Source organism: Rhinopithecus roxellana, chromosome 12, assembly GCF_007565055.1.
Source record: "Rhinopithecus roxellana isolate Shanxi Qingling chromosome 12, ASM756505v1, whole genome shotgun sequence".
Classification (NCBI taxonomy): Eukaryota; Metazoa; Chordata; class Mammalia; order Primates; family Cercopithecidae; genus Rhinopithecus; species Rhinopithecus roxellana.
In genome coordinates this window covers 29,322,907-29,443,332 of record NC_044560.1, presented here as the reverse complement: position 1 = coordinate 29,443,332, position 120,426 = coordinate 29,322,907, and the positions used below count along the sequence as shown (strand labels likewise).

Here is a 120,426-nt window from a genome sequence, read left to right as displayed (position 1 = left end):
AAGCCATTTTTTCTTCAGTGGAAGGTAGGCTTTGCTCAGTTTTAGAAAAGACCCCTGTTTCACCACCAGGACTGCTGCTTTGCAGAGGACACTTGAGTTTGTGCTATTTTCCAGCCCCCACTACACCCGGTGGGCCTTTGAGAACGCATTCCTGAGGAAGGCGCCCGCCCACGTGGGTCCCAGAGCAGGCCAGGCGCAGGGGAGCTGGCTATCATTCCCTGGTTCCAGCGAGGTCTAGGTCCGCGCAGCCTTTCCAGAAGACATTTTGTTTTTATTCCACCTCTGAAATGAGAACCGCAGGCTTTCTCTTCTACTTAAAGTTTCACGTCATTTTGCCATAAGAATGCATCTGGTCTGAATTTCAGGGTGAGCATGGGCAGCACAGGCCCAAATCAGAAAACATTCAGGTACCCAGGCGGGCTGCCTGTTGCCCATAGAAGGACTGTTCACACAGCTATTCAAGGCAGCGGCAGCATTCCTGGGCCCAGGAGCAGGGCCAATAGCTTCCTTGCACAGGCTTTGTGACAAGAAAGCCTGAGTAGCCAGGAAGTGGAATGTCTGTAGGGAAATGAACTCCCGTCCCCCGGGTCAGCTTACCCATCTTGCATAAGTCCAATGATTAAGTCAATAATGTTTCCATAGTTGAGGACTGAGTACGGTTCTTCTGTATTCCCAATAACTGGTTATTTTTAAATATCATTTTTCAGTCTTACTATGTAGCCTTGAATAATGATGTATTTATTTAAATGGAAAGATGTTCAAGCTATAAAGTGAAAAATCAGATAACTAATTGTATCACCCAAATTGTTATATGTATTCATATGCCTAAAAAAATTTATGAAGTTAACATTTTCGGCCAGGCGCAGTGGCTCACGCCTGTCATCCCAGCACTTTGGGAGGCCGAGGTGGGTGGATCACCTGAGATGGGGAGTTCCGGACCAGCCTGGCCAATATGGCGAAACCCTGTCTCTACTAAAAATAAAACAAATTAGCTGGGTGTGGTCGCGCACGCCTGTAATCCCAGTTACTCGGAGGATGAGGCTGGGGCAAGAGGATTTCTTGAGGCCAGGAGTTTGAGACCAGCCTGGGCAACATAGTGAGACCCAATATTTTGAGTCTCAACAAAAAGTTTTCAAATTAGCCAGGTGTGGTGGCATGCACCTGTAGTCTCAGCTACTTGGGAGGTTGAAGTGGGACGATCACATAAGCCCAGGTAACAGTGAGCTGTCATTGTTCCACTGCTCCCACTCTGCCTGCCCCACCCCTAAAAAAAAAGAGCTAAATAGCATGCCTGGGTTAGTAGGTTATTCAATATTCCTAACACAGCTGATGGGTCTAAATTGGTTCCTTTCTTTTCTCACCACATTCCTTTGTTGACTTAGCTATATATATACAAGGTTTCACATGCCTGGTAGGCCTGGGTTATCAATGATATACTTCTTTTCTCAAGATATGAATTCTTAATTTTATTTTGAACTTAACAGATAATGTACGTGTAATACAGAAAGAGAATGCAGGCAAGCAAAAACAAAATGAACATAACCACCTAGATGAAATGTTTTTTGTTTGTTTTTAGAGACGGAGTCTCACTCTGTAGTGCAGTGGCGTGATCTGAGCTCATTGCAACTTCTGCCTCCGGGTTCAAACACTTCAAGCTTGAACTCGGGAGGAGGAGGTTGCAGTGAGCCGAGATCGCGCCACTGCACTCCAGCCTGGGCAACAGAGTGAGACTCCATCTCAAAAAAAAAAAAAAAAAAAAAATTAAAATTACAAAAATGGTCATTACATAAGTAACTTAAGATAATGTGATTTACCTGAACATTCTGAGGCTAAAAATTAAAAAGTGATTTAATCTGTGATGTTATTTAACAAATAATATTATTTTAAAAAAACAACTTAATTTTGGTATTTAAATTCTAATTTAAGGCAGACAGAGCAAGAGGTGACTAAAATCATGTTACTTTTTTTTTTTTTTGAGACGGAGTCTCGCTCTGTCGCCCAGGCTGGAGTGCAGTGGCCGGTTCTCAGCTCACTGCAAGCTCCGCCTCCCGGGTTTAAGCCATTCTCCTGCCTCAGCCTCCCGAGTAGCTGGGACTACAGGCGCCCGCCACCTCGCCCAGCTAGTTTTTTGTATTTTTTAGTAGAGACGGGGTTTCACCGTGTTAGCCAGGAGGGTCTCGATCTCCTGACCTCGTGATCCGCCCGTCTCGGCCTCCCAAAGTGCTGGGATTACAGGCTTGAGCCACCGCGCCCGGCCACCTTTTTTTTTGTTTTTTGAGACGGAGTTTCGCTCTTGTTGCCCAGGCTGGAGTGCAGTGGTGCAATCTCGGCTCACCGCAACCTCCGCCTCCTGGGTTAAAGCAATTCTCCTGCCTCAGCCTTCTTGAGTGGCTGGGATTACAGGCGTGCGCCACCACTCTCGGCTACTTTTGTATTTTTAGTAGAGACAGGGTTTCTCCATGTTGGTCAGGCTGGTCTCAAATTCCTGACCTCGGATGATCCACCCGCCTTGGCCTCCCAGAGTGCTGGGATTACAAGGCATGAGTCACCTCGCCCGGCCATGTTACTTTTTGAGACAGGATCTCCCTCTGTTGCCCAGGCTGCAGTACAGTGGCACAATCTCAGCTAACTGCAATCTCTGCCTCCCAGGCTCAGGTGATCCTTCCACCTCAGCCTCCCAAGGAGCTGGGACTACAGGCGTGAGCCAACACACTTGGGTAATTTTTAAAATTTTTTGTACAGATGGGGTTTCGCTGTGATACCCAGGTTGCTCTTAAACTCCTGGACTCGAGCAATCCTCCAGCCTTGGTGCTGAGCCAAAGTGCTGAGATTACAGGCATAAGCCACCATGCCAGACCCTAAGGTCATTTCAGAAGTGGCTGTTTACAGCCTGGCCAACATGGTGAAACTCCATCTCTACTACAAATACAAAAATTAGCTAAGCATGGTGGCACACATCTATTATCCCAGCTACTTCGGAGGCTGAGGCAGGAGAATCACTTGAACCCAGGAGGCGGAAGTTGCAGTGAGCCAAAATCGTGGCACTTGAGCATGGAGGACAGAGCAAGACTCTGTCTCAAAAAAAAAAAAAAAAAAAGGCGTTGTTATTCTTTTTTCTTCTTTAAGAATATTTAGGAACACAACCCTTAGCCCCGATAAAGTCCACAGCTATTGTGCCTTTTCTTGTATCATATACCCTGATTTTTTCAGATTCCAGGTTTTCTAAGGTATAGTGTATAATGCACTCACCATATATAACTTCTTTTTCTTTTTTTTTCCTTTTTTTTTTTTTTTTGAGATGAAGTCTCCCTCTGTCGCCCAGGTTGGAGTGCAGTGGCTCGACCTCGGCTCACTGCAGCCTCCACCTCCTGAGTTCAAGTGATTCTCCTGCCTCAGCCTCTGGAGTAGCTGGGATTACAGGCATGCACCCCAACACCTGGCTACTTTTTCTATTTTTTGTAGAGATGGGGTTTCACCATGCTGGCCAGGCTGGTCTTGAACTCCTGACCTCAGGTGATCTGCCTACCTCAGCCTCCGCCAGGATTACAGGCATAAGCCATTGTGCCCAACCTAAACGTTTTTTCTTTAAGCCATGTTGCACTATTCTCTATTTATTAAATGCATTTACATACATAAATGAGATAGTGTAAGTAAAAACATTTAAACAGTGTTTGACATATAGTGTTAGTTATTATCTTTTTTTTTTTTTTTTTTGAGACAGTCTTGCTCTATCCCCCAGGCTGGAGTGCAGTAGCACGATCTCAGCTCACTGCAACCTCCACCTCCCATGTTCAAGCCATTCTCCTGCCTCAGCCTCCTGAGTAGCTGGGATTACAGGCACCTGTCACCATGCCCAGCTCATTTTTGTATTTTTTGTAAAGACGTGGTTTTGCCATGTTGGCCAGGATAGTCTCCAACTCCTGACCTCAAGTGATCCATCTGCCTTGGCCTCCCAGTGTTCTGGGATTATAGGCGTGAGCCACAGCACCCAGCCTTTAGCTATTACCTTTATTATTTATTTATTTATTTATTTTTTGAGACAGTCTTGCTGCCCAGGCTGGAGTGCAGTGGTGCCATCTCGGCTCACCACAACCTCTGCCTCCCAGGTTCAAGCGATTCTTCTGCTTCAGCCTCCTGAGTAGCTGGGACTACAGGTGCGTGCCACCATGCCTGGCTAATTTTTTTTAGTAGAGATGGGATTTCACTGTGTTGGCAAGGCTGGTCTCTAACTCCTGACCTCATGATCCGCCTGCCTTGGCCTCCCAAAGTGCTGGGGTTACAGGTGTCAGCCACTGCACCCAGCCTAGCTATTACCTTTGTATTCTACCAGTATGAACTCAAGAAACTCATTTGATTCTTCTATGTGTGGGTCAGATTCACTATGTGAAACGCTGAAAATATATAGCCTAGGAAGTATTAATGATTTCAAATGATTCACACACTTTCATAGTTTTCAAGTTACTAAAAGTTAAAAACAAGATTTTGTGAAATGTTCACTTTTTTCCCATCTCCTGGAAATGGAAGTGAGCAAGGTAGAAATCAGAGGGTAAAAAGAATTCCTAAGAATATACTGGGCTGTGCATGGTGGCTCATGCCCGTAATCCCAGCACTTTGGGAGGCCGAGGTGGGGAGATCGTTTGAGACCAGGAGTTCAAGATGAGCCTGGGCAATGTGGCAAAATCCCTTCTCTACAAAAATTACAAAAATAACCAGCACTTTGGGAGGCCGAGGAAGGCAGATGACAGCGTCAGGAGATTGAGACCATCCTGGCTAACACAGTGAAACCCCGTCTCTACTAAAAATATAAAAAATTAGCCGGGTGTGGTGGCGGGCGCCTGTGGTCCCAGCTACTCGGAGGCTGAGGCAGGAGAATGGCGTGAACCAGAAGGCGGAGCTTGCAGTGAGCCAAGATGGCGCCACTGCACTCCAGCCTAGGCGAAAGAGTGAGACTCCGTCTCAAAAAAACAAAAACAAAACAAAACAAAAAAATCCCAAAATAAGCTGGGTGTGCTGGTGCATGCCTGTGGTCCCGGCTACTAGGAAGGCTGAGGCAGGAGGATCACCTGAGCTCAGGAGGCCTAGGGTGCAGTGACTAGTGAGCCGTGTTCGATCCACTGCACTCCAGGCTTGAAAAAAAAAAAAAAAAAAAAAAAAAAAAAGAGGCTGGGCGTAGTGGCTCAGGCCTGTAATCCCAGCACTGTGGGAGGCCGAGGCAGGCAGATGACCTGAGGTCAGGAGTTTGAGACTAGCTTGGCCAACATGGTGAAACGCTGTCTCTACTAAAAATACAAAAAATTAGGCCGGGTGCCGTGGCTCACACTTGTAATCCCAGCATTTTGGGAGGCCGAGATGGGCGGACCACAAGGTCAGAAGATGGAGACCATCCAGGCCAACATGGTGAAACCCTGTCTCTACTAAAATACAAAAAATTAGTTGGGCATGGTGGCGTGCGTCTATAGTCCCAGCTTCTTGGGAGGCTGAGACAGAGGAATTGATTGAATTGGGGAGGCGGAGGTTGCAGTAAACTGAGATCACGCTACTGCACTCCAGCCTGGTGACACAGTGAGACTCCGTCTCAAAAAAATAAAATAAAATAAAATACAAAATAATAAAAATTTTAAAAAATTTAAAAACAGGCCGGGCGCGGTGGCTCAAGCCTGTAATCCCAGCACTTTGGGAGGCCGAGACGGGCGGATCACGAGGTCAGGAGATCGAGACCATCCTGGCTAACTCAGTGAAACCCCGTCTCTACTAAAAAATACAAAAACCTAGCTGGACGAGGTGGCGGGTGCCTGTAGTCCCAGCTACTCGGAGGCTGAGGCCGGAGAATGGCATAAACCCGGGAAGCGGAGCTTGCAGTGAGCTGAGAATTGGCCACTGCACTCCAGCCCCGGCGACAGAGCGAGATTCTGTCTCAAAAAAAAAAAAAAAATTAAAAACAAAAATAAATAAAAATTTGCTGGGTGCGGTGGCACACGCCTGTAATCCCAGCTACTTGGAAGGCTGAGGCAGGAGAATCACTCGAACCTGGGAAGCAGAGGTTTCAGTGAGCCCAGATCGCACCACGGCACTCAAGCCTGGGTAACAGAGCAAGACTCTGTCTCAAAAAAACAAAAACAAGCCGGGCGCGGTGGCTCACGCCTGTAATCCCAGCACTTTGGGAGGCCGAGGCGGGTGGATCACAAGGTCAGGAGATCGAGACCACGGTGAAACCCCAACTCTACTAAAAATACAAAAAAATTAGCCGGGCGCGGTGGCGGGCGCCTGTAGTCCCAGCTACTTGGGAGGCTGAGGCAGGAGAATGGCAGGAACCCGGGAGGCGGAGCTTGCAGTGAGCCGAGATTGTGCCACTGCACTCCAGCCAGGGGGACAGAGCGAGACTGTCTCAAACAACAACAACAACAACAACAAAATAAAAACAATTAAGCTGAACAAAAGGCTGAAACATTTGAAAAGCAAACCTTTGGTTATGCTCACACCTGCACTCAAGCACAGAGCAAAAATGGGAGACAGAAAGCTTTCTTGTATGTTCCCTCAAGTGGATGTAGTGTAGCTGCTGAGATTTAGGAAGGTGAAGCTATATTTGGTAACTCAATTAAAATAACTACATTCTCAAGTTACTTACTGGGAAACCATGGTATTCTTAGTATTTTTAACTTGTTGCAACCTGTGCAAACGCTGGCTTTTTTCCTCCTCTCCTAAGTAACTATAATAATCTGAGAATTAGTATTCAGCAGTAGGTATAATTAGTTTGTTTTTTGTTTTTAGCAGAAAACGATCATAGACTCCAAGGATCTGGCTACTGTGGTGAATGTTCTTGAACTAATCAAGGAATTTCAGATTCGCCCCCTGCAGCCCAGGAGTAGTACAATACACCTATAAAAAAACAAGAGATACTGAACAAACTTAAGCCTGTCACACAGAGAAAATCGATGTTTTTTTTTTTTTTTTGAGACAGTCTCACTCTGTTGCCAGGCTGGAGTGCAGTGGCACGATCTCCGCTCACTGCAACTTCTGCCCCCTGGGTTCAAGCGATTCTCCTGCATCAGCCTCCCAAGTAGCTGGGACTACAGGCGCATGCCACCATGCCCAGATAATTTTTGTATGTTTAGTAGAGACAGGGTTTCACCGTGTTGGACAGGATGGTCTTGATCTCTTGGCCTCGTGATTCGCCCGCCTTGGCCTCCCAAAGTGCTGAGAAAATAAACAGGCGCGAGAAAATAAACTTTATTACTTCACAGCTGCATATTATGAGATTGTTTGGGTCAACTACAAGTGGTATAGTCCTTTTCCTGAATTTAGGGAAAGGATGGTAAACATTAGTATCTACATTTCCTCCAAAGGGCTGTATTTCTTTTTCTTTTTTTTTTTTTTGAGACGGAGTCTCGCTCTGTTGCCCAGGCTGGAGTGCAGTGGCCGGATCTCAGCTCACTGCAAGCTCCGCCTCCCGGGTTCACGCCATTCTCCTGCCTCAGCCTCCTGAGTAGCTGGGACTACAGATGCCCGCCACCACACCCGGCTAGTTTTTTGTATTTTTAGTAGAGATGGGGTTTCACCATGTTAGCCAGGATGGTCTCGATCTCCTGACCTCGTGATCCGCCCGTCTCCCAAAGTGCTGGGATTACAGGCTTGAGTCACCGCGCCCGCCCCAAAGGGCTCTATTTCTAAGGGAAATGGAAAGACAAAAGAGGTCCTTTTTCATGAAGTTTTCTCTTTCACTGGAGTAGCAGGAAGGTACAGGTCATATCTATGTACTAAAAATTACTGTTTACTAAAAACATATTCAATAAATATCCGGCGCGGTGGCTTATGCCTGTAATCCCAGCTCTTTGGGAGGCTGAGACAGGCAGATCACCTGAGGCCAAGAGTTCGAAACCAGCCTGGCCAACATGGTGAAACCCCGTCTCTACTAAAAATACAAAAAATTAGCTGGGTGTTGTGGCACATGACTGTAATCCTAGCTACTCGGGAGGCTGAGGCAGGAGAATCGCTTGAACCCGGGAGATGGAGGTTGTGGTGAACCGAGATCACGCCACTGCACTCCAGCGGGGGCAACAAGAGTGAAACTGTCTCAAAAAAGAAAAAAAAAGAAAAATAGGCCGGGCGCGGTGGCTCAAGCCTGTAATCCCAGCACTTTGGGAGGCCGAGACGGGCGGATCACGAGGTTAGGAGATCGAGACCATCCTGGCTAACACAGTGAAACCCCGTCTCTACTAAAAATACAAAAAAAAAAACTAGCCGGGCGAGGTGGCGGGCGCCTGTAGTCCCAGCTACTCGGGAGGCTGAGGCAGGAGAATGGCATAAACCCGGGAGGCGGAGCTTGCAGTGAGCTGAGATCTGGCCACTGCACTCCAGTCCGGGCGACAGAGCGAGACTCCGCCTCAAAAAAAAAAAAAAAAGAAAAATAAACTCTCAAATTGGAAATGAAGGACTTACTCAGAATAATTGACTTGTTGACAAAACTGAGCTTAGAATTCAAGAGAAAATCCCTAACATGGATTGAGTCAGGGGACACATTTTCAGACCCAAGTGATAACTTTTGCTCAGAATGGGTATTCACGCCAGGCAGGCAAGGTAGCTCAGGACTGTAAACTACAATTTGGGAGGCCTAGGCAGGAGGATCCCTTGAGTCCAGGAGTTCCAGAACAGCCTGGGCAACATAGGGAGACCGTCTTAAAAAAAAAAAAAATTAGGCGGGACATGGTGGCTCACACCTGTGATCCCAGCACTTTGGGGGAGGCCAAGGCAGGTGACCATTCTTTTTTTTTTTTTTGAGATGGAGTTTCGCTCTTGTTGCCCAGGCTGGAGTGCAATGGCGCAATCTCAGCTCACTGCAACCTCCGCCTCCCTGACCCATGTCGGTCAGGCTGGTCTCAAACTCCTGACCTCAGGTGATCTGCCTGCCTCGGCCTCCCAAAGTGCTAGGATTACAGGTGTAAGCCACTGCGCCTGGCCGGATAATTTCTTAATCTGTGTGTGTGGGGGGGAAAGAATTTAATGTTTATTATGTGAAACATTTACCATAGGGGATAATACTGAGGTGTGAAAAAAAAAATTCCCTTTTCTTTCATTTGGGTTTCACCTCTAATAATTATTCCTGGCCAGGCGCAGTGGCTCACACCTGTAATCCCTGTACTTTGGGAGGCCGAGGCGTGCAGATCACGAGGTCAAGCGATCAAGACCATCTGGCCAACATGGTGAAACCCCGTCTTTACTAAAAATACAAAAATCAGCTGGGTGTGGTGGCGGGTGCCAGTAGTCCAGGCTACTCTGGAGGCTAAGGCAGGAGAATCGCTTGAACTCGGGAGGTGGAGATTGCAGTGAGCCGAGATCACGCCACTGTACTCTAGCCTGGCAACAGAGGAGATTCCGTCTCAAAAAAAAAAACACTATTCTTTTTGGTGTTTGCATTTTTAAACTACCAACAGGATCATCATCTTCTTAGCAGTGTTTCTTATTCTGGCAAAACAAGTTGCTCCTTGTGAATATGACCTTGGGCAATACTGGCTAACCTTGGGACCTCTGCTTTGGTCACAGTAACCAGGTAACATTCCAAATCTGACTAAATCATCTCAATGTGCAATTGTATAAGAAGTTGTTAATCAAGTCTCCATGGGCCAAGTGCAATGTCTCTGTTTTAATCATAGTAATTCTATGTTTTATCTTGTAAGGTACCTCAATTTATCACCTCTGGGAAGCTCTCCAATGGAGTATAATATTGCAGAAATAAAACAACAGTAAGCTACCATTTATTTAGCCAGGCACTACGCTAAAAATTTAACAGCTTAGGAAACTGAGGCTCAGAGAAGTATTTCTAAGATTAACACCATCTCCTATTAAATATCTTCATCAGAATGATCATAACCCTTGAAATAGCAACAGCCAGCTGATGTAGCATTAGGCGCCTGTCACATATCTTACTAGTCTCTCCAAGAGTTCATTTTCTAATTTGAATTTTAAATTTTGTGTTACTCCCCTTTAACTTCTTCGAAGCTACCAAACGGGTTACTGAATCATCTGCGTTTTTTACTTACCTTTTCCCCCCACTTTCGTATGGTTATTAAAAAATGTTCCCGTCAGGCCGCCTTTTGGTCATCGCATAGGGGCAGTCCCCTCCGTGTCCGGCCAGCCCTCCACACGTACAGTTGTCAGATACTCTGCGGTCCAGCGTTTACACACTGCCCATCCCAGTTAAACACCAGTGAACAAGTACCAGTCGATGCCAGTACCAAACACCGCGTCTCCGCCTCGCCCTGCGGGCGGGTCTCCTCCGAGGAGGATATTCAGGAGAGTGGGAAAACGGCCGGTCCCAAGGTTAAGCGAAGGCGGCAACAGAAAGCGAATTGAACGCACACCTCTTTAGAACACTGACAACGCTGGCCCGGTGTTTTTAATGAACGAACCCGGCCACCTCGAGTGAATCCCGCAGATGCCTAGAGAAGACCCCGGTCCAGTCCTGGCCCCGCGGGCCCGGAGCAGGGAGCCGCGCGAAGCCTGCAGCCGCGAAAACAACTTCGCTGAGCCAGGCCTGGCGCGGGGGCCCGGGCGACGACTCCGCCCTCAGCGGGGAGCGGAGAGCTGGGCCCGGCCGGGCCGCGACGTCAGCGTCCCCGCCCCCGCCGCCCCTACTCCCGGCCGGGCCTCGGGGACCCCCGCCCCACAAAGGGGCGCGAACCCCAAGCAAGAGACGAGGAAGGGGAGGTGCCAGCCGCCGCCGCCGCCCTTCGCAACCCGGGCCGGCAGCCCCGCCCCCACCGCCGCAGCAACCCCCGCCCCGCGCCCGCCGAGACCGAGGCGCTACCGCTCACACTGCCCCTCCCCCCGCGGCCGAGCCGGCGCGGGCCCCCGCACCACCCCCGCTCCCGCGGCCTCGAGTCCAGAAGACCCGTCTCCACACACCGGGCCGCCGCCGCGGAGCCTCATGGGGGTTGAAGTCCTCAAGGCTTCCTTTGTGCGCAGTATTGGCGGGCCGTGAACTACCACTCCCACAAGGCACCGCGCCCGCCCCCCGCGCCACGCCCCCTCTCCGCTGGCTTCCAGTCGTCACCCAGACTACATTTCCCGACAGGCCTCACGGCTCTCCCGCCCTCCCTCCCGAGACACGAGCCGAACTGGGCGTCAGGTCGGGGAGCCGGTCGGGTTCCCGCTCGCCGCTGCCGCCGCCGCCCCCCGCAGCCACTCTCCCGCCTCTACCGCCGCGGGAGCTGCATCGTCCACTCAGCTCGGCGGTGGAACCGCCAGTCCGGGGTCACAGCCTGAGAAGCGACGCGCTGAGCCCCCCCATCACCTCCAGCCCGAGCGACCCCTCCCGGGTCCGCCCTCGCCCTGCGCAGCCGCCCGAGCCCCCAGCCCCGGGCGGCCCAGCTCCCGCATCCTAGCTCCTGCACTCTCGCAGCCGCCGCCCCCCGCCCGGAACATGGACTCCGACTCTTGCGCCGCCGCCTTCCACTCGGAGGTGAGTGAAGCTGTGCGCCCAAATCGCCCCCGACCACCCCCTCCGCGATTTTGCTCTCCTCAGGCAGCCGGACCCCCGGTCGCCCGGAGCGCCGCCCTCCCCTTCCCCCGCTTTCCCTTCGTCGGCCCCCCCTGGAGCCCAACCCCCGCCCCCTGCTCGGGCCCGCGCTCGGTTCTCCCCACCGGGCCTCGCCTCCGCGTCCTCCCCGCGCCCTTTCCCCAGGGCAGTTGTGCCTATTTCTCTCCCCGTGGCCGCCCCTCTCCGGCCTCGCGTCGCCCCGGGACCTGTCGGCGCCCCAGCCCCTCCCCACCGGCCTGCTTACTCTTTCCCCGCCCCCGGGGAAGCGGTCCGAGCCGCCGCCCGCCCGTGGCTCCGGTTGCTCTAGAGGAGTTTTAGGCCCCCCTCGAACGGGGGTCAGCTCCCGCGGCCCCCGGCTGCTCCCCGGATCCCCCGGGCCGGGTGGCCCGCGCCCCGCCCCCTGACTCCGCGCGCGGCCCAATCGGCCCCCGCCCCCTACGGCTCTCGGGGGCCAAGTCCTTCGGGGGCCCCACCCGCGGTGGGGACCCGAGTCCTGCCCCCACCCACCGTCCCCCGGCGCGCTGGCCTCCCCCTTCGGGCCTCCGCCCCCCGCCCGCGGGCTCTTCTGGCTCCGCCCCGACTCCCCCTCCTTCCGGGGATCAGCCCTCGGGGCTCCCGGCCGCCCCCCCGCGCGGTCCCCTCCCCCCAGCCGAGGCGCGTTGGGGTCGCGAGTGCGGGTCCGGCCACCGCGGGCGGGTGGGGGAGGGGAGGCGGCGCAGGAGCCCGCCGGTCTCGCTGTCGCCTCCGGGGGTTCGCAGGGCCTCCCCAGGCCTGGGACCCCCGAATCCTGCCTGGCGCCCCCTCCCACATACCCACGGGATGGGCCCCGCACCTTCCGGGGCCGAGTGTCGCGGGGGGCGGCTGCCGCGGGAGGGCGGGTGGGGGCCGCTCCGCCATCTGTTTTCGGAGGAGGCGGCCGGGCGGGCGGCGTGGGCCTGGTGGGGGCGGCGTGGAGCTCCCCCATTCCCCGCGCCGGTGCCTCCCGCGCGTCCCCGTCCCGAGGCCGCCGCCGCCCTCCACTTGGCATTCGGGTTCTTGACCCACTTCTGCTGGTTCCCCGCCGAAAGAAAAGTTGTTCGCGGGAGTTGGAGGCCGGGGTGGCGGCCCGCGGTTCCCGTGGCTCGGCAGGCTCGCCAGTGCGGGGAGCGCGGTCACCGCGGGCCTTCGCCTTCGCTCCGTGGACGGCCCTGGGGTCCAAGGGGGTGGGAGAGGAGCAGGTTTGCCTAAACCAGGTTGAGAAAACAATTTTCTAAGGCGACTGACTTTCTGAAAGGAAACCCGCGGGCTGCATGCCTACTCCTCGCGGCGGTAGAGGCGGCCCGAGACCCCTGCCCCCCATTTCCCCGCCGGCTTTTCCCCAGCAGACCGGCGGCCGGGTAACAGCACCTCGGGAAGAATGGGGGTGGGTCGGACAAGGCACTGAAAGGAACCTCAGGGAACGTGCTGGGCGAATAAACAGCAATACAGCACACTTGTTTTGCTTAGGAGCAAATAAGACCTCCATCTCTCCGTGCTTCTCTCTCAGGAGAAAATCTCTTCTTGTGATGGGTGTTTCTAGACTGAATGGGGCTGGGACCCGCGAGCAAAAACCTCCACTATTCCATTTAAATGTAGGACTAAGCTTCGCAGTAAGGTTCCTGGTTTATTGTGAGTTGAGACATTTGGGTGCCTGGCATCCCGAGTGCTGGGAGAGCGGAGGGGACCCTCTGAGCACGAGAGAGGGGTTCTCAGGTGGTGCTAGCTTGGCAGGGTCAGCCAGGAATCAGCTCCAGGGTCCAGGTCTCCGAGAACTCTGGAGAATGAGAGAATGAGTGGTTGATTATTTATTTATTTTTTTGAGGCGGAATCTTGCTTTGTCTCCCAGGCTGGAGTGCAGTGGCGTGATCTTGGCTCACTGCAACCTCCGCCTCCGGGTTCACGCGATTCTCCTGCCTCAGCCTCCTGAGTAGCTGGGACTACAGGCTCACGCCACCACGCCCAGCTAATTTTTGTATTTTTGGTAGAGACGGGGTTTCACCATGCTGATTTCGAACTCCTGACCTCGTGATCTGCCAGCCTCGGCCTCCCAAAGTGCTGGGATTACAGACGTGAACCACTGCAACCGGCGAGTGGTTGATTTTTGAATCACTTAACATCAGTTACAGCTGCTGCAGTCCATCCATACTCAGAATGTAAAATCTGTAGCAAAAAAGTCGTTTTTAGAGCTTCTCCTGATAGGCCTGTAGAGACTAATAGATAAAGTCAGAGAATGCCACATGAGCTCTAAGAAATAGTCCTTTGTACACGTTTTTATCTCCCAGCTGATTTCCCAGCATTCTTGGCATAAAATCTTAATACTCCTCTTTCTGCTTTCTGAAAATGGTGTTATTTCTTGACCTGAGCTTACCTTATCTTGTTTGTGGACCGTGTAAATCTAACGGTATTTTTTGAGTGGTTGACTACAGAAGTTCCAGCTTACTTTTGTTTCTGTGATTCTGCCTAGTAGCCTCTCCTTCAAACACATTCTCTCTTCTCTCTCGTTAATAGGAATACTCCCCCAGTTGCAAGAGGCGCAGGACTGTGGAAGACTTCAACAAATTCTGCACCTTTGTCTTGGCCTATGCTGGCTACATCCCTTATCCCAAGGAGGTAATCTGAGTTTCTGAGACCTTTCTGGATGGGTAGTCAAACCCCAGGGCCTCCACCACAAGCTTGTGGGCTTCTGACTGGTCAGTGGGTCAGTAGATTTGGAAGGGGCTGCTTGTGGTGACCTCAGTCACTAGTGTGGCAGAAATCTGTTTCTTGAGAGTTTGAATTAGCTAGGGAAATGGTTCTAAAACTCTGGCAAGAACTCTGATAGAAAATGCAGGCTTGTCTAGAAAATGGTTTAGTAAACTTCCTTTTTTTTTTTTTTGGAATGGAATCTTGACTCTGTCGCCCAGGCTGGAGTGCAGTGGCATAAACTCCACCCTCGGGCTCAAGGGATTCCTCTGCCTCAGCCTCCTCAGTAGCTGGGATGACAGGTGTGCGCCACCGCGCCCAGCTAATTCTTTTTTGTATTTTAGTAGAGACAGGCTTTCACCTTGTTGGCCAGACTGGTCTCGAACTCCTGACCTCAGGTGATCTGCCTGCCTCAGCCTCCCAGAGTGCTGAGATTACAGGTGTGAGCTACTACCCAGCCAGTTTAGTAAACTTTGAAAGTTTATTTACAAATAAAGTATGTGATATCTGCTGGCTCTTTTTGTTAGTTTGTTTGAAATGGAGTTCAGCTCTGCCGCCCAGTCTGGAGTGCCATGGTGCAATTGTGACTCACTGCAACCTCCGCCTCCTGGGTTCAAGTGATTCTCCTGTCTCAGCCTCACAAGTAGCTGGGTGTGCCATCACGCCCAGCTAGTTTTTGTATTTGTACTAGAGACGGGGTTTAACTGTGTTGTCCAGGCTGGTCTCGAACTCCTGACCTCATGATGCCCGCCTCGGCCTCCCAAAAGTGCTGGGATTACAAGCGTGAGCCACTGCACCTGGCCGTCTGCTTGCTCTTAATAAGGGTCTGTAGTTACTGACTGTTGACCGTGCCTGGACACTATTCTTGGCCTTTGTAATGCTATGAGGTAGGTGCTATTTTTTTATCTCCAGTTTATAAGATGAGGAAACTGAGGCATAGAGAGGGAAAACTTTGCCTTAGGTCACCCCCTAATTAGTGGTGGAGCTTGGGGTTCAACCAGATGGCTGGACTCGGTGCACGTGCTGTCTGTCTCTCAGCTCCCTGGCTGCCCAAAATGCGTATTATTGTCTTCAGGGGCTCATGGCTACAACTTGATGTAGATGAAGGAGGTTTTTTTTTGTTTTTTTTGCTTGCTGGGAAAAGGGCAGGACTGGAGGAGAGCTGCTGTGGTGCTCAAACTTCAGGCCTCTTTCATATTCTGTTATTAAGCTCAAAATTGAAGAATCCAGCTTTTTTTTTTTTTTTTTTTGAGACAAGTCTTGCTCTGTTGCCCAGGCTCAAGTGCAGTGGCATGATCTTGGCCCACTGCAACCTCTTTCTGCTGCACTGAAGTGATCCTCCCACCTCAGCCTTCCAAGTAGCTGGGACTACAGGCCTACCACCATGCCCACCTAATTTTTGTAGTTTTAGTAGATACAGGGTTTCGCCATGTTGACCAGGTTGGTCTCAAACTCCTGGCCTCAAGTGAGCCACCGTGTTTGGCCATCATTTTATTTTTTTTGTAGAGACAAGGTCTCACTGTGTTGCCGAGGCTGGACGCGAGGTAGTGATCCTCCTGCCTTGGCCTCCCAGAGTGTTGGATTTACAGGCACGAGCCACTGTGCCCAGCTGCATTCAGTACGTTTCTAGCAGGCAAACTGCTAGCATAGGTGGCTAATGCCTACTTTCTTTTTTTCTTTTTCTTTTTTTTTTTTTGAGACGGAGTCTTGCTCTGTGGCTCAGGCTGGAGTGCAGTGGTGTGATCTCAGCTCACTGCAACCTCTGTTTCCTGGGTTCAAGCAATTCTCCCTGCCTCAGCCTCCCAAGTAGCTGGGATTACAGGCGTCCGCCATCATGCCCAGCTAATTTTTTTTGTATTTTTAGTAGAGAGGGGGTTTCACCATGTTGGCCAGGCTGGTCTCGATCTCCCGACCTCAGGTGATCCACCCGCCTCAGCCTCCCAAAGTGCTGGGATTACAGGTGTGGGCCACCACACCCAGCCTAATGCCTGTTTTCTAACAAGGAGAACGTTGCCACTGTTTGCAGATGATACACTTGTGATCTGAAGGAACCATAGAGTTTACTTCACTGCTTTGGGGCAGTAATTACCTACTGGATTTTGCAATATTTTGGAATGTCTAGTTTTTTAAGAGTGTCAGGAAATTCTCAAAACTAATTTAAATTTACTTAATACATCTTTTGGAAGGGCAAATGGAAGGAGAGGTTTTACAACCAGGGAGTGATTAGCAGATAGGAGTGGGCGTCCACAGCACTCCCTCCCACAGACACCTGTTGCACATGGATTAATTTCCTGTCTCTAAGATGGGGCTGAGGGTTCGGCAGGGAGTTTCTCTCCTTGTGGCATCACATTAAATTCATGGCACTGTGGTTTTTGTTTTTTTGGTTTTTTTTTTTTTTGACACGGAATCTCACTCTATTACCCAGGCTGGAGTGCACTGGCACAATCTTGGCTTACTGTAGCATTCGCCTCCCGGGTTCAAGTGATTCTCCTGCCTCAGCCTCCCAAGTAGCTGGGACTACAGGTGCCCACCACCACACCCAGCTAATTTTTGTATTTTCAGTAGAGATGGGCTTTCACTATGTTGGCCACGTTGGTCTTGAACTCCTAGTCTCAGGTGATCCGCCTGCCTTGGCCTCCCAAAGTGCTGGGATTACAGGTGTGAACCACCGCGCCGGGCCAGAACTCGTGGTACTGTTGCTTCAAGTGTGATGCTGATGGGTAGAGAAGCTCAAAGTTGTGCGGACGTCTCTGGAGGTCTGACCTGGCTGGGTGGCTGGGGATGCTCTGGTCTGGGCTGGATCTTGTCACCAGTAACTGGAATCCACCACCTTTATCTTTTTAGGAACTCCCTTTAAGGAGCAGCCCCAGCCCTGCCAATAGCACTGCTGGTACCATTGACAGCGACGGCTGGGATGCGGGTTTCTCAGACATTGCGTCCTCAGTGCCCTTGCCAGTCTCTGACCGCTGCTTTAGCCACCTGCAGCCCACTCTCTTGCAGCGAGCCAAGCCCAGTAACTTCCTGCTGGACAGAAAGAAAACGGACAAGCTGAAGAAGAAGAAGAAGAGGAAGCGCAGAGACAGCGATGCGCCTGGGAAGGAGGGGTACAGGGGTGGCTTGCTGAAGCTGGAAGCCACTGACCCCTATGTGGAGACCCCTACGAGTCCCACCTTGCAGGATATCCCCCAGGCTCCCAGTGACCCCTGCTCGGGCTGGGACTCCGATACTCCCTCCAGTGGATCTTGTGCCACTGTGTCACCTGATCAGGTCAAAGAAATAAAAACTGAAGGCAAACGGACTATCGTCCGGCAGGGAAAGCAGGTGGTGTTCCGAGACGAGGACAGCACTGGCAATGATGAAGACATCATGGTGGACTCAGGTGAGTGGTCTCTGAAGGATGATGACCCTTGCTGGCTGGTGGTTAGAGGAGAGGTTATTTTATTAAGTGGTCATCTCTCTGGGGCAGAGGGTCTGGTTCCTTCTGTAGAGTGTGACAGCCCCAGTGTCCAAGGAGGAGAAGAGCTGCAGGAATGTGGATATGGAGATGTTTAGGAAGGGGTTGATTGCCGCTAGAGACAGCTGAGATTCCAAGACCTCAGAACATAAAAAGGATATAGTTCTAAGGAAGCATCCAAGTAAACATCCAGGCTGGGCGCGGTGGCTCCACCAGTAATGCCAGCACTTTGGGAGGCCAAGGCGGGTGGATTGCTTGAGCTCAGGAGTTGGAGACCAGCTTGGGCAGCATGGCAAAGCCCTGTCACTGCAAAAATACAAAAAACGGCTGGGCGCGGTGGCTCACGCCTGTAATCCCAGCACTTTGGGAGGCCGAGGCGGGCACATCACTAGGTCAGGAGTTCGAGAGCAGCCTGACCAACATGGTGAAACCCCGACTCTACTAAAAATAAAAATAAAAAATAAAAAAAATTAGGCGCTGTGGTGGTGCGTGCCTGTAATCCCAGCTACTCAGGAGGTTGAGGCAGGAAAATCACTTGAACCCAGGAAGTGGAGGTTGCAGTGAGCCAAGATCGCGCCATTGCACTCCAGCCTGGGTAACAGCAAAACTCCGTCTCGAGAAAAAAAGAAAAACAATAGTTAGCCTAGTGTGGTGGTGTGTCCCTGTAGTCCCAGCTACTTGGGAGGCTGAGGTGGGAGGATGGCTTGAGTGCAGGAGTTTGAGGCTGCAATGAGGTGTGATGGCACCACTGCACTCCAGCCAGGGTGACAGAGTGAGACCCTGTCTCAGAAAAAAAAAAAAAAGTAAGCATCTCCTGGGTAATACCTGGTTCCCACACATTTTGGAGCCCCTTGTGCCTTTTCAGAGAGAACTGTCAGCTTCGAGTGGCAATTGGAAGTGTTGTCGTCCGTTGAGTAGGGGGTTTCGTAGAAACCCAGCTGATGGCGAGGAACGGCGGGAATTTGTCTTCCCTCCTTAAGAGTGCCTTTCCTTCCAGATGACGATTCCTGGGACCTCGTGACCTGCTTCTGCATGAAGCCATTTGCCGGCCGCCCCATGATCGAGTGTAATGAGTGCCACACCTGGATTCACCTGTCCTGTGCGAAAATCCGGAAATCCAATGTTCCGGAAGTGTTTGTCTGCCAAAAGTGCCGGGACTCCAAGTTTGACATCCGCCGTTCCAACCGCTCGCGGACGGGCTCCCGGAAGCTGTTCCTGGACTGACTGCTGGCTGGCGAGGAGGCTGCGAGCGTGGAATCGGAAGCGACGGTGTGCTTTTTTGCCCTTCTCTTAGTTGAGCACAGAACTCTCAGCTCTGGTGCGGGCAGATCCCTGCCATTTAGGTGCCTAAGCAAAAGGACAGGCTGTCCGAGGTAGAAACTGTACATAGCCGGTGACCGAATGCAACCTTTGCCGGCCAGCGATGCTGCCAGAGCTGCGTTCCCTGCAGTGGAGGTGGACTGGACACCCACGTGCAGCGGGTTTGGCGCGTTTGAAAATGAGGGTCCATGGTAGCTGTGCATTTTGCTATCTTCGCTAAGAGATTCCCGCTGATTGGGCTCAGTGCCAGCTGTTACTCTGCTTCCACTGTGTTGGGGAGAGGTGTTCGGTTTCCCCGGCCTGTTAATGAACAGCCATACGTGTAAGCTTTTTCTTGCGTGTTAAGTCTTTTACCAAAAGTGTCTGTACAGCAACCATCCAAGTTGCCCCTACTTAGTGGCTTGCCCTCTGCCGGCCTCAGCAGCTGCCTGACAGGCTGGGGGAGGCACTGGCGGGAGGCCTCGGGCTCCCCTCAAAGGGCGCTGGGGTGGCGGGTCAGCTCGTGGTTCTTAGGTTTCCTTCTGTTTGTTAAAAGGGACAATGTGGCCACTTCTCTGTGGAAAGGGGCTTGGTTGGGGGGTTGAGGTGGCCCGTGTTCATAACTCAGTTTCCTGTTTTGCACGATGTAAAAAACCCTGTCTTTTTGCACGGTACAGCCAAAAGTATTGGCTGATTTCTTGCTGAGCGCCCTCTTAGTTGGTGTGTGAGGTCTTGGTGGGGCCCAGGCCAGCTGTTTGCGAGTGTGGGGACTCGTAGGTTCTGTCCTCGTCTCTTCCTTTCACCTCATTCTGGTAGCAGCATAAAGGTTAGGCAATCACTGGGACCCGCATGGTGTTCCTCTAAATGATAGGGTGAAGGAGAGTTAGGCGGGAGGCCTCTTCCGTTGGGTGATTCTCGTGTGCCCTTTAGACAGGCTGGCCTGCCGGTTCCACAGGGCAAGGTTAGGACTTGAGTCCTTTTTTTCTGTTTGGAGTTGGTGAGTGAGTGATAGGGTAACATGGGCCTTCAGGATGACCCCTTGGAACTGTGCCGAGTTCCTTAGATGTCAGCTGGGATCCTGGACCCGGGAGGCCCCTGTGAGGGCCAGCTCTGGAGAAACCTGGGAGTTGATGCCGGAGGCTGTGAAAGAACTCTGCTCGAGGGCGGGGTAGCCCTGGAACACTGGTGGTTCTGGGGCTGGAAGGGAGAGGGGCTCCGGCTTTCTCTGAAAAGAACACTGCTCTTCAGCAGTTCAATACTTGTTCTCAAAACATTTTCTAATTGATTGGTAGGTTTTCATAAGCATTGTTTCTTTAAGGCATGGAAAGGGAAGAATACTCAAGCGAGTCATGTTTGTTTTCAGCGGGATGGGCCCGTGTTCTCTCTGCTGGGGGCTTCCCCTTCATGTGGCACCTTTGTGCCAGGCCACCAGGCAGACTCTTCCCACCTTCCCCCACTGAAGCACCAAGGGGCTTGAACCGTAATTTGGCTAATCAGAGGCATTTTTTTGTCCTAGTATCTTTCACACTTGTCCAACCGTCTTAAAGTTCTGTTGCTCGTATTAACATGAAACTAGAGAGAAATAGTTTCTGAAGCCAGTTTATTGTGAAGATCTCCAAGGGGGAGGTTCTGTAGAGAAAAATAGTAAGCTGGTTTAGAAACTACCTTCTCTCCAGACACTTGTCTGGTTCTGACCAGGGCAAACAGCCAGGATGCATTGGAGAGGAATTTGCCAAAGATCTGCCCTGAGATAATGCCTGTCCAGTGTCTTCACCATACGAATAACCAAAGCTCCAAAGTGGTTTTCTTCTTTTTTTAAAAAAAATTCCACAAGCTTTTCAAGGTGCATTTAAGAATCCACGTGACTTTAGAGTGGAACTGCTGGCCCTGGCAACTATCCTGTGTGCTAGAAGGTTCGATGCCTCTGGAATGCATGTGCTACTCATCTCCATTTTGTTTCCTTGATTGCATTTTTGTTCTTTTAGCAGATCTGTCCCTGTGGGTGGTGTCTAAGAAGTCGGACACCTTGGTTTTTGTGTTAGATTGAGCTGGGCAGCTGCAATCAGCTTCTTTATATGCAAATTAGGCATGACCCATCTGGGGCTCCTGGTTGGTGGCTAATGAAGTGAGGGGAGGGAGGGATGTCACCCCAAAAGTAGGCCCTCCCGTCAGCCTTGGCCAGGCCAGACACTTCACATCGTTTACATGGTTCTGTGTAATTTTAAAGTTTATGTGTATAAAGCGAAGCTGTTTCTGTGAAACTGTATATTTTGTAAATAAATATATTGCTACTTTGAGGTTCATGATTCAAGGCTCAGGCAATTGTGTTGTGGGCTGAAGGACAGTTGTGTTACTTCTACTCACTACCTCCCCAAACCATGATTACATCAAGTCTCTGGGAAGGCAGCCTCTCAGTGTGCACTTTAGCAGGATAGAAAATGTCCACAGAGTTAATGTACCTTGCTGGTGAATTCCTCAGAAACAAACCACAGGATGAGTAGATGTGAATGGTTCTTGCAGTTTCTTCATCAGATTGTGGATTAGCTCAAGCCGCAGTGAGTGGTTAGCCTACTCTTGACTGATTTTTTTTTTTTTTTTTTTGAGACAGAGTTTTGCTCTTCTCACCCAGGCTGTGAAGTGCAGTGATGCGATCTTGGCTCATTGCAACTTCCGCCTCCTGGGTTCAAGCGATTCTCCTGCCTCAGCCTCCTGAGTAGCTGGAATTACAGGCATGTGCCACCATGCGTGGCTAATTTTTGTATTTTTAGTAGAGATGGGGTTTCACCACGTCGGCCAGCCTGGCCTTGAACTCCTGATCTCAGGTGATCGCCTGCCTCGGCCTCCCAAAGTGCTGGGATTACAGGCGTGAGCCACTGCGCCTGACCAATTTTTTTTTTTTCCTTCTCACAAGATGATGCCTTCCCTATGGCCTGCTTTGAGAAAGCTGCAGCCTCCTCGGAGTTTCTGCAAGGCCTGAGCTGGAATCTCCCTCCCCCTCGGTTGCCCTTTTTGCCTCTTCACGTTTGGGGGTTCCCAGTGACCAAACTTAAGGCAGTGAGCTGTCTGGCCTCTGAACTGACACCACCAGTGAGTGGCCAACTAGTACCACCTCCAGTGACGTCAGAGGAGTCCAGACCTATTCACACCTCAAAGCCCTAAAAACACTGACGGGTTGGCCTTTGGTTTCCAGTTGTCCAAGGCTGTGAGTGGCTTTGAGTCCTGGTTGGGTGCTCAAAGCAAGGAGGTGAAAGGCGACGGGCACTGGCGAATGGGGTAAGACTTGCACAGGCCCAAGGCTAGGAGTTGGGGTTTCGGGGCTGAGTTGCGGCCTGGAGCACCCCTTGACGTGGCGCCCCGGGTCCCGTCCGACCCAGGGGAGACGCGGGTGGCTGGGATGGCGGGATGGCGGGATGGCGGGATGAGCGCGCCCTGGAGCCGTGCCAGGCCAGTCACCACCTCCCGGCGGCCCCGCCCCTCCCCGCAGGTCCCTCCCCTCCCCGCAGGCCCCGCCGCCGCCATCTTTGTTGGGGGCAGCCGGGCCTGGCTCGAGATGCCGAAGTCGTGCGCGGCCCGGCAGTGCTGCAACCGCTACAGCAGCCGCAGGAAGCAGCTCACCTTCCACCGGTAAGAGGCGGGGACCTGGGGTCGCGGGAGGCTCAGACCCGGGGCCCACGAACCGACTCCGAGGCCTTGGCACGCCGGGCGGGAGCACCCAGGAGGCCCGAGGGCGTGCGGTCCAGGGACAGGCCGAGCTCCTGGGCCCAGAGGGGCTGGCGCCGCCTCGCCCGCCGTGGTGATGCGGGGAGGGGCGGACGGAGGGTCAGCGGCGCACCTGGCGGAGCTGGGGCCGGGACACGCCCGGAGCAGAGCAGGTGTCTGCTGAGAGGACGAGCGGGCCGCGGCCGGGGTTTGCTGTGCCCTGGCCCCTACAGCCCCCGTCGCGCGCCGCCCTGAAGGGAGCGCGGCACCTGGGCGGTGCAGTGGAGGAGTGGACCCCCCAAGGGGCGTCCAGGCAGTGGGAAGGGACTTTGCAGGGTCGCGGGAGGATGCTGGAGGCTTTGGAGTCTGCTGCTGCACTCCCCTGGCCCGGGCCGGGAGCAATCGCCCTTGGTCAAAGTTGCGCTTTCTCCAAGGTCCAGCCACGGCACCATTTCTCTACCCACTTTGGGCACATCTTCGAAGGGCGGCTTGTGCTCATCGCTCGCATTCCCTCTGCTCCCATTGCACTGTTTTGTGATAAATGCTTTGCTTGAAGTATACATAACGTACATACAGAAAAATGCACAAATAAGTACACAGCCCGGCGAGTTTTCCCCAGGTGAATGCCACAGAACTGAAACGTTACCGGCTGGGCTCGGTGGCTCAAGCCTGTCATCCTAGCAGTTTGGGAGGCCGAGGCGGGAGGATCACTTGAACCTGGAAGTTTGAGATCAGCCTGGGCAACAGAATGAGAGACCCTGTCTCTGCAAATAATTTTTACAAATTAGCCAGGCAAGGTGGTGTGCCCCTGTAGTCCCAGGTGCTCGGGAGGGTGAAGTAGGAGGATTGCTTGAACCCAGGTTCGAGGCTGCAGTGAGCTATAATCTTGCCACTGCCCTCCAGCCTGGGTGACAGAGCGATACCTCATCTCAAAATAAGAAATAAAACATCACTAACCCCGAGAAGACCCCCCCACCTGGACCCCCTCCCAGGCCCGCCTCCTCTCTCCTGCCCAAGGAGAACCCTATCCTGCCCTCTGTCAGAGTGGATTGCAGTTCATTAGCTTTCATTGCCACATTGAATGCAAGTACCAGAATTTACTGATTTGTTCTACCATGGAAGGGCATTTGGGTGGCCCCATTTTTTGGATGACAAATACATTGTTCTGGAGGCCGGGCATGGTGGCTCATGCCTGTAATCCCACCACTTTGGGAGGCCGAGATGGGTGGATCACCTGAGGTCAGGAGTTCGAGACCAGCCTGGCCAACATGGTGAAACCCCGTCTCTACTAAAAATACAAAAATTACCCGAGTGCGCACCTGAAATCCCAGCTACTCAGGAGGCTGAGGCAGGAGAATCGCTTGACCCTGGGAGGTGTAGGTTGCAGTGAGCCGAGATCGTGCCACTGCACTCCAGCCTGGGCGACAGAGCGAGACTCCGTCTCAAAAAACAAAACAAAAAAACATTGTTTTGGCCGGTTTTGGTGGGACTTGTTGTGGTGCATCTATCTGTTTTGCCTCTGGCAGGTATGTACCTGGGGATGGAGTTGCCGTACCTTCTCTCTTGAAGCCGTTCCTTCCATTCCCATGAGAGCTCTGTCACATCACTAGTGAGCCTTGTGATGTTAATTGACTTTGTGGCATTTCACACAACTGACCCCTGAGCCTGGGTCACTTTTCTCGCATGGCGTCTGGTACGCTTCTTGGCCAGAAGTGGTATCTCTTCTCAGTCTCCTTTGCTGGGTCCTCCTTATTTCCAGCATTAAGTGTTGGAGCCCTGGGGTGTGGGCCATGGCCCAGGGGTGGCTTCTAGCCGTACTTGCTCCCCAGGGGCCCGTCTCACCCAGGCTTATCGGTTCCGCGGGGTTGGCCTCCACACTGACGTCTCCAGATGCATGTGGCTGTCTGTCACCCCAGCACATGGAAAGCCTAAAAAGCACCTCAAATTGAACTCCTGAGATACAAAACCAACTTCTCTTTTTGGAGACAGACTCTCAATTTGTTGCCTAGGTGGAGTGCAGTGGTGCAGTCTCGGCTCACTGCAGCCTCTGCCTCCCTGGTTCAGGTGATTCTTGTGCCTCAGCCTCCCAAGTAGCTGGGATAACAGGAGTGTGCCACTATGCTGGGCTAATTTTTGCATCTTTAATAGAGATGGGGTTTCACCATGTTGGCTGGGCTGGTCTCGAACTCCTGAGTTGAGGCAGTCGGCCTGCCTTGGCCTCCCAAAGTGCTGGGATTACAGGCATGAGCCACCATGCTCATCCACTACAAAACAAACTTCTGATCCCTTTAACCTGCCCTCCTGTAACTTCTTTTATCTCAAACATGAAAATCCTTCCTTCTCAATGTTACCATCTACAGGCAAACCTTACTGCATGACTTTCAAAATACATCCAAATCTGCCCTCTCAGTACCACTTCCTGCCAACACCTGGTCCCACAGCAACCAGGGTGGACTCAGGTTCCATCTCACCTCTGCCTAGAGCCTCCAGGGACTCCCCAACTGCTCAGGGCTCTGTGTCATGCAGTCCCCACTCCCTCTCGCTGTCTCAGCTGGACCTGTGTCAGTGGCCGCTCCTGCTGCCCGTTCTGAAGCCCGCATCACTCGCGCTCCCACTTCCTGTGGTCTGTGCTCAAACATCACCCCTTCAGCTGCCTTTCCTGACCACCCCAGGGCTTCCCTCTGTCCGTTCTCTGGAGCAACTGTCATCCCTGGAAGACACTGTCCACATGTGTATGGCTTGTCAGCTGTGCCCCTGCTCCAGAGTATCAGCTCCTTGGGGGCGAGGACTGTCTCATTACCCCCGTTCTCCAGCACGAAGAACAGGGCCTGGCTCATGGCAGGCTCCTGGCAAATGTAGCATTGGAAACAGCTCACTTGGGCTCTCTGGCCATGCTCGTGGTCTCGGGTTTCTTGTTAAGAATGCTTTAACAGCTGTGACAGAAGCTTCCAGAAATTAGATGTGATGTAACAAAGCGAGAGGACTGAATGTCCGCAGCTGTCCAGGGAAATACTCTGTGGTGATGTGAGAATTCTGAATGACTCTGAGGCGCTGGGTCCAGCTTTGCTGGGCCTCACATCCCCTGCCTCTGCCCTTAGGTTTCCGTTCAGCCGCCCGGAGCTGCTGAAGGAGTGGGTGCTGAACATTGGCCGGGCCAACTTCCAGCCCAAGCAGCACACCGTCATCTGCTCTGAGCACTTCCGGCCAGAGTGCTTCAGCGCCTTTGGAAACCGCAAGAACCTGAAGCACAACGCCGTGCCCACGGTGTTCGCCTTTCAGGACCCCACACAGGTAGGAGGGCTCTGCGCCTTCTGTCCGGTCACATCCAGCCCGCACTGTTTACCAGCAGCTGGGGGCAGTGGGGGTGGCGGCATGTGCGGGTAAAGCCAAGGCCAAGAACTACAGTGACAACAACACTGTTGCACCTCCGGGGTCCACAGCCCTGTGGCCCTGCTGGCCATGACCTCGGCTTTAAGGGAAGTCATACATTAAAGCCACTTTAAAAATGAATCATTTTATGGCTGGATGTGGTGGCTCATGTCTGTAATCCCAGCACTTTGGGAGGCAGGGGTGGGTGGATCACCTGAGGTCAGGAATTCGAGACCAGCCCGGCCAACATGTTGAAATCCCATTTCTAGGCCAGGCGCGGTGGCTCAAGCCTGTAATCCCAGCATTTTGGGAGGCCGAGGCGGGCGGATCATGAGGTCAGGAGATCAAGACCATCCTGACTAACACGGTGAAACCCCGTCTCTACTAAAAATAAAAAAAATTAGCCGGGCATGGTTGTGGGCGCCTGTAGTCCCAGCTACTTGGGAGGCTGAGGCAGGAGAATGGCGTGAACCCGGGAGGCGGAGCTCGCAGTGAGCTGAGATCCGGCCACTGCACTCTAGCCTGGGCGACTGAGTGAGACTCCGCCTCAAAAAAAAAAAAAAAAAAAGGCCGGGTGCGGTGGCTCACGCCTGTAATCCTAGCACTTTGGGAGGCCGAGACAGGCAGATCACGAGGTCAGGAGATCGAGACCATCCTGACTAACACGGTGAAACCCTGTCTCTGCTAAAAATACAAAAATTAGCCGGGCGCCGTGGCGGGTGCCTGTAGTCCCAGCTACTCGGGAGGCTGAGGCAGGAGAATGGTGTGAACCCGGGAGGCGGAGCTTGCAGTGAGTGGAGATCGCGCCACCGCACTCCAGCCTGGGCGACAGAGCGAGACTCCGTCTCAAAAAAAAAAAAAGAAATCCCGTTTCTACTAAAAATACAAAAATTAGCTGGGTGTGGTGGCAGGTGCCTGTAATCCCAGTTACTCGGGAGGCTGAGGCAGGAGAATCGCTTAAACCGGGAGGCAGAGGTTGCCTTGGTGGAGGTGAGGTGTGTGGGCCTGGCGCTGGGGTGGGCTCACAAAGAGTTGGATGCTGAAGCCTTGAGATCGGATTCTTGGCCACAGGAGCACCCACCTGGAGTGGGCAGGCAGAGCAGTGGCAGGACAGGCCACAGGCCAGCAGCTCCCTGTGCTGGTGGGTTTATCGGGAGAGGAAAGGGATCGTGAGTGAAGAGTGGAGCCGATGGGAAGAGCAAGGTGGCCACGGAGCAAACACACCCAGAGTGGCTGCCTAGGAGCCCTGCCCCATCTGTCCTCCCCAGCGCCCTTCCCAGATGGCCTCATGCACTCTGCCTCAACCTCTTCGGGTCGGCCGTCCCTTCCTTCAGGAAGCCCTCCTGGACCCTCAGACCCCAGCTAGCCTCCAACCCCTTCCTGCCCCTCGGTCTTCCTGTCCCCTGTGGCCCCTGCTGTCCTTCCTGTTTCCCTCACTGGTTTTGTCTTCTCCCTGGAACAGAGTCTCCATGAGGGCAGGGGCTGCTTTCCCTGCTTCAGGCCCCAAACCCAGGACGCTGCCTGGCACAGCACAGGTGCTTAGGGGGTGTGTCCATAGATGAGCACTTTCATTACTTTCATGTATTTGTGGTAACATCTGTCCTGGAAAGATGATACTTGAGCCACTGGAAGTGGGGGACGTTTGTCATTGTAGCCCTCAGTGCTTCCAGTGCCAGGTTGGTGGGGAGAAGCTGGCTACGGCCCCTGCCAGCTGTGCCTTGTGGGCCCTGCACCCGGCTGGCCTGGGGGCTGCAGGTTCTGTATCAGTGGCACCTCGAGTGGTGAGCTGGGCTTCTGCCGCGTGCTGGCGGTCGTGGGGCCGCGTGCCAGGCCCTGGGGTGACGCATAGGAAGTAGGTCTACAGGGACCTATTCAGGGCACTCTGACCATGATTTAGGGACATCTTTGGAGAAAGAGAAGCACACCAAGTGAGCAGTGTGAACTGGGTTGAGCTTCAGGTCCGTTTCATTTAGCAACCGTTCATTGATTGTGGCACGCAGTGGGCCAAGCAGCAGGGACAACCATGATGCCCGAGGCCTGCCCTGAGCTCTGAGGGTTCTTGGGGTCTGCATCCACTCTGTGTGTCTCTTGTAGCAGGTGAGGGAGAACACAGACCCTGCCAGTGAGAGAGGAAATGCCAGCTCTTCTCAGAAAGAAAAGGTGAGTGCACCGGACCAGGCACTTGAACGTTTAAATTATGCTGTGGGTTGAGACAGGGAGGCGGGATTTTCCCAGCAAGGCCGGCCTGCAGGGCTGTCGCCTTTCCTCATATGCCAGTTTGGATTCCATGTTTTTCTGGAGGGAAGGCCCAAGCCTCTCAGCTTCCTTCTTTTCAATATAAAAGAATCTCAGTTGCTAGTAAGGATGGTGCCTGATTCCCTTTTTTTTTTTTTTTTTTTTGTGAGAGTCTCGCTGTGTCACCCAGTCTGGAGTGCAGTGGGGTGATCTCGGCACACTGCAACCTCCCAGGTTCAAGTGATTCTCCTGCCTCAGCCTCCCGAGTAGCTGGGATTACAGATGCCTGCTACCACGCCAAATAAATACAAAAATTTAGCTGGACATGGTGGTGGGCGCCTGTAATCTCAGCTACTCTGGAGAAAAATCACTTGAACCTGGGGGTGGAGGTTGCGGTGAGCCGAGATCGCATCACTTCACTCCAGCCTGGGCGAAAGTGTGGAACTCCATTCCAAGGGAAAAAAAAAAAAGTTGGCTGGGTGTGGTAGCATGTGCCTGTAGTCCCAGCTACTCAGGAGGCTGAGGCAGAATTGGTTGAACTCAGGAGGCGGAGGTTGCAGTGAGCCAGGATCATGCCACTGCACTCCAGCCTGGGTGACAGCTAGATTCCGTTTCAAAAAAAAAAATTTAGCCGGTCATGGTAGTGGGTGCCTGTTTAATTCCAGCTACTCAGAAGGCTGAGGCATGAGAATTGCCTGAACCCTGGGGGCGGAGGTTGCAGTGAACTGAGATCGCACCACTGCACTCCAGCCTGGGTCACAGAGCGAGACTGTCTCCAAAAAAAAAAAAAAAAAAAAAAATTCAGTTCCAGGGTGTGTGCTAGGAAGAAGCCTGCAGTTTGTCGAGGGGCACAGACCCTGGAGCTGGTCCCTGGCTGTTGCCACTCCCCCAGAGGGACAGGTAGTAGCTGCGGGAGGGCCCTGCATCTACAGGGCTATAGTGCCTGACTCCGTGCTGCTGTTCCCAGGTCCTCCCTGAGGTGGGGGCCGGAGAGGACAGCCCTGGGAGAAAGATGGACACTGCGCTTGAAGAGCTTCAGTTGCCCCCAAATGCCGAAGGCCCCCTAAAACAGGTAAGACTGAGTGCAAAGGTGGCCTGTGCTTGGACCCAGGATGACTTGCTCCAAACAAAATGGAAACCAGTGAACGCCCGCCATGAGACCCGTGTGGCCGGGTGTGCAGCCTGCGTTTCAGAGCTCCCCAAATTCTCCACCATGGTATGGGCACATCTGGATTTTGGGAGACCAGTCAGGAGCGTCCGGCCGCCTGGGGGTTGTGCTGGGTGCGTGTCTGGTGGCCTGCTTACCCTGGCCCGCCTTCCTGCTGGTGATGCAGCTCTCAGCTCTCACTCCCCTGTCCTCAGGTCTCGCCATGGAGGCCGCAAGCAACAGAGGCTGTTGGCCGGCCGGCCGGCCCTGCGGGCCTGAGAAGGCCCCCGTCCAAGCAGCCATCTGATCACAGCTATGCCCTTTTGGACTTAGATTCCCTGAAGAAAAAACTCTTCCTCACTCTGAAGGAAAATGAAAAGCTCCGGAAGCGCTTGCAGGCCCAGAGGCTGGTGATGCAAAGGATGTCCAGCCGCCTCCGTGCCTGCAAAGGGCACAGGGGACTCCAGGCCAGACTTGGGCCGGAGCAGCAGAGCTGAGCCCCACAGGCTCCAGACGCAGAGGCGGCAGTGGCACCAGGGCCAGCAGGGCTTTGGCGCTCTGGCTGTGGACATCTTTGTCTGCTGTAGACACTGAGAAAGTTGGTCGTGAGGCCTGCCAGGCGGGGGATTGAGACAGTAGCCAAGCTCCCCAGCGAGAGCCCCGATGCCGTCTGGGGGACGTTTAGAGGCATGGCACCGAGTGCACGTCTATGAGCATGACGAGCTTATCCTCCCACGGGAACGGCAGTCCAGGCCGAGGCTGATTCTGGACGCTGTCCTTTCAGCACACGCAGAGCGAGGGTTGTTGGAAGCCCCAGTGTGGGAGATGTTCCTCAGGGAGGAAGCCATGTGACGGGCCCCGCTCTGTGGCCGATGTGTGGTCCCCTCCTCCATCAGCCTGGACAGCAGCTCAGGGTTCTAAGGCGTGACTCCTGTCCCGGCCTGGGGTGAGCGGGCAGTGTAATAAAGTGTCTTTCTCTCTGGTGTCGCTCCCATCATTTTCTTTAGTGCCGTGATTCCTTTTGCTAAGAAGACTGACTTCCATGGCTGGGTGCGGTGGCTCACGCCTGTAATCCCAGCACTTTGAGAGGCCGAGGTGGGGAGATCACTTGAAGTCAGGAGTTTGAGACCAGCCTGGCCAACATGGTGAAACCCCATGTCTACTAAAAAGACAAAAATTAGCCGGGCATGGTGGCACACACCTGTAGTCCCAGCTACTTGGGAGGCTGAGGCAGGAAGATCAGTTGAACCTGGGAGGCAGGGTTTGCAGGAAGCTGAGATCACTCCACTGCACTCCAGTACTGTCACTGGGTGACAGAGCGAGACTCCATCTGATAAAAAAAAAAAAAAAAAGACTTGCCTATTTTGTCTAATTTATAGCTTTAGTGAATTAAAGAAAATAAAAGTTCTGGCCTGATTTCCTAACTCGGGGTCTATTTCTCAGGCAATGTTTAATGTAGAAAATGGAACCCCAGCTTCACGTGAAGCCCTGTGGTTGAGTGAGGAGTGAAGTATGAGGAGGAAGCCTCTGGGGAAGGGGTTCCCTCCCTCCTGAAAATGAACACATGATAAACAGAAGAGCACCAGCCTCTGCTTTCAGGAAAGGTTTATTGTGGTGAGTGCCTTCTGTACAGTCGACTGCAAATGAAACGCAGAGGAAGGTGCCCAGAAGCGCCTGTGGCAGAGGCGCACGGGAAGCCCGGGGCCCAGGCTCATGCAACATGATGCTCACCGCGGCTTGGGCCATGGGGCCGTCAGAGAAACCTTTTTAAAAAATGGAGATGAATATTACAGAACTGGACAACCTGAACTGCTTTTCAAAACCAGAAGAAGGAGGTTCTTAGCCGTTACTCAGACACCAGTGCTGGGGAGGGAGGCCTGACTTTAGCAACAGCTGCGGGTGGGCTGGAGGCCGGCGTAGCTTGGGGCCCCAGCGCCAGCTGTCTCGGCCACTGCCTGTGCAGCGCTTGCTCCAAGGGGTCAGCAAAAGCGACTGATGGCTGCCACTTCCAGGACCCACGAGACAGGCCTCAGGTAACTTTACTGCAGCCAAAGCCCAGGCTGGAAGGGGTCCTGGCTCTGCCGCATTCTGCATCCCAAGTGGGCACATGGAGGAAGGGTCTGAAGGAAGGGTCTGAAGGAAGGCTCCGGAGCACAGGCCCTGGTGTCCCTGTGAGGACGCTGGACCTGCAGGAGCGGGGAGCTGCAGTGCCACCTGCTGGGTGCCACGGGCCAGGCATGGGGTCCAGCCGCCGGGTTGGGTGCGTCTGATGTCTTGCTGAGCGCCTGGTCCCGTCCTCTTGAACTGCCCTTGCCCAGCACTGCACTCTGGAGGTGGGTGGTGCAGGTGGTGGAGGGACACAGGCCAGCTCAAGCCCGCTGGTGGCAGGGCATTTTCCCACAGGGATACGGGAAGCCACCTGTGTCAGGGCCAGGCCCTGGGATCGGCAGGGGCTGGTGGAATGATTTGAGCAGCTCTGGGAGTGGGGAAAAAAGACTAATTTCCAAACCCGTTTGTTCTCAGATAAAAAGCAGTTTTATAAACCCGCAATCTGCTCCAGATTCAAGCAGTACTATTTCAGCAGGAGGTGGTCATGGAAGTCAGCGCAGCAGACGCTCCCTGACCCGGAGGCCTGCCTGCTTTCCACGTTGTTTCCCATGTTCAGGATTTCAAGAGAAGCAGCTCACGCTCCTGTGGTGGAGGGCAGGGTGTTCCACAAACACCTCCAGACCCAACCAAGAACTACGGGGCGGTGGGCTGCGGGCCCCACGCATACTCAGGGGACCCGGCAGAGTCAGGGCCAGGGCCCTTCCCTCCAGGAACCGGTCCTTGGTAAAACAGCCACAGGCCACGCTGCAGTCTGGTTCCCAGTGGGGCTGCCTCAGTCCTACCCCCAGCACCCTCAAAAGCTGGGGTGTCTGCATGTCCCTTCACATAATTGATATGGTACCACCTCCTATAATAATATAAAATAAAAACATCTGATGTCTGGGTTTTTTCCCTGTTTCCAAATTTGTAGACTCCCAGGAAAATATTTTATGCAGCCTTTTAAAAATCTGGTTCTTGGCAGTTTATCCATCTGTATCGATCCTGTGGGCTGTAAAGGAAAAGACAGACACAGGTGATCAGAAGGTGGCTGTTCCCATGCTCCTTTCTACTGATGGGGCTCAGCAGTCACCCGGAGCAGCAGCTGGCTGGGCCCAGGTGAGGCAGAGCACCCGCTGCCAAAAATCAGCTGCTTCTGGAAGGTGGAGGTCTGCTTCATCCCCCCCACTCAAGCCACAGTTTCCAACGAGCTCACTAATTCCACCTGTGAAAGGCCCCCCCCTCCCTTTTTAAGGCACAAATCACAGGCTCTGAGTTAATCATGGGTCAAGGGCTAGTTGGCGTCTCTGCTCCCAGGCAGGCAGCTGAGGGAAGGTCGCCAGCAGCCCACACACTGAGCAGCCGCTTTGAGGTCCCCGGCTCCGTTAGCTGGTGACTGCGAAGGGACAGCTACTCACACTGCTTTGGTATCCGGAGGGCCTCACTGTCCAGCACCATCACCTGATGCAGGACGCCCCGGAACTGATAGAGCACTTTCAGGTTCTTCTCTTCCCCCACACACGGGTCATAAAAGCCAGGCAGCCCAGCCTGTAACAAATTGCTACTCTCAGTACTCCAGAAGGTCTAAGACCAGCACTCCTCCTCACTACCACCGGAGGGGCAGTGTGCACAGGCTCTGACTCCCTGGGGAGATGCAAACTTTGGGGCTTGAAGAAAAAGAAACAAGAATTTAAAAAAATTGCCAAGACTTGCTTCTTAATAAAGGCCCCATCGTCACACTAAGACAGGGCCACTAGATGATTTCTAGGGTGCCAGGAGCTCTCTGGCCTGAGCTAACCTGCATTTTCATCCTTCTGGATGGTCCACGCACCAGGCCCCAGAGGCGAGACTCACACATGTTACAAGTGACCTCATGCTCTTTCTGCAATGAGGCAAAAATAAACAGAATCAAATGCCATGAAGGCAGGCACGTGTTCTGTTTGCTGGTGTGGCTGGCCCACAGGCGGGGCTCAGTAAATCCTTATTGAGTGAGTGCTGAAATGACTGAATGAAGCAAATAGCTCCAACGTGGGTACTGCTCAGGAGCTGGGCGGCATCCCATGCAGTAGATGCCGATGATGGCAAAGATCCCACTTCAAGGGGCCAGGCTGTCCTTGTCAGACTGAAGCTATTCTTCAAACCTCTGTTTGTTTTTTTTAAGACAGGGTCTTGCTCTGTCACCCAGGCTGGAGTGCAGTGGCACAATCACAGCTCACTCTAGCCTCAACCTCCTGGGTTCAATCAGTCCTCCCGCTTCAGCCTCCCGAACAGCTGGGACAACAGGCACATGTCTAATTTTTTCTCTTTTTTGTAGAGATAGGGTTTTGCCATGTTGTCTAGGCTGATCTCAAACTCCTGGGCTCAAGCAATCCGCCAAACTCCTGGGCTCAAGCAATCCGCCCACCTTGGCCTCCCAAAGTGCTAGGATTATAGACGTGAGTCACCACGCCCAGCCCATTCCGATCTGTGAGCACACGGCATGTGGTGGCTGGTGCTGCTGTACCTTGGAGGCCTCCGTGAGGATGAGCTTCGAGTCCTTCACCAGGCACTGCAGGGGCACAGTCACGTCAATCACCTTCACCTTCTCACTCTTCCTGCTCTTGTCATTGACAAACTTCCCGTACCAGGCATTGACGATGATGAGGCCTAAGGACAGACTCCGAGTAGAGGAAGGCCTTCTCCGGGCACCTCCCTGTGCCGCTCGGAGACCCCCAGCACCCACCCTGGCCCAAGAGAGGACACATATTCTCACCCATTCTGGACTCTTCTGCCTCAATTATCCTTCGGACAGATTCCTGCATCAGCCGGACCTGCCAGAGAACATGGATGACACAGTCAGGGCCCCACCAGGCCTGCTCCACCTCTGGTCAGAGGGCCACGGGCAGGCAGTCTTGTCCATGCCAACATGCCTGCTCAGGGCCTGGAAAGCAAGGGACCTGACAGCTCTGCTACCCAAGTGGCTCGCTCTGAAACTCCTAGACTTAGGGCAGGCAGCTCTGGGTCAGAAGGTGAGAAGCACCAGAAACGGCATGACCCTCCCGTGGCCACCGGTGGGAGCTCCCTTTCTGGGGATCATAAATGTGTGGGTGGGATTTCTTGACCCAATAAAAAAACACTGCATGCGTTGTCAGCTTTAAAAATAAAGGTATTTCACAGAAGCTGGAATCCCAGCTCCTCCTGAGAAAGGACCTGTGTTCTCCTGTGGCGCCACTCTACTGAGCATAGCTGTGCTGCCCACTCAGACAGGCATGTGCTCGCCAGGCCACGCACACAGCCCACCGCCACCTGGGAGTGTGCTCGCCACTTACCCAGGAAGCCTGCTCCCTCCTGCTCCGTAAAAGGCAGAGCACTCAGAGGGAAGGAAAAGAGGCCAACACTCACCACTTTAAAAAAGCCCTTGTTATGCCTTTGGAGGGTAACTATCTTTAGGGCAGGGCCTGCAGAGCCCAGCAGTGCATCCCACAGTAAAGACTACATGGAGAGGCAAGTTGTTGGAGAAGAGAAGTCTGACATCCAAGGCCTTGAGACCAACATGTGGGGTGTGGAGTGTGTCCCCTACAGCCCTCGCTTAGGAACGGTGGGGCAGCACTCACAGCGGACTCCGCCTCTTGCTTCTTCTGCAGCACGTCGGTGGCGGCGCTTTCCCTCTGCTTCTCCAATTCCCTTACGCGAGAGGAACACAAGCCCCATGTTAGCGTGGCGCTGCCCAGCTTCCAGCCAACACAGCGCCTCCCGTGCTGGACCCGAGCCCAGCGAACAGTCTGTCATCTTACTGGAGTTCCAGTTCTAGAACTTTAAAAAATATTCCCACGACAGTCTCAGGCAAGTCTGTTGGTCACAGGCTGGCAGTGTTCATTTTACCCTTAGATGGCTCCGCCCCACCTCCTCACTGAGCTGACGGGACACCCACTGTCAGTCTCTTTGGAAAGAAGACCCCAGCACACGAGAATTTCATAGATCCCACCAATCTTGTGGGATTATTATTTTTCTTAATTTTAATTTTAAAATAGAGATGGGGGTCTCACTATATTGCCCAGGCTAGTCGTGAACTCCTGGGCTCAAATGATCCTCCTCTCTCAGCCTCCAAAAGTGCTAGGATTACAGGCATGAGTTACTAAATAAGACTTTTGGTAGGAACAACTAATACCACTTTGGACACAGAGATCTGCTTTCCTGTAACAAAGTATGGGCCTTGGGGTCAGCATATGCCTGTCCTCCCAGAAGACTGTTCCAGGCCTCAAGCCTCCTAGGGAACTAGGATTCTGAATCCAAAGGCCAGAGGGGCCCAGAAGAGGAGATTCATTCCTTTATCTGAGATTCTCTAAGTGCAATGCTTTATTTACTAAATGAGATATTACAAAGTAACAAATCTATACCAGCTCTCAGTTTTCTGTAGAGATGCTTGCACTAATAATTTAGGTTTCATGGCATGCCCCAATGGATTATCTAAGAAACTGCAAAATAAACTGCGTTTCCATGACTTTCAAGACTATAGTTAATGCAGGCCCCTTACATAAGAATCCAGAATGCATTCCTCTTAAACTCAGGGCCGGGAAAGGAAAACTGTTTATTTCTTGAGGCCATGGTTTAGAGACTCAACACTTTTTTTTTTGAGGTGGAGTCTGGCTCTGTTGCCCAGGCTGGAGCGCAGTGGGCGCGATCTTGGCTCACTCCAAGTTCCACCTCCCGGGTTTACGCCATTCTCCTGCCTCAGCCTCCTGAGTAGCTGGGACTACAGGCGCCCACCACCACACCCGGCTAATTTTGTTTTTTGTATTTTTAATAGAGACGGGGTTTCACTGTGTTAGCCAGGATGGTCTCGATCTCCTGACCTCGTGATCTGCCCACCTCGGCCTCCCAAATTGCTGGGATTACAGACGTGAGCCACCGCGCCCGGCCGAGGCCCAACACTTCTATAAACTCTAGTCCTTTCTAAGAGCAGGAATTACAAATGAAGAGAGAACAGCAGTCCAACTACTGACAATGATGAGAAATAGTTAACATTTACCAATCGTGGCCCAGACATCAGCCTAAGCGCTTTACATGCATTAATTATCTCAGGTTTTCCTCATCACCCGACGCAGTAGGCTCTGTTATCCCCTCCATTTTAAGGGTGAGGAAACTGAGGCACAGGGCTGGCTAGTGACATGCCCATGATGTGTCAACTCACTTCTCTTTCTGAGCCCTGAGGTATGGTTTGATGATCAGACGGTGCATGGCAAAGTAGACCACTAGAGGCCCCACGGTGGCATAGAACACGGCGCTGGGCAGAAGCTGGTCCGTCAAGTGAATAGGGAAGAAGTATGTCTGACTGGCCCTGTTGAGCCTGGGGAAAAATACAAAAAACAAAACACCCAAGATGAATCAGGTTTTCCAGGGAAGGGCAATGGGGTGTTACCCACAGGAGAACTTGCGCTGCGTACAGCTGCGAGTTCAAGGAGGCTGCAGTCTGCTCCTTTCACAGTCCACCGCCTTCTGCTGGCCTCCTGTTCCAAAGTCTGGCTGATGGATCTGACACTGTGACAGAAGAAAGATCCCAGTATCTGCTGACCTCCAGTCAAAGCAACAAGAGGAACACTTCACAGGGTTAACGTCCCCTACAGGTGCATTCGGTCATAGGCTGGAGAGGACAGGAATGGGGTCCTCCAGAGGGCGCTGGAGAGTCACGTCTCAGTCCTTAACTGAGGTTTCCAAAGAAGTTGGTGAAGACTTCAAAAGTTAGTCAGTTAAGGAGGTTCTGCTTCTAGTGGTGGCCGAGTAGCTCCTATTGGACCAACGTGTAAACTCTGGACCACATATAAAAAAATTTGGCCAGGCGTGGTGACTCACGCCTGTAAACCCAGCACTTTGGGAGGCCGAGTTGGGCGAATCACCTGAGGTCAGGAGTTTGAGACCAGCCTGGCCAACATGGTGAAACTCTGTCTCTACCAAAAATACAAAAATTAGCTGGGTGTGGTGGTACCTGTTTGTAGTCCCAGCTACTCGGGAGGCTGAGTGAGGTGGGACAATCACTTCAACCCAGGAGGCAGAGGTTGCAGTGAGCTGAGATTGTACCACTGCACTCCAGCCTGGGTGACAGAGCGAGAGTTTGTCTCAAAAAAAAACAAAAAGAAAGAAATTATCCAGTATGAAGAACAAAGAGGAAAAGGATTGAGGACGCATGGACACAATGTCAGAAACCCATGGAAGAGTGGTAAGAAGTTTAATACGTTGATAATTAGAGTCCTGGTGACGAAAAGGAAATTTACAGATGCAAGAAGTTTAGGAAACCCCAAGCATGATAAATACAACAAAAGCCATATCTATGTACATCACAAACTGATAAAAAGCCAGAAAAAGAAAAAATGTTGAGTAGCCACTGACAATACCTGACCATACCCTTCCAGAATAAAAGCAATTCCAGAATTGATAAAGAACACTCAAAACCTGGCCAGGTGCGGTGGCTCACGCCTGTAATCCTAGCATTTTGGGAGGCCGAGGCAGGCAGATGGCTTGAGGTCAGGAGTTTGAGACCAGCCTGGCCAACATGGTGAAACCCTGTCTCTACTTAAAATACAAAAATTAGGCCGGGCGCAGTGGCTCAAGCCTGTAATCCCAGCACTTTGGGAGGCTGAGACGGGCGGATCACGAGGTCAGGAGATCGAGACCATCCTGGCTAACACGGTGAAACCCTGGCTCTACTAAAAATACAAAAAACTAGCCGGGCGAGGTGGCAGGCGCCTGTAGTCCCAGCTACTCGGGAGGCTGAGGCAGGAGAATGGCATGAACCCAGGAGGCAGAGCTTGCAGTGAGCTGAGATTCGGCCACTGCACTCCAGCCTGGGCGACAGAGCAAGATTCCACTTCAAAAAAAAAACAAAAACAAAAACAAAAATTAGTTGGGTGTGGTGTCAGGCGCCTGTAATCCCAGCTACACAGGAGGCTGAGGCAGGAGAATTGCTTGAACCTGGGAGGTGGAGGATGCAGTGAGCTGAGATTGTGCCACTGCACTCCAGTCTGGGGAACAAGAGTGAAACTCTGTCTCAAAAAAAAAAAAAAAAAAAAAAAATACACACACACACACACGCACATACACATATATAAACAGAGATAGGTTAAATGTGAATGGGCAAAAAAATAAATAAATAGTAAGCATAAGAAGGCTAAAAGAGCTATATAATAACAGATAAAGTAGACCTCAAGACAAAAAGTTTTTTTTTTTGAAGTGACGGGGTCTCACTCTGTCATCGAGGCTGAGAGGCAGTCAGAGCTCACTACCACCGTGGGCTCCTGGGCTCAAGTGATCCTCCCGTCTTGGCCTCCCAAAGTGTATGAGCCACTGTACTGAGCCTTCGAATATTATCTGAGGAGAGATGGCTGATGCCAACTCTAATCTTGGTAAGGGATTTGGCTTTTGTTTCCAAAACTGAGCTGTGATCCACTTTTATTCACTCGCTGAGTTCCTATCAAGTACTAGGATGGGTTTTAGGCTCTAGAAGTGCAGATGGGAATAAAATGGACCAAGTCCAAGTCTTATTTCTGATGAGGAGTGAAGGAGATGGCCCTTTAGATGGAGACTGGTTCGCTGGAGACTAAACATGGTGGGGGGATCACCTGGGGCGAGGGAAAGGGCTACTATGTATACAAGGTGAATTAGGGGACATTTGAGCAGATACCTACAGGGAGTGAAGGAAATGGCCACATATTTATCTGCAAACTGAGAAATAGCAAAGGCCACCTCATAAGCAGGAGGGGGCCTGGTGTGTGCCAGGAACAGCTCAGGGGGTCGGGATGGCTGGCGTTGGGGGAGAGAGGAATACTACATCATGGAGGGCGTTGCAGGCTCCAAAGTCTCTGAAGGGCTTTGGCCTCTGCCTGGAATTGAGGGAATCTCTGAGGTTTTAGGCAGAAGACAGACGTGAACTGCCTTCAGTTTTAAAAAGGACTCTCCTATGGAGAGCAGACACACAAGGAGGGAGAGGGGTTCAGTGGGGAGGGTGCTGTGTACCTAAGACAAAGATGTTGGCGGCAGTGAGGTTGAGAAATGGCCAGATTGGGGATACACTTTTGGAGTACATGTTCATGAGATGATTTTGAGATATGTCTGATTTGGAGTGTGTGTGAGAGAGAGAGATCGAGGCTGACTCCAAGGTTTTTGGACAGAGCAAGTAGAAGGCTGGAGCTCTCATTTACCGACAGGAAAGGAGGCTGGGCGCTGTGGCCCACACCTGTAATCCTAACACTTTGGGAGGCCGAAGCGGGATAACTGCTTGAAGTCAGGAGTTCAAAACCAGCCTGGGCAACCAAGTGAGACTCTGTCTCTATAGAAATAAAATTTAAAAAGAGAGAGAGATGGGAAAGACTTCAGGCAGAGCAGGTTCTGAAGCACCTACGTGTCTGGGGGCACAGGGAGAGATAGAGTTCTGTTTGGATACGTGACGTTAGTGATGCTGTTAGGTATCCAAGTAGAGATTAGGAAAAGAAAGCTGGACGCATATATGAGCTGGAGATTAAGGGGGTGGTCCAAGCTGGCGCTTGCAACGTGACAGTCCTCAGGGCATGTAAGCCACAAGGCTGGACATGACTGCTTGGGAGTGAGTCTGGAGAGAGAACGGCTGTGCCCTGCAGTGGTGCCTCCATTTAGAAGTTTGGGACACAGAGAGCAGCCATCTGGTACGGAAAGCCAGAGCAGGGCATGGTATCCTGTAACTCAAGGCAGAGAGGCCGTGAGGGCAGGAGGGAATGGCCGCCAAGGCAGCAGGTGCAGAGACCAAGGGAGCTGAAGAAGAATCACCCTCTGGTCTGTCACGGGAGGGAGGGTGCTCCACTGATGACCGAAAGGGCTGGTTTTTCTGGAGAGGCCTGACTAGAGCGGGTTTACAAAGAAAGAAGACGGATGCAAGCGAAAACAGACAACTCCTTTTTTTTGAGACGGAGTTTCACTGTCGCCCAGGCTGGAGTGCGGTGGCGCCATCTCGGCTCACTGCAAGCTCCGCCTCCCGGGTTCCCGCCATTCTCCCGCCGCAGCCTCCGGAGCAGCTGGGACTACAGGCGCCCGCCACTACGCCTGGCTAATTTTTTGTATTTTTAATAGAGACGGGGTTTCACCGTGTTAGCCAGGATGGTCTCAATCTCTGACCTTGTGATCTGCCTGCCTTGGCCTCCCAAAGTGCTGGGATTACATGTGTGAGCCACCGCGCCTGGCCAAAAACAGACAACTCTTTTGAGGAACTAAGGAGAGGACAGTGACTAGATTCAGGTGGAGCAAGGGTGTGTGTGCCAATGAAAACCCCTGGTGAGAGGGATGAATCAACACAGCAGCTGCTACTGGAGATGCTGTGCCTGGGTGACAGCTACCTGGCCAGTGACTCCAGGAGGCCTGGGCTGCTAGACTGCCATCCTGTGACATCAGGCGAGGCTGCTGGGTGGCTGCTGGAGCTCAGACACACACCTCACTCACTCAGAGTTGGAACTATGCACTCCTTGAAATCTGCTTACTCAGCAAAAACAAGCACCTGTAATTTTTTTTTTTTTTTGAGACAGAGTCTTGCTCTGTCGCCCAGGCTGGAGTGCAGTGGCCAGATCTCAGCTCACTGCAAGCTCTGCCTCCCGGGTTTACGCCATTCTCCTGCCTGAGCCTCCTGAGCAGCTGGGACTACAGGCGCCCGCCACCTCGCCTGGCTAGTTTTTTGTATTTTTTAGTAGAGACGGGGTTTCACTGTGCTAGCCAGGATGGTCTCGATCTCCTGACCTCGTGATCCGCCCGTCTTGGCCTCCCAAAGTGCTGGGATTACAGGCGTGAGCCACCGCGCCCAGCCATATTTTTTTTTTTTTTGAGACGGAGTCTCGCTCTCCCGCCCAGGCTGGAGTGCAGTGGTGTGATCTCGGCTCACTGCAAGCTTCGCCTCCTGGGTTCACGCCATTCTCCTGCCTCAGCCTCCAGAATAGCTGGGACTACAGGCGCCTACCACCACGCCCAGCTAATTTTTTGCAGTTTTAGTAGAGACGGGGTTTCACCGTATTAGCCAGGATGGTCTTGATCTCCTGACCTCGTGATCCGCCCGCCTCCCAAAGTGCTGGGATTACAGGCATGAGCCACCGCGCCCGGCTTTTTTCTTTTTTTTGAGACGGAGTCTTGCTGTCCCCCAGGCTGGAGTGCAGTGGTGCGATCTCGATCTCAGCTTACTGCAACCTCCGCCTCCGTGTTCAAGCAATTCTCCTGCCTCAGCCTCCCAAATAGCTGGGATTATAGGCACGTGCCACCACATCTGGCTAATTTTTGTATTTTTAGTAGAGATGGGGGTTTCGCCACGTTGGCCAGGCTGGTCTCGAACTCCTGACCTCAGGCGATCTGCCCACCTTGGCCTCCTAAAGTGCAGGGATTACAGGCATGAGCCACTGCACCCAGCCAAGCAACGGTGTCTTTAAGAACAAAATTACAATGCAAAGGCTATTTCAGCCTTAACTTGGATAAAGCCTGGTTGAGTGAAGGTGACAGGCATTCCTTGACCAGAAAGGCCTGAGTTCAACTTACTTGACTTTGAGAGAAACGCCCTGTGGAACTCCAATGCTGACAGCTGCACCCAAAACGCTGTGCCTGGAGATCTTCCTCTCGGCTCCGTACTCCACCACCGTCCCAAAGAAGCCTGCTCTGCAGGGAGAGGACGCGGTCTGTACCTGTGTCCCCCTCATTCATCACTTCAGCAGCAGCTGTCATTTGAGAAGAGGCCAGGTACCTGTCCCTTCCCTCCCTCTAGCCTCCTCGACCCCCAGGGAGCAGATTCATGACAGAAGAAAGTCGGGACACCCATGGTCTAGTTCTTCCATGACACTCTAAGCTCCTCAAGGGCTGGGACTGTAGTGGTAAATCCCCCACAGCCTCAAAATAGGAAGCTCTCCAAAAATGTCACACACACGTAGATATTCACATGAGCTGGTATCTTACAGCAACTGGCTCCACGTGAAGACCGCATGCAGAGCCAGTGTGCTTCCACGCTAGCCAGGCCAGGACTTACTTGAGGGATCCTTTCACGCGAGTCTGATCATCATCTTGGAATTTGTGCTGATAGCTGATCAGTGCAAAGGAGTGAGGGATTCCCAGCTGGGGAGACAGAGGTGCAAGGATGCATGGCTGGGACGTGCGACTCCTTAGGGAGGTGGGTATCTGCCCTCCCATTAGCTCTGGGCATCTGCTGCACACAGGCCTTTAAGGCAAGGGTCACGGTCTGGCAGCCACACCGAGTACACGATGGTTTATTAGCAGCCAGTAGTTAAAAACTGGAAGACTTCACAGAAACCCAGTGTTCTAGCTTCTCACCAGAAATAAAAGCTCTGGCGACACTGAGCCTGTGCTCCTAGGTGGCAGTGGCTGGTGAGAGCCAAGGAGCAGTGGCCCGTGTGGGGCGGCTTCTCATGCACTAGCCCTGGCCTGGCCACAGGGGTGTCCGAGGGCAAGATTCTGCCGTGGGGCTTCATGTGCCCGCCCCCGATTCCACGGGCTGTCCCACCAGACATTAAGATGTTGTTCTGCCCTAGGCAGATGATCTGACACAGCTGCCCTAGGCGCCCGAAGGCAACTGCATTTCATACTGGAAGGTTCCACCAGGGTCACTCGAGTGTGAGCACCCAGAGCCTGCCCCTCAGGGCCCTGCGTGGGCTCAGACTTAGTGGTGATCAGAACGTAGGATTTAAGGGGCGCACTGAGTGCTTGGGAGGAGGGGTCCGCCCAGAGCTCTGTCTGCAGGAGACGATGGCTGCTCGGCTCACCTGCAGGGCCACAGTGAAGTGGCTGGTTTTAGTGTCCCGGACGATGCTAGTGTTCATGGCTGACTGGATACCCCATCGCCACTGCAGGTAGCCCACGGTGTTCTTGTCTAGGTTCCGAGCTAGGACGGTGGTCAGGCCAGGTCGGATTCCACGGGATGAAAACTGCAGAGCACAGTTCGTTGTCACAAAGCTGGAGAGACACACAGACAGAATAGGTCCTGGATGGCACCTGCTCTCAGCTGTTCTTTGTCACTTCCTCTCTGCCTGGCTAAGATCTTACTGTCACGTCTAAGCATCCCTGGGCCAGCTCCCAGTGAAAAAAAAAAAAAAAGCAGAAGATTAGGCCTCTGTCCACACAGAGGGGGGAGGGTCCTAGCCAGAATCTTCCCAGTAACTTCTCGACTCCCCTCAGCCGCCCTAACTTTAGCTACAACCAAAGAGGCACCTGACTGTCTGCATTCCTAAGCCAGCAGGTGCAACCCCATTCAAGCTAGAACGTATGGGGTCTGAGGGGTGCGACTCAGAATCACCTACGGAGGGTCTCAAATTAAGTAGTACAAGACAGTGGTGCCCAAACTACTGCACGCTGGAATCACCCGGCTCATCCCCAAATCACGGCTGGCTGGCTGGCTTCTCCGCCGGCATGCTGATTTCCTCAGTGCGGGCTTGGAGTGCAAAGTGTCCCAATGATTCCAAAGTGCAGTAGAGTTTGAGAATCACTTACCTAGAGGACACCCTAGACCTATGGAACCAGAATTTCTGGGTGGAGGCATCAGTATATTTTTGGAGCTGCTGTGATTTTTGATGTACACCAACAGCTGAGTACTAGTGACAGAAACTACAGGCAAAGCGAGCGCAGGAAACAGGTTCCCGAAAAGAGCCTCTGCAGTTTCTTTCCAAGGGAGTCCAGCCCCATCTTCTGGTGGAAAAGGGGTATTTCATTTTACTAACAACGAAATTCACACTTCATTCAAGGTGATGAAGGGTAAACTCACAGCTGGTTTCTTTAATAAAGAGCTCAACATCAATTGCGTAAGTTTCTTTCTCTCCTTTCTAAGTTCTGGAGGTGATGTTTATGCCATTAAAATAACAGCAGGCAGGCTCATTGGCTCACACCTGTCAACTCAGCACTTTGGGAGGCTGAGGAGGCAAAGTGCTTCACCCCAGGAGTTCGAGAACAGCCTGGGCAACATGGCAAAACCCCCATCTCTACAAAAAATACACAAAATTAGCCGGGTTTGATGGCACGTCCTGTAGTCCTAGTGACTTGGGAGGCTGAGGAGGAAGGATCACCTGAGCCTGGACAGGTCGATTTTTTTTTTTGGACGGAGTTTCGCTCTTGTTGCCCAGGCTGGAGTGCAATGGCGTGATCTCAGCTCACTGCAACCTCTGCCTCCTGGGTTCAAGGGATTCTCGTGCCTCAGCTTCCCGAGTAGCTGGGACTACAGGTGCCCGCCACCATGTCTGGTTAATTTTTTGTATTTTTAGTAGAGACGGGGTTTCACCATGTTGGCCAGACTGGTCTCGAATTCCTGCCCTCAGGTGATCCACGGGCCTTGGTCTCCCAAAGTGCTAGGATTACAGGTGTGAGCCACTGTGCCCAGTCAACAGGTCATTATTTTTGACTTAAGATGGTTTATTGGGCCGTAACTCCATCGTAAATCAAGGAACATCTGCAACTGGATCCAAGGATTAGAGAACCCTGGTTAGCCGACATCCATAACTAATCTGGTCACCATATATTAAGAAGCTGGACTGGTAGGCCAGGTGCGGTGGCTCACGCCTATAATCCCAGAACTTTGGGAGGCCAAGGCGGGTGGATCACAAAGTCAAGTGATGGAGATCATCCTGGCCAACATGGTGAAAACCCGTCTCTACTAAAAATACAAAAATGAGGCAGGCGTAGTGGCGTGTGCCTGTAGTTCCAGCTACTCGGGAGGCTGAGACAGGAGAATCGCTTGAACCTGGGAGGTGGAGTTTGCAGTGAGCTGAGACTGCGCCACTGTACTCCAGCTTGGTGACAGAATGAGACTCCCTCTCAAAAAAAAAAGGAAAAAAAAAAAAGAAACGGGCATCTTTGGCCACACATCATCCCCTTGTTTATAAATCAGTCGTCCTTCCGTTTAAATCTGCTCAAGTCTAATAAGCTCTGGGCAGCAGCACTAAACTCAGTTTCCAAGCCTGTAAGCACTGATCATCAGTCCACCCCAGCCTCTTGGTGGCCACTCCATGAACAGACACTGAGGCTTGAGCAGACAAAACGGCCAGAAGATTTCCCTTAATGAAGTGTCTTCCAAGCTTGTGTAACCTTAAGAATCACCTGAGGGGCTTGAAACACCTCGATTCCCAGTCCCGTCCCTCATAGGACCCAGGGCAGGTTTTTCTTTTTCTTTTTTTTTTGAGACGGAGTCTTGCTCTGTCACCCGGGCTGGAGTGCAGTGGCGCGATCTCAGCTCACTGCAAGCTCCGCCTCCCGGGTTCACGCCACTCTCCTGCCTCAGCCTCCCGAGTAGCTGGGATTACAGGCGCCCGCCACCTCGCCTGGCTAATTTTTGTATTTTTAGTAGAGACACAGTTTCACCATGTTGGCCAGGCTTGTCTTGAACTCCTGACCTCAGGCGACCCGCCTGCCTCGGCCTCCCAAAGTGCTGGGATTACAGGCATGAGCCACCATGCCCGAACAGCATTTCTTTTTTTTTTTTTCTGAGAAAGGGTCTTGCTCTGTCACCCAGGCTGCAGTGCAGTGGTGTCATCATGGCTCACTGCAGCCTCGACCTCCTGACCTCAAGCGATCCTCCCACCTCAGCATCCCACATAGCTGGGACTACAGGTGTGTGCTACCATGCCTGGTTAATTTTTATGTTTTTCATAGAGTCAAGGTTTTGCCATGTTGCCTAGGCTGGTCTCAAACTGCTGAGCTCAAGTGATCATCTCACCTGGCCTCCTAAAGTGGTGGGATTACAGGCGTGAGCCACCACACCCAACCCCCGAGGCAGCTTCTAACCAACATCTGAGATGACCAATCTAAGAAGACAGGGTCAGGACACTGATGTGTGTACAGATGCGGTTTCCCTGCTGTTCTCTTCTAAGTTTGAATCCCGGTCCCCTTCTCAGATGCAGTAGGTGAATCCAATGACATAGAGCAGCACCCACGCGATGCCCCATGGCAGCATGCCCCGCATTCCTTCCACCTTTTTTACATTATTTTTTTCGGGGCAGTCTTGCTCTGTCGCCTAGGGTGGGGTGCAGTGGTGCAGTCTCAGCTCATTGCAGCCTCAACCGCCCGGGTTCAAGCAATCCTCCCACCTTGGCCTCCAAAACCCTGGGATTGCAGGTGTGAGTCACACAGGCTCCTTTTCCTCTTTGTGTGTTTGGAAGCACTGCTTTATTTTTATTTATTTTATTTTTATTTTTTATTTTTTTTTGAGACGGAGTCTCGCTCTGTCGCCCAGGCTGGAGTGCAGTGGCCGGACCTCAGCTCACTGCAAGCTCCGCCTCCCGGGTTCACGCCATTCTCCTGCCTCAGCCTCCCGAGTAGCTGGGACTACAGGTGCCCGCTACCTCGCCCAGCTAGTTTTTCGTATTTTTTAAGTAGAGACGGGGTTTCACCGTGTTAGCCAGGATGGTCACCATCTCCTGACCTCATGATCTGCCCGTCTCGGCCTCCCAAAGTACTGGGATTACAGGCTTGAGCCACCGCACCCGGCCTTTATTTTTATTTTTATTTTTATTTTTGAGATGGAGTCTCGCTCAGTGGCCCAGGCTAGAGTGCAGTGGCACAATCTTGGCACACTGCAAGCTCCGCCTCCCAGGTTCACGCAATTCTCCTGCCTCAGCCTCTCGAGTAGCTGGGACTACACGCGCCCACCACCATGCCTGGTTAATTTTTTGTAGTTTTAGTAGAGACAGGGTTTCACCGTGTTAGCAAGGATGGTCTCTATCTCCTGACCTCGTGATCCACCCGCCTCAGCCTCCCAAAGTGCTGGGATTACAGGCGTGAGCCACCGCGCCCGGCCAGGAAGCACTGTTTTGGTGCCTCTGCTTAAGCAGCCTCTGCCTGCCCCACAGACCACGCCCTCCTGTTTTGCAGGCTCCCTCTCAACACCTTTCCTGCTCTTCTTACAATAGGCTGACCTGCAAGCCTGCCTGTGTTCCCTGCCCCATGCCCCACAGACAAATGACCAGACTAGTGGGCAGGGATTAGGTCAACCCCTGCAGAGCTTGGCAGGCACACAGACACATGTCTCACTGGAAGTGTAATAACTTTCTTTTTTTTTTGAGACAGTCTTGCTCTGCTGCTCAGGCTGGAGTACAATGGTGTGATCCTGGCTCACTGCAAACTCCGCCTCCCAGGTTCAAGCGATCCTCCCACCTCAGCCTCCCAAGTAGCTGGGACTACAGGCAAGCGCCATCACGCCTGGTTAATTTTTATATTTTTATTAGATGGGTTTTGCCATGTTGGCCAAGCTGGTCTCGAACTCCTGACCTCAGGTGATCCTCCCGCCTCAGCCTCCCAAAGTGCTGAGATTTATAGGCATGAACCACTGTGCCCAGCCTAGAGTACATGTTTGATAGGAAGTTATTCATGCCACTGTGCCTAGGCGCACTTTGGAGGCCAAGGCGGGAGGATGGCCTGAGGTCAGGAGTTAAGAGACTAGCCTGGCCAACAAGGCGAAACCCTACTCTACAAAACCCAACTCTACAAAAATTAGTCAGGCGTAGTGGTGCCCATCTGTAGTCCCAGCTACCTGGGAGGGTCACCTGTGCCTGGGAGGTTGAGGCTGCAGTGAGCTGAGATTGCACCACTATTCTTCAGCTGGGGTGACAAAGTGAGACCTGTCTCAAAACAAAAAACATGTACTCCAGGCTTGGTGACGTGGCTCATGCTTCTCATCTCAGTGCTTTGGGAGGCCGAGGTGGGAGGACTGCTTGAATCCAAGAGCTTGAGACCAGCCTAGGCAACATAGAGAGACCTTTTCTCTAAAAAAACTAAAAAATGAGCCAGACATGTTGGCACATGCCTGTAATGCTAGTTTTTCAGGAGGCTGAGGGAGGAGGACTGCTTGAGCCCAGGAGTTCAAGGCTGCAGTGAACTATGATTGGGCTACTGTACTCTAACCTGGGCAGCAGAACAAAACCTCGTCTCTAAAAAAAATAAAGTAAAATAAAATAGGCCAGGTGCGGTGGCTTACACCTGTAATCCCAGCACTTTGGGAGGCTGGAGCAGGTGGATCACCTGAGGTCAGGAGTTCGAGACCAGCCTGACCAACATGGTGAAACCCTGTTTCTACTAAAAATACAAAAATAACTGGGCATGGTGGCACATGCCTGTAGTCCCATCTACTCAGGAGGCTGAGACAGGAGAATCGCTTGAACCCAGAAGGCAGAGGCTGCAGTGAGCCGAGATCACGCCACAGAACTCCAGCCTGGACAACACAGCAAGACTCTGTCTCAAAAATAAATAAATAAGGCCGGGCGCGGTGGCTCAAGCCTGTAATCCCAGCACTTTGGGAGGCCGAGACGGGCGGATCACGAGGTCAGGAGATCGAGACCATCCTGGCTAACACTGTGAAACCCCGTCTCTACTAAAAAATACAAAAAACTAGCCGGGCAAGGTGGCGGGCAGGCGCCTGTAGTCCCAGCTACTCGGGAGGCTGAGGCAGGAGAATGGCGTAAACCCGGGAGGCGGAGCTTGCAGTAAGCTGAGATCTGGCCACTGCACTCCAGCCCGAGCGACAGAGCGAGAGTCCATCTCAAAAAAATAAAAAAAAAATAAAAAAATAAAATAAAATAAAAATAAATAAATAAATAAAATAAACTCCGTGTACTCCATTCTGGGACTCCTTCAGCTATATCTTCCCCTGGAAGAGAGAGGTATTATTTACCCTCCACCAATTCTTTTATCTGAGCTCACAAAGACATCACTGCCCCCACCATATAGGAAACGAAGACACTGCTGTCATTCTAGAAGGCACAGGGATACACAGTTCTAGGAGTGTGACATCATGGCAGCACAGAGACGACAGGAAGCAGAGGCTGGCTGGGGACTCCGTCTCTGGTATATGTCAATCAACCTGATGATAAGGCAGTCTGTCATTCTCTGGGACAATGGAATGATCCATAAGTCTGTAAGTGTTTCGGTCCACTGCCCAACTCTCCCTGAAAGCACTCTTTCTCTGTGGCCTCGTGGCATAGGTGAGGGAGGTGTGAGGCCTGGATGGTGCAGCCTGGCCGGGGCTGGGACAAGGGTCCATTCCCGCATCCCACCTCTTCCCACCTGCACACTGCCTGGGCTTCACGCCACTGCTGCACCTGCCCTTGATGTACGCAGTGACCTTGTAGGACAGACAAGATAGTGCCAACTGCTCTGATAAAAAGAACACGGTTCTAGTCTCCTAAGTCAACAAAGATCACCAAAGAGGAGCTGCTGCCTCTCATATTTACCATCTTGGTGTGAGATTACGGAACAGCTTGAGACCAAATAAAGGTCCCTGCAGGTCTCCAGCTCCAAATTCCAACTGTTTGAAAAGGAAAAAGAAGGCGTTAGTGGTGTTTTATCTCATAGCAGCAACCCAGGCTCAGGTATGTACCTCTGGGTATAATTCATTCATTTAATTCACTGGTCTTGCCAGGGCTCTAAAAGAAGGGGGTGGAAGACTGTTAATGTCTCATCTTAACCTTAGCCAAATGGAGATGTCTGCTGCCACAGATCCAAAGGAGACCCAGGTTTCAATGGCACATGTTTCACTGGTGTCCCTCCAAAGAAAAAAACTGCTCACCTCTGATCCTTGCCTCCCAGGCTGAGGTCAGGAGACCAGCCGGCTCCCCACCGCTCCTGGCGTAGCGCCCCCACCTGCAGAGCACCTGCTGCGATCAGGTGTGCGACGCCCCCCCCGACCCCCACCCCGCTTGCACCGCTGACTCCTTATTTTCATCCTGAGCCAAATGTCTCCCAGGTGACTGGGGTGGTCCTCAGGGGTCTGACGTTAAAGCCCGGCAGCAGTTCTACACTCGCACAGCCTTGGAAGTCACAGCTGAGCCTGGCTGCCGTGTTTACTGGTCTGGGTGACTTTCAAGCAACTCTTCAATGTTAATTTGATGCAGCTCAATTTGCTCTGCAGAACTGGCTGTTAAATGGCCACCAATCAGTGAACCATCGCACTGGAGAGAGCACCTGCCTTCTGAATTGTGCAGGAAAAAGAGCCCACAGGCTTTGTGCTCAAGGGAACACTGAGTTTCCGAGGCTGGATTTCTAGAAGTTGCTGTCTCATAGGAAACCTGAGGAAGACTGACAAGACTTCTCAGATATGAGACCTATTTATCTTTTTATTTTTGAGACGGAATTTTGCTCTTGTCCCCCAGACTGGAGTGCAATGGTGCGATCTCGACTCACTGCAACCTCCTGCCTCCCCAGTTCATGTGATTCTCCTGCCTCAGACTCCCGAATAGCTGGGATTACAGGCAGGCGCCACCACGCCCAGCTAATTTTTGTATTTTTAGTAGAGACGGGGTTTCATCATGTTGGCCAGGCTTATGAGACCTATTTTTCTTTTAGGACCAGTCAACTGATGGAAGTGTGACACTTGGTGCCATTACACAACAAGGGGGTCCCTGGGTGAGTTTGAGGGTGAGCTTTGAGAGTGCAGATGTTCAGAAATAAGCCTTTGCATGGACAACACAACTCAGCCAACAGACATTCTTACCTCTCCCCATCCCTTTGCCGAAGTTACTCGTCTGAGCGCAAAGTTAATGGAACCTCCTCCATTTCCATTCTGGGTTGAGAGGCTTCCAGAGAGGATGGCTGTGTCTGTCGCTGTCAAGGGTGCCTAAAAATGATATTTGCTGGTAATGAATGAATTAAAACAACAGGAAGTGCCAGTGGCAGCAGCCTAAAGAACGCACTGTGAGTCCAAGGCCAAAGGTGCAGACGACTCCTCTGTTTAGAAGCACACATGGATGCAGAACTGCCGCAACTGCTTGACTTTTCTTTCGCTTTGTTATTTGGTCTGCATGTGACCACAAGGATAATATGCTTTGCAAAAGCTTTAATGGGCAAATTTCACAACACCACGGGAAACATGAGGCTGCATGTCCCAGTGATATCAGCACAGTGACTTCACTGTGTGCCTTCCCTCTGTGGTACACCTGGGGCCTCTCCTGTCCTTGCTTGCCATCAGGGTTCTGGGGGGACTGAAGACTTTTCCATGGCTGTATTCTGTATCAGCTGACTCAGGGAGCTCCAAGACGGGGCAAATTTCCCCAAGTTAGGACTCCATGTTGTTGGCTGATGCAATGGAGAATAAATTAATGAGCTGAGGAGACAAAGATCTACTATCAACACTCAGGAGAATGGCCTGACCTTGCCACATTCAAATAGTAGGCAGAATGGTGACATTTTCGTGTGCCCAGGGCTCACCATTTTCCCAAGAAAATGGTGAGATTTTCGTGGGACCTGCTATAGCCTTGCGGCACGTAGCAGAATTTGCCTTAAAACTAAAATCAGTGGTTAGAATGATCCATGGAGGTCTACTTTCTCTCCCAGAACCCCATGACCTTGGGCCTCTACTTCTCCCAGACCATTAACACCCTCTGCTGGAAAGGCCCAAGACCTTGGGAGCCAAGTGCCCCAGCCCACACTCCTGCTGGCTCACATGCCAGCACAGCGGTAACACACGGCTGGGACTGAAGCGCTTTCTTTTTTAAGTGGCTAATTGCATCCTTTCATAAATAAAGATGAGAAAAACCCTGGGCAGACTCTCGTTCCAGCTGCTTGGTGTGCTGTGCCTCATTAACTCGAGCCCTTGCAGTACTCGGAGAGGTGGTTGTGTGCTTTACCTCAATGGACTGGGATATGTGCATTTTATTAATTTCAATCTGCGGAAAGCTACTGCCGGACACATCTTCATACTCCTCATCATAGCGATCAAAAAGGTCAGTGGCATCTACTCCAACGCTGATCGTTCCCTGGGGCAGAAAAACAAGCTGTCAGCAGAAGGGGTGGTATTTGTGGAATGAAAGACAATGCTACACTTCAACAGCCAGCTTGCTTTAATTGAACAGGTCATTCGACTTCAGGGTTCACTGGGTTTAGGTAGGACACGCCACCAGGAAGCCCACAAAGCATGAATGTCACAGTCTGAACCAAACTGCAGAGCACCACAGACGTCCGGACCTAGAAAACGTCATTTGACCAGGAGAGCTGGTCTGCATGTCTGCAGGGCAATGACACGCCAAAGACAAAAGTGTTAGTCAAAGAAGTAAGAGCAGCGCAGTTTGATTTTCAGAGACCAAACAGGCCCCATGAATGCATACAGCAACCTAGAAATGAACTACATGGATCAAACATTTTTTGGTAAACACCGTACACTGCAAAACTACCCTAAAACTCTTTAAATAAAAATACCTTCAAAGATAAAGTAGCACAAATTATGAACAAATGGGAGACTTAAAAATTAATCCACCTTCTCAAATTAATTTGAGAATTAAGTTTGAGAAACAGAAGTGTATTCGCTCAAGGAATTCTAAGCTAAAATTTTGCTGATAAAAATGCTTGTTATGCATAAAATCAATGTTTATTATTCTTTTATAGGCACAACTTTAAAAATGGACACATATCTTAATCCAGTATATAAAACCATGGCCACATACACTTTTTAAATTAAACTTTCGCAGCCCATTACAACAATTTTTTTTTTTTTTGAGATGGAGTCTCGCTTTGTCGCCCAGGCTGGAGTGCAGTGGCGTGATCTCAGCTCACTGCAAGCTCTGCCTCCTGGGTTCATACCATTCTCCTGCCTCAGCCTCCGAGTAGCTGGGACTACAGGTGCCCTTCACCACGCCCAGCTAATTTTTTGTATTTTTAGAGATGCGCTTTCACCACGTTAGCCAGGATGGTCTCGATCTCCTGACCTCATGATCCGTCCGCCTCATGGAGTCTCACTCTGTCGCCCAGGCTGGAGTGCAGTGGTGCAATCTCGGCTCACTGCAAGCTCTGCCTCCCGGGTTCATGCCATTCTCCTGCCTCAGCCTCCCGAGTAGTTGGGACTACAGGTGCCCACCACCACGCCCAGTTAATTTTTTATATTTTTAGTAGAGATGGGGTTTCACGTGTTAGCCAGGATGGTCTTGATCTCCTGACCTCGTGATCCGCCCACCTTGGCGGCCTCCCAAAGTATTGGGATTACAGGCATGAGCCACCGTGCCCGGCCGGCCGAGAGAGTGTTTTAAGTGGTCAAGAAAGGAACCTCTGAGAAGGGGGTGTGGGAACCAAGACACAAATGAGGATGGCCCTCGTGGGCACCCAGTGGAGGGGCAAGGAGGTCTCTAGGGCTGGAGCGGAGGGGGCAATGGCAGGTGAATTCAGACAGGGTGGTGTTTGGGTAGTCTCTGGAGTGTCACAGGTGGGGTTTAAATCTGTTGTTTCTGTTGGTTTAGCCATTAGCTCAGATTTTTCACTTTTATGTCAGAGTGCATTTTGCAGATGGACCATCACTTTATTTCCAGCATCCGCCATGGTCTCATCTAATGTGTGAGACGCACAGTGCCTTTAGGAGCTGACCAGTGAGATTCTACCACTCTTTTCCCCTTTCTTTGCAGATGAACCGTAGGAAGCACCTCCCTTTCTAGGTCAGGCATGTGTGCTGCACGCTGACGCAGTGGTGAGGTGCAGCTCACTCCTGGCATCGGTAGTGGGGAAGTATCAGATGCTGCTGCCCATGTGGCGTAGCCGGTGGCAGCCAGAGCCTTGGCGTGTGGGGCAGCTGAAGCTGTCGAGCCCACTGGTCAGCCACATCCCTAGGAAACTCCAACTATATATGAAAACGTGTGGGGAACACTGGTGGCCTGTGCTGCGGAGCCTGTCTAAGAGCACCCTGAGCACCGCTGCCACGATGTTTCCGTCACCTGTTGAAGGATACACCTTGGCCTCCCAAAGTGCTGAGATTACAGGCGTGAGCCACCGTGCCTGGCCAGTGCTAGCTTTCTATCAGATGCTTCAATCTGAAAATGCATTAACCCTAATAATTACCTGATTTCTGTTGAGGGTGAAACGCCTGACATTATAAATGCTACTATAAACTCAATTAAAAAGTTCCACATTGAAGGTAAATGTGTTTTTTTTGTGTGTGGTGATATTCAAATACCAACTTTGAGGCAGTATAGTGTTATGGTAAAAAATATTTTTATTACATCAAGAAACCCATGGGCTAGAAACATCCTTAGAATTAGTTGTAGTCTTTGGGAGGCCGAGACGGGCGGATCATGAGGTCAGGAGATGGACACCATCCTGGCTAACCCGGTGAAACCCCGTCTCTACTAAAAAATACAAAAAACTAGCCGGGCGAGGTGGCGGGCGCCTGTAGTCCCAGCTACTTGGGAGGCTGAGGCAGGAGAATGGCGTGAACCCAGGAGGCGGAGCTTGCAGTGAGCTGAGATCCGGCCACTGCACTCCAGCCTGGGCGACAGAGCGAGACTCCGTCTCAAAAAAAAAAAAAAAAAAAGAATTAGTTGTAGTGATACATAACGTATAATTGTGTCAAAACAAGCTGTGGTACTCTACCCATGGAAAATGAAGTTGTAGTTGTCAAAATTCACAAATGTTTATATTCACAGAGTAACAGCACAAACACATCTCTGTGATGATGATGATTCTGAATAATAAAAAAAAAACTGCATGGCAGTATATGAACAATTTGTGGCCAGGTGCGGCGGCTAATACCTGTAATCCCAACACTTTGGGAGGCTGAGGCAGGTGGATCACCTGAGGTCAGGAGTTCGAGACCAGCCTGGCCAGCATGGTGAAACCCTGTCACTACTAAACATACAAAAATTAGCTGGGCACACATCCCAGCTACTCTGGAGGCTGAGGCAGGAGAACTGCTTGAACCTGAAAGGTGGAGGTTGCCGTGAGCCAAGATTGCGCCACTCCACTCCAGCATGGGTGACAGAGCAAGATTCTGTTTCAGAAACAACAGGCTGGGCGCGGTGGCTCATGCCTGTAATCCCAGCACTTTGGGAGGCCGAGGCAGGCGGCTCACGAGGTCAGGAGTTCGAGATCAGCCTGACAAACATGGTGAAACCCCGTCTCTGCTAAAAATACAAAACTTTGCCAGGCGTGGTGGTGTGTAGCTGTAATCCCAGCTCCTCAGGAGGCTGAGGCAGGAGAATTGCTTCTACCTGGGAGGCAGAGGTTGCAATGAACCAAGATCGTACCACTGCACTCCAGCCTGGGCAACAGAACAAAACTCTTGTCTTAAAAAAAAAAAAAAAAAAAAATTACAATCACTGAAAATAAGGCTTGTAATGAAAAATACTCTGAGGCTGATCTTTTTTTTGGGGAAAAAACCATACAAAATAAATAAGAGTTCAAACGGTTTATGAGATATAATTTTGAAATTCCATAATGGCATTTTGGAGTATCTTTATTTTGGGTAGGAATCTTGGTGGAGCTGTCATGTTTAATTGGGTAAATTTATATTCTCTTTTAGAGTGAAATGGAATTGAAAAGGTCTACAGTTTTGTAGCATCTAAATTTGATAAAACATTCAAAAGATCATAAATAAAGATGATTTAGAAAAATATGTCAAGGTCGGGCGCGGTGGCTCAAGCCTGTAATCCCAGCACTTTGGGAGGCCGAGACGGGTGGATCACGAGGTCAGGAGTTTGAGACCATCCTGGCTAACACGGTGAAACCCCGTCTCTACTAAAAAATACAAAAAGCTAGCCGGGCGAGGTGGCTGGCGCCTGTAGTCCCAGCTACTCGGGAGGCTGAGGCAGGAGAATGGCGTAAACCCGGGAGGCAGAGCTTGCAGTGAGCTGAGATCCGGCCACTGCACTCCAGCCCGGGCGACAGAGCGAGACTCCATCTCAAAAAAAAAAAAAAAGAAAAATATGTCAAAGAAAACTGTTGTGAATAAAGTTAAAAAGACAATACCTGTCAAAATACTTGGGCCAAGATATTTTTATGTTCTAATATGAAGAAATTTAGAATTGAGAGAGTATTTTCTAAATTAAAAATATGATACACAAAGAAGAATCAATTAAATGTGTCAAAAATTTCGGCTGGGTGCTGTGGCTCACTCCTGCAATCCCAGTAGTTTTGGAGGCTGAGGCGGAGGGACTGCTTGAGCCCAGGAGTTTGAGACCGGCCTAGGCACAACATGCTGAGACTCTATCTCCACAAAAAAAACTAAAAAGATTAGCTGGCAGTGGTGGTATCCGCCTGTGGTCCCAGTCACCTGGGAGACTGAGGTGGGAGGATTCCTTAAGCCCGGGAGGTCAAGGCTGCAGTGAGCCGTGACTGTATCACTACACTCTAGCCTGGATGATAGTATGAGACCCTGTCTCAAAGTAAAATAAAACTTGATAAATATAAATGCAACTTTCATAAAGATAGTAGGCAATGGTATTAAAGAAAAAGACACTGGAAATACACTCTTCACAAAACAGCGTGACACACTGTGGAAGTTAGATCAAAGGCCTCCCAAGGAACCATGCCTGCGGGTACTCATGCCCTCATAAAGAGCCCTCTCCTTGATCCTGAACCTCTCGGGTTCATAAAAGCAACTCTCAGACTTGCTTTTGTCCAACAGAATGCATGGATTTGATGGTGCTGACTTCAAGACCAGCTCATGAGAAGCCTTGCAGCTTGGCCCAGGTCTCTAAAATACACTATCTGGGGGACACTAGCTAATATGTATTAAGTCCAGCTACCCAGAGACTGCTGTTGGCAAGGAAGCCTGAGGGGAGAGGTTGCCTAGAGAGAGAGTGATGCCAGCCAACTCTGCTGAGGTGCATGAGACATGAATGCAGAAGCCACTGCTGACGTGCAGACCAGCAAGCCTGCAGGGGATGAGATCCAGCTACCCTCTGACTGCAACCCCTGGGAGCACCACCCCATCCTCTGGGAGCACCACCCCATCCTCTGGGAGCACCACCCCATCCTCTGGGAGCACCACCCCATCCCCTGGGAGCACCGCCCCATCACAGTCAAGTCCCAGTCAATCCACAGAACTGTGAGACAGTATGGAATTGTTGGAAGCCACCAAGTTTGGAAATGGTTACACAGCAGCACATAATCAGAACACTGATACTGGAGACAGACAAGGTTGATGAGCAGACTAAAAGTCTGTGGATACATGCCCCAAATAATGATTCCTACTCTTTTTTTTTTTTTGAGATGGAGTCTTGCTCTGTCACCTGGGCTGGAGTGCAGTGGCGCCATCTCGGTTCACTGCAAGCTTTGCCTCCTGGGTTCACGCCATTCTCCTGCTTCAGCCTCCTGAGTAGCTGTGACTACAGGTGCCTGCCACCATGAGTGGCTAATTTTTTTGTATTTTTAGTAGAGACGGGGTTCCACCATGTTTGTTAGCCAGGATGATCTCGATCTCCTGACCTCGTGATCTGCCCGCCTTGGCCTCCCAAAGTGCTGGGATTATAGGCGTGAGCCACCACGCCCGGCCACATGTTTTCTTTTTTTTTTTTCTTTTTTTTTTTTTTTTGAGACGGAGTCTCGCTCTGTCGCCCGGGCTGGAGTGCAGTGGCCGGATCTCAGCTCACTGCAAGCTCCGCCTCCCGGGTTTACGCCATTCTCCTGCCTCAGCCTCCCAAGTAGCTGGGACTACAGGCGCCCGCCACCTCGCCCGGCTAGTTTTTTGTATTTTTTAGTAGAGACGGGGTTTCACCATGTTAGCCAGGATGGTCTCGATCTCCTGACCTCGTGATCCGCCCGTCTCGGCCTCCCAAAGTGCTGGGATTACAGGCTTGAGCCACCGCGCCCGGCCCACATGTTTTCTTAAGAACATTTTATTTTATTTTAAGAGACAGAATCTTGCCCAAGCTGTAGTGCAGTGGCACAAACACAGCTCACTGCAGCCTCAAACTCCTGGGCTCAAGTGATTCTCCTCCCTCAGCCTCCCAAGTAGTTGGGACCATAGGCACACGCCACCACACCTGGCTAATTTTTGTATTTTTTTGTAGAGACAGAGTCTCGCTATATTGCCCAGGCTGATCGCCAACTCTTGGGATCAAGCAATCCTCCTGCCTTAGCCTCCCAAAATGCTGGGATCACAGGTGTGAGTCATCGTGCCTGTCCCAATATTTTATTTTTCAACTACCTTTGAATAAATTATTTATAGTTTATCTGATATAATAAAACCAATATTCATTAAAACATATTTCAACAAATGATATCATCTGAATATTTTTATTTTATTTTTTTAGAGACAGGGTCTTACTTTGCTGCCCAGGCTGGAGTGTGGTGGCTTGATCACAGCTCACTGTTGCCCTGAACTCTTGGACTCAAGGGACATCCCTTCCTTGGCCTCCTAAATAGCTGGAATTACAGGTGCGTGCCACTGTGCCTGGCTAATTATTTAAAAAGTTCTTTTTTTTTTTTTTTTTTGAGATGGAAGTTGCACTCTTGTCGCTCAGGCTGGAGTGCAATGGCACAAGCTCGACTCACTGCAACCTCCGCCTCCTGGGTTCAAGTGATTCTCCTGCCCCAGCTTTCTGAGTAGCTGGGATTACAGGTGTGTGCCATTGCACCCAGCTAATTTTTGTATTATTGGTAGATATGAGGTTTCACCATGTTGGCCAGGCTGGTCTTGAACTCCTGACCTCAGGTGTTCCGCCTGCCTCGGCCTCCCCAAGTGCTGGGATTACAGGCGTGAGCCACCATGCCTGGTCCTAATATATAATTTATATATTGCATTTATTGCCGATTCTGTGTCCCTCAACTAGATCATTAAGCTTCATGGCGGGATTAGGTTGTCTGTTTTATTCTCTGCTGAATGTTCACATTCCTAAAGTGTCTGGCACATTACAGGCACCCAAATTAAATTACTTTGTGAATAAATCAACCATTTTCACCCATCTCCAACCCACAAAATTGCTAATATTAAACCAAGTCAACGAAAGATGACCATATGCCCCATTTTCCCCCTTTCGTAGCTAGCACATTTCTCCCTGTTAAATCTTCCTTTTTTTTTTTTTTTTTTTTCTTGAGACGGAGTCTCACTCTGTTGCTCAGGCTGGACTGCAGTGGCATGATCTCGGCTCACTGCAAGCTCCACCTCCTGGTTCATGCCATTCTCCTGCTTCAGCCTCCCAGGTAGCTGGACTACAGGCGCCCGCCACCACGCCCGGCTAATTTTTTGTATTTTTAGTAGAGACGGGGTTTCACCGTGTTAGCCAGGATGGTCTCGATCTCCTGATCTCGTGATCCGCCTGCCTCAGCCTCCCAAAGTGCTGGGATTACAGGCGTGAGCCACCGTGCCCGGTTGTTAAATCTTATTTTGTAGTTTAATCCCTTCACTCTTATTAACTGGGCTCTTTGAGAACCTTCTGCCTTGGGTTAACTGTGAATGTGATAAAACGTCTTCACTGACATCACTCAGAAACTCTAAGCATGAGTTAGAGCCTTTCTCCTACAATGAGAAACTTCTTACCAGGTAGGAGATGATGCATTTGTACTCGTTGAGTAGAATCAGTTGTTTATTCAGCCAGGAATGTACCATTCTAAATTCTTTATTTTTTGGTTTCAAATCTTGTTTAAAAAATTTAAAACATTTAACTGACAAACAGAGATCGCACACGTTCCAGGTGTACAGTGTGCTGATTTGATACATGCAGACGCTGTGTAGTAATGATCACAATCATGTTAACACATTCAACACCAACCAGGCGGAATTATTTTCATGTTTATATTTATCTCGCCATGAGGGAAACATAAGAAATTTCTGTCAATTGCAATCTCAAAAGGAACTCTTTACTAACTGACAATTCCACCACAAGAGGTGATACAAGGCAACGTGAAATTCACCTGTTTATAACCGATGAACCCACCAGCATGGCACTCATGACGGTTCCCACAGAATCACTTCATCTCAAATGGAAGTCAGAGCCTGTCCTCCCGTATAAACAGTAGTCTCTAATTCTGAAACTTTGTTTGTAAGTGATTATGCTGACCTGAAGGGGTGAAACAGCCCTCTGATGGATACTCACTTCAAGACAAACAGCTGTTTTACCTTTGAATCCCTCTGTGCCTTCTATCTCGATTGCCAAGACCACTCTTCTCCAGGGTTTGTTTCATTGTCACAGCACTTTCCCAGACCTGATTCACCAGGCTTTGGTCCCTCTTCTCCTTACCAGACAACTTCCCACAATCTCCAGTTGCAACAGCAGCCCATTTCTGCAGACAGTAAATTGCCTTTTCCTGTCACTACGCACAACAAACATATGGGTCAAACAATCCTTCTTTTGCTCTATCATGCTCTCAGCCAAGTCCGGGCAGTTCTATGACATCAGAACCACTTCCTCAGAACAGACTGAAGTCATAAGCACGGGCGACTTTTCTGGCTATGGTATGCCAAGGCAACCCCAGAATCCTTTAAAAATAATCAAGTGATGCACTCTTACAGCTTTATGAAAACATTTTGGCATTTAAAAATATTTTTATGGTTATATGCCTTCCTTGATATGTTATTCATTTATTTTTTGAGATGGGGTCTCTGTCACCCAGGCTGGAGTGCATCTTGGAGGCTGGAGCCAGGCTGGCACAATCCTGGCTTACTGCATCCTCCACCTCCAGGGCTCAAGCGTTCCTCCTGCCTTAGCCTCCCGAGTAGCTGGGACTACAGGAGCACACCACCATGTCCAGTTAATTATTATTATTATTTTTTGTAGAGATGCGATTTTGCCATGTTGCCCAGGCTGTTGATATATTATTTTTATATATTTATTTAGAGATGGCATCTCGAGCTTTTTGCTCAGGCTGGACTGCAGTGGTGTGATCTTGGCTCACTGCAACCCCCGCCTCCCAGGTTCAAGCAATTCTCCTGCTTCAGCCTCCCAAGTAGTTGGGATTACAGGCACCTGCCAGCACACCCGGCTAATTTTTGTATTTTTAGTAGAGATGGGGTTTCATCGTGTTGGTCAGGCTGGTCTCGAACTCCTGACCTCAGATGATGCACCCACCTCAGCCTCCTAAAACGTTGGTGAGAGATGAAGCCAGATGGACTTCCTGGGTCGGGTGGGGACTTGGAGAACTTTTCTGTCTTACAAGAGGATTGTAAATGTACCAATCACCACTCTGTAAAAATGCACCAATCAGCACTCTATGGTTAGCTAGAAGATTGCAAATGTACCAATCAGCACTCTGTAAAAATGCACCAATCAGTGCTCTGTGGCTAGCTGGAGGATTGTAAATGCACCAATCAGCACTCTGTAAAAACGCACCAATCAGCGCTCTGTGGATTGTAAGTGCACTAATCAGCACTCTGTAAAATGGACCAACTGGCACTCTGTGAAATGGACCAATCAGCAGGACATGGGCGGGGAAAAATACGGGAATAAAAGATGGCCACCCCAGCCAACAGCAGCAACCCGCTTGGGTCCCCCTCCACGCTGCGGAAGCTTTGTTCTTTTTGCTCTCCACAATAAATCTTGCTAGGTCTGCACCACCTTTAAGTGCTATAACACTCACCGTGAAGGTCCGCAGCTTCATTCTTGAAGTCAGCAAGACCACAAACCCACTGGAAGGAACGAACTCTGGATACACTGGGATTATAGGCGTGAGCCACCGCACTTGGCCGATACATCATTTACATTTTTTTCTAATAAAGCTGAATTGTGTTTCTCAGCTATTACACAAACCACGCTGATGATGGGGTTTTCTAGATAAGAGAGGTCTTGCCAAGGAGTGTATATCAACCTCTGTAATAGCAAAAATGGCCCAGAAATAACGTAAATCTCCATCAAACTATTTTGTCGTAGGGTCAAAAAACTAAAGCAATATATGCTCGCAGAGACAGTCAAGCTCCTTTGCCCCCATACCCCCAAACAAACCTAACTTAATCATCTGCTGCACATGGGATGTAAACAAATTCACGAAGGAGGCAGCAATGAAGTCAGACAAGCTGCCTGGGATCAAATTGCCTTCTAAATATGCTCAAAGTGGCTGCCGTCCACAGAGAGAGAAGATTTATGGGTATTAAGGAAAAAAGGAATTAAAATAATCAATACGAAGTGAATACAGCACAGAACGACACTGTTACATGATCTTAAGTCCTTAAAATGCAAGAAATGTGGATGGATTATGCAAATAAGACAGAAATCTGATGACGGCAGGAGGATGCCCAGGGTGGTCCAGTCAGGCTCCAGTTTCACATACCATTCTCAGGGATGAACCCCACGTCCTCCCCAGCCACCAATTCTCTCCCTGATGCCAGTTCAATGTGGAGGGCCCTAAAGACACTGGGACCACAGCAACCCGAGGGTGGCGTTTTCCAGCAGGACATACAGACAGGAATTTACTCCCACAGGGCAAAGCAAAGGCAGAAAACAGGTAATTAGAGCTAAGGACTGTGGGGTCCAAAGACTCAACCCAGAAAGTGGGCCTGCCATTTCATGGAGGCAGAAACTGGACTAAGAATGCAGAAGGGACTTGATCAAGGGCACAGACAGGAAGGTGGAATCTGAGTCTGGATGCAGGACCCTGGACTCTTAAGTCCAAGGTTCTCCCATGCTGCCTCCCACACACGGATGTGCCTGTGTGTGTGTGCATGCATGCGTTCCATCAGTTGGAGCCAGGGGCAAAGTGGACACACCCCGGGGCTGGGGATTCTACTTGTTCCCTCCTGGGCACCATGGTGCCTGGCAAGGCACATTCCACACAAGTCCATAACACAGCCAGCCATACTGCAAACAGCGCCGGGCCCGGCCCCAGGCAAAAGCTGCGGGAATTGTTCGAGGGCCATTTTCTTTTATTTTTTTTTTGAGACTGAGTCTCTCTCTGTCACCCAGGCTAGAGTGCAGTGGCATGATCTCGGCTCACGGCAAGCTCTGCTTCCCGGGTTCAGGCCATTCTCTTGCCTCAGCCTCCGGAGTAGCTAGGACTACAGACGCCTGCCACCATGCCCAGCTAACTTTGTATTTTTAGTAGAGATAGGGTTTCACCGCATTAGCCAGGACGGTCTTATCTCCTGACCTCGTGATCCGCCCACCTCGGCCTCCCAAAGTGCTGGGATTACAGGCTTGAGCCACCGCACCCAGCCTCGAGGGCCATTTTCTTTTTTTTTTTTTTTTTTTTTGAGGCGGGGTCTCGCTCTGTCGCCCGGGCTGGAGTGCAGTGGCCAGATCTCAGCTCACTGCAAGCTCCGCCTCCCGGGTTCCCGCCATTCTCCTGCCTCAGCCTCCCGAGTAGCTGGGACTACAGGCGCCCACCACCTCGCCCGGCTAGTTTTTGTATTTTTAGTAGAGACGGGGTTTCACCGTGTTAGCCAGGATGGACTCGATCTCCTGACCTCGTGATCCGCCCGTCTCGGCCTCCCAAAGTGCTGGGATTACAGGCTTGAGCCACCGCGCCCGGCTCGAGGGCCATTTTCAAATCCCACCTCACAGGTCCCACCATTCCTGACCGAGCTAAGAATTTCCTCCTCAGTGTTGAATGAACCACCACCACATTTCGTTCTGAACATCATTTTGGTACCAGTACCACTTTGCATTTATATAGCAAGATTATCTTTCCCTAATAAATTGACATCTATTTCATGTGTTTTCAATCTTTCCACAACTTGGCATGGTAGTCAGGACAGATGTCCTCATTTTACAAAAGAGAAAACGGAGCACTGTCCAAGGGCTCACTCTGTGTCCTGCCTCCTGCTGGCAGTTGTACCTTCTAACCTGGGCTTTTCCTCACTAGGCTTTTTTGCTTGGTAGATACATTAACCTACTGGAAATCCCTACCTCATCTGCTCTTATTGGTGAAAACAGAGAGAAATACGCACCTGCGTTTCGGGCGGCAATAATATCACGCATGGGATACAGCCTGCAAACCCCTCTGAGCTGAGGTCCACTGTGGGGGTCCAGCTGACAGGCTGATCCCTAAGTCATCAAAAGTGTCCTTCTGTTTTTGTTTAAGACAGGACCTTGCTCTGTTGCCCAGGCTGGAGTGCAGTGGTGCAATCACGGCTCACTGCAACCTTGAACTCCTGGGCTAGGGCAATCCTCCTTCGTCTGCCTCCCAAGTAACGTGGACTACAGGTATGTGCCACTGTGTCCAGCTAATTTGTAAATATTTTGCAGAGATGGGGGTCTTGTTATGTTGCCCAGGCTGACCTCAAACTCCTGAACTCAAGCAATCCTCCTGCCTTGTCCTCCCAAAGTGCCAGGATTACAGGAATAAGCCGCCATGCCTGGCTTCCCCATGGTCTTTCTGTTTGTTTGTTTGTTTGAGACTCTGCTGCCCAGGCTGGAGTGCAGGGGTGTAATCTTGGCTCACTGCAGCCTGGACCTCCCAGGCTCAAGGGATCCTCCCACCTCAGCCTCCCAGGTAGCTGGAGCTACAGGTGCATGTTACCATGCCTGGCTAATTTTAGTATTTTATTTGTAGACACGGAGTCTCACTGTGTTGCCCAGGCTGGTCTTGAACTCCTGAACTCAAGTGATCAGCCCACCTTGGTCTCCCAAAGTGCTGGGATTACCCACCACCACACCTGGCCTCCATGGTCTCCTTAAAGCGGAGATCACCCCTTTCTTTTCAGGACAAGGATGTTTGCTCATCTTGAAAAGCAAAAAAACCTGTCAGAAATGGAATGAAAGATCTACCTCAGATCCTCTCCTTAAAATGCTGGACAGCCAACATCTGGTTATCGCTCAAGATTTCTGATTAGAAAAGGTTTGATTTATTTGGAAGCAGTTTCATGGAAATACCAAAGTATAGGACATTTTAAAAATCACTTGCATGTCTGTGTGAGATGGTCACAGCTGCGCTCCCTCATTCCACAGAAACATGGCCTGCAGACACATTTGCAGAGTCCTAATAAGCAACTGTCACACACCCCCAGATGGCCGATTTGATCACAGGACATGGGTGCAGGATGATAGTGAGGTTCTCTTTCCCTTTCACTGCTCCTAACACAGCAAACCTCCAGCCAGAACAGCGAAAACGCCAAAGGCACAGCCTGCTCCTGCCAGGCACCCTGACCCCACCTCCACCTGCCAACACAGACCTTCCCAACTGGACCTCCCCTGGGCACCTGGCTGGGAGATCCAAGCAGGAATCATTAGCACAGCTCAGGGCACCTCGGAGCCTTTCAACTCCCCCAGTTATCCCAAACTCCCCGACTCGGTTCACCCAGGGTTTTGATTCCCTGCCTCTATCTGACCAAAAGGTAACCCTGCACTTCTGAGGACCTCATCTGCTGAGGGGAGAGTGAGTAGATGGGAGCGGAGGTGTTACCATTTTCATATATACATTTTTTTCCAAGAGAATTAAAACAGTTATTGATTATACATGAAAATGGATGATACAAAAGCTTCATTCCCATCCATAATTTTTTTTTTTTGAGACGGAGTCTCACTCTGTCGCCCAGGCTGGAGTGCAGTGGCCGGATCTCAGCTCACTGCAAGCTCCACCTCCCGGGTTTACGCCATTCACCTGCCTCAGCCTCCCGAGTAGCTGGGACTACAGGTGCCCGCCACCTCGCCCAGCTAGTTTTTTGTATTTTTTAGTAGAGACGGGGTTTCACTGTGTTAGCCAGGATGGTCTCGATCTCCTGACCTCGTGATCCGCCCGTCTCGGCCTCCCAAAGTGCTGAGATTACAGGCTTGAGCCACTGCGCCTAGCCTATTCCCATCCATAATTTTATCTGGTCAAATATACTCTGAAATGTGGGATTCAAATAGCTGGGCGTGTTCTGGATATATGGTCCTTCAAATGCTGTGTGGGCCTTAAAACAACGGCTTTCTAGAATGTATTTCATCAGAGGTTGATCTCACTATGCATCCCAGTTGAAGCCAGCATTTGTTCTTTTTCTTTTTTTTCTTTTCTTTTTTATTTTTTTGAGACAGAGTCTCACTCGGTTGTCCAGGCTGGAGTGCAGTGGCGTGATCTTGGCTCACTACAACCTCTGCCTCCCTGGTTCAAGTGATTCTCCTGCCTCAGCCTCCCAAGTAGCTGAAATTACTTGGGAGGCTGGTGGTCATGTACCATCAGGCCTGGCTAATTTTTATTGTATTTTTAGTAGAGATGGGGTTTCACCATATTGCCCAGGCTGGTCTCAAACTCCCGACCTCAGGTGATCTGCCCGCCTCTGCCTCCCAAAGTGTTGGGATTATAGGAGTGAGCCACTGTACCCGGCCTGTTCTTTTCCTTTACAAGGTTTAAAGAAAATAATAATGCTTCTTGCCGGGCACGGTGGCTCAAGCCTGTAATCCCAGCACTTTGGGAGGCTGAGACGGGCGGATCACGAGGTCAGGAGATCGAGACCATCCTGGCTAACACGGTGAAACCCCGTCTCTACTAAAAAAATACAAAAAAACTAGCCGGGTGAGGTGGCAGGCGCCTGCAGTCCCAGCTACTCGGGAGGCTGAGGCAGGAGAATGGTGTGAACCCGGGAGGCGGAGCTTGCAGTGAGCTGAGATCCGGCCACTGCACTCCAGCCTGGGCGACAGAGCAAGACTCCGTCTCAAAAAAAAAAAAAAAAAAAAAAATAATAATAATAATAATGCTTCTTATAACTTTGTATGGCTTCCGCTCTCCTTCCAGCAATGTTGATTTGACACAGATCATGGGAGAAGAGGCTGACGGAAGACCGGGGGGGCTCCCAGCTCCTTATCATGACAGATACAGGCTCTCTGCCAGGCCGTCCTGGCCACAATGATAGGGTCTGGCCACTGAGCCCTCTTTTCAAACACAGCTGAATAGTACACCAGGCCATGTTTCATTAGCCATTCAGTACAAAAGGAATCTCAAAGTGACCAAGCTTTCTATTTGCCACAGAGCTGGGGCACACATGCAAAACAATCTCCCCAGCATATTGAAAGGAAAAAGAGAGCATACTTAGCATTGAAAAGTAACTCAGACTAAGTAGTGTGTCACTGGGTTAAAGGACTTAAACTCCCTCGGTGATCTGGGACACTGATGCTGCTCAAACAGCCCAGTGACCGGCGGTCATGGCACCAATGCCCTGGGGTGATGTGAGCAGGGCCCTCTGCGCAAGGCAACACAGACATGCGCTGAGCCCTCTGCATTTTTTGGCTCTCCATATCCTAATGGGTAAGCAAGGACTTCTGCTGCCTCAATGCTTAGGTGATTTAGGTGGCTGTCCTCTGCCCTGCCACTGGCCTCTGATTTCCAGCGTGAAGGACTTGGGCAGCACAGTCGGAGGAAACGGCTTTCAATGACTGGCCTGTATTATCTGCTTGGCAAAACTCCCTGACTTCTGGAAAAAACAGGGGACTGGTTTTGTCTTCCCTCCACATGGTATAAAACATTCATCTCCTGGAGATGAGCAGCAGCGTGGCTGATGGCTGCCAGGGAGGTGTTTCCAGAAAGATATGAATTTGACATAACATAAGCCAAATTTTGTCCCACCAGCTTGTATGTTTTTACTTTTTTTTTTTTTTTTGAGACGGAGTCTCACTCTGTCGCCCGGGCTGGAGTGCAGTGGCCGGATCCTGGCTCACTGCAAGCTTCGTCTCCCGGGTTCACGCCATTCTCCTGCCTCAGCCTCCCAGGTAGCTGGGACTACAGGCGCCCGCCACCTCGCCCGGCTAGTTTTTTGTATTTTTTAGTAGAGACGGGGTTTCACCGTGTTAGCCAGGATGGTCTCGATCTCCTGACCTTGTGATCCGCCCGTCTCGGCCTCCCAAAGTGCTGGGATTACAGGCTTGAGCCACCGCGCCCGGCCATATGTTTTTACTTTAACAATCCACCAGCACCTCATTATTTCAGACCTGGCTTCTAGGTATGAGGCCTTTTCATGAGGTGTCCTCATGAAACCTGGCCCCCGGCTTACCTTGGGATTGGTTCGCTGCTGCAGTCTCCTCTCTTCCCTCTCTCTCTGCAGCCGCTCAAACTCCTCTCGAATTTCAGCTGGGGTTCTCCTCCTTTCCACAACCTATGTGCAGAATCAAGATGGGAAGACAGTTGAGGACCCAGGAGGTAAGGGAAACGTACACAAAGAACTGCAGTCATTGATTTTGGTGTGTGCATGCTGCCTGGGGTCCAGCCATGGCCTTTCCCCAGGAAGTACCCCAAACCATGACTTCTGCCATCCGATGGCTCAGGCCTGGGTGAGGCAGAGCTCACTGCCCTCCTGGCCCTTCCCAAGGTTGAAATGAGCTTTCACTCAGCTCTCCAGAGTGACTTAAACATTCTTTATTTTAGCAACTTATCTCTAAGTCTGCAGAAATCTTACAAGGAAAATGTCACCTTAAATTTCATAGTGTAAATTTCCTAATGAATCTCAGATAACAAATGTTAAATATCAGGATGAAGGCAAGCTGGCTCTCCCTAGTGGTCTGGGACAATCGCTAAAGACTCCTTTTGAGCTTCTTGGACCACGGATCTCGAGCTGTCGGGTCTGGGTGTTTTTATTCTGTTGTTGTAGAGACGGGGTCTTGCTATGTTGCCCAGGTTGGCCTCAAACTCTTGGCCTCAAAGGATCCTCCCACATCAGCCTCCCAAAGTGCTGGGATTGCAGGCATGAGCCACCATGTCTGGCGGGTCTGAGTGTTTTCAGAATCATGGAACTCTTCTTCTTAAAATAGTATATGAACCTTAGAATGTGGGCTGTCAGTTATAGGCTGGTGTAGCAATACTCAGGTACCACGCAGCAGACCTTGTTAAACTCAGGGATGCACAGTGATGTCAAATCTGAGAAAATAAGGTATTCCGGCCTGGTGCGGTGGCTCACGCCTGTAATCCTAGCACTTTGGGAGGCCGAGGTGAGTGGATCACCTCAGTTCAGGAGTTAGAGACCAACCTGGCCAACATAGCGAAACCCCATCTCTACTAAAAATACAAAAATTAGCCAGGTGTGGTGGCAGGTGCCTGTAATCCCAGCTACTCGGGAGGCTGAGGCAGGAAAATTGCTTGAACCCAGGAGGTGGAGGCTGCAGTGAACTGAGATCATGCCACTGCACTCCAGCCTGGGCAACAGAACAAGACTCTGTCTCAAAAAAAATAAAGGAAAAAAAAAAAGAAAAGGTATTCCAGGTCTGGTGTGGAATACCTTTGGGAGGCCAAGGTGGGTGGATCACCTGAGGTCAGGAGTTTGAGACCAGCCTGGCCAACATGGTGAAACCGTCTCTACTAAAAATACAAAACATTAGCCAGGCATAGTGGTGGGTGCCTGTAATCCCAGCTACTCGGAAGGCTGAGGCAGGAGAATCGCTTGAACCCGGGAGTCGGAGGTTGCAGTGAGCCAAGATCACGCCATTGCACTCCAGCCTGGGCAACAAAAGCAAGAAACTCCATCTTGAAAGAAAAGAAAAAAAAAAAAGAAAATACAGCATTCCAATTCCAGTTCAGCCCTTCTTAGCTCGTCATGAAAGGAAGACCACCTAGTCGAGATTTCAAAGAAGTGGAAAGGGCAGTCTTTCATCTGTGAAAGAGGCAACTGCACTGCACGATTTCTGTTGTTTTTTTTTTTTTTTTGAGACAGAGTCTCACTCTGTCGCCCAGGCTGGAGTGCAGTGGTACAATCTCGGCTCACTGCAAGCTCTGCCTCCTGGGATCACGCCATTCTCCTGCCTCAGCCTCCCGAGTAGCTGGGATTACAGGCACCCGCCACCACACCCAGCTAATTTTTTGTATTTTTAGTAGAGATGGGGTTTCATCATGCTAGCCAGGATGGTCTCGATCTCCTGACCTCGTGATCCACCCACTTCGGCCTCCGAAAGTGCTGGGATTACAGGCGTGAGCTACCGTGCCCGGCCTGCACTGCACGATTTCTAAGGGTCCTGTTTATGGTGTGAAATTGTGTGCACTGATGAGAAACACACAGTGTGGGAACAGGACAGAAAAAGTGGTTACTCTTTTTCTATCATGACCAAAGTTATCAGATGGCTGGGGGAGGGGGCAAGGGCGTACGAGAAAGCAGATTCCGCCCATTGGTGGGAGAAACACAGGGGAGTCTTGAGATGTTGCTCACAGACTATCTAAAAAGATGTGATGTGAGAAAATGTTTCCTTGGAAATTTCAAGTTTCAAAAAATTATTTTTAAAAATACAAGCTTATAGCAAAATATCAATAGAACAGAAGGATAGGAAATAAAAAGTTCGTGATTCCCATATTCCCTCTTCTCACAGGCTCACACTCAATTTTTTTATATCATTTCCTAAAAATCCTCTATGCATGTGTATGTAGCTACGTATGTGCGTGTGTGCACGCACACACACACACATTCAATATAAATATTACAGGCTTTGTGAAACTTGATTTTATTTTTCAACAAATAATAATTTAAAAAACCCACAAAATCTCATCCCAAAAAAATCCTAGGAACTTGTCCACTACTTTAAACATTAAAAATAGTGAAAACATTTTCTTCTCTAATAACCCAATACAAATAAAAAATTACAAAAAAGGGGGGAAGTGGTTCTTTTTAAGGAAGCTTTAAAATAAAAAGATTGTTAAAATCATCCAAGAACAAACTAAAGGTCCTAAGTGGCACGACAGTGATTGCTCTGTGACCTCGCAAGGACATTCTGGGTTCTATTTTGTGAACGAGGTGCATTCCCACTGCCCAGGCTTAGAATCACCGAGGGCGCGTCACCTATCTACAGCACTCTCACTTTCCAATGCCACCCGTCCTGATGTAGACAAAAGCAAGGTGCACTTTTTCAAAGTTTCCATTATCTTCTCAATCTCATGTCAGTCCCTCCCTGAAGCAAAAGAAAAAAAAATAAAAGAGCTTCAGGGAAATGTAGGTAATCAACCATTCCATGTAAGTTTGAAGATCCAGAAAAAATGCTTCAAAATACTTTAAAAATTATTCATGACTTTACAGCCCAATCCAGTGGACCTGACTGTGGAGCCAGTTTCTCTGGACCCAGCAGATGGTGACTTAAGTGACCCATCACCAAGGACAAGGAGGTCTAAGTGTGAGGCTGTCTGAATGGAGACAGTTTCTCTACATAGCCCAGAGGATGCAGGCTGTTCCAATCTGGATAAAGAGATTTTATTTTATTTATTTCTTTGAGACGGAGTCTCGCTCTATTTATTTATTTATTTATTTATTTATTTATTTATTTATTTATTTATTTAAGACGGAGTCTCGATCTGTCGCCCAGACTGGAGTGCAGTGGTGTGATCTTGGCTCACTGCGCCTCCCGGGTTCATGACATTCTCCTGCCTCAGCCTCCTGAGTAGCTGGGACTACAGGAGCCCACCACCACGCCCGGCTAATTTTTTTGTATTTTTTTTTAGTAGAGATGGGGTTTCACCGTATTAGCCAGGATGATCTCGATCTCCTGACCTCATGATCCACTCACCTCGGCCTCCCAAAGTGCTAGAATTACAGGCGTGAGCCACCGTGCCTGGCCTTTATTGTTTTTTTTTTTTGAGACGGAGTCTCGCTCTGTTACCCAGGCTGGTGTGCAGTGGCGCGACCTTGGCTCACTGCAAGCCCCGCCTCCCGGGTTCACGCCATTCTCCTGCCTCAGCCTCCCGAGTAGCTGGGACTACAGGCGTCCGCCAAAACACCCGGCTAATTTTTTTGTATTTTTAGTAGAGCCGGGGTTTCATGGTATAAGCCAGGGTGGTCTCCTGACTTCGTGGTCCACCTGTCTTGGCCTCCCAAAGTGCTGGGATTACAGGCATGAGCCACCGTGCCCGGCGAGATTTTATTTTATTTTAATATTTTATTTTTTTGAGACAATCTTGCTTTGTCACCCAGGCTGGAGTACAGTGGTGCGATCTCAGCTTACTGCAATTTCTGCTTCCTGGGTTCAAGCAATTCTCCTGCCTCGGCCTCCCGAGTAGCTGGGACGACAGGCTCATGCCACCATATCCAGCTAATTTTTTCATTTTTAGTAGAGATGACGTTTCACCATGTTGGCCAGGCTGGTCTTGAACTCCTGACCTCAAGTGATCCACCAGCCTCGACTTCCCAAAGTGCTGGGATTACAGGCGTGAGCCACCGCGCCCGGCCTGAATAGAAATTTTATAATTGAGTGTTCTATTCAACAGGATATTAGTTTTTAAAAATGCAAATTTAACAAAAGTTTGATTCGCCATAACTTTAATCAGTGACATAAGCAGACCCATGAATATGCCCATATACTACTATTTTTTTTGGAAACAGATTTGTAAGCTGCTGATAATTAAAATCCTGGACTCAAACCCTGTAGGAGAAAAAAAAAAAAAAAAAACCTGGAAAGTATGAGGCTTCACAAAGGCTACAGCAGGAAAAGATTCATTTTCAGGAATTTTAGCTGTTTAATCTTTGAAGACTGAACAGCTGAAAATTACTTTCTCTCTGTTACATTCTGTGATGAATTACAAAGGCAAATAATCCAAAGGTGGCAGATCATTCCATTTTTAGTCATATTTTACACAAGTTTTGCAAATAGTTGGTGCATAATCTGAGCCAACAGCAAAGTCAAAATGGCCAGCCTTTCTGGAGCGGGGAAGACACTTAGCAGGGCAGGGCACTTCATTCTCAGCTCCCACAGGCCTCTGCCAGCCTTGATTATTTATACCTTCCTTTAAACAGAATACATGATGCCGGAAAGGGGAACAGGACTAAGCCAGCTGTGAGCTGCTCGTCTCCTTATCAGCAACCCTTACAGACAGAGGCGCCTGGGAACACAGCATCTGAAGCTGCATGACAGTTGACAAAACCAGACATTTTCAGTGTTTCTCATGGACAGAGTGTATCACATGCAGCTTGTGAATCCATACAACTGCTGTTCACCGAACCATTCACCTACTAGGTCTATCCCTATGCTAGTCAGAAACTGAGCAGTGGCTCACCTGAGGTCACGTGTTTGACACCAGCCTGGCCAACATGGCAAAACCCTGTCTCTACTAAAAATGCAAAATTTAGCTGGGCATGGTGGCAGGTGCCTATAGTCCCAGCTACTTGGGAGGCTGAGACAGGAGAATCGCTTGAACCCAGGAGGCAGAGGTTGCAGTGAACGGAGATTGCACCACTTCACTCCAGCCTTGGCAAAAGAGTGAGACTCCATCTCAAAAAAAAAAAAAAAAAAAAAGAAAAGAAAACCGACTGAGCCCAGGAATTCTAGAACAACCTGGTCAACATAGTGAGACCCCATCTCTACAACAAAAAAACAACCACCAAGAAGACTGACTTTATTGATGAAACGAATGAGGAGATCTCCAAAAGCTGGGTGACATCATGGAAGGAGGACAGACAGGACCTTAAACCTCCTGGGAAACCTCAGGCAAGTCCTTCTCTAAGCTTCAGTTTCCCTGCTATAAAATGAGGAGGGTTAAGCGACATCATTTGAAAAGTGTCATCTGGTTCTAGCTAGTACACTTTTTATTCTGGGATATTTTTAGAAAATTATTTAGAAACGCTATAACAACAGTACAGGAAGTTCTAGTATAGCCTGCACCCAGGTTCCCCCAATGTTAGCACCTTATATAACCATGGAAGATCTGTCAAATCTCAAAAACCAACATTAGTACATTTCTGCTAATTAAACCTAGGGTTCAGATTTCACCAGATTTTCTACGAACATCCTTTTTCTGTTCCAGGATCCAATCCAAGATTCCACGTTGCATTTAGACATGAGGTGGACGTCCTTAGTCTTCTCTGCTCTGTGACACTTCTAAACCTTTGCTAGTTTTCCATGATCTTGACCATATTATTGCTTTTAATACAGGCTGACTTTCTCATATACTATAAAACCGATGTCAGAGACAGGGAAGGAAAATATAAATAATGTAAAGGACTGCAGACAAAAACCAAACTGCAGATGATCTGGGCCAAAGGATGCAACTCGGATGTAATACAACATCTGAAAATGACATCTGCAGGAGATGAGTTACGTGGTTTCCATGGCAGTTGCCAGCCATTACCAGAATCAACACTGTCCAAGCATTCACAGTTCAAGGTTAGATTTTTGCCATTCTGAAAACATGGCTAATTTTGTTTTCAGTGTGGGTATCTGCACAAACATCACTAACCAATCTCCATAAGTAAATAGTACGGCTGGTTTTGTAAGTTGGGAATGGTTACATCTCATTCCTTGGGAATCCTCCCAAAGAATAACAGTCTCTAGAAGCCTTTAAAAAAAAAAAAAAAAAAAAAAAAAAAAAAGCGGGGGGGGGGGGGGGGGCTGGGCACGGTGGCTCACATTTGTAATCCCAGCACTTTGGAAGGCCAAGGCAGGAGGACCACCTCAGGTCAGGAGTTTGAGACCAGCCTGGACAACGTGGTGAAACCCCATCTCTACCAAAAATACAAAAATTAGGCTGGGCGCGGTGGCTCACGCCTGTAATCCCAGCACTTTGAGAGGCCAAGGCAGGTGGATCACGAAGTCAGGAGATCGAGACCATCCTGGCTAACATGGTGAAACCCCACCTCTACTAAAAATACAAAAAATTAGCCGGGTGTGGTGGCGGGCGCCTGTAGTCCCAGCTGCTTGGGAGGCTGAGGCAGGAGAATGGCGTGAACCAGGAGGTGGAGGTTGCAGTAAGCTGAGATCGCGCAACCGCATTCCAGCCTGGTCAACAGAGCAAGACTCCATCTCAAAAAAAACCAAACCAAAAAAAAAAAAAAAAAAAAAAATTAGCTGGGCATAGTGGTGCGGACCTATAATTCCAGCTACTCGGGAGGCTGAGGCAGGAGAGGCACTTGAACCCTGGAGGCAGAGGTTGCAGTGAGTCAAGATCATGCCCCTACACTCAGCCTGGGCAACAGAGTGAGACTCTGTCTCAAAAAAGAATAATAAAAAAAAAAAGTAGCAGGGCATGGTGATGCATGCCTGTAGTCTCAGCTACCTGGGAGACTGAGGTGGGAGGATGGCCTGAGCTGGGAGGTTGACACTGCAGTAAGCCACGCTCGCGCCACTACACTCTAGCCTGGGTGACAGAGTGAGACTTTGTCTCAAAAAAAAAAAAAAAAGATTGAAAATTTACCTAATGACTAACAACTGGGCTAGTATTCTGTACATTCTAAAGAAGCTCCAGTGGTTTGGGGAGTGATTTCTAGTTGGTGGAGTGCTTTGAGATCTTTGGATTAAAGGTGTTTCAGACACTCAGGATACCAACAATCAATGCCCTTCACCCTTCACTGACTACCCATATGGTAGCCTAATAAATATGTGGTAAATGGATACCCTTCAGCAACTGAAGAGTTTAATAGTCTAAAAATATCAGCAACAGCATGAAGGGAATACAGCTTCCTCCCTGGAGTGAAAGCTATTATTGCAGTGAGAGAACCGTCATATGGAACAATCCATCCAGCTGTAGAATTCCTTGAAGGAATGTTGATGCCAGCTTCATAAAATGTGCTTGAGTTCAATGAGACTTTCTGTGTAATATGAATAATGGGTCCAATTTTCCTATTGTATGTTAAACACTAATACATCTCTGAGTAAATATCTGGGGAGGTATCTTTATTTAGTTTTCTTTGAAGGCATTTTCATCTTGCAGCAAAAGCTTAGTATCAATACGAAAAAAAGCCAATTCCGATCCATGAGAACCTGACTTGCTTAGTTTACTAAAAAAATACGAAAATAATGTTTAACCACTTGCCACCCACAACTGTACACATATTTTTATTTTCATTTATTTATTTCATTTTTTATTTTTTGAGACACAGTCTCACTGCCACTCAGGCTGGAGTGCAGTGGTGTGATCATGGCTCGCTGCAACCCCGACCTCGTCAGGCTCAAGTGATCCTCCCACCTCAGCCTCCCAAGAAGTAGGATTATAGGCACACGCCACCATGCCTGGTAAATTTTTTTATTTTTTATTGCTTGTAGAGATGCGATCTCGCTGTGTTGCTCCAGCTGGTCTCAAACTCCCGAGCTCAAGTAATCCTCCTGTGTCAGTCTTTGAAAGTGCTGGAATTACAGGTGTGAGCCACTGCACCCAGCCCTACATTTGTATAACCACCATTTGTGTGTGGATTTGCTTTGTTTCTAATGGGAAGATAATCTGGTTTGATAAGAGGAAACCATACAATATTTGACCAGCAGACCCCACTGCTCCACTGATTGGGATAATGCTGCTGGGGACTCAAAACCTAGTCTTTGAAGAGGGAATATGTAATGGAGTCCTACGGCTTTTCAGTGACTCCAACTGCTGACTTGAAAAACTGTAGGCCGGGAGTGGTGGCTCACATTTGTAATCCCAGCACTTTGGGAGGCCGAGGTGGGCAGATCATGAGGTCAGGAGTTCGAGACCAGCCTGGCCAACACAGTGAAACCCTGACTCTACTAAAAAAAAATACAAAAATTAGCTGGGTGTGGTGGTGGGTGCCTGTAATCCCAGCTACTCAGGAGGCTGAGGCAGGAGAATCACTTGAACCCAGGAGGCGGAGATTGCAGTGAGCCGAGATTGTGCCACTGCACTCCAGCATGGGCAACAGAGCTAGACTCCGCCTCAAAAAAAAAAAAAAGAAAAGAAAAAAAAGAAAAATTGTAGCCAACCCACATCTTAAAAATACAAAGAAGCTTTAAGGAATGTATAAAGAGTGAGGGGGAAATTGAATAAATACAACAGAATTCTATTTTCCTTTTTGGATGAGAAAATGCTAAGTTGTTTGGCTTAATACCTAGCTGCAATGAACCAAGGCGACAGGAAGCACCGCTATTCCCATCAAGCCAGAGGCCAAGTACCAACTGCCCACTGGAGCCAGGAGGACATGCAGATGAGAAGAGCCAGACGTAACACAAGGGGGAGTGGTGGGGACTGGCACAAATTGGATAGTCCAGTCCCATCTGAACAGCAAGGGCTCCTCAGATCCAGTGTTACCAGATCCTCAGATGTTTCAAGAAAAGACAGAAGACTGAATTATGATGCAGAACCTCCCAGGGTTGAAATGTTAGCAACCAGAATTCACTGTGTGAGGCAATCAAAAAATGGCAACAGGCTGGGTATGGTGGCTCACACCTGTAATCCCAGCGCTTTGGGAGGCTGAGGTGGGGGGGTAGCTTGAGGGTAGGAATTTGAGACCAGCCTGGGCAACATAGCAAGACCCTATCTCTACAAAATATAAAAAAATTAGCTAGGCATGGTGGTGTGTGCCTATAGTCGCAGCTACTTGGAAGGCTGAGGTGGGAGACTCACTTGAGCCCAGGAGGTCAAGGCTGCAGTGAGCCGTGATGGCACCAACGCACTGCAGCCTGGGCAACACAGCACACGCGCACTCTCTCTCGTGTGCACTCTCTCTCGCTCTCTCACCCCCCACCCCTCCCACCAAAAAAGGGTATTAGTGGAATATGGCCCACAAGCCACCAATATGAAGCAGTAGTGGAAAGGTGGGAAAGGAAATAGGATCCTCTTTTGCTTCTCTTCCACTCCTCATCTGAAGGCCTTTACAAGGCTTTGATGCTAGAACTAGAAGAGACAGGCATACATGCTTGAGATTAAACATTGAATGAACTTTGGCCGGGCGTGGTGGTTCATGCCTGTAATCCCAGCACTTTGAGAGGCCGAGGCGGGCGGGTCATCTGAGGTCAGGAGTTTGAGACCAGCCTGACCAACATGGAGAAACCCTGTCTCTTCTAAAAATACAAAATTAGCCAGGCGTGGTGGCGCATGCCTGTAATCCCAGCTACTCAGGAAGGCTGAGGCAGGAGAATTGCTTGAACCTAGGAGGCGGAGGTTGTGGTAAGCCAGGATCGTGCCACTGCACTCCAGTCTGGGCAACAAGAGCAAAACTTGGTCTCAAAAACAAACAAACAAACAAAACAAAACAAAACAAAACATCGAAGGAACTTCAAGGGAAATCTTACATGATGGTGAAAATATAACTCAATAAAGGTCAATTCCATGTTATTAACAGACTAGCAAATTTCTTGGGCATCAGAACCAAGTTTCTTTCTTTCCTTTTTTGAGACAAGGTCTCGCTCTGTTGCCCACGTTGGAGTGCAGTGGCGTGATCATAGCTCACTGCAGCCTCAACCTCCTGTGCTCAAGTGATTCTCCCATCTCAGCCTCCTGAGTAGCTGCGAATACAGGTGTGCACCACCAAGCCCGCCTAATTTTTTAAAAAAATGTTTTGTAGAGACAGGGTCTTGCTATGTTTTTTCTCAGGCTGGTCTCAAACTCCTGGCCTCATGTGATCCTCCCAGCCTGGCTCCCCAAAGTGTTAGAATTACAGGTGTAAGCCACTTTGCCTGGGTCAGAACCAAGTTTTTTTTTAATGATACCTATATATTGCTGCAGCAACTTAGAGTTTCACAGCGAATCTTCACATTCATTTTTCAGATAGTAACATGGAAGCACTAGCAACCCAATTACTTGCCCAAGGCTCTACTGCTAGTCAGTGCAGTGTGAAAGGAAACAAATCGTCTGAATTTTAGTGACTGTTCTCCCACAGCATGGCTGCCCAGGGTGACACATTTGCTATATATTTTGTTTCACTCATCACATTTGACAAAGCTTGAATATTATAATACATGAGAACTGAAAGGGTCATTACAGGCAATGCAACCCCAGCAACTCTGCTTCCATTTTGCTCACATGCATAACATACTCCCATCTGAGATATTTCCTCACCGCAATTATTCAGAACTGAGGTGGAGAGAGAGGCACAGAACTGTGGAGGGTGGAAAGGAGTGTATGTGGAGTCAGAGCTGCACCCTTGAAGAAATCGTCTCCCATCAACCGCCAGCTCCACTTCCTCCCGCCCCACACCTGGGTTAAAAATTACTCGTCCAGTCCATCCCTCTTCCGTTTTACTTGACAGGTTAGGAAACGAAGGACAAGTCAGATGAGTGGCTGGCCCAAGGTCGGAGTTACAAAGTGGCAAAGTTGTCGGGCGCGGTGGCTCAAGCCTGTAATCCCAGCACTTTGGGAGGCCGAGATTGGCGGATCACGAGGTCAGGAGATCGAGACCATCCTGGCTAACACGGTGAAACCCCATCTCTACTAAAAAAAAAAACAAAAAATTAGCCGGGCGAGGTGGCGGGCGCCTGTAGTCCCAGCTACTCGGGAGGCTGAGGCATGAGAATGGCGTGAACCCGGAAGGTGGAGCTTGCAGTGAGCTGAGATCCGGCTACTGCACTCCAGCCTGGGTGACAGAGTGAGACTCCGTCTCAAAAAAAAAAAAGAAACAAAGTGGCAAAGCCAAGTCCGGAACTCAACCTCTAAAACTAAAATACGGGGCAAGGAAGGGGGCTCTAATGTCTTCAAATATTCCCAAAGACATTATTACGGATTGCAGGGTTTTGGGGAGATGTTTTGTAGCTGTTTAATGACTTTTCTGGGACACCAGACGCAGTTTCTCTTACCTCCCATCCTTCCATTTCCAGTCCTCTCTTCCCATATATATCATAGATGGCCCTGGTTTGGGGGTCACTAAGCACTGCAAATTAAAAATTAAACATGTTTATAAAATATAAAATTCACCTTCAGTCCTTTCTGAGAACACTGATGTCATTAGGTAAGCCCATCTCCTGTTCTCCCTGTCTGATCACAATCTTCCTAGAGACCCCTTTCATTTTCTATGCATCTTTCCACCTAACTGCTTTTATGATTCAACCTAGGATTTGTTTATTGACTTACTGACTGACATGGTCCTTCTCTGTTGTCCTGGCTGAAGTGCAGTGGTAAGATCATATAGCTCACTGCAGCCTTGAATTCCTGGGCTTAACTAATCCTCCTGCTCCAGCTCCCAAGCAGCTGGGATTACAGGTGTGTGCACACATGCCTGGCTAATTTATTTTTGTAGAGATGGTGTCTCACTATGTTGCCTAGGCTGATCTTGAATTCCTGGCCTCAAATGATTCTCTTGCCTTGGCCTTGCAAAGTGTTGGGATTACAGGTGTGAGCCAATGCACCCAACTAATTTAGGATATGTTTAAAGGTGGCTATAAATGAGAAAAGTCACATTTTCCCAGTGTCCAAGCTACTCTTGATTGGAAGGTACAGGTACAAGGTGTATAAGGTGTACCATGCAGGAAGTGACACTGGCTCCTGCATTGCGAAAGGACATGAAAGTTGTTTTAAAAATAATTTGGTAAATTTCTGCCACGGTGTATAAAAGTACCCTGACTTGAAAGAGTGGGTTCCAGTTTCTAAAGAAGCTTGCTATAAAAGTAGAAATAGGTTCGGATAGTAGAAAAAGCTGATTTGTTACTTACTCTATAGAGTTCTATTAACTCCAAAGACAGGCTACGTTTCTTTTGTGCATCTCTTCTCTTTATTTGTAAATAATTTTAAAAGACAAAAACACCTCTTACCATGTTGTTGGCCACATCACCCAAAGTACATCAGAAAAGGATTTCTCAGTTAAGGGTGAGAGCTGTTCAAACGATATTCCAACTGAACTCAAATGTCAGCAAGGCCAATGGTCGTTCTCTTCCCCCTCTACTTCACCAATTTCTGCCAAGACCTTTGGGTCTCTTCTCCCCTGAGAGTTCCCACAGATTTGTAGGCCTAATTTAAAAACTACATAAATGATCCTACGCCTAATCAAATCTAATGGGAAAGGAGGAAATGCTGGCCCGTGGAAAACACAGGAGTCAAACTTCTGTTCCTCTCCAGCATTTAATAAGGAATTATTCATTCACTATTTCACCTGAGTCTCCCTTTAGGCTACACAGGAGGCCAGGTCTGCTGTTGTGGCATTTTCACTAGCACTGGTAGGGTTTTTCTGTTAACTCTTCCCCAGGTCTCCAACACAATACAAGCAAACTATGTGGCTCATTTAGACAACAGTAAAATTAATGCACCCATTTAGATAACAAAATACAATAAAAAGAACAGGCTACTCTTCACAATCGCCATGCAAGTGATCTGAATATTGTTAAATTTGGTAATGACACTACACTGATTACACATTTATCACACACTGCGGCCTGATTTTCATTGGCCATTAAAATCTAACTTTTTGGAAAAACTCTAAAGTGAAATACACTACAAGCTTAACATTATGTATACAGTGAGATGACTTTATGATTTTATAAAGAAACACAGTATCTAATTTCTGGTCTAAGGAGCCAATCACCAAATGGTTCTGGAACAAATAACTTACTGTACTTGATGTATATAACAGTGATTTAACATTTTTTTAAATTTAAATTTTAAAAATGGTGGTAAAATATACATACAAAATTTACCACTTTAACCATTTTAAAGTATATAATCAATAGCATTAAGTACATTTACAATGTTGTATAACCATCATCACTCTCTTATTTCCAGAACTTTTTGCCATCCCAAACAGAAGCTCTATATCCAGTAGTGACTTTAATATTTTATAAACAAGGCTGGGCGCGGTGGCTCAAGCTTGTAATCCCAGCACTTTGGGAGGCCGAGATGGGCGGATCACGAGGTCAGGAGATCGAGACCATCCTGGCTAACATGGTGAAACCCCGTCTCTACTAAAAATACAAAAAAACTAGCCAGGCGAGGTGGCGGGCGCCTGTAGTCCCAGCTACCCGGGAGGCTGAGGCAGGAGAATGGCGTAAACCCGGGAGGCGGAGCTTGCAGTGAGCTGAGATCCGGCCACTGCACTCCAGCCCGGGCGACAGAGCGAGACTTCGCCTCAAAAAAAAAAAAAAAAAAAAAAAAAAAAAATTTATAAACAAATATATCACAGAATGTTCTTTCTGACATACGTAAGACGTAAGTATAAAAATGTGAATCGTCTGGGCGCGGTGGCTCAAGCCTGTAATCTCAGCACTTTGGGAGGCCGAGATGGGCGGATCACAAGGTCAGGAGATCGAGACCATCCTGGCTAACCCGGTGAAACCCCGTCTCTACTAAAAAAATACAAAAAAAAACTAGCCGGGCGAGGTGGCGGGCGCCTATAGTCCCAGCTACTCGGGAGGCTGAGGCAGGAGAATGGCATGAACCCGAAAGGCGGAGCTTGCAGTGAGCTGAGATCTGGCCACTGCACTCCAGTTTGGGCGACAGAGCAAGACTCCGTCTCAAAAAAAAAAAAAAAAAAAAGTGAACCGCTTGATTCTATTTCCTATAACATCGTTTTCGTTCTTTTATTAGAACTGATAACTGAATGCTTCAGAAACAAAATCACTTTTAGATGAAAAAATGTCCTTGTATCTTCCAACAAAAAAGAGAACAAGAAACCTTCCCTGTGATGATCAGCCTTTACCTATAAGAGTTCCCTTTAGAAGAAACCTGGTAAACGATTTAAAACTTGAGTATTCCCTTGCAATCGAGACTCTGTCTATTACTGCACCCGGCCTCTCATTTTCTACTTACTGGACATGTATTGATCTCCAAAGCAAAATACTACTCTTTCAAAGGACCCTGTCAGTAAAAAGTACTAAACTAACCACCTCTTCTATATACCTCTAAGGACTCTCTTTTTCTATCCTCTATAAATCACATCTCCTAAAAATCGAATATCTGCTACCAGGATGTTTCTACAAAGTCCAGCCCTCCACTGACCTTCATAAGCCTGGTGAACAAGGTTAAACAGTCGTTCCGCCTGTGACTTGAGCTCTGGGTCTCTGTGCTTGTCTGGATGGTAGAGCATACACAGCCTCCGGTAGGCAGCTTTCAGCTCTTCAGAAGAGGCCTAAAGAAAGAAAAATTCAATTAGAGAACAATCAATGCTACTTAAACATTATCATTATCAGAATCAGCCTTGAAATGGGAACCCATCAGCCACGTCCCAATGTGTTTGCTCTCGACATACAGGATGTAATGAAGTTAGGTTTATTACCTCAACAAAGCTTCTTTTTGCCAGTTAATAAAGCGATCAATTACATACATCAATAGTGACTGGGTTTTGCTGGGAAGTGCTGCTATCTGATGAATGAACATTTGTGTCTCTGGAATGGCTCAGTGTGCTCTGAGCTGAAACCAAAATGTCAGAGACCTGCTAACTCTTTAACTTATTTGAAGTAAATCATGCCAAGGCACTCTCAACAGAACAGGTTCAGGCAAAGAAAAGCTATATACCATTAGACAGAAATGACATCAATTTAATGACATAATGAACATGAATCCTTGAAATTCAAAGAAAAACTTGTAGGGTCCACATGTACTCGACTGCAACCTCTAATTCCAGAAGGCAGCACATTCAGAGGCAGAAAAATGCTTCCCTAACCTGTAGTAACCAACCCTTCCCAAAACCGCCAGACCTCCCTAAAAACCAAAAGGCATCAACTCTCCAATTCTCCTACGCAGGACGGACATCTGAAGGGGCGGCACAAGGCAGACGGGTTCTGGTGTGCTTTAACCACAGTGGGGGGCGGGTGCTAACAGGCAAACCTGCATTCACTGTGGCCTGCCTCACGGTCACCAAGAGGGTCTCTAGACGGGACCCCTCAGAGGCCCTGGGACACTGAGCAGGCTATGTGGCTGGCCCCTCAGGTCTTCTTTTGGGAAGTGTTATGTTTGATTCTAGAGGCTATTTTGGCCTATCAGGGGTGGTATTGGATGGGCAGCTCTACCCTTTGGTGTATCAGTTAAAGAACACTTGATTTGGGGACATATCGCCACCATTTTGACAACTGAAGCACATTTCTGGGTCACTGACAACATGCTAGAGGGGCTCCCAAAATCTGCCAACTGAACAGAAGAACAGGTCCAGGTCCCAGGAGGGGATGTGAGGATTGACAGTGCTCCAGGATGAGGGCCTGGAACACAGATCCTCAAAGAAAGAGGTCACAGAGACATAGTCCTGGGACATAATTACCAAAAAAAAAAAAACAAACAAACAAAAACAAAAAAACAAAAAAAGATGACTTGTATGCTCTGTTACTTCCACAATTTTTCAATATCTTTCAGTCCCAGGACTAATGAGCTTCTTCACCAGAAAAAAGAAGTGCAATTTTACTGTATTTTAGTATTAATTTTTGGCCCAGAATCGAAATATTTTCTACGGGATTAAGTTATTCAGATGCTAGAAAGCCAGGGCATTTGTGTGAGTTTACCAGGGGTTCTAAACAAGGAATTCTGAAGGACTGCAAGAGAAAGACAATAAATGTGATTGGAAAGACATGCAGAGGACATCGGCCCATCCCACGTGCCTGAGGGGGCAGCAGTGCTGGGGCCTGGGTTCTGCTCCTCAGCCCTAGACCAGGCTCAGGCCGGCTTCGTCTGCAGAGTAGGTGATGGCGTGGGTGACCTCCAGGAGCCTTCTGGCTCTAACTTTACTGGATTCTGCTATCCAGAAAAAAAAACAAGGCTGGACGCAGTGATTCACACGTGTAGACCTAGCACTTTGGGAGGCGGAGGTGGGCAGATTGCTTGAGCCCACAAGTTCAAGACTAGACTGGGCAACATGGTGAAACCCCACATCTACCAAAAATACAAAAATTAGCTGGGCGTGGAGGTGCTTGCCTGTGGTCCTACCTGGAAGGCTGAGGTGGGAGGATCACCTGAGCCTGCGGAGGTTGAGGTTGCAGTGAGCTGATTGCACCGCTGCACTCCAGCCTGGGTGACAGAGGGGGAAAAAAACTAGCTAGACCCGAGCCACTCAGCTTGCCCTTTAAAGCAGGCCAAGAGAGCGTCCCGCTGGTTTGGAGAGAGGCAACTCTGCCGCATGCCATTTTAAACCGGGAGCTCCTTGAGGGTTCCATGAAGTGCTCTGTCAGAATAGGGTCAAGGATCTTGCTGAATGAGCAGCTCCTGGCCTCTGAGAATTGGTGAGACCCCACCCCACGGCAAATCTCTTTCTCCCATCTTCCCTTTGGTGCACTATCAAACTGGGGCTGGCTGCCTGTCTTCCAGCCACGCCCATGTGGTTCGCTCTGGGGCAACACAACCTTCCATTCTGCCCATGACTGGATGCAGGATCTGTCACTTCCAAGCTTTGTGACCATGACAAGTGATTTCTGGCCTTTAGTCTTCTCCTTCATAAAAGATGACAACCCTTGCAGGGACGGTGTGAGAATGAAACCAGACAGTGACTATGAAGTTCTTCACACAGTGTCCAACACACAGCAAAAACTGAGGAATTATAGCTCCTTTAAGCTCCTTTCCGTTTCCGCATCTGCAAACTGTGGACAATAGTGCCTCTTTCTGAGTCTTTGTGAGGCGTAATTGAGATAATACAAGCACGACTGCTTAACAATGTCCAGCTCATACTAGGACCATAACCACTTTTGTTATTACCATCATCACAATTCAGCTGTGGTATCTTTTTGGCAACAGAACTGAAACTGGAACAATTGGGAGGGCACCACCCTGGTGCATGGATAACGGAAACAGTAATTCAGGAAGTAGTCCTGCTTGTGAAAATTCACTGTGTCGTATACTCAGGAGATGACCACTTTTCTCTACGTATATTCTATTTCCATAAAAATACAAGGCCCCCTAGAAGAGGTGGGCCTCCGTATTCCCATCTCTGCATTTTCTCCTTCTTCCTCTTGCTCTAGTGTTTTGTTTTCCTCCCGACTTTAAATGCATTTCCTGCTACACTTATCAATACACCACCTGCACCAACCCTGGTGTTTCAAACATAAATCATGGGAAAGTAATCTTTTCCAGGTAGGTTTACTTATGTGATGATGTAAAAGGGGCTTGTTTTTTTTTTTTCCCACATGGCCATTACAAATTATTTTCTTTCTTTTTTTTTGAGATGGAGTTTCACTGTGCCACCCAGGCTAGAGTGCCGTGGTGTGATCTCGGCTCACTGCAGTCTCCGCCTCCTGGGTTCAAGTAATTCTCCTGCCTCAGCCTCCCAAGTAGCTGGAACTACAGGCGCCCATCACCATGCCCAGTTAATTGTTTGTATTTTTAATAGAGACAGGATTTCATTGTGTTGGCCAGGCTGGTGTTGAACTCCTGACCTCAGGTGATCCGCCCACCTCGGCCTCCCAAAGTGCTGGGATTACAGGCGTGAGTCACTGCGCCCAGCCACAAATTATTTTCTTTCTGCAAATTTTCATTGTCCTTTCCTGTATCTCATAAAAGTTATAAGTACTGGATTAGACAGATTTGACTGACTCCCAGTTAGACTGCTATTTCCTGGTTATTAAAATTAAACTAGATGGCAAGAGAACAGAAGATCTACTCCGCAAGACATTCTTTAATCTTATTAATAAATGGCTTAATATGCTATTGATTAAGTAATGGAAATAAGATGCTTCATTTTTAATAAATATAACACTCAATGAAAGGTTAGATTGGTCCTTTCATCACAACTGAATAGCTAAGGTCACTGGTTCGATATTTCATAAATGAGAACCTCTTTCACTACCACAGAAATACTGTTATCATTTCAAAATGCAATGAGATATCATTAAGAATGATACCTAAAGGTACATTTTTATCCTAAAATTCTCTAATAAAATTAAGAAATGTATCATACTTTAAGTCTATAAACTTTCATCATCCCAATCACCTGGTTATATTTTCTGGCTAGACTATATGTTAGGCCCCAAATTAAGTCTCAATAGACTTTAAAGACTGACACCATACAAAATATCTTCTCCTACCACAAGAGGATGAAGTCAGAAATCAATAACAGGGCTGGGTGCGATGGCTCACACCAGTACAGTCATCCCAGCACTTTGGTATGCCAAGGTGGGAGGATCGCTTGAGGCCAGGAGTTCAAGACGAGCTTGGGCAACAAAGCGAGATCCTGTCTCCACAAAAAATTTTTAAAAAATTATCCAGGTGTGGCCCGGGTGTGGTTGCTCACACCTGTAATCCCAGCATTTTGGGAGGCCGAGGCGAGTGGATCACAAGGTCAGGAGATCGAGGCCAGCCTGACCAACACGGTAAAACCCCGTCTCTACTAAAAATATCAAAATTCACTGGGTGTGGTGGTGAGCGCCTGTAATCCCAGCTACTTGGGAGGCTGAGGCCAGAGAATCGCTTGAACCTGGGAGGTTGCAGTGAGCTGAGATTGCGCCACTGCACTCTAGCCTGGGCGACAGAGCGAGACTCCATCTAAAAAAAAAAAAAAAAATTTATCCAGGTGTACTTCCAGCTCCTCAGGAGGCTAAGGCAAAATAAGCTAAAACATGTCTGGACAGTATGTCTGTACCACGACTGCATTTGGTTAGGATAGGCTAGATCAGTGGTTCTCAAAGTGTGGTCTGGGGCATCCCAGGAATCTCTGAGACCCTTCAGGGATCCACAAAGTCAAAACTATTTTTCTGATAACACGAAGCTGTTATTTGCCTTGTTCACTCTCATCCTTTCTTCAGTGTACAGTGGAATCTTGAGGTTACAGGACGTGTGATGATATTGGGAACAAACGTGAGCCTAAAAGAGGCAGTCCTTCAAGATGGATCCTGAGATACCTAAATTTAAAATAGAGTCAGGTGGCCTTTTGCTGACTAGGGGTCGCACAGAGTTTTCCAAAATCCACATCTTTTTATCTTTGGAGCTCAGCCACCTCAATCAATCAGAGCTCATCCGCCTAGCCAATCAGGGCTCACCCGTATCAATCGTTCAGAACTAAGCAAGTTTCAATCCTTCACTTACATAAATGGACCTGATTGGGAACCCAGGCAGGAACTTTGGCTATAAAACCTGAGTTTTCTTTTCATTCTCTGGAACCCACCTTTGTTTTATACTGGAGGCTGGGTTTCCCTGGTTTGCAAAGTATTCACTGGAGTAAAATCTCTTTTTTCCAAATTCCCTTTCAGAGAACTTTTAGTTACAGTATCATTGTTCTGATGTTTAATGGAAAGCGTGTACATGTCTTATGTTTTCTAGAAATTTCTAAGGTTGGTATAAACACAAGAGTTTAATTAAATACAGGGTATAAATACAAGAGTTTTTGAGATTAACTCAATTAGTTCTCAGTTCCTTGACTGTGCCCACTATCGTTGGTTGTACCTGCTGTGATGTCTGTGTATCTGTAACCTCATTATTGTCCAATACGGTCATTTTAAATCCTTAAAACGCTTTCCTTGTGCTTCTATTGAAATACATTTGTATTTGTGTCTTGTTTTACAACAATATTTTAGCAATTACTCAGTTTTAAATTTCTAATTAAATATCAATAGCTATAATTCACATAAACAAAAACTCTTTGGGATCCTCAATAATTTAAGAATGTAAAGGAATCCTAACACCAAAAAGCTTGATAACTGCTGGGCTAGATGATACTGCAGTAACAAACAATCCAAAAATTTCAATGGTTTATTTCTCTTTCACTTTACATGTCCATCTGAGGTCAGCTAGTACGGTTTGGCAATGTCTTCAGGTCCCAGGTTGACAGGTCCCAGGATGACACAGCAGTCATATGTGCCAATCACCAAGGCAGAGGGGAGAGCAGGCTCCCTGGCTCACACTGGCATTTAAATGCTTGGGCCTAGAAGTGACACACCTCACTTCCACTGACATCACTGCCTAGAACTAGTCCCATGGTCTTGCTCAACCACAAGGACACTAGCAAGTGCAGTCCTCCCATGTGCTGGGCAAGCAAAACCATGTTGGGTGAACCATACTTATACCTACCATGATGATGATATTGAATTTCATACTTCGAAGACTGAATAGAGCATGCAAATAACTCAATAATACCTCATATTTATACTCACTTTGGGAATACTAAAGCCACCAGGTTTTTTGTTGCTTTAGCCTGTATTTTCAAACTCAAACTTCCAGGCGATGTATCTGTATTACTAAATTTCACCAACCAAGGCTCCACAAACTATATTCTATATTCTACTGGATTTTGGGAAGTTTGCCTGATTACCACAATGGAAGATTCATTACTGTCCATATGTTCCACAATAATCTGATGGAAAGAAACTGCATTAGCTCATAAAAACCTGCAGTGTTTTTTTTTTTTTTTTTAATGATAGTTGGTGCTTATACACTTTAAAAGAAAAAGCAGATTTCACAGCTAATTAACACCAAGACAGCATGGGTGCTTTGTGCTGAGTAAGATCTGTTCTATGGAGAGAAAGGGTGTCACATATTATTTGATGTCATTTAGTAGATACCGATTATACTAAGAAACCAAGCCACTTACTTATCAGGCATTAAAAAGCAACCACGTAACTGGACTTGATTAAAAAAAAAAATTCCCTATTTCATTTTGTAAAGGTGCCAACCATATAGCCTGAGGCTTTACACAATGCAGTGCCTCTCATTCCCAGCTCCACCATATTCTGATGGTCTTTTTCTGGCTCAACCCCACCTCCTTTCATTTTCATTTACATGTAGAATATCTGCGGAAAGTCTGGAAACATGGGATTCATCCTCAAACAGAAATAAACCCCAAGGATGCATTTGGAATCATCCTACAACATCGAGCACTGTGTAGACTGGAGTAACTCATTCTGTCTGACTGATCTCCACAGGAACGTTGCAAGTAGAAGAGATTTAACATGAGACTAACCTGTATCTACTGTAAAAATGCAGCTCCATTTCATTGACAAAAAAAAAAAAAAAACCAACAACAACCAAACCCCATACAAAAATATGTCTGATCCATCTGAAACTTATTTTCTTTTACAAATATCATTAGTGGTGGTAGTGCAAAAGACGATCAAGTAACCTTTTCCCACCGCAATAAGAAACATAAGAGGAAGATAATCAATATCTGCCAGATGAATGAAGGACAAGCCCAGCAAGGGAAAAGCCGTCGTTTCAGCTTCTGGCATGCTATTCAGTGCTGGACTGAGTCTCCATAGGCCTTGACTTACTTTGGAGCCTGAGCATAAAGGCATATGTTTGAATTTGCTCTCTTCCTCTTGTGCATGCGGTAGATTTACCAAATTAACAACAAATAAATTCCTTCCAATAATAAGTTCCTCTAGAATAATTTGATGTCGAAAATTGCAATATGTTCCTCAAGAATACCAGTAGACAAGGTGAGTTATGTCGTTAACAAATACTTATCACTTCCATGAGTAAGTTTACTGAATGTCAACTGGCTTTAGAAACCACTGCGGCACAAAAGAAATACAATATGGTCCGTAGCTCAAAGAAATTACACATAGATTCCTGTCTATTTTCTATTCCCCATGCCCCCCAAAAATTCCATGTAAACATGGATTTAACTAAACAATATAAAACAGGAATGCTAACATTAATGATGCAGAAATAAGTTCACAGGAGTCAGAATGCAAAGAAAACTTCACGGAGGTGGTGAGAACCCCAGTGAGAACACAAAGGTGGACTCTTGATTTGCTTTGGGTATCCAAGATGGGCTGTGGCATCTCAGGGGACAATAACATCCTGAGGAAACAGGCCGGTGTTGGGGACAGAAACACAGAACACTGACCAAACCGGCAGAGGCATAAAGGGGCATAAGAAGGCGGGAAGTAGGTAAGAAACTAATTTGGACACCCATCTGTCTGCTCAATTTATTCAGCAAACATTTGCTAACTAGCATTATGTGCCTGGCACTGTGCAGGGGATATAATGGTGACTCAGATAGCCATGGCCGCTGACCACACGGTGCTTCCTCTGTAGTGGAAGAGGGCAGAACATCACCACAAAGTAGCCAGAAAATACAGAAAACATCTAATTTATACAGGGCTTTAGAAATGGAGCCAAGGAGTTTGACCCTGACCCAAGAAATAAGAGGAAGTCATACAAGGTTTCTGGGTAGAGAAATAATGTGACCAGTATTATTTGTTAAGATTAATTTGGTACAGCTTGACTGAAACAAACAAACAAAAAACAAATCCAGAGAGATCTAAAGGAAACAGCAGCAGAAATTCAAGGCTGAGGTTCTGTGACCAGCAGCCTGGAAGCTGAAACAGAAATGACGGATCAGAGTCTGCTGAAGTTCTAGAGGATTCATGGATCTAAGGGACAGTTATTGAATGTGAAATGGAGAAGAATCAACGAGCATTCCAGGGTTTTGGCTCGAACATGGGTTAGGGAGAAATCGGGACGTAGTCAGGCTTGGGGCCGAGGTGAATATGAACACCTAGGTGGCGTGATGTCCAGAAGGCAGATAGAGATGCAGGGTTGAAGCAAGAGACTTAGAGAGCTGGCTGGGCACGGGGGCTCCGCCTGTAATCCCAGCATTCTGGGAGGCTGAGGCGAGCGGATCACCTGAGGTTGGGAGTTCCAGACCAGCCTGACCAACATGGAGAAACCCTGTCTCCGGTAAAAATACAAAAAAAACAGCCAGGCATGGTGGTGCATGCTACTCGGGAGGCTGAGGCAGGAGAATCGCTTGAACCCAGGAGACGGAGGCTGTGGTGAGCCAAGATCGCACCATTGCACTCCAGCCTGGGCAACAAGAGCGAAACTCTATCTCAAAAAAAAAAAAAAAAAAAAAAAAAAAAAAAAAAAAAAAATCCAAGGAGGTGAGGACTGAACCTGGACAAAGGGCTATGTAAGGACAGGGAACGTGTAACTGGCAAGGTGAAAAAGGACCGAGAAGCATCACAGAGCTTTAAAGACTTGTCAATAGTGTCACAAATGCATTTATACAGATTTACAGCTAACAAAATAATTCCACTATTTCCTCACTTAATACTTTATTTTTTTTAGATGGAGTCTCACTCTGTTGCCCAGGCTGGAGTGCAGTGGCATAATCCCGGCTCACTGCAAGCTCCGCCTCCTGGGTTCACGTCATTCTCCTGACTCAGCCTCCCACGTAGCTGGGACTACAGGTGCCCATTACTAAGCCCAGATAATTTTTTTTGTATATTTAGTAGAGACGGGGTTTCACCGTGTTAGCCAGGATGGTCTTGATCTCCTGACCTCGTGATCCGCCCACCTCGGCCTCCCAAAGTGCTGGGATTACAGGCGTGAGCCACCACGCCCGGCCAATACTTTAATACTCAAAATGCCTTGAAGTTGGTATCAGACTCCCATTTTACAGACAAAAATCCCAAGGACTGGAAAGATCAAGTGACTTGTTGAAGATGGAGGAGGAGTTTATTTGGTTATGGACCTCTAACCTGAAAGATGGTTAGAATAATGTGTAGCCTAACTCAAACCAAACTTCAGTTCATGAAAGTGAAAGGCAACACAGAGAGGGAAGAGGCATTTACAACATATATATATATATACCAGATCAAGGATCAACCAAATTACATACTAACCAATAAGAGCCTTCCTTATTAATGGCTATGCTCATGACACTAAGAGAAATACACGGCATTCATGTTAAAGGCATATGTCCACTGCTATGTCAAGCATTTCCATGCACTCCCACAAAAGCTCTACGACAGTAAAACTGTCTGGATTTTATGCATGAACGGGCTCAGACAGGTTAGGTAATTTGCCCCCACAAAACCTGCTAAAAACTCAAACTTGGATCTGACTCCTGCGGCTGTGCTATCTTCACAATGACCCCTTGTGAAGCTCTACCGCTGTCCCTGGACATTCAGATCATCACCAATGAATGCTCCTTGATGTTTAAACACGCAAGGGGTGGGCTAGGTGATTTCAGCTGTCCTTCACTTAAAACTCCTGAATTGCCCGGGCGTGGCGGCTCACGTCTGTAATCCCAGCACTTTGGGAGGCCGAGGCGGGCAGATCGCGAGGTCAGGAGATCGAGACCATCCTGGCTAACACGGTGAAACCCCCGTCTCTACTAAAAATACAAAAAATTAGCCGGGCGTGGTGGCGGGCGCCTGTAGTCCCAGCTACTCATGAGGCTGAGGCGGGAGAATGGTGCAAAACCGGGAGGTGGAGCTTGCTGTGAGCCGAGATCGTGCCACTGCACTCCAGTCTGGGCGACAGAGCTAGACTCCAACTCAAAAAAAAAAAAAAAAAAAAAAAAAACAAAACCCTGAATTCTATCACATCTTTGTTGAGGACAGAGGTCAGCTTGACCTACACTGATTTTGGAAGTTTGGCTCCTACAGTCATTTTAAGTTTCACTTTGGAAAGAGCTTAGTAGATAAATAATCAAATCACAAATGAGTCAGAAAAGCTGAACAGAGAGACTGATAAAATAATTCTAAAAAGTTCCTACAAATAGGAATAATTTTTGAAACTTAAGTGAGTTCTACTTAACCCAGAGTTAAGGAAAAAACTTACAAAACTCACAGAACACAATACCTCCTAGATGGCAATATAAATTTGAAAAAAAAGATTAACACAATGAGTAACAACAGAATTCCAAATACAAACAAAAAACAAAAAACAAACAAAAAACAAAGGCAGGAAGCACATCACCTGCTGCAAGGTGTATGGGGCAGAGGAGGAGTCAAATCCTGCAGCACACACCTCGGCTACAATCACAGAATTCAAGAACAAATGGGCCAAAGGAGCAAACATCCTGATTCCCAATCAGAGGTCATTCCAAGGGCTTAGGAAATCTTTTGCTACCATGGTACAACTGGGTTTTCATTACTCTTCCTGATCATGTTCCTATATTTATTTGTTGCCCTTGAGATGAATAGAAAATAAAAAGGCCCCAGTCTCTAGAAACAAGCTCCAGAGTTGCACCAAAATTGATGGCTCAGATCCTATCTTAACAGTAAGAAATTGGCTTATTTCTCCCTAAAAGCCTGATCTTACACCTTCTCTCGTCCGTGTTCATCTGTTATACCCTGCCTACTCATGCAGACTTCTTGTGGTTGATTTCTATTGGCTTGGCATTTTACTGCTGAAGAATTTTCTGGCTCCTGTCAACTAGGAGGGTACGCTGTACACTCAAAACATGCAGAAGTGGTTCCAACGGTCCATGAGCCAAACCGGAATCCAGCTGTCAGATTTTCATCTCGAAGGAGGTTCCACTCCAAGCTGCAAGCTCCTTCCACCGAGTGCAGCCCGTGCCAGGCGTGTGCCATTAACAGTGGTAATAAAACAGCAATGTTCAGTTGTCTTCTTTTTAAGAAATGTGTGTCTCTTGTAAAAAATATATGCTATTTTATTTATTCATCTGTTGTCTTACATCCTTTCTTAAACAAGGTAAGGTGTAAATAAGTAAAATTGAAATGAAAGGTGAATAAAAAGCAGACACAAATTCCACAGCCAGGTAAAGCATGTTGCTCTCATGTCCCCTATTTTCCATTGTTTTATTACTAAATTCACAGCGAATACAAAAGTTTTCCATTGAATTCTCTTTAAGAAAGAAAATAAAAGAGGTGTTTTGGTAGATAATGCAAAATTAGAGCATTAACATTTCAAGAAGCAATTGTTTGAAATGCCCAAAGCAGAAAATAACTGGCTTATAGGCCATTAAGGAAATACACTGTAAAATGAAACCTCATGTTTGCCAGTCACATTATGAGATGACATTGGAAGTGGCGGGGCGTCCTCAACCACTCCCTCCCTGCACACAGGCAGCTTCTCTAAACTCCACATCTCCAGCACCCTCTTGAGCCCACCCCTGCCCCCAGCTCTGCCTCCTCTCTGCTTGGCTCACAACTATCCTACCTTTACCCCAAACACCCCAAAAAGGTTATCCCTGAGCCCACAACCTACTCCCATGCTTAGCCCCAACTTCCAGGAAAGCTCCCTATCCCCATGTCAACTTTCCAGGAAGCCCAAGTTCAGAGAGATCACTGTCTTTTAAACAGAACAAACTCAGTGTTTTGAAAAGAAAGTAAAAAAGCTTCAGGAATTTCTTTTCTTTTCTTTTTTTTGAGACAGGGTTTTGCTCTTGTTGCCCAGGATGGTGTGCAGTGGCACAACTTCAGCTCACTGCAGCCTCTGCCTCCGGGTTCAAGTGAATCTCCTGCCTCAGCCTCCTGAGTAGCTGAGATTACAGGCATTTGCCACCACACCTGGCTAATTTTTGTATTTTTAGTAGAGATGGGGTTTCTCCATGTTGGACAGGAGGGTCTCAAACTCCTGACCTCAGGTGATCTGCCCGCCTCAGCCTCCCAAAGTGCTGGGATTACAGGTGTGAGCCACCGCGCCCAGCCTCTTTTTTGATAGTCTTGCTCTGTCGCCCAGGCTGGAGTACAGTGGCACAATCTTGGCTCACTGCAACCTCCGCTTCCTGGGTTCAATTAATTCTCCTGTCTCAGCCTCCCAAGTAGCTGGGATTACAGGTGAGCACCACTCCGCCTGGCTATTTTTTTTTTTTTTTTTTTTGTATTTTTAGTGGAGATGGGGTTTCGCCATGTTGACCAGGCTGGTCTCAAACTCCTGACCTCAGGTGATCCGCCCGCCTCCGCCTCCCAAAGTGCTGGGATTACAGGCATGAGCCACCATGATCAGCCTCAGGAATTTCATAAACTAATGCTTAGCATACATTCTAGCACTATAATTTTTAGTAATATAACAAGTGGACAGCAAAGTTCATCCTTAGCCAGGATGAAGCATACCAAGGCTTTTTACGAACATGTATGTCTTTTACATTTTAAAATTTTATTTATCATCATTATTATTATTTTTTACATGGAGTCTCACTCTGTCGCCCAGGCTGGAGTGCAGTGGTGTGATCTTGGTTCACTGCCAACTCTGTCTCCCGGGTTCAAGCAATTCTCCTGCTTCAGTCTCCTGAGTAGCTGGGATTACAGGCGCCCGTCACCACACCTGGCTAATTTTTGTATTTTTAGTAGAGATGGGGTTTCACCACGTTGCCCAGGCTGGTCTCGAACTCCTGACCTTGTGATCAGCCCGCCTCGGCCTCCCAAAGTGCTGGGATTACAGGCATGAGCCACCATGCCTGGACTTTTATTTATTATTTTTATAGACAGAGTTTTGCTCTCTTGCCCAGCCTACAGTGTGGTGGTGTGACTGTAGCTCACTGCTGCCCCAGACTTCTGGGTTCAAGCAACCCTCCTGTAACCAAGTACTCCCATTATCCTTTTTTTTGAGACGGAGTCTCATTCTGTTGCTCAGGCTGGAACGCAGTGGCGTGATCTCTGCTCACTGCAACCTCCACCTCCCAGCAGAGATTCTCCTGCCTCAGCCTCCTGAGTAACTAGGATTACAGGCGCCCGCCATCAAGTCTGGCTAAGTTTCGTATTTTTAGTAGAGATGGGGTTTCACCATGCTGGTCAGGCAGGTCTTGAACTCCTGACCTCAAGTGATCTGCCGGCCTCGGTCTCCCAAAGTGCTGGGATTACAGGCGTGAGCCACCATGCCCGGCCCCATTTTTCTAAGAAATAGTTTAATTATTTTCTCCTCTCCCCCTTTCCCCTGTACCCTGTTTCCTACTTAGCCCTTTAAAAATGCAAATATAACCTTTCCCCTCCCCCTCACCAGACATCCTCTATGGGGCAAGTTCGTCTATGTGCTCCAAGACAGATCTCTTGACAGTGGATCTGCAGACCAAATCATGTCCCCATGGCCACTTTTACTTATTTCTGCCCAGGAAGGTGCCAACTCAACTGCCAGGTAGATAAAGTACCCAGACAGCAGGGGGACCCCTGCCCTTGCTCATTTTCTCCTATACCTTATAAAAGTGCCCGCTTTCTGCTCCAAAAGTGAAGCGGTATGGCAGGACTTCGTGCCCCTTGCTCAAGCTGGCTTCGGAGTCAATTCACTGGCTTTGAATGCGGTCTCAATCTTGTTAACTGGACTCTGCATGCAGTGAACAACTGACCCGCTTTTCGGTTGCACTCCCACCTTAGGCTAGACTACAGGTTACAGTGCACGCCACCATGCCCGGCTAGTTAAAAAAAAATTTTTTTGGCCGGGCGCGGTGGCTCATGCCTGTAATCCCAGCACTATGGGAGGCCGAGGTGGGCAGATCACAAGGTCAGGAGATCGAGACCATGCTGGCTAACACAGTGAAACCCCGTCTCTACTAAAAAGACAAAATAAAAAATTAGCCGGGTGTGGTAGTGGGCGCCTGTAGTCCCAGCTACTCGGGAGGCTGAGGCAGGAGAATGGCGTGAACCCAGGCGGCAGAGCTTGCAATGAGCCAAGATTGCGCCACTGTGCTCCAGCCTGGGCGACACAGCGAGACTCCGTCTCAAAAAAATATTTTTTTAATTAACGATGGGGTCTCGCTATGTTATGTCACCCAGGCTGGTCTCAAACTCCTGGCCTCAAGCTATCCTCCTGCCTTAGCCTCCTAAGGTGCTGGAATTACAGGTGTGAGCCACCCCCCAATCCTTATGTCTTTTTTTAAAATAAGCAAAACTTCAAACTTATCAAAATTCAAGAAATAACAACAGTAAGTATTAACTAAACACCTACTTATGCCAGGCACTTTATATACATCCTCAGCACCTGGCAATACACATACCACACAGGTCATCCTGGCCTACAGTAAGTGCATAAGACATTATTACCTGTTACCTACATTTCAACATTAAAGAAATTGACAGCCAGGCGCGGTGGCTCACGCCTGTAATCCCAGCACTTTGGGAGGCTGAGGCGTGAGGATCATGAGGTCAGGAGTTTGAGACCAGTCTGTCCAACATAGTGAAACCCTACCTCTACTAAAAAAACAAAAAATTAGCTGGGTGTGGTGATGTGTGCCTGTAATCCCAGCTACTCGGGAGGCTGAGGCAGGAGAACTGTGTGAATCCAGGAGGTGGAGGTTGCAGTGAGCCGAGATCGTGCCATTGCACTCCAGCCTGGGTGGCAGTGTGAGACTCCATCTCAAAAAGACAGAAATTGAGAAGCAGAAAGGTTAAACTACTAGCCTTGAAGCACAAAACTTCCAGAAGAGTAAAATGGGATTTGAATACTGGACTGCGGCTGCAAAGCCCTACATGGTGGCCTCACTCTATCCCATTGTTAACCAAGAAGTACTGGTGCCTCCATTCTTCAGGTAAGTAGAGGCTGAGGTTAAATGACTTGTTGAAGGTCACACAAGAGGCAGGCAGCACGGGCTGAAATTTTTGCTCCTCAGCCTCTTGGCTTACAGAACACCCTACGGAATGCGGACATCTGGATAAGTTGTTTTTGGACAACTGAGGCTTAACTCTATGTGCCCAAGGCAAACATTTAACTGGAGTCATTATAAATATCAAACTTTAACATAATGTAGTAGATGGAAAATGAAGGAATTGACCTTTTCAGAGCCATCTTTATTTCTCTTATTAAGACAAAATTAACTTCCCATCATGAGGTTTGATAAGAAAGCAATGAATGCGTAAACACATACTGCCTCACCGCTTTAGGGATTTGAGTGGCTCCAATTGGCACAGTTGAGCCTTTTACACGTCAATTTCTGCAGATGGCTGAGTCAGCGGTCCTGATAGGAGGGTCTGCTGCCTCCTTCTTTGTGGGTGACTTTGACCCTAGGACAATCTTGAGAGTGACCAGGGGACCTTCCTCTACTTTTCTAGCCCTTTCTCTCAGTCTGCAGTTCAAACTCAATGGGTGGGCCTTACTCTGTGGCTGTAACCTGCAGCCGAAGAAACCCAGACAACCCAAACTTGTGAAAATAATGATCTACCCTGTACCAGAGATGGAAAGAAAATGCAGGGGCTTGGGGTAAACTTTTTACTGGTAGGTGATACTTTTGTACTTCTGGTTTCATGGCTGTTCTGGAAGGATGAAGATCCCAGAACACTGACCTCCATACATGGACTGCAAGAAAAAACTTTTTTATTTATCAACAACTTCATTTTTTACTTAACTGTGTTTTTTCCAAAAGTGTTTAAAACTTGAAAAGAAGGGTGGATCCTTAAGGTTAAAACAATTGGGACCAGAGATCTTCAAACAGGTTATAAACACTGCAAAAATGAAATTCTTTCAAAGACACTGACAAAGAACTGTAGCCATTTGTCTTGGGAATAAATTAGGTTTGAAATGTGTCAATTAAGTTCCTAATTAAAGGATCAGGTAAATTTAACCCTGATTTATAGTTAAGGAATCCTTTCTCCAAATACATTTTGCAAAAATCATCCTGGAAATCTCAGAGAAGTCAGATTTTAGGAACCTGATAATGCATCTAACACTAAACCAGAAAACCAGTCTGGTTTTAGTGTGCCCAGGTAATGATAACTTACTCCCTCCTCTCAATGTGAGGCAGAAAGGACAGAGGACGGCCCTGCTCTGTAAACAGGAAATCTAGAAGGAGAATCATTAAAGATCATGGGGTCTTGTAATAGGAGAATGGGGGGTCCTGTCCAGCTGCCTGCTTCACTCTCTCCAACAGCAGCAACAGCGGGGTCTCCAACCTTTAACACCAGGTACTGACATAATTTTTCCAGACTAGTGGGAGTGGAATGAAACTGTTCCACCTGGGATCATCAGGCATTAGATTCTCCTACGGAGCACGTAACCTAGATCCCTTGCATGTGCAGTTCCCAACAGGGTTTGTGCTCCTATGAGAACCTAATGCCACCACCAATCTGACAGGCAGAGCTCAGGCGGTGACGCCTGCCCGCCGGACGCTAACCGCTTGCTTGCCCACCACTCACCTCCTGCTGTGCGGCCCAGTTTCTAACAAGTCACAGACCAGTACTGGTCCATGACCAGGGGGTTGAGGATCCCTGCTCTAGAATACAAATTTAAAGGGATATTTTAAAGTTTAAAAACCTGGAGAGGGAGATTCTTCAGCTGATTTTTGACATTTCTGTATTAATCCAATTATATACTTCTATTATGCTTATAATTTTAAAGTAGGATTCCCTGGTTTTGTCTGGAGTTGTTTCCATTTGAGATTTCTAAAGAAAAGTCTCTGAACTCTACTGAACATTGAGAGTTTTGAAGACACTCTTTTGAAGGTACTGTGAAGTGGGAAGAGGGCCTTGCCTCTCACAGCTATACTTAAATGGCAACTACTCTAGAACTGACAGCAAACAGACAAACAGGTATTAAGATATTCTTCCAACCATACATGTAAGAATTAAGATTACCCTGATTTTTTCCAACTAAATCACGTTATTTCAACTTCATGTTTGATTTCACACAATAAATTCCAGTAAATATCAAGTCCAGACATTACATTCAGAGCTTCTAGTGGAATTCCAGGACAGAAAACCAGCACACCACACCTGAGTATGATATTTAACACCAAGTTTGCTGACAAAGACAACAAAAGTGTCTTCTGCAAAGGGGCATGTTTCATATGGATTTAACCTATAGCCATACAGCCATAAATATGGAAAGTGCCTTCACTCACTGGGAGAAGTAAAACAAAATTTTTTAAAGAAATATTTCTTGGCTGGGTGCAGTGGCTCATGCCTGTAATCCCAGCACTTTGGGCGGCTGAGATGGGCGGACTGCTTGAGCTCAGGAGTTTGAGACCAGCCGCGGCAACACAGTGAGACCCTGTCTCTACAAAAACTACAAAAATCAGCCGAGTGTGGTGGTGTGTGCCTGTAATACCAACCACTCTGGTGACTGAGGTAGGAGGATCACCTGAGCTGGGGAACGTGGAGGCTGCTGTGAGCCATGACTACGCCACTGCAATCCAGCCTGGGTAAAGTCTAAAAATATATATATAATATATATATATTTTATATAAATATATATTTATTTATATAAAAAATATACACACACACATATATACGTATATATACATACACACACACACACATATATGTATATATACTTCATCCTTAAGTCTAATAACAGTGACAGGCCTAGCCAGGCATGGTGGTTCATGCCTGTAATTCCGGCACTTTGGGAGGCAGAGATGGGAGGATGGCTTGAGCTCAGGAGACCAACCTGGGCAACAAAGAGAGACCCTGTCTCTACAAAAGATACAAAAATTAGCTAGGCATAGTGGCATGTGCCTGTGGTCCTAGCTACTAGCAAGGCTGAGGTGGGAGCACCTGAGCCCGGGGAAGTCGAGGTTGCAGTGCACCATGATCCACCTCTGCACTTCAGCCTGGGCAACAGAGCGAGACCCTGTCTCTAAACAAACAAACAAACAAACAAAAAACCAAACAAATAACATTTCTTTGGCTCCCATCCGTAAGTCCAAAAACAATGACAGGCCCTACAATTTCAGCAGTTTCAAGGTACACCTTTGACAAAATGTTTACCTAGCACTCCGGCTAAAACTATTATTCTAGACCTGCTTGATCATCTGCAGCTGCCTAAGGTGCAGTACGCCTGATAAATGGCTGCTCAATTACTGACATCCCAGACTAAGTACGCATGATTTCAGAAAGGCTGGTTTCATTTATTGCTTGACTTCTAAAAACTGGAAAAAAAGAATAACTAGCCAGACATCTTCATTTAAAGGGAAGAAACTGAAGGCTAAAGAAGTGATGAGCCCATTAAAACCTAGATGACGGGTTGATGGGTGCAGCAAACCACCATGGCACATGTGTACCTATGTAACAAACCTGCACATTCTGCATGTGTATCCCAGAACTTACAGTTAAAAAAAAAAAAAAAAAAGAAAAGAAAAAAAAGAAGTGATTAGCCCAAAGTGTTGATTAATGAGAACAAGAACCCCCAGGTGCCCTACGGCAACCTAACAAAATCTGCAATTTCCAAAGATATTTCCCTGGACATTCTCTCTTTTTTTTTTTTTTTTTTTTTTGAGACGGAGTCTCGCTCTGTCGCCTGGGCTGGAGTGCAGTGGCCGGATCTCAGCTCACTGCAAGCTCCGCCTCCCGGGTTTACGCCATTCTCCTGCCTCAGCCTCCCGAGTAGCTGGGACTACAGGCGCCCGCCACCTCACCCGGCTAGTTTTTTGTATTTTTTAGTAGAGACGGGGTTTCACCATGTTAGCCAGGATGGTCTCGATCTTCTGACCTCGTGATCCGCCCGTCTCGGCCTCCCAAAGCGCTGGGATTACAGGCTTGAGCCACCGCGCCCGGCCTCCCTGGACATTCTCACAGTACAGTGGCCCATACGTTTGAGGGATTCTTACATGCGGTGCCCAGTGTCAGGCCTCTGAGTCCAAGCTAAGCCATCACATCCCCTGGTGACCTGCAGGTATCCGTCCAGATGGCCTGAGCAACTGAAGAGCCACAAAAGAAGTGAAAACAGCCAGGTCCTGCCTTAACTGAAGACATTCCACCACGGTGATTTGTTCCTGCCCCACCCTAACTGATCAATTGGCCTTAGGACAATACAGGCTCCCAGCCCTTGTGATAATGTACTTTGTGACATTCCCCCGCCCTTAAGAGGGTACTCTAATATTCTCCCCACCCTTGAGAATGTGCTTTGTAAGATCCACCCCCTGCCCACAAAAAATTGCTCCTAACTCCACCGCCTATCCTAAACCTATAAGAACTAATGATAATCCCACCACACTTTGCTGACTCTCTTTTCGGACTCAGCTCGCCTGCACCCAGGTGATTAAAAAGCTTTATTGCTCACACAAAGCCTGTTTGGGGGTCTCTTCACACGGATGCGCGTGACACTCAAGGATACAGTACCAGAACTAGCAGCTTTGTAATCCAAGGACTGGTAAGGTAAAGTGACAGAATAGCACGGAGCTCACAAGCTGGGCTTCAGAGTCAGACTGCCTGGGTTGAGTTCAGGCTCTTGCATTTTCTAGTAGTGTGTCTAAAGTCACACTACTTAATCTCTCTATGCCTTAGTTTCCTCAAGTGTAAATCAAAGGACTATCCTCAGAATTAAATGAGATAACAGTACAAAATTCATTCAGCATAGCGGTCCCACACAAGGTAAGTTAGTATTATTTTATTTTATTTTATTTTTGAGACAGAGTCTCCCTGTGTCTCCCAGACTGGAGTGCAATGGCGCAATCTCGGCTCACTGCAAGCTCCGCCTCCCGGGTTAAGGCCATTCCCCTGCCTCAGCCTTCCGAGTAGCTGGGACTACAGGCGGCCGCCACCACGCCCGGCTAATTTTTTTTTTTTTTTTTTTTTTGAGACGGAGTCTCACTCTGTCACCCAGGCTGGAGTGCAGTGGCCAGATCTCAGCTCACTGCAAGCTCCGCCTCCCGGGTTCACGCCATTCTCCTGCCTCAGCCTCCCGAGTAGCTGGGACTACAGGCGGCCGCCACCACGCCCGGCTAATTTTTTTTTTTTTTTTTTTTGAGACGGAGTCTCACTCTGTCACCCAGGCTGGAGTGCAGTGGCCAGATCTCAGCTCACTGCAAGCTCCGCCTCCCGGGTTCACGCCATTCTCCTGCCTCAGCCTCCCGAGTAGCTGGGACTACAGGCGCCACCACCTCGCCCGGCTAGTTTTTTGTATTTTTAGTAGAGACGGGGTTTCACCGTGTTAGCCAGGATGGTCTCGATCTCCTGACCTCGTGATCCGCCCGTCTCGGCCTCCCAAAGTGCTGGGATTACAGGCTTGAGCCACCGCGCCCGGCACGCCCGGCTAATTTTTTGTACTTTTTTTTTTTTTTTTTTTTGTGAGACGGAGTCTCACTCTGTCCACCAGGCTGGAGTACAGTGGCGCGATCTCGGCTCACTGCAAGCTCCGCCTCCTGGGTTCACGCCATTCTCCTGCCTCAGCCTCCCTAGTAGCTGGGACTACAGGCGCCCGCCACCGCGCCCGGCTAATTTTTTGTATTTTTAGTAGAGACGGGGTTTCACCGTGGTCTCTATCTCCTGATCTTGTGATCCGCCCGCCTCGGCCTCCCAAAGTGCTGGGATTACAGGCGTGAGCCACCGCGCCCGGCCATTTTTTGTATTTTTAGTAGAGACAGGGTTTCACCGTGTTACCAGGATGGTCTCGATCTCTTGACCTCGTGATCCACCCGCCTCGGCCTCCCAAAGTGCTGGGATTACAGGCGTGAGCCACCACTCCCGGCCAAGTTAGTATTATTAACACCACATAGACCAATATTTACTGACAACACACACTGAACCCGCTTTGATTAGCATAGCCAAACTTGGCTAGCTTTCATTACCACTGGAAAACCTGAGAGATGGAATTAGAAATTCTCTGGCAGGGCTGAAACACCTGGACCTACCGGCTTAGAGAAACCGATTGACTTGACCCCGGAAGCCTTCTCGCCCTTCAAACCTATCTCAACTCCAGACTAGTCATGAAGAAAGGAGGTGTAGTGGGGCCCTACTACTGCCAGACTACGTGAGACTCTCTTGTGTTCTCTTTTATTCGTTGAGGAGACAGGGTACAAGTGCTTGGTGTGAATGTTAAAGGTGTTGTTACGGCACCACTTCTTTTCTGGCCTAGAGCTTCTTCCTAATCTGCAGCCTCCCAGCCGAGGGTCTGTATCCCGGAGGCTCTGCCTTAAATTTCAGGAAAGCGGGTCCAGAGGAATGAAAGAGGGCACGAGACGCGTGCCTCTGAGGCCGGACCCACTTCAGAGGCAGGAAGTTCCCAAGAAAGACAGATAGAGCCGTAAGGACGTTCCCTACTGGCCTTGACCTTGGTGGGTGAGACTCAGTTTGCCATCCTGCTGGCGGCGGCGATGACACAGCCCCTCAGCCAGGACGGGTATGTGGGCTGAGCGCGGGACGGGGTCTCGGAGGACTGCGAACCCCACCCCGGTAGCCTCCTCGGGGACCCTGTTTCCTGTCGTGGGTTTGGAGACCTCTGGCCCTGCCCGGACACAGTGCACGCGACGCACTGGCCTCTAGGAGCTGGGGGGGAGGCCGGACCCGGCACCCCCGGTGGGAGAGTCTGGGCAGTGGGGACGGCTCCGTCGGCCGGCTGGCGCGCACGTCGCCGGGGTCACGCGGCCTCCCCGCCGGACCCGAGCCTCCCGTGGCGGGGGTGGGCGGCCGCCGCCAGCCCGGCCCTCCCGAATGACCGGGCTCGGCCTCAGCCCCCAGAGCGTCCAGCCGCTGGCCTCACCTCCCTGCGCACGTTCAGCAACGAGTAATAGTCTTCATTGTCCAGCTCCTCCTCGCTCAAGGCCGTCGCCATCTTCGCAACCTTTCACCCCGTCAAACCGGCAAGGCCGTCCTCAAGAGGGGCCAGTGATCCGCGGCAGGGACAGCGCGGGCCAGCCCGGCTGCGCCACAGCGGCCCCTGGCGGCTCGGAGCCGTCCACGCCCGACAGGAGTGCGCCTGCGCTTTGCGCCCCCGCGCGGCGTAGGGCGGGACGCGACACCTAGGCCGCCCTGGCTGGGTGACCACGCGGGTCACCTCTCGTGCTCCCAATGGACGCGTGGCACGCGGCGTGGCTGGGTCCTCGGGGGCCTGAGATCCAGCCACCAGGACTCCCTAGACTAGAAAGGGAAACTTTGCTTTTTTTTTTTTTTTTTTTTTGAGATGGAGTCTCACTCTGTCGCCCAGGCTGGAGTGCAGTAGCGCGATCTCGGCTCACTGAAACCTCCACCTCCCGGGTTCAAGCGATTCTCCTGCCTCAGCCTCCCGAGTAGCTGCGACTGCAGGCGCCCGCCATCACGCCCGGTTAATTTTTTTGTATTTTTGGTAGAGACAGGGTTTCACCATGTTGGCCAGGCTGGTCTCGGACTCCTGACCTCAGGAGATCCTCCCAAAGTGCTGGAATTACAGGAATGAGCCACCGCGTCCTGCCTAGAAAGGGAAACTTTGAAGTCAGCTCTAGGAGGTTGTCATCCTCTGGGAGACAAACCCCGGTGACACCACCTGTTACCCCACTGCCCCCAAACTCCTGGAAGAAGCGCAAGGTGCCCCCAGTGCAGGGCGCATCCGGATCCCAAATATCCCCAAAATGAGATTTGTTCCTGCCTCCATTGTCTTTTCTCTTGGCCATCCAGAAGCCTTCCTGCCCAGAACAGGCCTCCTCGTTTTAGTTATTCGTTATTGCTCTAATTTAGGAGCACCTGGCCATCTTTTCTATTGCTTAAATGACGAGGCAATACCCATTTGGTTCCCGATATAATTGTCTCTGGCAGGCATGTGTACCTGCAGTCCCTACCCCAGAGCCATTCTCCTGTAAATTTCTCCCTCATAATTTATCGGTGGAGTCTAATTGATTTCAACCTGGTGCCTGCTGTTTGGTGCATTATTAAAGATGTCTTGGTTACAATAATCTAAATAATTTAAACGTCTTCGAAATTACGCCATTGTCAAGGGAAGGTGGACAGCAGCCCCCTCATGCCACCTGTTTGGTTCCCGCTGACCTGTGCCAAGTCTCAGAAACCTTTGTTGTTCCTTTACTAACCACCAGTCCAGAGCCATCCCCATTGCCCTTCATAAGCAGGTCTCCTGGGAAGCCCCGAACACCTGTCTGTGGATTTGAGAGGCTGATTTCTTTCTCTTTCTAATTTTTGGCCAGATGTGCACCATCTGGGCCTGTGTCTCATCCCTTCCAAGTTGCCCAGCCCTCTTAGGATCTTTTGGCATGAGACACTTAGGTGTGCTGAGACAGATTGTTCGGGTGGGTTGAGTCAGCCTGAAACAAACTGTCAGCCCAGTAAATTAAGGGCTATTTCTTTAGTTGTGTGACGCTTCCCCACAACAGCTTCCATAGTCCATCAGCTGTTCCAGCAATGTTTGGGCTTTTCCTTTTTCTCCTTTGCAGAGAAAAGAGCTGTAGTTAGGGCCAAACTGCATGCTGACATTTGACAGTCTTTAAGAATTTCTTTGGTTTTTTTTGAGACAGAGTCTCCCTCTGTCACCCAGGATGGAGTGCAGTAGCGCGATCTCGGCTCACTGAAACCTCCACCTCCCGGGTTTGAGTGATTCTCCTGCCTCAGCCTCCCAAGCAGCTGGGACTACAGGCATGCGCCATCACACCAAGCTAATTTTTGTATTTTTAGCGGAGACGGGGTTTCACCATATTGGCCAGGCTGGTCTTGAACTCCTGACCTCGTGATCCACCTGCCCCGGCCTCCCAAAGTGCTGGGATTACAGGCGTGAGCCACCGCGCCCGGCCAAGAATTTCATACAGAGAGACTGGGGGGAAAAACGACAATGTTGAGACATTCCTTTTTTCTTTAGGTTTGTAGACATTAATTGGGCCATAATGCTCACTTGGATAGAGAAGTTCTTTGCCATCCCTCCTCTGCTTTGGAAAACGCAGCCTCTAGGAATTATATAAATGGAACATAACATATGTTTCACTACGCCCAGGTCTGTGTTTCTATGATTGAGAGTGACCTGGTTTTTATCACCACTCAAACAAGATAAATAGTGACTCAGGAATGCTCTGTGGCTGTCCTCTCTTGGGCCCACGAGATTTTGTGTTATGGTTACTTGGAAAGTGGTGGTGATAAATAGAAAGCTAACTTAGATGCACCACAGGCTTGAGGAATGTTTCTATTTCTGAGGCTGGCTCTCTCGTTTCTCTCCTCCAAAACCCTAATCTTCAACGGGCAAAGTAATGGAAACCAGGGGCAGTACAAATTTATAAGTTAAAGATGCACATCCAACAAACCGCTCACGCCAGAGCAACTGACAAAACCCAGCCGCATTAACTCACGCCTTGTGCTTTGTTTTCTTTTTCTTTTCTCTTTCTTTCTTTTCTTTTCTTTTTTTTTTTTTTTTTTTTCCTTTTTTGAGACGGGGTCTCACTCTGTCACCCAGGCTGCAGTGCAGTGGCACAATCGTGGCTCACTGCAGCCTCCACCTCTCCAAGCTTAGGTGATTCTCCCACCTCAGCCTCCAGAGTAGTTAGGACTATAGGTGCCCACCACCATACCTGGTTAAGCTTTGTATTTTTTGTAGAGACAGGGTCTTGCTGTGTAGCCCAGGCTGGTCTGGAACTCCTGTGTCAAGTGATCCACCCGCCTCAGCCTCTCGAAGTGCTGAGATGACAGGTGTGAACCACTGTTCCTGGCCTTTTGTTTTCTTTTTGTTGGGTGAAACCACAGAACAATCTGTAACATAGCTGTAAAGCAAACCTTAATAGGTAACATTTAAATATAAACTTATATTTATGTAACTATATATACATGGGCATATGTATTTTATATTTATGCAAATATTATATGTAATATACACATTTATGCAACTGGTAACAAATTCTCTCATCTTTATTTTATTTATTCTTTTGAGACAGAGTCTCACTCTGTTGCCCAGGCTGGATTGCAGTGGCATGATCTCGGCTCATTGCAACCCCCGCCTCCTAGGTGCAAGTGATTCTCATACCTCAGCCTCCTTAGGAGCTGGGATTACAGGCATGTGCCACCACGCCCAGCTAATTTTTGTATTTTTAGTAAAGACAGGGTTTTGCCATGTTGGACAGTCTTGAACTTCTGACCTCAAGTGATCTGATCACCTTGGCCACCCAAAGTGCTAGGATAACAGGCATGAGCCACTGCGCGTGGTCAATTTTTTTTGGTTTGTTTTAAGATGGAGTCTCACTCTGTCTCTCAGACTGGAGTGCAGTGGCACAGTCTTCGCTCACTGCAACCTCAGCTTCCTGGGTTCAAGCAATTCTCCTGCCTCTGCCTCCCAAGTAGCTGGGATTACAGGTGCCTGCCACCATGCCCAGCTAATTTTTGTATTTTTAGTAGAGATAGGAGTTTTGCCATGTTAGCCAGGCTGGTCTCGAACTCCTGACCTCAGGTGATCTGCCTGCCTCGGCCTCGCAAAGGGCTGGGATTACAGGCGTGAGCTACCTTACCCGGCCCCATCTTTAAATAATAAACATAAGAATATTTAAATAGTAAACATAAGAATGTCTTAATAAACATATCTTAATAAACATAAGAATATGTAAATAGTAAACATAAGAATATTTACCTCCACCATGATTCATATTCAGAATGACCCCAAAACATTTTGACTTCCAGCACAGCTACTCTGTGTAACCACTCAAGGTTTCTCTGTTAATAACTCAATCCAGTGCTGTGGCCCCCCCTCTAGTACTGGAGGTAGGGTTGCCAGATTAAATACACTATGCTCAGTTACATTCGAATTTTAGATAAACAATGAAGAATTGTTTAGTGTAAGTATACCAAGGACTGGGTGCAGTGGCTCATGCCTGTAATTGCGTCACTTTGGGAGCGTCACTTTGGGAGGCCAAGGTGGGCGGATCTCTTGAGCCCGGGAGTTCAAGACAAGCCTGGACAACATGGTGAAGCCCCCAACTCTACATGAAATGCAAAAATTAGCCAGGCATGGTGGCACATGCTTGTGGTCCCAGCCACTCAGGAGGCTGAGATGGGAGGATCACCAGAGCCCGGGGAGGTCGAGGCTGCAGTGAGCTGTGATAGTGCCACTGCACTCCAGCCTGGGCGATAGATTGAGACCCTGTCTCAAAAACAAAAAACAAACAAACGAAAAAATATATATACACACACACGAATATATATATATACACATGAATATACATATATATACGAATATATATATACGAATGTATATATATACATGAATATTGCATGGGGACATATACATATACTAAATAACTACTTTTCTGGGAATCCTGCTTTTTCTTTTGAGATGGAGTCTTGCTCTGTTGCCCAGTCTGGAGTGCAATGGTATGATCTTGGCTCACTGCAACCTCCGCCTCCTAGGTTTAAGTGATTCTCGGGATCCGCTGCCTTAGCCTCCCAAAGTGCTGGGATTACAGGTGTGAGCCACCGCACTGGCCAGAATCCTGTAGGATTTGTAACCCCAACTGGAGGCCTTGCAGCCTTTCCCTGTTTTCTTGAGTAACGCTCCTGAGAGCAGAGGTGGGCCGCCTGCCCTACCCCTTCTACAGCCAGGCTGAATCCACACCCTCTCTGTAATTCAGGAGGAAAAATTACCTATAATCTTTTTATTACTCCTTTGTCACTGAGTCCAGACTGGGATTTAGTACATGCTTGCCATTCATAGCCTGCCCTTCCTCTCCCTCATGAGCTCTGACAACCCTGTTAAAGAAGATAGGGGAAAAAAAGGTCCTTTGCTTAAGGAAAGAAGGGGAAATTTGCCAGCATTCAATAATTAAATTTTCTTGGCCGGGCGCGGTGGCTCAAGCCTGTAATCCCAGCACTTTGGGAGGCCGAGACAGGTGGATCACGAGGTCAGGAGATCGAGACTATCCTGGCTAACGTGGTGAAACCCCGTCTCTACTAAAAAATACAAAAAACTAGCCGGGCGAGGTGGCGGGCGCCTGTAGTCCCAGCTACTCGGGAGGCTGAGGCAGGAGAATGGCGTGAACCCGGGAGGCGGAGCTTGCAGTGAGCTGAGATCCGGCCACTGCACTCCAGCCTGGGCGACAGAGCGAGACTCCGTCTCAAAAAAAAAAAAAAAAAAAAAAAAAAAAAAAAAATTTCTTGATGTTATCTTCTTCCTGAGTATTCAATGACGAGTCTTTAGCCAAGATGATCTTTACAGAAGAGTCGGGATACCGCGGGGGAAGAGCCACACCTGCCTCTGCGGAGATAGCCGCCCAGAGAGGCTGAGAGTCTAACACCATTCAGCATTTTACCTGCAAACTGGACTGCAGTGTTACCTGGCCATCTTTTCATTTTCATCTCATATTAATACCCTATACATTCCCCTCACCCTAGTGTCTATTCCTCTTATCCTTAAGTTTGAAGACAGAGTCCTGAAATGGGCACTGGAGTTTCAGCAATTCACAAGAGAGAAATGGGTTCTGTGCTAGTGAAATTAACACTCAATGTGGCACGGGGGAGGTGCAGACAAGAAACAAATTAGTGAATACACAAGATAATTTCAGATGATCAGTGCTGTAAGTAAAATACAACAGAGTGATGTGATGGTGGAGGAAAGGTACTCTACATTGGTTGGTCTGGGAAGATCTATCCCAGGAGGTGATTTTGAACTGAATGATGAGAAGGACCCAGCTTTGCAAGACCTTGGGGCAGAATCTTCCAGGGCAAAGCCTTTGAGACAGGAACAAGTTTAGTGTGTGGGACCAGGGAGAGAGCAAGTGAGCACAGAGCTGACAAAGGTGGGAGAGCGATAGGAAGGGAGGTTAGAGAAGCCACACCAGGGCAGGATCACCAGGGGCCTTAAACGTGGTGCTCAGAAATTGAAATTTCATTCTGGCCACAATGGGGAACCACTGAAGGATTTTAAGGAGGGAAGTGACATGGTCTGATTTTTGTCCCTCCTGAATGATCTCTCCAGGGAGACTGGATTCAAAGGAGCAAGAATGGAAGCATCCCCTCACCCCTGCCCATTAGAGGCTATTGCAGTGTTCCAAGGAAGAGATGATGGTGGCCTTGGACTTGGACTCAGCCAGGAGCAATGGGAATGGTCACGCATGGACCACACATTGGACTGGAGGCAACAGGAATTACTGATTGATTGGGCTTGGGGAATAAAGAAAAGAGGAGAATTGGTAGCTACCTCTGTATTTTGGCTTGAGTTACCAGGTAGTAAGGCTGTTTATGGAGCTGAGGAAGACTGGGGAAGAGGCAGACTTGGGAGGGGAGTGATCAAGGGTCCTATTTTGGAGAAGTAGAGTTTGGTCTTTGTTAGAACTCTAAGTGGAAGCACCTATTGCTTCTGCTTCCTTTACCACTCACTCTTGGCGTATTTTTTGTTTTGTTTTGTTTTTTGAGACAGAGCCTTGCTCTATTGCCCAGTGCAGTGGTGCAGTCTCGGCTCACTGTAACCTCTGACTCCCGGGTTCAAGCGATTTTCCTGCCTCAGCCTCCCACCATAACTAGCTAATTTTTGTATTTTTATTAGAGATAGGGTTTCACCATGTTGGCCAGGCTAGCCTCGAACTCCTGACCTCAGGTGATCCCCCCGCCTCACCCTCCCAAAGTACTGGGATTACAGATGTGAGTGACCATGCCTGGCCACCACTCACTACTGAATTCTTTGCTCATCCCATCATTTCATGAATATCACCTTCTCAAAGTTTCCTATGACTTCTTGAACCCAGTGGCCTTGTTTTCTTGCCGTCTGCCTGGACTAGGCATTATATAACAGTATCACCCGACTTCTCTTCGTTGTAATCTTTCAGTCCTTGGCTGTTCAGCTTTTTCTCCCTCTTAACTTTTTTTTTTTTTTTTTTAGGAGATGGGGTCTCACTCTGTCACCCAGGTTGGAGTGCAGTGGCATCATCATACCTCACTGTAGCCTTGAACTCCTGGATTGACGCGATCTTCCCACCTCAGCCTCTCCAGTTGCTGGGATTACAAGCATAAACCACCATGCCTGGCTTCTCTTAACTTTAATATTTCTCCAGATATGCTCCTCTTTCTTCTTCCTCCTGCCTGGCATTTAGGACCCTTGGTGATCTGGGTTCACATATTTTCAGCCTTATACCCTCCGGCTTTCCTTTATAGATCTTCGGTTCTAGTCAGAAAAAATATATCGCTGATTCTCTGAGCACCCCCTGAACGTCTTAGTTCTTCATTCTTTGCTGCATCTCTGAGCTTCCATGTGGAGGTCATTGATCTTCAGCCCAAAAAACGCCCTACGGAATTTCTTTCAGTTGCGGGGGCCTGCTCTTGGAGAACTCTCTCAGCTTTTGCTAATCTGAAAATGTCGTTCTCTTATTTTCATTCATAAAGGATGTTCTCTCTGGGTAGAAAATCTGTCTTAGCAGTTATTTTGTCTTCTAGCACTTTGGTGGCATCGTTTCACTTCCTTTAGGTTCTGTTAGAGCTATTGGAAAGGGATTCTTTCTTCTCATTCTGGGACTCAAAAAAACCGTGTTAGACCTTTCGAGCATGTCATACCTGCTTTTTATTATCTCTTCTGTATCTTGCTTCTTTTTATTTCTATGGCTTCTTTGTGGATAGTTACCTCTGACCAATCTTCCACTTCACCAATTCTCTTGGTTTCCTAATTTTTTTTATTTTTTGTACTGCTTTATTGGTAGAAAAGGTGTCAACCGCCAGGTATAGTGGTTCACACCTGTAATCCCAGCACTTTGGGAGGCCGAGGCGAGCGGATCACTTGAGGTCAGGAGTTTGAGACCAGCCTGGCCAACATGATGAAACCCCGTCTCTACTAAAAATACAAAAATTAGCTGGGCATGGTGGCAGGTGCTTGTAATCCCAGCTACTCGGGAGGCTGAGGCATGAGAATCACTTGAACCCAGGAGGCAGAGGTTGCAGTGAGCTGAGATCATGCCACTGCACTCTAGCCTTGGTGATGGAGCGAAACTCTGTCTCAAAAAAAAGAAAAAGTAAAAGAAAAGTGTCAACGAAATAACAGAGAGAAGTTCTCCAAAAGAAAAAGGTATTATTTGGGTATAGAGCATTGCAGTGGAAATATGCATGCCGTGGTAAACTATATGCATATTCAGACAGGAAGACACATTGTTTACAGGAAACAGTGAGGAAGAGATGGGGTGCAGTGGCTCCTGCCTGTAATCCCAGCACTTTGGGAGGCTGAGGTGGGTGGATCACCCGAGGTCAAGAGTTTGAGACCAGCCTAGCTAACATGGTGAAACCTTGTCTACTAAAAATTAAAAAAAAATTAGTTGGGTGTGGTGGGACGCACCTGTAGTCCCAGATACTCGAGTAGGCTGAGGCAGAAGAATCACTTGAACCCAGGAGGTGGAGGTTGCAGTGAGCCAAGATCACGCCACTGCACTCCAACCTGGGCGACAGAAGGAGACTCCATCTCAAAAAAAAAAAAAAAAAAAAGACAAATATTACATAATTGTCTTGGCATAATTATCCTTGCTACAAAGATCAATAACAAGGGTGGCATGAGTCTGAGGTTGGACAGGCAATTGCCAAGCAGATATCCTTGCAGAAGTATTTTTTGTGTAAGGTTGGGATGGCCATTGTGCTAGGTTGTATTTTTCTGTAGCATTTGTGACAGTGTTTGATGAGGCATATGAGCATGAGGACCCTCTCTTCAGGACCTTCCCTGACTCTATGTATCAGGGTTGGCCTTTTATTGTTTTTTTTTTTTTTTTATTGATTCTGACAACTTGATTCTGATTTAAGGTGCAATAAAATGAATATATTTAAAGTGAACAATTCTATGAGTTTTGACACACGTACACCCATGAATCCATTAATATAATTAAAATAATGAGCATTTCCAGCACACTCAAAAGTTTCCTCATTCTTTCTTATAATCTATTCCTCTCTTCACCCCTATGTCCAGGCAACCACTGGTCCACTATCTATTATAGATTAGTTGCATTTTCTAGAATTTTATATATGGAATCATATGGCCTGCTCCAATCCTGTATCTTCTCCCTATCATCACTGTAGGATAACCCTTTTTCTCTCTCCAATATTGGCATCCCTGTTTCCTGAATGCTGTGTTTCCTATTCTTTTGTCTGTTTTATTCCACTGTTTTGATGGACCAAATCTTCTCACAGTTTTTTGAGAACTTGGATATTTTTATTCTACCTGTATATTTGATAGTTTGATAGGTAGATTGTTTGGCTGGGTATAAAAGTCTAGATTGCAAAAATTTTTCCACAGACTTTTGAAGACGTTATTATACCATCTTCAGTTTCCCAGTATTGTTAGCACTAAGACTGATTCTATCCTAGGCTTTGTAACTGTATTTTTCTTTCTCTCTTTGGAAGCATTGCATTTATTCTTGGTGTTCTGAAATTCCATGTGATGTACCTTGTATGGGTGGTTTTTTTTTTTTTTTTGATGTTGTTGTTTTTTTTTTAGGCAGAGTCTCTCTCTGTCACCCAGGCTGGAGTGCAGTAGTGCGATCTCAGCTCACTGTAACGTCCGCCTCCCGGGTTCAAGTGATTCTCCTGCCTCAGCCTCCCGAGTAACTGGGATTACAGGCATCTGCCACCACGCCCAGCTAATTTTTGTAGTTTTAGTAGAGACGGGGTTTCACCATATTGGCCAGGCTGATCTTGAACTCCTGACCTCTGGTGATCCACCTGCCTTGGCATCCCAAAGTGCTGGGATTACAGGCGTGAGCCACTGCGCCCAGCCATGTTTTGGTCTTTTTTTTTTTTTTTTTTTTTTTTTTTTTTTTGTGGGTGGACTTCCCTCAAAGCTCTAGTAGTCTTTGGCTGTCTATTCATGGGAGCTCCATGTGCATGTTCGAAGCTATTCTTCTGGTGAGCGTCATGGAGAGTCATTAGGTCAGGTCCCCAGATGTTAGATCTGTAGATTTTTTTTCCACCTTGAGTGGATCGGTTTTCCCAGAGAGTTTTCCTCCTTTCTCATGCCTGGGGAAGGTAAAAGCCCTGCAGGGGAAGGATGTGGGAATAGCATCTCAGTACCCAAATGTTCACAAAATTCCCATTTTTGGAACAATATCTGGTGTCTAGCTATGTTCTGATATTGAGACTCCAAAGTCTTCCTTTGGAGTTAATAAACTTCGTGTAGTGGTGGAGGTGGTGTTGTTGCTTGGCTGGGTGGGCTGGGAAAGGAAATCTGGGGTTCTTACCTATTCTTTTTAAAGACTATCATCAACACTGCTGCTCAGCCTCCGATTCCTGACCACTCCTGGATCCTGCAGCACAAACCAGCTCACTTTCCAGGCGGCACGGGCCCCTCCATTTTACATCTTCCACAATTTCACTGATGTCTTTTGTCTGATATCATCTTTTCTTCCATTCCTTTTGTCCACAGCATTTATAAATGTTTCTTTTTTTAAAATTTTATTGAGATTTCTGGAGGGAACCAATGTAAGCTTCGGCATGTGTTTTCATCAGGAATAATGAAAGTCCCTTTGTACAACATAATATTATGCCACTTGTCCATTTGTACAACTTATATTTCATTTCCAAATTTCCACCATTTAGAAATTTATTTCTGGGCCAGGCGTGGTGGCTCACACCTGTAATCCCAGCACTTTGGGAGGCCAAGGTGGGTGGATCACCTGAGGTCAGGAGTTTGTGACCAGTCTGGCCAACATGGCGGAACCCCATCTCTACTAAAAATACAAAAATTATTCAGGCATGTTGGCAGGTGCCTGTAATCCCAGCTACTTGAGAGGCTGAGGCAGGAGAATTGCTTGAACCTGGGAGGCAGAGGCTGCAGTGAGCCGAGATTGCGCCACTGCACTCCAGCCAGAGACAAAGTGAGAACTTGTCTCAAAAAAACAAAAACAAAAACAAACGAAAAACTAAATTTATTTTCTCATTAGACTGTAAACACCTTGAGAAAAGTGGTTGAAATATTTCTATTTCTAGCAGCATTGTGTGCCTAGCATACAATCAGTTCTTTGGGCATGTTCCTGAAGGAATGTATTTAATGTACATAGATACCCCTCATCCACCGTTTCACCCTCTGAGGTTTCAGTTATCCATGATCAACTGCAGTTCGAAAACATTAAATGGGCCAAGCATGGTGGCTCATGTCTGTAATTCCAGCACTTTGGAAAGTTGAAGTAAATGGATCCCTTGAGTCCAAGAGTTCAAGACTAACATGGCAAAACCTTGTCTCTGCAAAAAATACAAAAATTAGCCAGGTGTGGTGGCATGCACTTGTAGTCTCAGCTGCTTGGGAAGCTTAGGTGGGAGGATGGCTTATGCCCAGGAGGTGGAGGCTGCAGTGATCTCTGATGGTACCACTGCACTCCAGCCTGGGTAATGGAGTGAGACCTTGTCTTAAAAAACACAAAAGAAAAGAAATATGTATTAAATGGGAAATTCTAGAAATAATCCATGAGTTTTAAGCTGTGCACCATTCTGGGCAGCGCGATGAGATCTCTTGCTGTAAGCTTGATCCTGTCTGCAACGTGAATCCTCCCTTTGTCCGGCGCATCCAGGCTCTTCCTGCTGGTTAGTCACTTAGCCATCTTGGTTGTCAGAGCTACTGTCATGGTATCACCGTGCCTGTGTTCAAGAAACCCTTATAGTACTTAACATTGGCCCCAACTTGCAAGAGTAGTGATGCTGGCACATTGTTATAATTGTCCCATTCATTATTACTGATTGTTAATTTCTTACTGTGCCTAATATAGAAATTAAGCTTTATCATAGGCATGTAGTCTGTAGGAAAAAACACTATACATAGGGATGGGCACTATCTGAGGTTTCAGGCATCCTCTGGGGATCTTGGAACATATCCCCGTGGATAAGAGGGGACTACTTTATGCTAAAACTGGGAGGAGAGAAAGAGCTGGAAACAAAAAAAATGATGGAATTGGAGAGGCCAGGAGATGTTTTCATTCACTGATAGGCAGAGGAACAGAGTTCAGCTTTGAGTACCAAGGACCCCCCAGGAGCAGAACATCGCCAAGGAAAGCCCTAAGTCCCTCTTCCTGAACTGGAGTAGATCAGCCTTCTCCTCAGCATCACTGATCTCGGGAAGCACATGGCTCTGCCATTTGGTAAGCTTCCTGTCTTAGTCCATTTGGGCTACCATAACCAAAGACTATAGATTGGGTGCCTTCAACAACAAACATTTACTTCTCACAGTTCTGGAGGCTGGACAACTCCAAGACCATGGCGCCGGCAGATGTGGTGTCTGGTGAGGGCTGGCTGCTTGGTTTACGCCTATCTTTTCACTGTTTCCTCATATGGCAGAAGGGCTGAGGGGCCTCTTCAGGGCCCCTTTTATTTATTTATTTTTTAATTTGCATTTTTAGTAACTGGGTCTTGCTCTGTCACACAGGCTGGAGTGCAGTGGCATGATCATAGCTAACTGCAGCCTCTACATCCTGGGCTCAAGCAATCCTCCCACCTCAGCCTCCCAAGTAGCTGGGACTACAGGCATGCACTACCATGCCCAGATAATTTTTAGAAATATTTTGTGGCTGGGCATGGTGGTTCATGCCTGTAATCTCAGCACTTTGGGAAGCCGAGGTGGACGGAATACCTGAGGTTAGGAGTTCGAGACCAGCCTGGCCAACATAGTGAAACCTCGCCTCTACTAAAAATATAAAAATTAGCTGGGTATGGTAGTGGGCACCTGTAATCTCAGCTACTCGGGAAGCTTGAGCCCAGGAGTTTTAGACCAGCCTGAGTAACACAGTGAGACCCCATCTCTACAACAAATGTTTAAAAATTAGCCGGGTATGGTGGCATGTGCCTATAGTCCCAGCTACTTGGGATGCTGAGATGAGAGGATCGCTTGAGTCCAGGCGGTTGAGGCTACAGTGGGCTATGATGGCACCATTGCACTCCAGCCTGGGTGACGAAGCAAGACTCTGTCTCAAAAAAACCTAAAAACAAACAAAGAAACTTCTGGGTTTTTGTTGGTCGGTTTGTGTTTTGTTTTGTTTCAATTTGTTTTTCTGTGAGTATTTTATCTTATGAAAATATTAAGAGTCCTGGGGGTGGAAAATGGAGGTGTTTTTGTCTAGTGGGTATAGGGTTTCAGTTTTGCAAGATGAGAGTTCTGGATATTGATTTCACGACAATGTGAATGTACTTAGTGTTACTGAACTGTACATTTAAGAATGGTCAAGATGGTAAGTTTTATGTGAATTTTATTATGACTTTAAAAAAATGTATATATATGGAGTCTTGACCCCTTGACTTTGGGTGGCTTTTGAATCCAGAGACTTTGCTTCTATTTTTATTGTCATTTGGAAAGCCAAGCTGTAAGCAGAAATGCTACTGGTTAGCAAGAGATAGAAAGTTCTGGAACTCAGCAGTCACCATTGCTTAGTGCCATACCTGTTCATAGTGCTCATAGCTGGCATTACTAAATGAGTTTTCATCTTTAGAGAAGCACAGCTTTGATTGTATACAGTGGCTGGCCAAAGACTCAAGTCTTCAATGTTAAAGCTGAAGACACTTTTTGTGAGGCCGGAGAGGGTTCCCAATCTCAGGACTATTGACATTTTGGGCTGGATAAGTCTTTGTTGTACGAACCGATCTATGCATTGAAGGATATTTAGCAGCATACCTGGCTTCTACTCATTAGATTCTAGTAGCACCAGTACCCGGTTATAGCAGCCAAAAAATGTCTCCAGACATTGCCAAAACCCCCTGGGCACACAAAATTGCCCCTAGTTGAGGACCATTGGTGATGAAGCTGTCGGTCTCAATACACACTTCTCTTCTCCAACACTGGCTTTTCCTACTGTGCCACTCTGAGCAAAGATTTCTAGCTTCCAGAATAAAATGAATTGAAAAAGAAAAATATTTAAGCTAACATTTAAAGCAAGCTTGTCCAACCCGTGGCCCGTGGGCTGCCCAGGACGGCTTTGAATGTGGTCCAACACACATTCGTAAACTTTCTTAAAACATTATAAGATTTCTTTACTGTTTTCTTTTTTTTTTTTTTTTTGAGATGGAGTCTCACTCTGTTGCCCAGGCTGGAGTGCAGTGGTATGACCTTGGCTCACTGCAATCCCTGCCTCCTGGGTTCAAGCGATGTTCCTGCCTCACCCTCCTGAATAGCTGGGACTACAGGCACGTGCCACCATGCCCAGCTAATTTTTGTATTTTTAGTAGAGATGGCGTTTCACCATCTTGGCCAGGCTGGTCTCAAACTCCTGACCTCAGGTCATCTGCCTGCATCGGCCTCCCAAAGTGCTGGGATTACAGTCGTAAGCCACTGTGCCTGGCCCTTTTTTTTTTTTTTTTTTTTTTTTTGCTGAAGCTCATCAGCTATTGTTAGTGTTTAGTGTATTTTATATGTGGCCCAAGACAGTTCTTCCAGTGTGGCCCAGAGAAGCCAAAAGACTGGACACCCCTGATTTAAAGAATGTTTACAACGTTCCAGATACTGCACTGTGCTACCTGATTAATGATCTGATTTAATCTTTTCAACAATTATCTGATGTAATTATGAACAGCCTCATTTTACAGTTAAGGAAACTGGGGTTTAGAGAAGTTGAATAACAGAGTGAAGTGGCTTATGCCTGTAATCCCAGCACTTTGGGAGGCTGAGGTGGACAGATTGCTCAAGCCCAGTAGTTCAAGACCAGTCTGGGAAACATGGCAAAACCCCGTCTCTACAAAAAATACAAACTTAGCCAGGCATGGTGGCGCTTGCGTGTAGTCCCAGCTACTTGGGAGGCTGAGGTGGGAGGATCCCTTGAGCTCAGGAGGCGGAGGTTGCAGTGAGCTGAGATCGCCCCACTGCACTCCAGCCTAGGCAGCAGAGTCAGACCGTATCTAAAATAAACAAAACAAAACAAAACAAAGCAAAAAACAGAAACTGGGTACTTGTTTGCTCATGGAGCTAGTAAATAGAAAGACCAGGATTCAGGTTTGTATCTTTCAATGACTGTTTTTATGTTTCCTTGGTTTATTTATGTTTTCTCTTTTACATTAACTTATATGATGATGTTTCAGAGGACTTTTAGCCGTAGGCGTGATAACAACAGCTTTAGAATTCCCTGGGATATGCGGCGTGTAGATGTTATCTGTGACCCATGAAGGCAGAGAATGTTTTATCGGCCACTCAACAGCTCTGACTCTAAGATAAAGTCTCTATGAGTTAGGAGGTAAGTACATTACTGCCTACATCACTGCCCCTCTGGGAAAAATGTCGGTTAAGGGGCCACAACACTGGTCCCCTTCCGAGTTGTAATAATGCTTGCATGTCCCTTAACCAGCAGAGGGCAGACTTGTGGTCCCAATGAACAGAAGTGTACAAAGAAACTACACTTGAAGGTTTAGAACAGGAACAGGGAAGGTTTCAGGAAAATGGCGCCCCCATCACCTGCTTGTGCAGAGGCAGGGCTGTTTTGTGGACAATGTGTTTGATTCTCTGGTTTTCTTTTCTTTTCTTTTCTTTTCTTTTCTTTTTTTTGAGACAGAATTTCACTTTTGTTGCCCAAGCTAGAGTGCAATGGCACCATCTCGGCTCACTGCAACCTCTGCCTCCTGGGTTCAAGCAATTCTCCAGCCTCAGCCTCCCTAGTAGCTGGGATTACAGGCGCACACCACTGTGTCTGGCTATTTT

The 120,426-nt window shown here is 48.6% G+C and overlaps 3 protein-coding genes across 7 annotated transcripts; 2 read left to right on the top strand and 1 right to left on the bottom strand.

The window, feature by feature from the left end:
• Positions 1–11,062: 11,062 nt before the first annotated feature.
• On the top strand, positions 11,063–21,292 carry PHF13 (PHD finger protein 13). Of its 2 annotated transcripts, none has more exons than XM_030941688.1 (4): positions 11,063–11,455; positions 14,060–14,161; positions 17,078–17,612; positions 18,685–21,292. In XM_030941688.1, the coding sequence occupies exons 1-4, from the start codon at positions 11,417–11,419 to the stop codon at positions 18,909–18,911; spliced, it is 903 nt and encodes a 300-aa protein (XP_030797548.1). In that variant the 5' UTR covers positions 11,063–11,416; the 3' UTR covers positions 18,912–21,292. The 2 variants fall into 2 exon arrangements, with proteins under 2 accessions (XP_030797548.1, XP_010355720.1); XM_010357418.2 differs by lacking the exon at positions 11,063–11,455 and adding an exon at positions 12,425–12,909.
• Positions 21,293–22,169: 877 nt separating this feature from the next.
• Positions 22,170–30,434, top strand: THAP3 (THAP domain containing 3). 4 transcript variants are annotated; one of them, XM_010357390.2, is made up of 6 exons: positions 22,170–22,259; positions 22,471–22,610; positions 25,784–25,976; positions 28,149–28,214; positions 29,257–29,361; positions 29,652–30,413. In XM_010357390.2, the coding sequence occupies exons 2-6, from the start codon at positions 22,537–22,539 to the stop codon at positions 29,931–29,933; spliced, it is 720 nt and encodes a 239-aa protein (XP_010355692.2). In that variant the 5' UTR covers positions 22,170–22,259; positions 22,471–22,536; the 3' UTR covers positions 29,934–30,413. The 4 variants fall into 4 exon arrangements, with proteins under 4 accessions (XP_010355692.2, XP_010355693.2, XP_010355689.2 ...); XM_010357391.2 differs by lacking the exon at positions 22,170–22,259 and having other exon boundaries at positions 28,152–28,214; positions 29,652–30,434; XM_010357387.2 differs by lacking the exon at positions 22,170–22,259 and having other exon boundaries at positions 28,152–28,214; positions 29,257–30,413.
• A 1,518-nt stretch (positions 30,435–31,952) lies between these two features.
• Positions 31,953–104,833, bottom strand: DNAJC11 (DnaJ heat shock protein family (Hsp40) member C11). The gene is made up of 16 exons (XM_010357385.1): positions 104,620–104,833; positions 82,612–82,741; positions 79,485–79,558; positions 68,063–68,164; positions 52,101–52,229; positions 50,969–51,091; positions 49,710–49,783; positions 43,266–43,455; positions 42,515–42,600; positions 42,034–42,150; positions 36,692–36,847; positions 35,115–35,184; positions 34,274–34,331; positions 34,025–34,167; positions 32,940–33,069; positions 31,953–32,533 (listed from the first exon to the last, which is right to left on the bottom strand). The coding sequence occupies exons 1-16, from the start codon at positions 104,689–104,691 to the stop codon at positions 32,508–32,510; spliced, it is 1,680 nt and encodes a 559-aa protein (XP_010355687.1). The 5' UTR covers positions 104,692–104,833; the 3' UTR covers positions 31,953–32,507.
• Positions 104,834–120,426: the final 15,593 nt, after the last annotated feature.

Coding starts and splice junctions, on each gene's coding strand:
- PHF13 (XM_010357418.2), top strand. CDS start 12,823: ATGCCTACTCCTCGCGGCGGTAGAGGCGGCCCGAGACCCCTGCCCCCC. Junction 12,910..14,059: donor CCCAGCAGACCGGCGGCCGG/GTAACAGCACCT, acceptor TCTCGTTAATAG/GAATACTCCCCCAGTTGCAA. Junction 17,613..18,684: donor AGACATCATGGTGGACTCAG/GTGAGTGGTCTC, acceptor CTTTCCTTCCAG/ATGACGATTCCTGGGACCTC.
- THAP3 (XM_010357386.2), top strand. CDS start 22,537: ATGCCGAAGTCGTGCGCGGCCCGGCAGTGCTGCAACCGCTACAGCAGC. Junction 22,611..25,783: donor AAGCAGCTCACCTTCCACCG/GTAAGAGGCGGG, acceptor CTCTGCCCTTAG/GTTTCCGTTCAGCCGCCCGG. Junction 28,215..29,256: donor GCTCTTCTCAGAAAGAAAAG/GTGAGTGCACCG, acceptor TGCTGTTCCCAG/GTCCTCCCTGAGGTGGGGGC.
- DNAJC11 (XM_010357385.1), bottom strand. CDS start 104,691: ATGGCGACGGCCTTGAGCGAGGAGGAGCTGGACAATGAAGACTATTAC. Junction 42,151..42,514: donor CGCGTGAAAGGATCCCTCAA/GTAAGTCCTGGC, acceptor CTCTCCCTGCAG/AGCAGGCTTCTTTGGGACGG. Junction 32,534..32,939: donor CCTCCGGATACCAAAGCAGT/GTGAGTAGCTGT, acceptor TTTCCTTTACAG/CCCACAGGATCGATACAGAT.